The 140,927-nt window shown below is 53.1% G+C and overlaps 4 protein-coding genes across 7 annotated transcripts; 1 reads left to right on the top strand and 3 right to left on the bottom strand.

Moving 5' to 3' along the window:
* Positions 1-25,146: 25,146 nt before the first annotated feature.
* Positions 25,147-25,527, bottom strand: LOC311616184 (uncharacterized protein; the record flags this gene model as incomplete). The annotated part of the gene is made up of 1 exon (XM_084871340.1): positions 25,147-25,527. The coding sequence occupies one exon, from the start codon at positions 25,525-25,527 to the stop codon at positions 25,147-25,149; it is 381 nt and encodes a 126-aa protein (XP_084727466.1).
* Positions 25,528-29,615: 4,088 nt separating this feature from the next.
* On the bottom strand, positions 29,616-30,263 carry LOC311616175 (uncharacterized protein; the record flags this gene model as incomplete). The annotated part of the gene is made up of 2 exons (XM_084871339.1): positions 29,616-29,816; positions 29,964-30,263. 2 exons carry the CDS (start codon positions 30,261-30,263, stop codon positions 29,616-29,618), a joined length of 501 nt encoding a protein of 166 aa, XP_084727465.1.
* Positions 30,264-71,892: 41,629 nt separating this feature from the next.
* On the top strand, positions 71,893-102,927 carry TMPRSS2 (transmembrane serine protease 2). Its single transcript, XM_084873646.1, has 14 exons — positions 71,893-72,000; positions 80,700-80,770; positions 83,747-83,969; positions 85,981-86,067; positions 87,552-87,671; positions 88,513-88,639; positions 90,064-90,174; positions 93,879-93,922; positions 94,911-95,082; positions 96,552-96,727; positions 98,193-98,288; positions 99,137-99,279; positions 100,040-100,192; positions 101,647-102,927. The coding sequence occupies exons 2-14, from the start codon at positions 80,756-80,758 to the stop codon at positions 101,656-101,658; spliced, it is 1,479 nt and encodes a 492-aa protein (XP_084729772.1). The 5' UTR covers positions 71,893-72,000; positions 80,700-80,755; the 3' UTR covers positions 101,659-102,927.
* Positions 102,928-106,249: 3,322 nt separating this feature from the next.
* On the bottom strand, positions 106,250-137,428 carry MX1 (MX dynamin like GTPase 1). 4 transcript variants are annotated; one of them, XM_084873630.1, is made up of 15 exons: positions 137,328-137,428; positions 135,352-135,435; positions 133,814-133,939; positions 130,464-130,656; positions 128,674-128,814; positions 127,782-127,936; positions 127,014-127,152; positions 126,137-126,335; positions 123,882-123,960; positions 122,301-122,423; positions 121,817-121,958; positions 119,796-119,954; positions 118,941-119,017; positions 117,682-117,927; positions 106,250-106,880 (listed from the first exon to the last, which is right to left on the bottom strand). In XM_084873630.1, exons 3-15 carry the CDS (start codon positions 133,901-133,903, stop codon positions 106,650-106,652), a joined length of 1,974 nt encoding a protein of 657 aa, XP_084729756.1. In that variant the 5' UTR covers positions 133,904-133,939; positions 135,352-135,435; positions 137,328-137,428; the 3' UTR covers positions 106,250-106,649. The 4 variants fall into 4 exon arrangements, with proteins under 4 accessions (XP_084729756.1, XP_084729758.1, XP_084729759.1 ...); XM_084873632.1 differs by having other exon boundaries at positions 135,348-135,435; positions 137,328-137,408; XM_084873633.1 differs by having other exon boundaries at positions 133,829-133,939; positions 137,328-137,408.
* Positions 137,429-140,927: the final 3,499 nt, after the last annotated feature.

The following is a 140,927-nucleotide window of genomic DNA, read 5'->3' as shown; positions in this document are numbered from 1 at the left end:
TGGGCTGAGGGACACCCCCTCTGTGTACAAATTTTGTGCACCAGGCCACTGGTCTATAATAATAAAAGCATAATATGCTAATTAGACCGGACGTCCTTCTGGACATTCTTCCTTTTGGACAAAGCTGCGGTGGGAGGGGGCCAAGGCAGAGGCGGTTGTCATGGTAGCAGGGGCCAAGGCCCTTACACAAATTTTGTGCATCGGGCCTCTAGTCCTATATAATAAGAGGCTAATATGCAGATCGACTGAACAGTGAAACAACCTATTGCTATGATGCGCAGTGACCACCAGGGGGCAGATGCTCAATGCAGGAGCTGTCCCTTGGTGGTGAGTGTGCTCCCATACAGAGAGCACCACTCAGCCAGAAGCCCTGAGCTGGGCTCATGGCTGGCCAGCGCAGCGGTGATGACAGGAGCCTGTTCCGCCTCTGTGGCAGCACTAAGAATGTCTGACTGCCAGCTTAGGCCTGTTCTCCGTGGGCTCCTGGACCGTGAGAGGGTGCAGGCTGGGCTGAGGGCCCCCTGGAGTGCACAAATTTCGTGCACCAGGTCTCTCGTACAAAATAATATTGAAAGTAAACTGTTATTGAAAATAAACTTTTAAAACAAAAATTTTTAAAAAGCAATCATTTTCATTTTACAAGAAAAATAAAAAAGAGAAATTACAGAAAATACTTTCTCCAAATAGGGAGGCGGTGGGAGAAGGGGAGAAAGGAGAAGCTGTAAGTGTTGGAGCCTCAGCATTGCCACGCGGCCCTGGACCGTGATGCTGAGCCTGTGCATCGGTCCTCTCGCTGGAAGGGACAGAGGAGGAGGACTGTGACATCACAGACCAGGCCTGAGCTCCATGAGCTCCGTTCAGTGTCTCATGTGACCCTCACAGCAACCCTGTGAATTAGAAGTTATTATGTGGCGTCATGCAGAGGACGAACTTGAGGCTTTGAAAAAAATGCGTGACTTTTTTTCATGAAAGTATAGCTTTAAAATCGCTAAAGCTTGGAGCTGATCTGAATCCATGGCGAGTCACTGTGGGGAGGATGGGGGTGGGGGGTGGTGTCAAGAGCAAGGCCCGTGAGGTTGTGTCCCATGTCACATTAGATTGCCCTCGGTGGTGTGTGTTTGCAATTTTGTGAGGCTCCAGCTGAGGAACATTGGCCAATTGTACATTCAGGTGCGATTCTGGGCTGGGGGCTTGGCCAGGGTCCACAAGTCTAACCGTCTCTGTCTCCTTCCTCTTCAGGTTGTCCTCGAACCCCCGGGCTCTGGGCTCCGCCTGTGTGTGCATGTATGTTACTCCAGCTGTGACATACATGTGCGTGTCCCCAGCTCAGGGGCAGGCCTGAGTCAGAGTCTGCCCACACCCGCGGAGCTATGAGGAAGCACAGAGGGAGTTTCCACGGCCTGACTCAGCCCCGATGTGGAGGGAAGGGCCTCTTGGGAAGGAGCTGATGGCGGAAGGGGCGGAGGTGAGCACGGGAGAGGGCAGACCCAGAGAAGGCTGAGCTCCTTGCCACCGGTGCTGTCACCTCCTGTGACTGCATCTCTCTGTGTGGCCACACACTGAGAGCGTGGGACCCAGGGCCACACGGCCCACGACAAAGAAGCCAGAGCGATCACAGCCCCCAACGTGGAACATGCCACGCGGAGGGGGGAGCACGGGGCACGTGTCTGCTGCACGGAGTGAGCACGTGCAGGACTGCATGCATCTCGTCTCTCTCCCACCAGCGAGGCACCGGCTTGCATGGCGTCCCCCCAGAATCCACGTCCACACAGAAGCTCAGCGTGTGGCGTCTCTGCCCGTGTCACTGGTTAGCTTAAAATGGGGTCCTACTGCATTAGGATGGGCCCCAAATCCAATACAATGGTGTCCTTACCAAAGAGGAGACGCAGACACCAGGGGATTTTCTCCTGATGCCGGAAGAGGAGTCATGGATTCTGCTCAGGAAGGGAGAGGAGCAGGTCTCCTTACCCCCGGAGGCCCGTCTCTGTCTCCCCCTTCCCGGGACCTGTGCTGTGGTTTGGGATCATGGGCACAAAGCCAGAGGGACCTGACGCATTGCATTACAGGAGGATTTAATCATTACTGCCCAATTCAATGCGCTGTTGCTTCATGAGGAATCTTTTGAAAACTATCTTTTGTTAAGACTATATTAGGCTGGGCCTATGTTGCTCAGTGGGGGACTCCGGAGGAGGAGCAAGGAGTAGCCTGGCCACCTGGGGATGGGCCCAGCCTTGCCTCGCACCTGCCCCCCAGGCAGGGCTGGGGCTGAGGAGACTGGGAGCCACCATCTTGTGGCTGTAGGTGCTGCCATCTTTGAGGGGATGGCAGTCAATTAGCATATTCCCTCTTTATTAGATAGGATTGTCTGTCCCTCCAAGTAGAACATCCACCCACGGGGCAGGACCGGCTGGTTAGCAGAGAGCTGAGATTCGAAGCTGGGTCTGCCAGACTCCAGCACCCACCCTCCTCATGCAGCTCAGGGCCTGGCTGGAGAAGCCACCTGCCCTCTCTGCCATGGACCCACTGCCTCCTCCTCGCCCTGCCCTGAACAGACAGCTGGTGCTGGAGCAGGGAATACTACTGCCCTGCCCTCATGCACACAGGGCAGGTCTTGTGGATTTTCAGTGTTCATAAGCATGCTTGTTCATCTCATGGTCTGTGCTCCACTTTAGACAAGGAGAAAGTGGTTTTGTCAGTGTGCATCAGCTTCCTTCTGCCGCTATAACAAGCTAGCACCAACTTAGCAGCCTGAGCAACATAAAAGTCTCATCTCACGTCTGGAGGTCACAGCTGCGTGGATCTCCCTGGGCTAAGGTCAAGGTGCCTCCTGGAGGCTCTAAGACAGAGCCGGCTTCCTTATGTTTTTCAGCCCCCAGGGGCTGCCCACATGCCTTGGCTCCTGGCCCCATGCCCCACCTTACCCCAGAGGTGTTATGTGTGAAGATGGGGCAGGATCCACACTTTCAAGGACCCAATGGGTTACCTTGGACCCACTGAATAATCCTGGATCATCTCCCCGTGGCAATGCCAACTAGCCATCTTAGCTCTGTCTACCACCTGAAATCCCCTTGGCTATGTAATGTCACGTATGCACAGGTTACAGGGACCAGGATGTGTGCATCTTTGGGGGGTCATTACAGGGTCCGTGGGGGACTGGACCAAGCCAGGCCATTCCCCACTCAGGATCTCAGTGCTTCTCTGTTGGGACAGCTTCTCCCTCCCCTACGTGGCTCCTCCTATCCAAGGTCTCGGCTCCCAGGGGGACCCTCCCGGCTGCCTGTCCCAGGGGGCTCCCCACTGCCTCCCCTCCCCTGCACACTCTGGAGGCAGCCACCCGCCCAGCCCGGGCAGACCATCCCGGTCGGCAAAACCGAACATGTATGCGGCACATTCTAACTTTCCCAAATACCACCTGTCACTTCGTCTCGTCTCTTAGGCCACCTCCCAGCACCTGTCAGGGAGCTTGGCAACTCGCCATCCCGCCCCCCCACCCCTTCCCAGCCCCTTGCCCGCCCCCCAGCTGGCGTGCTCTGCTCTCCCTCAGCCTCCATCACGGGTGCTATATCTTCCTACCTGTCTCCCCTTCTATTATTATCGAGGGAATTCGAGCCGAAAACTATGCATGTTAAACAAAATAAGAAACGCTTGTTTTAATTTTACCAAGTACTTGGCTTTGTTATTATGAGAAAATAGTATTCCTATTACTTCCTCATCTCTCTTACATGTAATTTCACAGTTAAATTATTCCTCAGGATCTTTTTTTTTTTTTTTTTTTTTTTTTTAATAAATTTTTATTGTTCATATTATTACAAGTGTTCCTTCCCCCCCCCCCTTCCCACCCCACCCTCTGCCCTTTCCCCACTCCCCATTGTCCTCATCCATAGGTGCACAGTTTATATGTTCAGTCTCTTCCCACATTCCCCTCTCCCCTTTTCCCCAAGAATCATCAGTTCACTCCCCTTCCATACCTCTGATTCTACAATATTATATTCAACAGTTAATATTGTTCATCAGATTTGTTTTTTTAATTTCCTTGGTTTTTAGATTCACTTGTTGATAGTTACGTATTTGTTGTTCATAATTTTTATCTTTATTTACTTTCTCTTCTGAAAGAACCCCCTTCAGCAATTCATATAATTCTGGTTTGGTGGTGATGAACTCCTTTAGCTTTTTTTTATTAGTGAAGCTCTTTATCTGGCCTTCGATTCTGAGTGATAGCTTTGCTGGGTAGATTATTTTTGGCTGTAGGTTCTTGCTATTCATCACCTTGAATATTTCTTGCCATTCCCGTCTGGCCTGCATGGTTTCTGTTGAGAAATCAGCTGACAATCGTATAGGTGCTCCTTTATAGGTAACCACCTGCTTAGCTCTTGCTGCTTTTAATATTCTCTCTTTGTCCTTTGCTCTTGGAATCTTAATTATGATTTGTCTTGGTGTGGTCCTCTTTGGATTCCTCTTATTTGGAGTTCTGTGTGCTTCCTGTACTTGTAAGTCCAATTCTTTCCCCAGGTGGGGGAAGTTTTCTGTCACTATTTCTTTCAGTATGTTTTCGATATCTTGCTCTCTCTCATCTTCTGGGACCCCCATGATTCTGATGTTGGATCGTTTGAAGTTGTCCCAGAGGTTTCTTACATTATCTTCAATTTTCTGGATTCTCTTGCCTTCTAGCTTCTGCAGAGGAGTGTCTTCTGGCTCTTTATGTTCCAAATCTTTGACTTGATTCTTGCGATCTTCTATTCTGTTTTTAGGACTCTGTAGAATATTTTTTATTTCAGACAATGTATTCTTTATTTCTTGTTGATCCCTTAGCATTTCTTGTTGCTCCCTTTTCATATCCTCATAGGTCTCATTTATTTTATCGGCCTTTTCTAGGAGTCTCTTGAAAAACCCTATAAGTGTGGTTTTGAACTCTATATCCAGTCGCTTTTTATCCTCCATTTCTTTCGTTTGTGATCTATTTGGTTTAGGCATTTTCGCAGGCAGCTTTTCTGATGGGGCGGAGTTTGAGGGTGGAGCCTACAGCCTTGGCTTCCGTCAGCCCCGCCCTATGCGACTCCTGAGACTCAGGGTCCTTCAGTACTTGTTGCAAGCGCCTCTGAGAGAAAGGTGCCCTCGATTTTCGCCTGCTACCAAACAGTGTAAGCTCTCCCGCAATGGGCCCGAAACTGGGGTTCAGTTCAGTTGGAAGTGGAGTTGGAGGTGGCGTTCAGAGCAGTCTGGAGCCTGTCTCCTTCCCGCCAGGGCAGTCCTACGGCACAGCCGGCCGGCCCTTCTCTGCGCGCTGTGTGCGCCTCCGGGACCTCCTTTCGCTGCTTCCCCGAGTACCGCCTTACAGCCCAGCTCCCTCTGGATGAGCCTGGGTCCCCAGGGTCTGGCCTAGAACGGGGGTTCAGAGCAGTTGGGGGCCCAGCACAGTCCGAGTGTTTATCTCCTTCCCGCTAGGGAACGCCAGCCAGGCACTCGGCCTCCCTCCTCTCCGGCTCCGTCCTCTCCGCGCGCGCCGCGTGTCTCCGTACCTTGGGCTTTTACAGCTCCTCCGTGCTTCCTTCTGGTTTTCTCCTTGCTTCTCGTTGTAGAATTTCCAGTCAGTTGACTTTCCTGTAGTTCTGGGTAATGTCCATTTTATATTTTAGTTGTATTTTATTGAAATTGTTGCGTGCGGCTGCGGCTAGGTGTCTACCCGAGCAGCCATCTTGGATTCTCTCTATTCCTCAGGATCTTACATGTAATTTCACAGTTAAATTATTCCTCAGGATCTTACATGTAATTTCACAGTTAAATTATTCACTTGAATTCCTTTTTTTTTTTTTTTCCCATTGGCAGCATGTCCTCACAGAACCAAAGGTATTATCATCATTTACCCTGAGGTGAGAGCCAAGTTTGCCACAGTAAGAACAAGGGAAGGGCCATCAAGGGACGGAGGCGCACTGCCTGGCTGCGCCCTCTGCAGGGCCCTCGGGGTACTGTCCCTCGGCCGCCCCTGTGGATGGACAGGTTTCCCATAAGCCTTGAGCTCTGCTTCCTGGGGTAGCACCATTCAGGCGGCTATGCCTGTTTGCATAGCATTTTCGGAAATACCCAGGTGCAGGTTTTCAAAACTCATTTTAAAAAAACCCCAGTATAATGCAAAGTTCTATTCCTATTCTTTTGGAAGTGCTATACCTCCTTTTCTAGGTTGTTTTTTTTTATTCTTTTGTATTAAAAAACATATTGTGTACATGTCAAGCAATCTGTCTATTTAACATTCTTGCATATGTTCACAGAACCTCGAATGATATATGGCATTCAACACATATATACTGATGAAGGAAGGGATCACTTTGTGTGTGTGTGTGTGTGTGTGTGTGTGTGTGTGTGTCTTTGGCAGACCTCAGCGGTTGGCTAATACAATTTTCATTCCCCTCCTTCCACATCATATGTGACCAGGGAAATGCAAATCAAAACAACCATGAGCTACCACCGGACACCTGTTAAAATGGCCAAAGTCCAAAACACGGACCACACCAAATGCTGGCGGGGGTAGGAGGTGAGGGGGCAACAGGCCTGGCAGTCACTGCGGGCAGGGATACACAACGGTGCAGCAGCCGTTGTGGAAGGCAGTTTGGCCGATTCTTACAAAACTGAACGGTATCTTACTATATGGTCCAGCAATTCCGCTCCTTGGTAGCTACCCAACAGAGCTGAAGACTTATGTCCACATAAAACCTGCACACAATGCTTATAGTAGCTTTATTCACGATTCCCAAACTGGAAAGCAGCCAGATGCCCCTCAGTAGGTGAGTGGGCAAACCGTGGTGCATCCAGACAATGGGATGTTATTCGGTGTGGAAAGGAAGTGGGCAATAGACTCATGAAATAATGCGATGGGATCTTACATGCATGTTGTTAAAGGAAAGCAGCCGATCCAAGGAGGCTTCCAACTATAGGGCATTCTGGGAAAGGCGAAACTATGGCAACAATGAAAAGATAAGTCATTGCTGGAGGTTATGGGGGAGGGGTGTATAGACAGAGCACACAGGACTTTTCGGGCAGTGAAAATTCTTTGTCTGACACTGTAGTGGTGGGTACACGTCATCACCTGTGGGAACCCATAGAACGCATGACAGCAGGAGTGAACCCTAATGGAAGCTACGGATCCTGGGAGATGACAATGTGTCAATCAATGCAGGTCCATCCTGGTCAGAAAGGTACCACTCTGGTGAGTGATGGCGATGACAGGGTGACTATGTGTGTGGGGCAGGGGGATATGGGACCTTTCTGCATCCTCCTCTCAATGATATTGGAAACCTAACACTGCTTTAAAAAACAATGTCTTAACTTTGTATTTGTTCATTTTAGAGAAAGAGAAGGAGAGGGAGCGCCCGAGAAACATCCATGATGAAAGAGAATCATTGATTAGCTGCTTCCTATATGTCCAACACTGGGGATTGAGCCCATATCCCGTGCATGTGCCCTGACCAGGAATGGAACCCTGACCTGGTTCATAGGTCAACACTCAACCACTGAGCCACACTGGCTGGGTCAAAGTCTTACACTGAATAACCAATTCCATTCCCATGGATATTCTGCCTCTGCCACATACCAACTACGGAGGCTAGAAAAGTCGCACTGAGCACCTCCACTCTTCACACATCTTCAGGGTTCGCCATGCTTCTTCTGGGTTCTTCTCATGTCTTCTGGGTTGGGCTCTGAGTGCTCACCTGGCCGGAGGCTCCGATGGGCCCTTCTCCATCCCAGCTGAAGCCGGCACCTGGGGAGCGAATGACACATGGATAGGGAATGGAGGAATGACCAGCAGGCAAGGGCTGCTGCATAATAAATGACAAGGAGAGGGATGAAGGGAGCTTCCGTTCTGTGGACCCGTGGGAATGCAGGAAAGCTCTCAAAACCACAGAAATCTGAGAGCCAGGGCCAGAAGCTGGAAGGCGGTTTGCACCCGGATGTCTGAACTTTGGTCCTAGGAGAGGGGCAGCTCAGCCTGGTGCCCCGGGCTGGCCTCGCTGCCCCTCCAGGGAGGAGGGCAGGGGCGGGCGAGCTGGAAGCCCATCCGGGTCCCAGGGCTGGAGGTGCTGCAGGCGGGCACATGGGCAGGGGGACTTCCCACAGAGGGTAGGGAAGGAATGCGGAGGCTGCCTTTCCTGGAGGAGGATGCCTTCTAATCCAGCTGTACGGGTGCCAGGGCTGGGAGTGACATCAGGGGCTGTGGATTATGCTTTCGCAGCGCCCCCTACTGTCAGTTCAGCCCAATGCTTTCCACCATCACACTGCGGTCCCTGTGAGGGTGGGGAGGGAGGATTAGATCTATGAGACAGACACTCGGTGGTGATGCTTGGTCCCTAGAGAGCTGGGCCTGCACTCCTGCTTTGCTCATGCTCAGCTAACCTTCAGCAGCTGCAGGAAGACTAGGACTCCAGCCAAGGAAGTCAAGGCATTCAGTGGGGGCCAGTTTTGCAAAATAAAATAAAATAAAATAAAATAAAATAAAATAAAATAAAATAAAATAAATGACATTTATATTAAATCATATTAAATTATTAAATGTATGTTAAATTATATTAAACTATAAATCATATTTTATTATATTAAAATAATAAAATAATTAAATTAAATTAGAAAAAAAGATGCCTCTTTTATTGCTGTGCTCACGACAAGGGCAGGGCATGCCCGCCACCTTCCTGCACACCCGGGCCAGGCATGCGGAGCCTGTGTGCGTGGGGGGCCACGAGGGGGCTTCGGAATTTGTACCGCCGTCTCCCGGGCAAGGTGCCGCGTCGCGTCCGAGCCCGGTGTTTCCGCGCCCGGGGGAGCCCAGGCGGCCCAGGGGCGGGTCCATGCAGCCTGGCCGGCCCTGGCGGTGTGGCCGCGGCGGGGGAGAGCGCCCCCGTCTGGAGGCTGGAGCTCAGAACAGGTGTGTCCGGCTCAGGTTCCGCCAGGTTCGGGGGAGCGGAGTCATGGAGAGACCGCTCCTGCCGTGTTTGGCAAGTTGCCTTTGGCGCATCTTCCCGGCGCAGTGACCGGCAGGGCCATTCGGAGCGGGTGTGCTGGAGCCTGGGCGGCCGGGCTGCACCCCGGTTCCAGGGGCTGATGGGGGGGCCTCTACCTCCTCCCCCTTACACGAGACCCCCAGACCCTTCCCACAGGACCCAGAGGTGCCTCCCCTGGCCGCCTGCTCCGGACAAGAGCTTGCGGTCTCCCGTGGGCGGCAAACTGCGGCTCGCGAGCCACATGCGGCTCTTTGGCCCCTTGAGTGTGGCTCTTCCACAAAATGCCACGGCCTGGGCGAGTCTATGTTGAAGAAGTGGCGTTAGAAGTTTAAGTTTAAAAGATGTGGCTCTCCAAAGAAATTTCAATCGTCCTGTTGATACTTGGCTCTGTTGACTGAGTTTGCCGACCACCGGTCTACCCCACAGTGCTTGTACAACGGCCCCCTCTGCTCTTATGCGAATTAGAGGCAGTTGAACAAGCAATTGCTGCACACACCGTGCAGAACGCACAGGGTCTCCCGGGGGCCACCCCCTCAGGGAGTCCTTAGGCGGGAGGAAGCCTGGTGCGTGGGAGGAGGCTCCCTGGGCCTCAGGCCAGCACGGGTCCCGGCGCTGTGTCAGGAAGGAAACGCCAGAAGGAGAAGGGCCACCAGGTGTGCAAATGTGTGTGAGGAAATCGCATCTAAAAGAGGAGCAAGAACTTCATCAGTTTTCAGCTCCCTTGGCCTGAGTCTGATGTTGGCACCTTTGTGCCAAGGGGCATGCTCTGTACAGGGGTGAGGCGGCTGAGCCTCCTGCTGCCGCAAACCCTGCAAGGAAATGCCTGGCGAAGGAGGACAACGTGGTCGGCAAACTGCGGCTCGCGAGCCACATGCGGCTCTTTGGCCCCTTGAATGTGGCTCTTCCACAAAATGCCACGTGCCCTAATTAAGTTAATAACAATGTACCTACCTATATAGTTTAAGTTTAAAAAATTGTCTCTCAAGAAATTTCAATCGTTGTGCTGCTGATATTTGGCTCTGTTGACTAATGAGTTGCCGACCACAGCCCAGGAGCAGTGGTTCTAAACCTTTCCAATGCCGCGGCCCTTTAATACAGTTCCTCATGTTGTGGTGACCCCCAACCATAAAATTATGTTCGTTGCTACCTCATAACTGTAATTTTGCTACTCTTATGAATCATAAGGTAAACATCTGTGTTTTCCGATGGTCTTAGAAAAACCCTTGCTAGTGGTTTTCAACCTGTGGGTTGCCTAAGACCATCGGAAAACACAGATATTTACATTACAATTTATAACAGTAGCAAAATTACAGCTATGAACTAGCAACGAACATAATTTTATGGTTGGGGGTCACCACAACATGAGAGGAACTGTATTAGAGGGTCATGGCATTAGGAAGGTTGAGAACCACTGCCCTAGAGTCTGGACCCACTCTGGTTTTTTCTCATAGCTCCTGGCTTACGGGGCCCCTTGTCTTTCCTTTTTACCTTCTATCACCCCCCCAAACTGTGTTCATGCAGTCAGTGCCTGCCTGTGAACTCTTCTCAATGCATTCCTGTTTCACCGTGGCTCTATTCTACTTTGAAACAGGCATGAATCCTCTCTAGGAAGTGGACTTCAATCATCTCAAAGTCCCAGTGATCCCTCCCCACCATCAGCAGTGGCCTCAAAACAAACAAACAAACAAACAAACAAACAAACAACAAAACCCACCAAACACCACCTGAATCTCCCCAGTAAATGGACTCTGCCAACATCTGTTTCCAAGGAACAAGGCCCAGGAAGGGAGCAGAGAGGTACCATGCTGCCCCCTGCTGGCCGCGAGCCCAAGTCTCCCCACTTCTTTAATGTCTCTGCCCTTTAGTTCTAGTAGCTGGAGAATGCTGGGAGCCGCGCCTTCAACAGCTAAAGGAAACGGCTGCTAAGCCGCAGAAATCTCTACCACCTGCCCCAGGCCTTCTGGGAAGCCAATGAGCTTGCACGGCCGTGAGCAGAACTTGTTCTGGTGAAAAAGTCACCAGCGGCCCTGCTCTCCAAAGAAATGTCAATGGTTGTGCTGTTGATATTTGGCTGTGTTGACTAATGGGCTTGCTGACCACTGGACTAGGCCAAGGGCACGGTCCCTGGGCTCACAGGATAGACTCACCTGGCTGGGCTGAACCAGTTGAGGCCCTTCAGCAGCTTGGGTACACCCATGCCCCTCACACCAGGGCCCATTACATGAAGTGGGGTGCCCGCGTCAGGCCTGGCTCCGCTGCCAGGGCCCACCCTCGGCAAATTCAGAGAGGTGCAGGAAGTGACTTACGCACGAGGATATTCACGTTGGATTTCCTTTAAATCGCAAACAACTGGCAGTGATTTAAAAAAAACAGGTTAGTTATTTGACAGCATGTTATATAACCGCTTCAAGGGCCATTTACGCTCAGAGGAAGAGTAATACCGGCTTAAAGGGAAAGTACCCGGGATGAACTCAGGTGGATGTCTACACACATGGGGTCAAACACGGAAGGACCCACACCAGAAAGGGCTGCCGCTGAGTGCGGGATTATTTTCCTCTTTCAGATGTTTTTTTTTTTTTTTTTTTTTTTTTTTTTTTTTTTTTTTTTTTTTTTTTTTTTTTTTGTTGGTACACAGCCACAAGCATTTGTTCCTGTCTGTGACTACTTTAGTACTCTTTTTAAAAAAATACATTTTACTGATTTTTAACAGAGAGGAAGAGAGGGATAGAAAGCTAGAAACATCCATGAGAGAGAAACATAAACCAGCTGCCTCCTGGACACCCCCTACCTGGGATGTGCTCGCAACCAAGGTCCATGCCCTTGACCAGAATCAAACCTGGGACCTTTCAGTCCGCAGGCCGACGCTCTATCTACTGAGCCAAACCGGTTTTGGCTTTTTTCAGATTTTTATATTTTATATTTTCTTCTTTTATATTTTCCTTATTGAGTCCTCTCAATAGGCATGCCTTTTGTATGTGCCTCTATGTAGTAGGTGGGGACACAGGTGCATAAACAAGGAGTAATCCAACAGTGTGGGAAATGCTGCATGAAGGCACCTTCCTGAAGACTGCCTGGAGGAGGCGACATACAAATGGAGTTTTCTCAGCTTTGAGAGTCTGCCAATGGGAGCGGTGGGCTCAGATTGGCAGCGTGGCCTCACCTGGGGGGACAAAGCTTCCCTTGGGAGAGATCGGGGAGATGGGGTGAAGAGGGAGGCTGGGCCAGGCTGCCCCGTGAGTCAGCATTTGTAATGTGATGTGGTCAAGGTCAAGGCTGGGTGGGGCTGAGTGGGGGGCGGGCACAGCCTGGGGTCAGTGGAGGAAGGAAGGCCTGGCTTGGCCGGCAGGGAACTATGGCAATGGGGGAAGACACCTCCAGACTTGGGGGGAGAACCCCCCTTCTGACAGGACTGAGGAGAGCAAAGTGGGACGGGGGCAGGCCTGCCTTGTAGCCACCTACAGCTAGCGGAGAGCAGTGGGGAGGGGCTGGGGCGGGAGGAGGGGGTGAGGAGAGGAGAGGACAGGAGCTTGGTCTGGGTTGTGGAGCTCGAGGCGATGCCCGGACAGCCCGGTGGAGATGTCCACAGATGGCAGAGAGGAAGCTGGGTCCAGGCAGGTGGAACGCAGAGCCCCAGCCCCAGGGAGGACAGGGGCTGAGAGGCGGGGACGGGGTCCCACAATCCCAGCTGCCTCTGCGTCTCAGTTCAACCCTTCTCCTTGGATGTTACCTCGGGTGTATTGCTGGGGGCCCTGCCAGCCAACCAGGCAGTCCCGTTAGCCTGTCCCACCCCGCCCGGGTTTCTCTCCAGGGGCCCAGGCCGTGTCCGAGAACACACCTGGCACCCAGTATCTCTTTTTCCTTGCTTCTCTCCCCTTTACGGTTCTTTATCCCTTGGCTTTTTCTCAAGTTTGAGGTCCCCAATGAGTCATCATAAACCCCGTTATGCTGTCTCATTTCAGGGACTCACACAACTTCGGTGAACTTGTGGCTGTGCCACATGGACCTACCACATGGCACCCCCAGGCTGAGCGGGCACATTCCCACTGTGGCCTTAAAAGCCCAACCCCGGCCAGTCAATGAAAGAGAAACACCACGTGACCTCACTTATTTGTGGATAATAAAGAACATTATAAACTGATGAACAAAAAGATAGATACAGAGACAGTAAAGCAACAAAAAGTCCGTCAAATTACAGCAGGGAGGGTAGGGAGATATGGTAGAGATAAGAGATCAACCGAAGGACTTGTATGCATGCATATAAGCATAATCAATGGACACAAAACTCTGGGGGGTGAGGGCATGTATGAGAGTGCAGGGGGGCAATGGTAAGATATGTACACATATAATACCTTAATAAAAAATGAGGGGAAAAAGAAAGCCCAGCCGCAACCAGTTTGGCTCAGTGGATAGAACGTTGGCCTGCGGACTGAAAGGTCCCGGGTTCGATTCCGGTCAAGGGCATGTACCTTGGTTGCGGGCACATCCCCAGGAGGGGGTGTGCAAGAGGCAGCTGATCAATGATTCTCTCTCATCGATGTTTCTAGCTCTCTATCCCTCTCTCTTCCTCGCTGTAAAAAATCAATAAAATATATATTTTAAAAATATATCTTTAAAAAAAAAGAAAGAAAGCCCAACCCCGTCCCTGGTCACAGGAACCTGACAGGAAGATGGGGGAAGCGCCACGGTGATCTGGCGGAGGGGGGTCCGGTCGGGCTGCTGTCCGGGGCTGCGGGACCAAAGCACCCTGAGTGGAGCTTGCATGGCAGAAGGCGGTCGCCTCACTGGAGGCTGGAAGGCCACGATCAAGGTGTCAGCAGGGCCCGCCCTCTCCAAGGCTCTAGGGCAGGATGCCCGGCCTTGGTCCTCGCTGCCCATGTTGTCCTTGGCTTGTGACTGGTCCTCCAATCTCTGCCTGTGTCACGTGAGGCCCTCTCTCTGTGTGTTTGTATGTGCTCTTTAAAAGAAAAAAAAAAAAATATATATATATATATATATATATATGTGTATATATATATATATATATATATATATATATATATATATATATATAATTTTATTGATTTCAGAGAGGAAGGAAGGGAGAGAGATAGAAACATCAATGATGAGAAAGAATCATTGATCGGCTGCCTCCTGCACGCCCCACACCGGGGATCGAGCCCACAACCCAAGCATGTGTCCAGACAGGGAATCGAACTGTGACCTCCTAGTTCATAGGTCAACACTCAACCACTGAGCCACACTGGCTGGGCTGCTGTGCTCTCCTTATCAGGATAGTGATCATTGGATTAGAGACCTCCTTGCTCCAGGCTGCCCTCATCTCCCCTTGATGTCACCTGCAAAGACCCATTTCCAAATATGCTCCCGTCCACAGGTTTTGGGGGTGGGACGTGGATGTATCTTTAGCGGGGGCACAATTCACCCCACAGGGATGGGGGAGCAGCCCACAGCGGGCAGGCACGGCATCAGGCAGAAGCAAGCAAGTCTCCCCAGGGAGCCAGGGCAGAGAACCTGCCAGGAGCTGTGAAACCTCAGGAATGCAGAGCCCAAACTTCCTTATCTTGAGGCAGTGAGAAATCCCAAATCAAAGCCATCCCAAACAACGCCCTGGGCCAGGGGTGTCTTCTTCCTGGTGTCTCACGTCAGGCCCCAATGTATTTAGAATCTCAGCCACCACTTTTAACCCCTGCCAGCCCTGGGGAGTGGGGGGGGGGGCAGGTGGGGGAGGTTGGGGTGCGAGCAGCTTGCTCAGGTCGTCTACAGCCCAGGGGTCCTCTGCCTGGGGCTGACCTTGCCCCTGCCAGTGCCTGTGATCCAGCCTCTCCCCAGCTGGCTCCAAGGCCAGGGGCCGAGCTGGTGCCAGGGGCTCATGGGTCTGAGTCCTGCCTGTGGGGGGACTGGTAAGTCCAGGCAGCGGGAGGCCTCATTCCAGCCCAGCTCTGCCTCTGCAGCCTCAGAACTCAGGAAAGGTCCTCAGCTTCCTGGTGCCTCAGTGGCCTCCTCTATAAAATGGGCTCATGGAAACCCTTCTCCATGGGGCCCTGGTGGGGTTAAATGACGTAGGGCCTGGCTCTCAACAGTAACACTGTTAATGAAAACAAACAAACAAACAAACAAACAAACAAACAAACAAAACAAAACAAAAAAACCCACACATTGAAACCTGTAATTTGTGTGAGTTTATTTGAGCCAAACTGTCAACATATGCCAGGAAGCAGAACCTCAATGAATTGAGATGGAAGGTTACATCTATATTTATACATTGAAATCAAAGGATAGGGGCATAGGTGAGTTACATGAAATTCATTGGTGATAGATTAGGGAGGTGGGACAGAGCGAAGCGGGGGTGGGGGGTGGGGGGGAACCTCTGGGACAGGCAAAAAGTGAAATGATGGGCATGAGCTTCTCTTACAGAGACGGATACTGGATACTCTAACGTAATTAACAGTAGACAATTAACTTGATAACAATAACAATGAGGGAATGTTTCCAGACCATTTGTTGTGCCCTGAGGGGGTCCGGGGTAAAAAGAAAGTTACAAGTTACCCAGACATCTCACAGATATGTTATCTTAGAGGCCAAAAGGCAAATGGGCTCAGGAAAGATCTCAGTGGATCTTTGTCAGGGAAAATATCAGCCTAGGACATGACTACCCACTATAACCTGTTTGTAGTTAGATATTTAATTTTCAGACCATCTTTTGTGGTTACTTTAGGTCTCTGAGTTTGCAGGACTGCCACGCAGGCCTCCCCTGAGCCTGTCAGCTTAGCATGTGGCTCCTTCCGTCCATAAGGCTATTCCTTTTATTTAATAAAAGTCTTGGCTTCACTTTCCTCATTTGCATATTGGTGAAATGACCTCAGGATCCCTCCCAGATCCGCAGATCCGGTTGTTACCTGCTTCCACTCCCAGGGGGACTGAGCGCAGCCCCTCTGGCTCACTGCGCGGCTGCTCCCCTGTGTTAAAGGTAAACTGAGGCATGTTAAACAGTGTGAGCGTGGGCCTCCCTGACGTGGCCGCTTGCTTCATGGGAGTGGGAAGGCCGGGAAGGTGTGTGGACAGAGTCCACAGGACGGAAATCAGTCTTGAAATTAATCACAGAAGGAGCATCCTGTCCCTCTTGCTGTAATTGGTTCCCCAGGTCCAGCCTCCACTCACGGGGAAGGGAGGCCACAGGACGTGAGCAGCAGGGTCACTGAGGGCCTCCTGGACCTCCCCCCCGCCCCACCCCCGCCCCACACTGCGCCTTAGGGTGGAGGCGGCCAGAAGCAGCAGCGACTGACACTCACCAAGCGCAAAAGGTGCCCCAGCCCCCGCTGTCAGACTCTGTCTCCCAGGTGGTCACCGTGGGCCCCGTGGACACCCACAGGGGAGCAGGCGTGGGCTGGCAAAGGTGAGGAAACGTGGGGGTCCACGGATGACCTTGGAACTCCAGAGGGCACCAATCCTCTCTCCTCCTCCATCGTACTCCGAGCTCTCTGAGGGGCACCCAGATGGCCACCATGCCTGCCCTCACTCAGAACAGCAACCTCACAGAGTCCGGTTCGGGCCCTGGCCCAGAGCAGAGGTGTGCTCTGTGTTCCCACAGCTGCGCACCGGCCCGAGCCGGCCACCTGGCCCGCGTCTCCGCCTGAGTTTGGCTCTCTCGGGGAGTGTGATGTCGGGGCCTTTGCGCTAGGTGCCTGGATCCTGTTCCACGGCCGTGGTTCTCACAGGGGCCCCTGAATGCAGGTCAGCAGGGGCCTGAGAAGCAGGTGGCCAGGCCCAGCCGGCTCTGCAAGGCTCATGATGCCCTTGTGGATAAGAACACCAGACCCAGGCCACGGCTGCTCCTCCAGCAAAGCTGCTCCTTCCCAGGGGTGATGCCTGCAGGGGTCAGATCCCCACGATCCAGCCGCTCTGAGCCTGCTGGCTCCCCCTCAGCCCGGAGAACACGGTGAAGGCAGGCTGTGGTGCGGCTCACTGCAGGGACCCCCACGCTGTGGGCTGGAAAGAAGGACACTGGGAGAAGCAGCCCCTTCCCCCCTTCCCCCTCATCTAAACATGATGACATCCGCCGAAACCGGTTTGGCTCAGTGGATAGAGCGACGGTCTGTGGACTGAAAGGTCCCAGGTTCGATTCCGGTCAAGGGCATGTACCTTGGTTGCGGGCACATCCCCAGTAGGGGGCGTGCAGGAGGCAGCTGATTGATGTTTCCCTCTCATCGATGTTTCTAACTCTCTATCCCTCTCTCTTCCTCTCTGTAAAAAATCAATAAAATATATTTTTAAAAAATAAAAATTAAAATTAAAAATAAAAATAAACATGATGACATGCGCCAAGGTCCTATCCTCTCTAATAAAAGGATAATATGCAAATTAACCGTCACTCCATCAGAAATATGGCAGCATCCATAGCCACAAGATGGCCGTGCCCAGCCCTTCCAGCCCTCCTGAGTCCCCCAGACCTGGGGCAGGGCGGGAGGGGGAGCTGCTGAGAGCAGGCAGCAAGCATGGCCTAGTGGAATGCTTGCTTTGTTACTGCAGCAAGAAGGCAAGCGTTAATCACCCAGCCGACGATGGGCTTCTGGGCCACAGAGAGCTTCCGGACAGCGGGCACAGAGCAGCCAGGCCCTGCAGAGAGTACTGGTGCACGGATTCGTGCGCAGGGCTACTACCGTGTTTCCCTGAAAATAAGACATCCTCCGAAAATAAGACCTACTTACAGGTTTCCTTCTGAGTGAAATATAAGGCACCCCCTGGAAAATAAGGCCCCCCCTCAGGCTAAACATGAGAGATTTGGTCCCCTGATTCTGAAAGAAATGGAGTCACAAGAAATTCACCAAAAATTCAGGAATTGGATTGTTATGATGATGTTCCAGAAGATGATGACATGATTGTCATTGAATAAATGAGTAAATTCTTGATACTGTAGGATTCACAGTTTGTCTGGTTTGTGTTGACCACTACCGTACTACCTTACAATATACAGGTAGCAAATTTCCTTTATTTTCATTTAACAATAAATGTGTACCGTATTCTTCTTCATGGAAAAATAAGACATCCCCTGAAAATAAGACCTAGCGCATCTTTGGGAGCAAAAATTAATATAAGACACTGTCTTATTTTCGGGGAAACAGGGTAGTTTCCAAATGAGGTCACATTTACAGGAGCCAGGCATTAGTCTCAACGCATCTTTGAAGAAGGGACAGAATTCAACCCACAGCGACCCCCGTGGCGCAGCCTGAGACCACCACCGCTGCCCACGGGCACGCCCTGCAGGGAGCGCGGCTCATTCTTGTTAGTTTGGGGCGGAGGTGACTGTGCCGGCTGTGAGTCACGAACCCCGTGACCAGCTCCAGAGAGGCTGCCTGGCGGCCACGCCAGGGTTTCCCCCGGAAGGGGGTCCGGGTCCCCGTGCGGGAACTGGGAACCGGATGGGCTGCTTCAGGGAACCCGGTCTGTTCCTGAGGCTGGTTATTTGGCCACAGGGTCAGCGTTCCCGCTTTGCGAACATCTCGTAACGTCACAGAAATAAACGAGCAGAGCTACTCGCCTGAAGTCTGGGGGAGCAGCAGGGCTCCCGCCACCACCACCACCGGGACCTGAGTCCCTACTCAAATCAGGAGCTGGTTTTAACCAGCAAAGCGCAAAGGACGTGGAGGAGTCGTGAGGGAGGGTGAGGGCTGCCATAGCATTTGTTTTTGCCCGAAGATGTCATATCGGGAGCTGGTTTTAACCAGCAAAGCGCAAAGGATGTGGAGGAGCCCTGAGGGGAGGGTGAGGGTCGCCATAGCATTTGTTTTTGCCCATAGGTCTGCATCACCAACAAGGTTTTCTGAGAAGAAAAAACAACAACAAACGGGAAACAAAGCTACAGCAACCTTAGGACCCCAACTTCATAAGAAGGACAAGCACCCTTCCCCACCACAGCAGGCACACTGCACAAAAGAGGCTTCTTAAAAACACACCAGAACCACCGAGCCCAGCGGTCGGCAAACTCATTAGCCAACAAAGCTAAATATCAACAGGACAACGACTGACATTTCTTTGGAGAGCCGAAAACCGACTTCTGCGCGTGGGCCACGAAGTTTCAATCACACTGTACGTGTGCGCCCGCACATGGTATTTTATGGAAGAGCCACACTCAAGGGGCCAAAGCATGTGGCTCTCGAGCTGCAGTTTGCCGACTACTGCCCTAGCCAGTTTGGCTCAGTGGATAGAGTGATCCCTAGTAGGGAACGTGCAGGAGGCAGCTGATCAATGATTCTCTCTCATCACTGATGTTTCTGTCTTTCTCTCTCCCTTCCTCTCTGAAATCAATAAAGATATATATTTTTAAAAAATACACACAGCAACACCAAAACCTCAGCAGTGGTTCCCCAGGGAACGGGACGGTGGGAGACCCCTCCCCGCTCCCCTTTCTAGGGTTGAGGTGCGGAATGTGGACCGGTGAGTGGCGTGAGAGTGCCAGAACCCCTGTTCTTTGTGTGGACGAGTGCCGGGGTCTTGGTGCCGGTTTACCGTGAGAGCAGCTTACCAAGCCAGCTTCCCCAGGGCATGCCTTCAAGTTCCCAAGGTACTCGGGGCCGGGTAGTCCCCGGCGTCTCTAGGATCGCTTACACGGCGAGAGAGACGGCTCTTTGAGAAGTCTTTCTGCTGCCGTGTCTGCAGGAGCCCTCGGTGCGAATGTAAATGATTGACACATTCTTATAGGAGCAGGGCAGGCCGGGCACTGTCATGGTGAGTGGCCTGCTCCTCAGTGCTGCGGCTGCCTCATTTACTGTATTTACAAAAAGCATAAAGGCCGGCTGGCCGGGGTGTCAGGGGGGGCAGGCCCGCCAAGGCCGCATTGGCAAGGCCGCTTTGCAGATTAGAAAGCAAATGGCCTGGCTCCGATTTCAAAGCGTTTTCTTAGCACCTATTGTGGGCCTGCCCAAGGAATCTTGCGGGCTCGGGGAGAAAGGCTCTCTTTCTGAGAACCGAGCATCTGGCCTAGGTCAGGCCCTTTCCCAAGGCCACACTTGGAGACCCCTTCTGCCCCCGGTGACTTTAGAGGGGTCCTTTCTCTTTTAGGTGGGCTGTCGCCTCTCGGGCTGCGGGTAATCATCAGCCAGAGTTAAGTGTCGCTGGAGTGGAACAGAATCGGTCAAGGACGTCACTGCCCTTCTTCGGTCGCTAGGCAACGCCTCCTTCACAGAGATGGACAGAACAGGTCCGGGGAGATACGGGCAAAGAAGCCCTCATATTCCAGGCCAGCCCCGCCGCCCCCTGGAAGGGGACAAGACAGGGGAGCCTCTCCCGGGGCCACCCACGTAAGAGGCATTGTTGTCCTGGCTTCTCCCGGGTCCTCCAGTCAATGGAGCGGCCTTGGAGCCTCTGGGTGTGGCTGGTGTGTGTTACCTGGGGGTGGTCCCTAGAGGAATTCTGCTGTCTCATCATCCGCTATCGCCTCCTCGCTGCCTGGGACAGCGCAAGTGCCAAGTGTGGGTGGCTTAGCGGCTCCATCAGTTCACCGGACGCCAGCTTGAGAAACGTCGCCCAACCATGGGGCTCACGATCCTGAGTAGGTTTCAAATGTTTGCAGCCCCATCAGCGGGGTGGGGTGCTCTGCAGCCCTCTCCCCAGGATTTACAGTCTGTTCATTGCCCCGCCCGAGTCCCCAGAGCTGGAGGCAGAGCAGGAGGGGGAGACTGAGACTCCCGCTCAGCTCAGCACCCACTGCAGCCTTAGGCCTATGGTCGGCAAACTGCGGCTCGTGAGCCATAGGGGGCTCTTTGGCCCCTTGAGTGTGGCTCTTCCACAAAATACCGTGTTTCCCCGAAAATAAGACATCCTCCGAAAATAAGACCTACTTACAGGTTTCCTTCTGAGTGAAATATAAGGCATCCCCCCGAAAATAAGGCCCCCCTCAGGCTAAACATGAGAGATTTGGTCCCCTGATTCTGAAAGAAATGGAATCACAAGAAATTCACCAGGAAATTCATGAATTGGATTGTTATGATGATGTTCCAGAAGATGATGACATGATTGTCATTGAATAAATGAGTAAATTCTTGATACTGTAGGATTCACAGTTTGACTGGTTTGTGTTGACAACTATCATACTACTGTACCGTATACAGGTAATAAATTTCCTTTATTTTCATTTAACAATAAATGTGTACCGTATTCTTCTTCATGGAAAAATAAGACATCCCCTGAAAATAAGACCTAGCGCATCTTTGGGAGCAAAAATTAATATAAGACACTGTCTTATTTTCGGGGAAACAGGGTACCACGGCCTGAGTGAGTCTATTTTGAAGAAGTGACATTAGAAGAAGTTGAAGTTTAAAAAATGTGGCTCTCCAAAGAAATTTCAGTCGTTGTACTGTTGATATTTGGCTCTGTTGACTAATGAGTTTGCCGACCACTGCCTGAGCCTGCTTCCTCTTCCTTTAAAAAGCAGGTATTTTCTCTTGGGAATTGGCCTAGCCCAGTGATCGGCAAACTCTTTAGTCCACAGAGCCAAATACCAACAGTACAACAATTGAAATTTCTTTTGAGGGCCATTTTTTAAACTTAAGCTTCTTCTAACGCCACTTCTTCAAAACAGACTTGCCCAGGCCGTGGTATTTTGTGGAAGAGCCACACTCAAGGGGCCAAAGAGCCGCATGTGGCTCGTGAGCTGCAGTTTGCCGACCACTGGTCTAATAGAAATGCTTGCACCACGACAGTTGTACAAGGTGTTTAGGGTCACAGTGTAATAGCAACAACAACGAAAAGGGAGCACGATGAGGACCATTAATAGAGGAATAAAGTCCTTTGGAGGAAATCTAATATTTGTCCTGGGGTGTTGCCCGCGTCCTGGGTCAGGTTGTCTGTGTCTTTAGGGTGTTGTTGACAACGTGCCTCCACCTCCTCTACCTCCTCCTCTATTTTTCCAATTCTCTCTTCAGCTGTGTCTGTATAATGAAATGCTACACAGGCATTACGAAGGATGGGGTAGAGTGATCTTTGTCTGTGGACACAGGAAGAAGTCCTTGATATTTTACCCGAAGGGGCAAGTTAATTAAGCATAAGCACATTATAGAAACCTGTGTGTGGACAGGCATGTATGCTGAGTATACGTACGTAATGGATGCATGAGAGGGAGTTTGAAACATAAGTTTGAAATGTTAGGCTATGAATGGTGCTAACCTGTCTATTTAATTTATTCTGATTGTCTAAACAGAAAAATCATTGGTCAGAGTCCAAACAAGGCTGGCACACCGCTGTGTGGATGGCTGTCTCCATATGAGCCTGGCTTCTGGCAGAGCAGGCTCCCCCTGTGGAAGCGCACTGACCACCAGGGGGCAGCTCCTGCATTGAGCATCGGCCTCCTGGTGGTCAGTGCACATCATAGCAACTGGTTGTTCCGCTGTAGGGCTGAATGTGTGAGGGTGCAGGCCAAGGTGAGGAACCTCACCAGAGGGACCCCACCAGTGCACCATCAGGGATCCAGGGAGGGACGCAGGAGGGCTCCAGGGCATGTCCAGACCATCTTGCTCAGTCCCAACTGTAGCCTTAGTCCCGATTGGTTAGACTCCAGCAGCAAGCTAACCTACTGGTCAGAGTGTCTGCCCCCTTGTGATCAGTGCCTGTCATAGCAAGCAGTTGAGCAGCCTTAGCATATCATTAGCATATTACGCTTTGATTGGTTGAATGGCAGACTGGATGACCGGCCAGTTTGGGTTTCGTATATTAGGCTTTTATCATATAAGATTATACTTATGTAATGTACATACTTTATATATGTGTACCTATACATACATATATATACATATATATGCTCTTATATCATATATACTTTATGAATGTATAGGGTGTCCCCCCAAAAATGTATATACACTTTAAGAGCTGATAGCTAAATTTTGGAAATATATTTTAATACACACTTCTCTCTCTTTTTTTAAAATATATTTTATTGATTTTGTACAGAGAGGAAGGGAGAGAGATAGCGAGTTAGAAACATCAATGAGAGAGAGTCATGATCAGCTGCCTCTTGCACACCCCCTACTGGGGATGTGCCCGCAACCAAGGTACATGTCCTTGACCGGAATCGAACCCGGGACCCTTCAGTCCCCAAGCCGAAGCTCTATCCACTGAGCCAAACCGGTTTCGGCAATACACACTACTCTTAATTATTCAAAGTTCATTTTTTGGGGATAATATATATATATACACTAGAGGCCTGGTGCACTGGTAGGGTCCCTAGGCCTGGCCAGCAATCAGGGCAATCATGCCGGCTACCCTTTGGGGCCTGTGGGAGCCCCTTCCACGTCCCGCGTGGTTCAGGGTTCCTGTTCAGGGTTCCATTTCGGAAGAAGGCTACACACAAATGAAGAGAGACTGGAAAAGAGTTAATTTGGGAAAACGGGGGGCTGGGTGGGAGTCCACCTCTAGGGGGAGGACTACCCCTGCTCTGGCCTTGCTATCCCTTTTATTGAGGCTATGGGAAACACCCATATTCTTTAGGCAGGAAATTCCAATAATAGACAATCAGCAAGAATTTACATATGATTAACAGGTGGATGTTGCTTTAACTACCAATGTCTCAACTGAACAATGAGTGAGTAGCTCCCTCTGACCATTCAGAGAGGTTAAGGTTGACCAGCCTTTCGGACTCCGTTTTCACATTTCTCTATTAGTGACAATGTTCGGTTTCCCGCTGGGGCCTTCCTTCCCTGGCTGCTGGTAGCTGGCCAGAGTCCTCCCCTCCCTCCACTCTTGATTGATCGCCCCGCAGACTGGTGGCCTGGGCCTCCCAATACAGGGCAATTGTGGGGTGGTGGTGGGGGGGTCCCCAGGCCAATCACATCGCACCCACCTTAGCTGGCCTGGCTCCAATGCATGGTCATCTGGATGGCTGTTCCACTGGACAGTCCTTCCACTGTTCAGCTGTCCGGTCAATTTGCATATTATACTTTTATTATTATAGACTAGAGGCTCAGTGCACTGAGCCACACCAGCTGGGCTGGCTTATTCTTAGATTCCACATATAAGTAAGACCATACAGTATTTGTCTTTCTCTGTCTGATGGCTGCAACATGTGGGTCTTCTTGGGTCCAATTGTGTTGATTGCTTTGCTTCTTAAAAACGGATTATTCCCTGCCTCTTAGGTACATCTTCTAAGCTCTCGTTGAATCTCAGACACCATGTTCTAACGGAAATGGACATAAAGAGAGTTTTCTGCAGATAGATGCCTCTCCTTCAGTCAGGTCACTGTGTGTGATGGGGGGAGGGTCGAATCAACCTGCTCGATGTTGACCTTGGTTTGGGTTTCGTTGCTATGGTGAGGACCTTTGGGCATCAGAGACTTCAGATTCCTTGGTGGGGGGCTGCCGGCACCTTGTTCAGGGCACGGGCAGGGGCGGATATTCTTGTTCTGCCCTAAGTTCTCACTGCCCCTGCGCGCCTGTACACAGAGGGGCCAGACACCATTTCCGTTCCTCGGTGGACACGGATGTCGCTCCTGCAGCTGTGCTGTGGGGCGGGAGGGCGCTTGGAGCAGGACCTGCGCACCAGAGACTTGGAGGGCGAGCTCCCTCGTCTTCCTGCCGCCGCCCCGGACGGCCGGTTCCGCCCTGTGCGGGTGGAGGTTGGTGAGGGTCCCCTGCCTCCCTGCGGTAGCATCCTTTAGGGGACCGGGGGACAGAGTCCAGGCCTGCTTCCACCCCCCGCTCAGCGGGAGAGGTTTGCCTCCGCCCTTTCCCATCCACAGTGTCCCTGGTGGCAGCCTTGGGGACCGCACCTTCCCCCCCTCCACCCGCAGAGGACACCCCGCCCACCGAGGACACCCGGCCTCCGCTGGGCTCCCGGCCGGCCGGAGCTCTCTGAGGCGGCGTGCTGGGCTGAGGCCTGCGTCCGCCTTCAAGGAAAGAGCTTTACGATGTGAAGGAAAGCCAGAGAAAGAGGTTTATTTGCTCACACCGGGTGGGGTTTCCTGCTGGAGCCAGAGGGAACCCTAAGTTCCAGGGCTTCCCTCAGGGATGCCAGGGCCACGAGGGATCCAGATGCCTACCGCCTTCTCATCCTGGAGTTCAGAGGGCTTGTCCAACGTGCTTTTCCTCTGCCCATGGCAGAACCTGGAGGCGCTGGGGACTGGCTATGGGAGGTGCGGGTGTGGCCTGTCTGCACGGGGAGCAGCTGGGTCGGAGGCTCGCGGTCAGCAGCAGGAAGGGGCGCCACCAGAGATGGGTCTGCAGACCAGGGCGGGGCAGGAGGGCTGGGCGCACCCAGAGGACTGGCAGGAGGAGGCCACACACACGACCTGGGGCTTGCAGCTCACGGGCAGGCACATGGAGGACTGGCAGGAGGGGGCCATGCACACAGTGGGCCTGCAGCTCACGGGCAGGCACATGGAGGACTGGCAGGAGGAGGCCATGCACACGGTGGGCCTGCAGCTCACAGGCCAGCAGGACACCTGGCACCTCACGGGTACATACACAGCTGGCTTGCAGCTCACGGGCAGGCACACGGAGGACTGGCAAGGGCTGGGCGAGCAGCAGCCAGCCTGGCCGCCTGTGTGGCAGCTGGTGTCGCACATGTTGTCGTGGGCTGGCTGGGTGGGAGTGAGGGCGGAGATGTCTGCGGGCTCCTTCCCTGGCGGCCTTTATACCCAGGCTTTATACCCTGCAACACAGAAGCACGACTGTTGACTTCCTCCTGCTTCCCCACGGCTGCTTCCTCCGTGTTTCCAGCACCTTCTTTGCTGGGACGCACGCTCCTGTGTGAGGCTCCACGTAAACAAGCTTGGCTCCGAGGCTGGGCCCCTCTGTAAACAGGGAGTTCTGGTTTGACCACGTGGGCGCCGGGGGTTCCTCCAGGCCATTCCTGTGCACCGAGCGCCTGGCTCGCTCAGAGAACCGTGTCCTTCTGGCCGTTGGTTGGTGTCTCCTGCCCTAGAGAAGACTGAAGCAATCATGCAGGCTGAGCGTGTGTCCCGCACAGGAAGCATTAAAGCGGCTCTGCAAGCTGCAGTCCGCAGGAAGGAGCTGGCTGCTGCCTGCGTGTGGATAAAAGCTTTGTGGGCGCAGCCATGTCCGTGTCCCCGCGTCTGTCTGGGACTGCTGAGGCGCAGGCTGCTGAGCAGTTGGGGAGAGACCTTGTGGCAGCAAAGCCGGGAATGCTCACCATCGGCCCTTCGCAGAGAGTTTGCCCAAGATCTAGGCAGACATTGACTTGTTTGTGCGACAAGTAGCCCACCCCGCGTGCAGGCAGGGGAGCCACCTGGCCTCGGAGCCTTCCAGGGCAAGGAGTAAAGGAGAGGATGGAGAAATTCATGCACAAAGTAAGTCTGGGAGGAAAATGGGCGGCAGACAGGGAGTGAGGGGGCTGGTGGGCGGCTGGGCCTCCCTGAGGAGGCGATGCTGAGCTGCAGTGGGTGATGGAAGGGCAGTGCCCCAGGCAGAGCCCCCTGGGTGTGAGGGCACTGCTGCAGAGCGGGCACGCTCAGGGAGCCATGGGGAGTCAGCTGTAACGATATTGTGGCTTGTAGGTTGCTGGCTTTCACGTGTGTCCACATTCCTGCATCTCGAGGAAGTAGAACCTTTAAAATATTTTCAAAAAATATATTTTATTGATTTTTTTACAGAGAGGAAGGTAGAGGGATAGAGTCAGAAACATCAATGAGAGAGAATCATCGATCAGCTGCCTCTTGCATACCCCCTACTGGGGATGTGCCCGCAACCAAGGTACATGCCCTTGACTGGAATCAAACCTGGACCTTTCAGTCTGCAGGCCGACGCCTATCCACTGAGCCAAACCGATTTTGGCTAAAATATTTTTAATTGAACTTATTGTGGTGACATTAGTTAATAAAATTGTATAGATTTAAGGTGTACGAATCTAACATGCATCACCTGTATGCTGTGTTGTGTGTTCACCACCTCAAGCCAAGTCTCTGTCCATCACCAGTGACCCCTTCTACCCTCTCCTGCCGCCCCACACCCTGGTTCTCTCCGGTAATCACCATACTGTTGTCTGTCTATGAGGGTTTTTTTTTTTTTTTTTCTGTTTTGCTTAATCCCTTCACCTTTTCCCCCCAGCCCCCCAGCACCGCCCCTCTGACAGCTGTGAGTCTGTTTCTATTTTGTTTGTTAGTTTATTTGGTTCATTAGATTTCACATGCAAATGAAATCTTGTGGCATTTGTCTTTCTCTAACTGGCTTATTTCACTTAGCGTAATACTCTTCCGGTCCGTCCATGTTGTAGTCAAAAGTAAGATTTAATTCTTTTGGATGGCTGAGTAGTATTCCATGGTGCAAATGTCCCACAGATTTTTAAAAAATATTTTTTTTTATTGATTTCAGAGAGGAAGGGAGAGTGAGAGAGAGAGAGAGAGAGAGACATCAATGATGAGAGAGAATCATTGATTTGCTGCCTCCTGCACGCCCCCTACTGGGGATTGAGCCTGCAACCCAGGCATATGCCCTTGACCGGAATCGAACCTGGGACCTTTCAGTGTGCAGGCCGAGGGAATATCCACTGAGCCACGCCGGCTAGGGCTATCCCACAGCTTTTTATCCACTCACCTACTGATGGGTACCTAGGCTGCTTCCAAATCTTGGCTACTATAAATAACACTGCAATAAACACAGGGATGCATATAGTCTGCTGAATTAGTGTTTTGGGTTTCTTCAGATATATATACCCAGAAGTAGAATCACTGGGTTATAAGGCAGCTCCATTTCTCTTTTCATTTTTATTTTTTAAAATATATTTTTATTGATTTCAGAGAGGAAGGGAGAGGGAGTTAGAAACATCAGTGATGAGAATCATTGATCAGCTGCCTTGTGCACGCCCCCTACTGGGGAACGAATCCACAACTCGGGCATGTGCCCTTGACTGGAATCAAACCAGGGACCCTTCAGGCTGACACTGCGGGGAGGGTGGGCCGCTGGGTCGGGAAGGGAGAGGAGCGTGCAGGTGGCTCCCTTTCAGATCTCTGAACATGGGTTGGAGAGCACGTCTTTATTGTCTGGCTCCCGCCAGGCGGAGCACCCAGAGCCCAGGTTGGGAGTGGCCCAGGGGGCCCGGGAGGAGAAAGCAAACACACATTTCCCAGCACAAACGTTTTATTGATTTAGCCATTGGCTTTTGTCACGTGGAAAGCACGCCACCAGGCCTGCAGAGGAGGCTCCGGGGCCCCAAGTCCACCCCAGTGAGGGGTTTGTGGGTCATCTCTCCTCAAAAAGGGATGGGGGCACGTTCACTTCTGCATTAGGCAATGACTGTGGGACCACCGACGGGAGAGGGAGGGCTGGCACCAGCAGAGGGTGGGAGAGGGAGGGCTGGCACCAGCAGAGGGTGGAGGGGGAGGGCTGGCACCAGCAGAGGGTGGAGGGGGAGGGCTGGCACCAGCAGAGGGTGGGAGAGGGAGGGCTGACACCAGCAGAGGTTGGGAGGGGGGAGGGCTGGCACCAGCAGAGGGTGGGAGGGGGGAGGGCTGGCACCAGCAGAGGGTGGAGGGGGAGGGCTGGCGCCAGCAGAGGGTGGGAGGGAGGAGGGCTGGTACCAGTAGAGGGTGGGAGGGAGGAGGGCTGGTACCAGTAGAGGGTGGAGAGGGGAGGGGAGGGCTGACACCAGCAGAGGGTGGGAGGGGGGAGGGCTGGTACCAGTAGAGGGTGGGAGGGAGGAGGGCTGGTACCAGTAGAGGGTGGAGAGGGGAGGGGAGGGCTGACACCAGCAGAGGGTGGGAGGGGGGAGGGCTGGCACCAGCAGAGGGTGGAGGGGGAGGGCTGGTACCAGCAGAGGGTGGGAGGGAGGAGGGCTGGTACCAGTAGAGGGTGGAGAGGGGAGGGGAGGGCTGACACCAGCAGTGGGGGGAGGGGGGAGGGCTGGCACCAGCAGAGGGTGGAGGTGGAGGGCTGACACCAGCAGAGGGTGGGAGGGAGGAGGGCTGGTACCAGTAGAGGGTGGAGAGGGGAGGGGAGGGCTGACACCAGCAGTGGGGGGAGGGGGGAGGGCTGGCACCAGCAGAGGGTGGAGGGGGAGGGCTGACACCAGCAGAGGGTGGAGGGGGAGGGCTGGCACCAGCAGAGGGTGGAGGGGGAGGGCTGGCACCAGCAGAGGGTGGAGGGGAAGGGCTGGCACCAGCAGAGGGTGGAGAGGGAGGGCTGACACCAGCAGAGGGTGGAGGGGGAGGGCTGACACCAGCAGAGGGTGGAGGGGGAGGGCTGGCACCAGCAGAGGGTGGAGGGGGAGGGCTGACACCAGCAGAGGGTGGAGGGGGAGGGCTGACACCAGCAGAGTGTGGGAGGGAGGAGGGCTGGTACCAGTAGAGGGTGGAGAGGGGAGGGGAGGGCTGACACCAGCAGTGGGGGGAGGGGGGAGGGCTGGCACCAGCAGAGGGTGGAGGGGGAGGGCTGACACCAGCAGAGGGTGGAGGGGGAGGGCTGGCACCAGCAGAGGGGGGAGGGGGAGGGCTGGCACCAGCAGAGGGGGGAGGGGAAGGGCTGGCACCAGCAGAGGGTGGGAGAGGGGAGGGCTGGCACCAGCAGAGGGTGGAGGGGGAGGGCTGACACCAGCAGAGAGTGGGAGGGAGGAGGGCTGGTACCAGTAGAGTGGCTCTGGGGAGAGGAAAACTGTGCTCAGGAGCAAGGACAGCAGCCGAGAGGCAGAAGATGGAGCTGCTCAGCAGCAGGCCGGGCGGGAGCACACGGGGCGGCAGAGCAGGGACATGCAGGAGGACGGGCGGCAGCAGCTGGGCTGGCAGGAGGAGGTGGTGCCACAGCAGGAGGAGGTGGGCACACAGCAGGCAGGCCTGCACACGGGGCGGCAGATGAGGGACACGCAGGAGGAGGGTCTGCAGCAGGACGAGGTGCAGCAGCTGGGCTGGCATGAGAAGGCAGGACCACAGCAGGAGGAGGCAGGGCCACAGCAGGAGGAGGTGGGCACACAGCAGGCAGGTCTGCACACGGGGCGGCAGATCAGGGACACGCAGGAGGAGGGTCTGCAGCAGGATGAGGTGCAGGAGGTGGGCTGGCAGCACGAGGAGGCCCCAGAGCAGACGGGCACACAGCACAGGGGCTTGCAGCAGACGGGTGTGCAGCAGACGGGCTGGCAGGGGCAGGAGGTGCAGCAGGTGGGCTGGCAGCAGCTGGAGACACAGCAAGTGGGGACACAGCAGCTGGAGGTGCAGCAGGAGGGCGCACAGCAGCTCTCTGGACAGTCGTCCGCCTGCCAGGAGGATTCAGTACAAGAATCACAGGAGCCAGGCTGGCAGGCGAGGCTGTCATAGCTCAGGTCACTGGAGCAGACGGACAGGGTGGAGGCGGCCATCGTGAGGTGGTGGAGCTGGAGGTGAGCTGGGAGGTGGGGTGTGAGTGTGTGTGTAAGTGAGTGTGTGAGGTGCTTGCTCTGTGGGCTTTTATACCCTCCCGGTGTGTGTGTGTGTGTGTGTGTGTGTGTGTGTGTGTGTGTGTATTGCCCCAGCAGGCTCCCACGCTCTCCCTTCCTCGTTGGTGTTTAGAAGGTTGCAGGAGAACCCTCATTACTGCTGGCTTATTTTCTATAATTAGGCTTTACTCATTCAAGTTGTGAGTGTGTTGCAGGACTCTGTTTTCCCATCTGTTCTTTTCTTGGCTCCAGAGGACTTGTGAAAAGCATGAGGGAAGTTTTTGCTGAGTGACTGTCGCTAATGTCACATTCACGGGAGGATGAGGTGTGAAATAAACTCACAGCCACCAACAGCCTCCGTCTCGCCAGCCGTGCCTGTGCGAGGACACTGTGGGAAAGATGCTCAGCGCCGTCACAGCTCAAGCCATAAAGCGCCCGAGAGCACGGTGAAGAGGGCTGGACACGAACGAAACAGAAAACACTTGACCAAAAAATACACAGCGTAAGCCCACTGGGGACCTGAGATAGTCAAGGGCAAAAACTCAGGGCTCTATAGTCCTCCACTCTCCCCAGTCAGTCCACCATTGGTGTAATTTCAATCGAAACCCAAAGGGAATCTTTTTGGTATACAAACTGGAGATCTAAAACTGCCAGAAAATGCTGGAGGCTAAGAACAGAAGTTAGCATAATAAATGAGAGAAGTTCATCAGAAAGCTGATGGACATTTTCAGCAGGGCTGAAAATCTGCATTTATTACCTGCTGCTGAACAGCTGTAGGCATTTCCCCTAACCTGATTATCTTCTCCTGTTTACCGAACTTTACCTTGGATATGTCTGTTTGCATCCCTAAAGGGCCAGTGTGTTTTCCAGTGGGTCCCGAGAGTCGGGGAGCCACTCCTCTTGAGAGTGAAGCCTCCTCTGGCTCTCCCATGCCTTCCAAATTTATATTTCTTGTCTAGACTCTATCCATTTATGCGTCAGCCCCTTTTCGCTGAACCTTTGCAGCAAAAAGACTGGCAAGAAAATATTTGTAATATGCATGGCAGATGAAAGGTTAGTGTGAAAATGAAAAAATTCGCCGAAACTGGTTTAGCTCAGTGGATAGAGCGTTGACCTGTGGACTCAGAGGTCCAGGGTTCGATTCCGGTCAAGGACATGTACCTGGGTGGGAGGTGTGCAGGAGGCGGCTGATCTATGATTCTCTCATTAATGTTTCTAGCTCTCTATCCTTCTCATTTCCTCTCTGTAAAAAATTAATAAATATATTTTTTTTTAAAAGAAAATGAAAATGAAAAAATCCTTACAACCAAACCAGGATAAGACACAAAAGAATCAACTACAAAATTCAAACATTGAAATTCGCTAAAGCACATGAAAGCTACTCGACCTCGTTAATATTTATAACACCTCAGATTGAAACAGAGCTGTCCCCCCTGTAAGATCAACCAAGACTTACAGCGCTGATCATGTCCAGAGCTGTTAGTGTCGGGCCTCGCGCTTAGAAACTCTTAGCAGGCGTGTTTTTCATGTGTGCATGATAACACATGCTATAAAATGTACCACTTTAGCCATTTAAAAATGTATAATTCGGTGGCATTTAGTACAGTGATGGTGTTTGTGCAGCCATGACCACTCTCTAGTTCCAGATCATTCTCATCACTCCAAAGGAAATCCTATGCTATCAAGCAGGCCCTTCCTGTCCCTGCCAATCACTACTCTGCTTTCCTTCCCTATGGATTTGCCCATTCTGCACATTTCATGGAAAACGAATCATACAAGATGTGCCTTTCGGGTCTGCTTATTTCACTGAGCGTAAAGTTTTCAAGGTTCATCACGTGTCAGTGTTTCACTCCTTTTTACAGCTGAATAACATTCCATTGTATGGACATACCACATTTTATTTGTCTATCTTGACTTGGGTCAGGGTGGGGTTGGTGTTGGGGTGAAAAATAAGTTTCAGAGGCTTTTACCCCACCTCCCTCCATATGACTCCTCCTCCTCCAAAGCCTAGTAATGAATGTTAGTAGAATCAGCTACCAATGATGTCCATTTATACATCCAGGGACCTAGGAAAGACCACTGGGTTGGTCTGTGAGCCCAGGGGATTCACTCTGAGAGCGATGTCGCCAGGACTCCACTTACTACCTGCCCTTCCTATGTCTCCTTTTGACAGGGAGCTCATAATGGTGTTTAAGGACTCCAGTATCCATCTGAACTTGAACCCTGTATTCAATAGTCCTTGTAATCTAGGGTATTCCTTTTTTTTTTTTTTTTCTTTTTCTTTTTTTTTTCCTGGTGTATTGTTATATGTCTGAATTCTGGAAGGGGAAGGACTATATGCATTGGTCTTGATTGCAAGGATCTTTCCTTCTGGGATGGGAGCATTTACACCAAGGACATTGGCAACACTACAAATAATGACCTAACACATCCCTTGCATTCTCTTCAAAATCTGTAAAAGACAAAAACAGAAATCAAGCCCAAATGATGATCAGAAAGGGGAGGGCAAGCACCTCAACAGAAAGTCCTGATCCGTTCCTTGTCCAGCTTCTGGACCCAAGCCAGTCCTCAGACTGGAACATCTTGATTGCATCCAGTATACAGTTTCCAGTCGTGTAACAACCAGCTCTCAAGCTTCTTTCGTATTTAATATTCAAGCTAGCACAAGTCAGCTCCGGCTAGCGCCAGCACTCCTGGCAGGGATCTCTACCCTGCCCCTGGGCATGCTGTGTTCTGAAAACCACCTCCAACAGCTCCGGCCAGGTCCCTTCACAGAGGTCTGGCTTTCATCCCTGTGCCTCCCCACTCTTTGCTTACTCCCCCTACTGGTCATAGCTTTATTAAGTTTTGGGTTATTTTTTCTTTGTTTTTTAATATCACCAAAAATATGCGTGTATGGTTCCCCTTTCTTACACAGAGGGTGGCATGTTGTACACATTGGCCTGCACCTTGCATTTTTCACTTACCAATATACCCTGGGGATCACACTATAGCGGTTATGGAGACCTTCCCCCTCCCTTTGATAGAGTGTCTTTGGGATAGATTCCTAGAGTTTATTTTATTTATTAGATGTCACCCAGTCATTATGTCAGTTTGCTGGACAGTCTCAAATTCCTCTCTGTATTGCTTGTTCCATTTTGCATTCCTACAGACAATTCTCCCAACTGGATGTGGCTTCTTATCAATCTGACTAGAGGCCCGATGCACAAAAATCCGTGCAGGCGTAAGCCTTCCTTCCCCCAGCTACCAGCACAGCTTCCGCCTGGTCCAGGCTTCGTCCAGAAGGACGTCTGGAAGGACACCCAGAGGACGCCCTGTCTAATTAGCATATTACCCTTTCATTATTCTAGACTAGAGGCCTGGTGCACGAATTTATGCACCAGTGTGATCCCTCAGCCTGGCCTGCACCCTCTCGCAATCCGGGACCCCTTGGGAAATTGTCGGACTGCCGGTTTTGACCTGATACCCACAGGCTGTTTTGGGGATGTCAGCCTGGTTCTCTGTTCTTAGAGAGATGAAGTTCCGGCCTCTCTCTTCCATCTTCCACCCCCAAATGTGCCATGAGCAGTCAAGGCTGTCCACGGGACTATGGGACTGATGGGAATAGGAATTCTATTGATGACAATATGAGACACAGATGAGAATGCCTCTCCCCCCCCCCCCCACCTCCGGCTGCATTTGGGGTGCCAGGTCAGACACAGATGAGAATGCTCCCCTATTCGGCTGCATTTGGGATGCCAGAGGGGCTGGGGGGGGGGGGGGGTCTGGAGGGGATGGACAGAACAGGGATCTAGCATAGATGTGCCCTGTGCCACCAACCCCTCCTTCCCATGGAGATGGGGTTGGTTTCTTGGCTGTTCTCTAGGAAGCCCAGTGGATAGGACGTGGGCCTGCAGACTAAAGGGTACCGGGTTCAATTCCGGTCAGGGCACATGCCTGGGTTATGGGCTCCATCCCTAGTAGGGAGTGTGCAGGAGGCAGCCGATCCATGATTCTCTCTCATCATTGATGTTTCTCTCTCTCTCTCTCCCTCCCTTTCCCTTCTTCTCTGAAATCAGTAAAAATCTATTAAAAAAAGAAAAAAAGAACCCACATAGCTCTTCTTCAGGGGGGCAGGAAGGCGCTGTGCATGTGACCCGTGACCGGTGTCTGCTGCTGGTCACTTCCCCCGGAATACAGCTGGGTGGGTTCCGCCAGCAGCTGAGGGTTTGGCGAGCACCAGGGAATGAGGTCACCCTGTGATCTGTCAGAAGGCTCACTGGCACATGAGGTCACGGGCTTCATGTGAGGTCACAGGTTTCATGTGAGGTCACAGGCTTCATGTGAGGTCACAGGCTCCCCGTGGAGTCCCGCCACCTCCAGGCGGGCAGGGCAAGCACTCCCTGCGCAGCCGCTACCTGCAGGCACAGCCAGTGTGAGAGCAGGACTCACCCACCTGCAATGTCAATATTTGGGTTCGGGATGACCGAGTTCATGCGCCAGTTATTCTTGTGAAACAGGAAGAAAAACCAAAACACGTCTCTGATAAAATCAGGGCTGTTTTAGGTGGAAACACCTCCGGCCCTGCCCCCTGGTTATCTTATCATTGTTAGTAAAGGTTTTCCAATGAACTCTCTCTTCCCTTTGTCCTCCACCCACTGACCATCTGGTCACCCTACACTGGGTGTCAAGGTTAGATGAAGAATAAGCCCGAATTCATGGTAAAACAAAAGAAAATTAACCACACAAAACCAGGTCCGGAAGCCGAGCTGCTGCCTCGGTGGCCAGCGCATTGGTGGCCCCCCATCCCCATCCCCACCCCAAACACACACTGCATACAGCCCAGTCCACGGGCTCTGGGGACAGAAAAGCCTTGCATCTCAACCTCAGCAGCTGACTCTTGTCTGGGGGGTCCCATCAGTGTCCTTATCACGTGCCTTCCATGTCCTTATCTGGAGCCACACCCCAGTGACCGTCCAAATGCCTCCTAACTTCAAACCCGGTCAATTCTCATCGATCTCGGAGCCTCCCCTATCAGCTCCTGTACATCCCGGAGCATTCCCTTGCAAATATCAGGCACCTGGCTAACCAGGCCCCGCGGGAGGGCAGGGGTCCACGGAGGCCATCAGGGACCCTTGCTCTTTCCTCTCCCTGCTCTGCCACTCCAAAGTTGGCTTTCACTCCCTAGTCAGTGGTCAGCAAACTCATTAGTCCACAGAGCCAGATATCAACAGGACAACGATTGAATTTTCTTTGGAGAGCCACATTTTTTAAACTTAAACTTCTTCTAACGCCACTTCTTCAACATAGACTCGCCCAGGCCGTGGTATTCTGTGGAAGAGCCACACTCAGGGGGCCAAAGAGCCGCATGTGGCTCGCGAGTCGCAGTTTTCCGACCACGGATCTAGGTCATTGCTTTGTGATCACAGGCAGCGCCTGCAGCTCCAGGCACTGCTTCTGTGTTTCAAGGAGGAAGGGAAAAATGGGAGGACGAAGGAGAGAACCTGTTTCAGAGAAGTAAACCTTTCCTCAGCAGCCCTTTGTGCTTGTGTCTTATTTACCAAAAGTGTCCCATGGCCGCCCCCCTCCCCCCTTCAAGACAGCCTGCAGAGGTGAATGCTCTCCCTGGACACGTGGCCTGCCTGGCTCACGGAAGCCCAGTTGGTCAGGATGTGGGGAGCAGTATTAGGTGGACAGTCCTTGGCCAGGGGTGAGCTCTGTGCTCTGAGAAGCGGTAGACTCAGGGTGGGAAGGGCTCGCACACACCATCAGGCCGTGTCTGCCTGGTTCTTACTGCGAAACACCCCACTCTCCGGGAACGTGAGCATTTACCCTGAACGAACTGAGGCTGCAGGTGCACGTCAGCAGGTGACACTGCTCAGGTGACCCTCTGCCCAGGTGACCGGGAGCCTGGGTGCTGGCTCTCGGGGAGGGGCCTCGGTGTGAGGAAGCCTGTGGGTTTTCGGCTGCCAGGGCCCGCTCTGCTGCATCCCGCTTTATGCAGTGTCTGCTTCAGGCTGTGGCTCTCACCGCAGTCAGCGGTGGAACCCAACACGCCCCCATAACCACTTCATTCTGTACCCCCTTCCCTGACCCACTTTTATCCCTGAAGTGGGCACCTGAACCTCAGGTGTCTATTGTTTGAGTTAAGAGCTCATGACAAAGCATGGCAAATATTGACACCGGTGCCCTGGTGCGTGCCAGGCACTGGCCTGGGGCTCAGCCAGGCCACGAGCGCTGTTTAGATCTGCACGCACACTGGAGGAAAGGGGGTCGCCAGTCTTGGGTGAAGAGCTCTATCAGCGGCCTCCGGCCCCAGTTCACCCCTGTGCCCGCCCCCTCCCCCCCAAAACAGGCTGCCTGTGGCCAGAGGCCGTCCGGGACTGTCCTCCACAGGCTCTGTCCCCGGGGGCATCTCCCGGGCTGTAGACCTGGCCCCTACACTTTTGTGGGCTCCCCTGCTAGACACCCCTTTGGGAGCAGCACTTCTGTGGGGCAGGAGCCTGAGGGAGAGCAGGCAGGAGGTTTCCCGACCGCAGCCCCGGGCTGGGACGGCCGCTTCCTCGCTCAGCGCACTTGTGAGAGTCGCCGCTCAGACAGGCTGGGGGTCGGGCTCTGACAACTGTCGTTGGTGAGAGGGAGACTGGGCCTGAGCTCAGCTCTGGGGACAGTGCAGTCCCCACATGTCACTAAGTGGAGCAAACAGAACACAGAACATGGGTGTGTGATGGCACGGATGTGTGATGGCATGATGTGTGATGGCATGGATATGTGATGGCACGGATGTGTGCTGTCACGGATGTGAGATGGCACGGGTGTGTGATGGCACAGGTGTGTGATGGCATGGGTGTGTGATGTCATGGATGTGTGATGTCATGGATGTGTGATGGCACGGATGTGTGCTGGCACGGATGTGAGATGGCACAGATGTGTGATGGCACGGATGTGAGATGGCACAGATGTGTGATGGCATGGATGTGTGATGGCACGGGTGCGTGATGGCATGGATGTATGTTGACATGGGTGTGTGATGTCAAGGATGTGTGATGTCATGGATGTGTGCTGTCATGGATGTGAGATGGCACGGGTGTGTGATGTCATGATGTGTGATGTCGTGGATGTGTGCTGTCATGATGTGTGATGGCATGGGTGTGTGATGGCATTGGTGTGTATGGCATGGATGTGTGATGGCATGGGTGTGTGATGGCATGGATGTGTGATGTCATGGATGTGTGGTGTCATGGGTGTGTGATGGCATGGGTGTGTGATGTGGACAGGGAGCATGTAGCTCTTTGCTCTCTAAATCAAGTTCACCGGCTCAGTTCCTGGTCCCTGTGGGCTGGGCAGTGGAAACTGGGAAGGCCCAGTGGTGAGCTGGGATCCCCGCTTGGAGTGAGTCTGCCCGCTGACTCCTGCCCAGGTCAACCCGGCGTCTCTAGGCGGTGAACAGCCCCTGGGCACAGGCGGGGTCCCTGACCCTCTGGCACCTCCATATCCCTACCTGCCCCACGCCCCCCGACTCAGAGGTGCCAGCTCCGACCTTCACCCCCCGCCCCATCATCCCAGGCTCCGCTCCGGGCCCCTCATCTGTCTGAGGGTCTGGATTCCGGAACCCAGGCCTGGCCCTCTCCCGGGGGTAAGGGACCCCCAGGATTGGCGGTGTGGGGAGGCCAGCCAAGCAGCTCGGACACAGGGACTCGGGGTCATGGAAATGCCGTGCTTGGCCAAAGACCTGTGGTTACAGAGTGGACGCTGGTCCCGCGTGCCCTCGCAGGCACGTGGGCAGTCCTCTGGGTGTGGGCCCCCGGTCCGACCGCAGCCCCGATGCCCGCCCTCTCCTGCTATCTTGCTCCTGCCCTGGCTCTGCTTTTATCGTCACACGTGAGGTGTCGGAGCCTTATAGCCTGACGAGCAGATAAGGGACAGGAGCAGAGCCGTGTGGCTGCAGAAGGCGGGTAGCCCCGGGCGGGCACCACTCAGCCCCTCCTGCCCAGAAAGCACACCGGCCCCCGCCCGACAGCGCCCAGTGCGGCTGTGTGCTGGGGGGCGTGGCTGCCCGTGCCGGTTCCCCAGTGGAGCCGTCGGGTCACCATCATAATGCAGAGAGACAGACAGACAGAAAGAGACAAAGACAGAGAGAGACACTTACAGAACTCAGAGACCGGGGGAGAGGCAGAGACTGAGAGCGGGGAGAGAGACAGAGAGGCTGGGGAGGGGTGCATTTCTGTAGACCAGGTGTGGAGGAGGCAGTCCTGAGCGGCCTCCCAGTGGCTCTCCGAGGTGCCAGGGATGCCATCAGCCTGCAGCTCGCCCTGCGTCCCCCCGAGCCCAGGGCCCTGGCACTGCCGGCTCCAGCCTCCTCCTCCCCAAGTGGCAGAGGGTGTCGTGTCTGGTCCGAACATGGCTGAGTCACGAGGCAGCCTTCCAGGAAGAGGGAACTGGGCCCATGTCAGCACAGCATGGGCGCCACCTGAGTCATGGGCGACCCTGAGGCCGGCTCTGGGCACGGCTCCTCCCCTGCTTTCCTCCCTCCTGTCTAGAGGGGGCGCTCTTTCTGTCCCTCTCAGGACTGCCGTCCTCCGCCTGGACCCAAAGGAGGACATCCTGGGGTTCCCCTCCTGCCACACCCCTGCGGGGTGCCCCACCCTGGCCTCCAGGCCTGTCTCTCAGGCCCACAGCCTGTCCACCGGCATCCTGGCTCCTTCCTGCCTCATTTTCCCGCCCCTGACCCCTGGGGCCATCTCCTCCTTCCTAAGGTAGCGGGATGTACTTGCATCGCTTCCCTCTGTCCATCCCACCCCACCGGACCCAGCTTCTCCACCGCTGCCCCCCATAGCTGGCCCAAAGACCCTGCTCCCTGACTCCCCTAACCTCCGTCCAGCTCACCCCTGCCTCAGCGGCTGGCCACTCTGGCCTCTCTCTGAGCCCCTCCACGCCCTCACTATGCGCGCCCTGGGCGGTAAGCCAGGGCAGGCCAGCAGCCAGGCCGTGGAAGAGTCGCTAGTCCCTCCAGCTGCTCCGATTGGCGGTTCCCTGGTGCTGTCCTCCCATCGATTAGCTCTTGGTCTTGCTTTGTGTTTTGTTTTGTTTTTAACTCTAAAGACCTTGAACTTCACGGCAATCCCGAATTCTCTTTCTATTGTCCTATGTCTCAGTGCCCCCAAATCATTAGGCTTTGAGCTGGAATCCTATTGCATCGTGACGCTTCTCGGATCTCTGTCTGAGCCCCAGTCCCAGCTGCTCACGTGATTCCCCTGACGTCAGAAACAGCTCCCCCTCAAGTGTGAGCACCCCACTCCAGGGGAGTGTTACTCTGAGGGCTGAGCCCCTTCACCCCACCCGCCCAGACCTCATTTCTACCCTCGGACCCCTTAGCTCTCCCAATGGCTGGGGAAGGAAGGTTGGGCAATGGGGTGGCAGGAATTCTGCGGGGCCGTGGGGGCGTGCAGGCTGCAGGAGCTTGCGATGGACATGACGCTACCTAGGTGCCTCCATTTAAACCATTGCCACCCACCGCCTCTGGGGAGACTAACTGTGCCCAAGCCCCTCCTTCCACCATCACCCCACAACCGCCCACCTCCATCCGTGGGCGGGTCCGTAGACATTTGCATTACTAACGCTCTCTTAACGCCTAGGGCCCCTTTCACCTGAACAGACACAACTGCTTCTTCTGTCTGCGTGTTTCTGACTGCGATTCATAATCCCGCTTCCTGGTGCGAGGAGAAGGGGTGGTGACAGCGTCATCTTGAACGACGGCAGAAAATACACACGGGACAGCTGTTGCGTGTGAGTCACAGTAACGCCGGGGCCTGGAGTGCCTGAGAGTGCTTGACTGTGGAGCGTAAGCTGTGGTATAAACAGGTGAAGCACGGAGCACCGTCTGGCCACGCCCGCGGGGCTGATTAATGAAAAGAGCATATGATCCGAAACCGGTTTGGCTCAGTAGCTAGAGCGTCAGCCTGCAGACTGAAAGGTCCCAGGTTCAATTCCAGTCAGGGACATGTACCTTGGTTGCGGGCACATCCCCGGTAGGGGGGTTGCAAGAGGCAGCTAGCTGATCGATGATTCTCTCTCATCGATGTTTCTAACTCTCTATCCCTCTCTCTTCCTCTCTGTGAAAAATCAATAAAATATATATATTTTTAAAAAAGAGCATATGACTACCCAAGCGAGCTCCACTGCGGGCTATTTGGGCTGAACGGATGGTTTGGAGCAATGATCCTGGGGAAAACAGCTCTAAACTAGAGAGAGTGGCTTTTTAAGCTGTTGGAAGGAATTGGAGCCCCGACAATGTGGTGAAATTGGTGAAAATGAAGATCTAGGCAAAGAGGGAAAGCAGGGAGGTATGGCCAGAGTTGTCGCTGCCCTTGTTGGGGGTGGCGGCTGAGTCAGGACGGGAGGCGGGAAGCTGAATGAATGGCCCTCTGGCCAGCTGGTGAGGCAGGAGGACAAGAGCAGGAGTTTGGGACCGCCAGGATTAGGGTCTTTATTTTTTTAAATATATTTTTATTGATTTGAGAGAGAGAGAGAGAGAGAGACAGAGAGAGAGAGAGAGAGAAACATCCATGATGAGACAGATTCATTGATTGGCTGCCTCCTGCACTCCCCACACCAAGGATCAAGCCCACCACTCAGGCATGTGTCCTGGTCAGGAATCGAACTGTGACCTCCTGGTTCATAGATCAATGCTCAACCACTGAGCTAAGCTACCTGGGCCAGGGTTAGGGTCTTCATGCTCCTGTAGTTTTGAGATGGGAGCTCCCTGAGCCACACCCTCTGACTAATAAGGGGCAAAAACCAGCCCTCCTGAGGACAAGAACTCAGCTTTTGTTGCTGCTTATTATTACAGAACTAGAGGCCTGGTGCATAAATTTGTGCACGAGTGGGGTCCCTCGGCCTGGCCAGTGATCGGGGCTGATCAGGGCCGTCTCAGCCAATCTGGCCGATTAAGAGGAGGGACCGCAAGAGGTTGGCTATGGGAGCACACTTACCACCAGGGGGCAGCTCCTGCATTGAGTGTCTGCCTCCTGGTGGTCAGCGCACATCATCCTTACTGGCCGGTCATCCGGTCATAATGGTTGTTTAGGCTTTTATACATCGGAGACCGTGATGTGTGCAAAAGCGAAGATGCTGCGTCTGACCTCCTGACAGACGCCCCCGGACAAGGGGTGGTTCGATAATTGTAAGAAGAGACGTGCCATTCATAGTGTAGTGAGGCTGCCAGTCCTAACCAAGCAGCTGCTGGTAATTCCGGGACAGAATTTCAGGAATATGTATAAATATGTACAGTAAGTCAGCATGGGTCCAAAGAAGGTTACTGATAGCAGCAAAGTGAAAGGGAAGCTGTGAGAACAAGAAAGAGCTTAAAAAGGAAATAATTGCAAATATGACAGCAGTGTGTGTGTGTGTCTGGTCTGGCTTCTGAGTGTGGCATGATGAGTACAATCTCAAAACATAGAGGCCATCAAGAGTATGGCTGCTGTTTAGGGTGTGAAAGTGCTCACGAACCAGCAATCGCAGGCAATTGAAGAGGTAGAAAAATTGTTGATTTTGCTACATGAAAAGTAGCAAGCCGGTGATGGCATTTCAGAGGCCGTGATGTGTGCAAACGCGAAGATACTGCGTCTGACCTCCTGACAGACGCCCCTGGGACAAGGGGCGGTTCGAGAACTGTAAGAAGAGACGTGCCATTCACAGTGCAGTGAGGCTGCCAGTCCTAGCCAAGCAGCTGCTGGTAATTCCGGAACAGAATTTCAGGAATATGTAGAGGCCGAGGGATTGGTTCCCCAACTTTGTTCAGCTGTGGTGACGCAGGGCTCTTCTGGGGGGAAATGCCCAAGGCGACCCACATCACACAGGAGGAGAGTCACTGCCGGGACACACGCCAGGACGGACAGGCGGATGTTACTGTCCTGTGGCAATGGGAGCAGGGACTTTTTTTTTTTTTTTTTTTAAAAGAAATTACAATTGGGAAAAGGACCCTTTTTTATTTTTATTGATTTTTATTGATTTTTTACAGAGAGGAAGGTAGAGGGGCAGAGAGTTAGAAACATCGATGAGAGAGGGACACCGATCAGCTGCCTCCTGCACACCCCCCACTGGGGATGCGCCCGCAACCAAGGTACATGCCCTTGACCGGAATCGAACCTGGGACCCTTCAGTCCACAGACCGACGCTCTGTCCACTGAGCCAAACCGTTTTTGGCGGGAGTAGGGATTTTTAAATGGAAGCCTCTACTCACTTACAATTCTCAAAACCCGTGAATTTTCAAGAAAAACTATATCATGGAAAACAAGTTGTCTATGACGGGGAGGGCTAATAGCAAAGGTTGGGTAACCAGGCAGTTTTCTGAGTGGATGTTGAAGTGTTTGCCCCACTGACCTCTGGGACAGGGGTCGGCAAACTCATTAGTCCACAGAGCCAACTATCAACAGTACCACGATTGAAATTTCTTCGGAGAGCCAAATTTTTTAAACTTAAACTTCTTCTAACGCCACTTCTTCAAAATAGACTCGCCCAGGCCGTGGTGTTTTGTGGAAGAGCCACACTCAAGGGGCCAAAGAGCTGCATGTGGCTGAGAGCCGCAGTTTGCCGACCATGGCTCTGGGCAAAGCAACTGCCACTCAGGGCATGAGTTGTCATGGAGCGGAGCTGGTGGAGGAGCACAGCCTCATCACTGCCCGGTCCTCGCCATCTACACAACCCCTCCCATCCAGCCCCCCGACCAGCGGGTCATTTCTAACTTGGAAAAACTCTACACAGCACCAGGCTGGGGTAGCTCAATGGTTGAACATCATCGACCTATGAACGAGGAGGCCATGGTTTGATTCCTAGTCAGGGCACGTGCCTGGGTGGTGGGCTCAATCCCCAGTAGGGGGCATGCAGAAGGCAACTGTTCAATGATGTTCTCTCATCATTGATGTTTCTATGTCTCTCTCCCTTCCTCTCTGAAATCAATAAAGATATATATATATATATATATATATATATATATATATATATATATATATATATATATATATTTTAAAGAAAGAAAAGAAGCTCTACCCAAAGGCCCTGTTTCGGAGGTGTTTTGAGGTTCAGGGAGTTCTGGAAGGAGCATTTTATTTATTTTGGAAGGAACATTTAATATCCTCAGTCTCTGAGCTTCCGGAGCAGACAACTTTGTGAGCATGGTGACCCACTCTTTGTATGACAGTTGGTTGGGCTTGGGGTTCCAAACACGCTGGGGCCATAGCCAGGAGCGGATGCTGATGGAGACAGAAAGGCCTGGGGGCCACGGGCACACAGAGCAAGGGGAGGGAGAAGAGAATGGGGAGTGGGCCTTCCCCAGGAGGAGGACAGAACCCCGGGCAGGTAAGGGGTGGGGGACAGAGGGAGGGGAGCAGAGCAGCTCTCCCGGGCTGGGGAGAGACACAGAGGGACAGGGGCTATGGGAAAGACATACTCTGGCCTCCCCAACATTTCCTTATTGTACCAAGATGGCGTCACACTGAACAACGTTTTTACCGTAACTTGCAGGTTCAGGCTGCTTTACGATGTTATAAACCCTAGCTGTGTTTCATAATGTTCCTGTAAAGTAGATGGAACGCTATTTTTCAGTTTATGGAGTGAGCTGAGCAAATACAACACTGGCTCCGGTCACATAGCCAGTCAGTGACTAAGCAGAGATGTACATTCCAGAACTACTGGTTCCCAGCACGCTGGCCCAGTCCACAGGCTGGCACCCCGGGATTTCCCCTCTCTGTTCCCTCCCCACCGCACAACCACCCCTGGGGTTCACCTGCGATGAGAGAGGGTGAGCAGAGGGCCCGGGTGGGGAGACCGGCTACAGGAGAGAGCGGGCAGGTTGGTGGAAATGAGGGAAAATGCTCGCCCACAGCCCAGGAGCACACAGCCCAGGAGCCCACAGCCCAGGAGCCCACAGCCCGGGAGCACACAGCCCAGGAGCACACAGCCCAGGAGCACACAGCCCAGGAGCACACAGCCCAGGAGCCCACAGCCCGGGAGCACACAGCCCAGGAGCACACAGCCCAGGAGCACACAGCCCAGGAGCACACAGCCCAGGAGCACACAGCCCGGGAGCACACAGCCCAGGGGCACACAGCCCAGGAGCACACAGCCCAGGAGCACACAGCTCAGGAGCACACAGCCCGGGAGCACACAGCCCAGGGGCACACAGGCCGGGAGCACACAGCCCAGGGGCACACAGCCCAGGAGCCCACAGCCCAGGAGCACACAGCCCAGGGGCACACAGCCCAGGAGCTCACAGCCCGGGAGCACAGCCCAGGAGCACACAGTCCAGGGGCACACAGCCCAGGAGCTCACAGCCCAGGAGCTCACAGCCCAGGACTGCGGGGAGAAGGCTCTCCCAACTGTTCCTTGGTCACCTGCCTCTCACACTCACCTCCCTGAGCACAGGTGGGCCCCCCAACATTCCATTCATCACCTCCTGAGGAGCAGCCGATGTGCCCCAGTGCCCTCCCACAATCCCCTCCTGAGACACAGGAGGTGTTTGCAGCCTGGATAAGGGTGGGGTGGCCTGGGCACTCTCGTCCTGGAGCCCATTATATCACGGACACACTGCCTGGGGTCAGCCAAACCTCAGAGCAGGGCGACCGAGCACACAGGGGCCTCTTGGGGTTCCTGGAGAGACACACGGCCATGCCCCCCTGGGTCGGGAGCCACCTGCTCCAGAGGAAGGGGTGGCAGGAGGGCGTTGATCCTGAAGCCAGTCTGGGTCCTTCTGTGGTTTCAACACTATGGCTCTTGGACACCAGGTCACTTGTAAATGGGACAAAGATGGCGTTCAGGGCCCTTCCATTCCCTCCTGGACGTTAAGCCCCTCAGCCCTGCGGGACCCAGATGCCCCCTCACCCTTCTTCCCATACAGCCAGCTTCAGGAGCAGGAGGAGGGCAGGCTCACACCAGTTCTCACGCGAGTGCAAAAGGCTGATAGGGATTGCAATACGTCATACCTCACGACAGAATCCTGCTAAACAGAAGCCAGCCTCCAAGGATGGCATCCAGGCTACAGTAGCCAGGCTGGCGGAATTTCTGGACTCACGCATCCATTCGCTCATTCGTGTCGCTGTGGTGGCTGCTGGGACCCCCCCCCCCCTGCATGTGGGAGCGCGCAGGATGTGCTTCCCCTCTGTGGGACACGGTGCCCGTCTCCCTGCCCTCCACAGGATTCCTGGGGGTGCCTGGGAGCTGGTCCCCTGGCCGCTCCCTCCCGAAGAGCCCCTCCTGGTCACTGAGTAGGAAATGGGGAGTGGGCTTCTGGGGCTGTCCTTTCCTCCCAGGAGCAGCCTGGTAGGGCTCTGTTGCCCCCTTTGCCTTCAAGTCAGGGTTCAGGGCTCAAGGATCCTGGAAGGAAGTCCATGTTAGGGCGACAGTGGGGATTACTCGGTCAAAGCCAGATCTCACTGGAGAAGCAGTGGGGAGTCGTTAGCTCAGTGGCTGAGTCTGGCTTTAGAAGGTGGCGTCTACCACGCACTAGCTCTGGGCCTTTGGACATCAGATTGCTCTCCCCAAGCCCCAGCTTCCTTCCCCACAGCGTGGGGTGGCGGTGGCCTGTCGGTCACCCTCCTCTGCAGGTCTGTGTGCGATAAACGCACCAAGCACTTTGCTCACTGGGCAGTGGGCCTCCGCATGGCCTGTGCCTGCTCCCCTGGGCGGGAGCGGATGTGGAGAGAACGCATTAGCGGACAGACAGACATCCAGTCCCACAGACCGGCGGCCTGGGGTGCGGGGTGCTGTGAAAGCAGGAGCTCTAGGGTGCAGGCCCATCAGGAGGTCAAGGAGAGCTTCCCCACGGAGGACGGAGGCCTCTGAGGCCAGCGTGGAGGCTGATTCAGGCACAGAGGAGGGAGGAGGGGACCGCATTCAGGGATAAGAAACAGCATCTGCGGGATTCCTGAGGCCGGCGGGAAGGAGCTATGAGCGTGGCTAGAGGGGGTTTCCTCCTTATTCTAAACCACGGAGGGGGTTTTATCAAGAAGGGGTTGCACTCAGACATCAGAGTTCATCACCCTCCCCTTCTCACCATCCGTCTCCAAGTCTACCCGGAGTCGGTACTTCCTCAATAACTTTTCACTGGATTGTGATCACTGTATGAAGCTGTGACATGAACAAATAACAGCTTTCCTAAGTTTCACAGAGTTAGTGGGTCCCCGAACACACCCAATTTAAAACACACTGCGTTTTGTGTCCTTGGAGGGAGGGCCTACGACAAGCGGTGAGTCCTGCCAGCTAATTTTAATCATGGCCTTTCGGGAGCATCACTCAAAAGGTAAGCTGAGCCCTGGCTGGTTCGGCTCAGTGGATAGAGCCTGCAGCCTGAAGGGTCTGCGGTTCGATTCTGGTCAAGGGCTCCTGCCTGGGCTGTGGGTTCGATCCCAGTAGGAGGCATGCAGGAGGCAGCCGGTCAATGAATCTCTCTCGTCAATGGTGTTTCTACTTCTCTCTTCTTCTCCCTTCCTCTCTGAAATCAATAAAAATATATTAAAAATAAAAAGATGCGTTGGCAATTGCTTGGAAGACTACAGCAGACTTCGAACCGTGAAACTCGGTTTGACTGTTTTGTTCTGGGCTGAAACAGCACAATTCTCAACAGCGACATTGGGGTGATAACCTGGGGAGGGGGGGGTCCGTGGCAGAACCTGGGGGAGGAAGGGGCAGTGGGGGAAGTGGACCACAGGTGGCGACTCTGCACAGACGTGCCCAGTGTGAGGGGCAATGTTGTGGCGCTAGGAAGTGCAGGTCACTTGTCCCTGAGTGTCAGGGTGAGGAGTCTGTGAGAGGAGGAAGACGCCGTGGGAACGCCCCAGGAAGTGAATGCTACTTGAAGAGAAAGCTGTGAAACACCCCCAAGGCCCCCCATTTAACAACCAGGAAACAGGCGGGCATGCGGGAGCTATATTCAGCCCTAGTTTCCAGGAACAGGTGATTCACAAGCACGCCCGTCACCAGGGAAACCACTTCGCTGAACCCGAGGAGAGGCTAAGAAGGTGTCACTGAGGGGCAGTGACCTCCAGACACCCCTGTCACCCTGAGGCCAGCACTCGCGTTTGTTCAGCCAGAACCTGGCCTGGGAGAGGCACAGGTGATGGGTCAGTTTAACCCAGCTCAGTGTGACTGCAGCCCTGCCCCTCCTGCTCCTGGCCGCTCCCTGATGGGGACTCACCTGCTGGAGAAGGAGGAGGAAGAGGAGGAGGAGAGGGAGGAGGAAGAGGAAGAGGCAGGAGGAGCAGGAGGAGGAGGAAGAGGCAGGAGGAGAAGGAGGAGAAGGAGGAGGAGGAGGAGGAGGAGGAGGAGGAGGGGGAGGTGGAGGAGGAGGGATCGGTCAGGAAAAGCAGGCAGCCCTGCAGGGACCGTGGGTGCCCCTCACAGTGTGACTCTGGCTTACCATGCGGGTCCCAGGCCGGCCCCCCACACACCGACAGCCTCTGCGGGGAGAGCCGGGGGATCTGCACTGTATCGCACGCCCCTGAGGCTTTTCATGTGCATGAAGGTGTGGCACACACTGGAGGCTGGGCAGCAATGCCTGGTTCACAAAAGGAAATACCCTGATCCTTCCAAAGTTGGCCAGCTTTGATTTTATTTATTTTTAAAATATGTATCTTTTTTATTGATTTCAGAGAGGAAGGGAGAGGGGCAGAGAGATAGAAACATCAATGATGAGAGAGAATCATTGATCGGCTGCCTCCTGTACTCTTCCTATTGGGGATCGAGCCCACAACCTGGGCATGTGCCCTTGGCCGGAATCGAACCTGGGGCCCTTCAGTCCGCAGGCCGATGCTCTATCCACTGAGCCAAACCGGCTAGGACAGCCAGCTTTGATTTTAATTCCAAGGTCTCACCACAGCCCGCCATGCCCTTGGCATAGACAGCTATGCTAATGGCCGCTTGGGTTTGAGTGGCCCTGCACCAGCCAGTCCTAGGAGCTTGCCTTCTGGACCTGCACAGCGTCATCGCCTGATCCCAAGAACAGGCGTGTCCATCGCCTGTTCCAAGAACGGTTATCTGAGATGGAGTTGGGGTTTCCCGGAAGAAATGCGCCCTCCTCCTCTGGGATCCTTTATGCCCGGGCAGGAGGTGTAAATGCCGAGATGGATTAAAAGGAAATACTCGAACAAAGGTCACGAGGCTTTGATGGAAGCCCTAGGCACCCGCCTTATCTTTCACAGCCACCCCGGCCTTGGCCTTCCCGAGAACTCCGTATCAAACACACCCTTAAGGAAGTCACCCCACCGAATAGTAAGCTGACTCATTCCAAGTCCCCCAGCTGGCAGCGCCGCTGAGGTCCGGGCTCTGCACCTGCTCGCCCTCAGGGACAGCGGTTCCAGATGTGACGAGCCGAAGGCCCAGGAGAAGTGTAAGTGAGCGGTTCTTTCAGTTATCCGCACGTGCCCTAGCTCTTCCCTAGGGGTTCAGAAAACATTCATGTGGTTTACGCATGGATTCCATCTAGCATCATTGTGAATGAGCCGTGTCCGTACCTTTTAAAATCAATAAAGAAATTTTAAAAAATCTTTATACTTCATGTTCACAACAATATGACTATTTACATAGATTTTTTTTAGAAGTTAACTAGCTTTTTTTTAAAAATTTAATAAATCATTATTGCTCAGATTATTGTTAGGTATCCTGCTTGCTCCACAGTGTTATCTTTCTATTTGGAAAATTATGACTCTCTTCAACTTTGAAAAATCGTCAACTGTCATAATTTGGATAGTTCTTCCACATTTTCTGATATTCTCCAATCCTGGAACTCCTGTTAGCTGATGTTGGAATGTCTCATTTTATTCTCCTTATTATTTAACTCTTATATTTTTAATTTCTTTGTTTTTTCCTGAGGTTCCGCTTTAATCCTTAAGGGGTCAGGTCTTCCTGACAGGAGCTTGCAAGTCCCCCTAGGGGCAGCCAAGTTTGAGAACTGCCAGGAGAGGCCCAGGAACCCCGCAGACACAGAGCAGGCCGAGGCACTGAGTCTGAGGAACTGTCCAGGAAGCCTCTTCGAGGTCATGGGTTGCAGTATTTTATATAAATAATATTTTTTTCTAAATAATCTGAGCAATAATGATTTATTAAATTTTTAAAAAAAAGCTAGTTACGGACACGGCTCATTCACAATGATGCTAGATGGAATCCATGCGTAAACCACATGAATGTTTTCTGAACCCCTAGGGAAGAGCTAGGGCAGCTGTGAATCAAGTAGTAGATTTAAAAAATAATGGGGGAAAAAAAAAAAACACCCTGTAAATATTAAAATAAACAACTTAAAAAAAACAGGATAAACACTAAAGTGGATACAGTTAAAGAGAGAATTAGAGAAATAGAAGATTGTACTAAGGAATTAATGCTAATAGGCCAGAGAAAAAACAAAGAAATTAAAAATATAAGAGTTAAATAATAAGGAGAATAAAATGAGACATTCCAACATCAGCTAACAGGAGTTCCAGGATTGGAGAATATCAGAAAATGTGGAAGAACTATCCAAATTATGACAGTTGACGATTTTTCAAAGTTGAAGAGAGTCATAATTTTCCAAATAGAAAGATAACACTGTGGAGCAAGCAGGATACCTAACAATAAACCCACAGGCAGACTCCCTGCAGTAAAAATGCAGGACATCAAGGACAAAGAGAAAGACTAATGGTCTCCAGAGAGGAAAGAAAAGGTAACCTACACAAGCAACCACTGGCCATCTCAACACCCGGATGGAAGGTGGTGAGTGGAAACCTTCAAAAGGCAGAGGAAAACGGCTTTCAACCTAGAATTCCATAAGCAGCCACACTGTTATTAAGACCGAATGCATGCACAGCTGGTGTGGCTCAGGGGTTGAGCTTTGACCCATGTACCAAGAGGTTGCTGGTTTGATTCCCAGTCTAGGCACATGTGCCCGGGTTGCAGGCTCAATCTCCAGAGTGAATATAGATGTTTCTCTATCATCAAGGAGAAGCCATTTAAAACTCTCCCCAGGGGGTTCCCGTGTGCAGCCGGGCTGGGACCTCCAGGGATCACAGATGCCCACGCGTGAACTGACCCTCCTCCTCATAACAGGTGTCAAGCGCTTGGCACATGAATGAAACAAGCGACATTCAGATCGTCCCATAACTACCTCACCTGAACCAAGGTGACGGTGGAAAGGGTTGTTTTTCTCTGGCCTATTAGCATTAATTCCTTAGTACAATCTTCTATTTCTCTAATTCTCTCTTTAACTGTATCCACTTTAGTGTTTATCCTGTTTTTTTTAAGTTGTTTATTTTAATATTTACAGGGTGTTTTTTTTTTTCCCCCATTATTTTTTAAATCTACTACTTGATTCACAGCTGCTTGAGTCGCTCTGTGATTTGCTGTTGTGTGTTTGCTTCTATTATTTTCCTTCCCTCTGTCTCTCCTCAGATCACACCCAGTCAGCGGAAGTCCTTTGACGGTTACTCTGTTACTTAGATTTCCTCAGGAGCCGTTTTCCACCTGTAGCCCTCAGAGGGAATGTGTTGAAGGCGTTAATTTTTACCCTTCGCTTTGAGTCATTATTGTGCAATCTCCTATTGTTTGGTTTGTGTAGGGTTCCTCTTTCTTCCCTCAGGGAGTATGGCTGGTAGGCTTATGGTTAACTCCACTCCCTTCCAAGGCCAGGCACACAGTCTTTATTGACTGCCATCCAGCTTTATGTTCCTGGTGGGGAGCCACGCCCTGCTCTTGTTCCTCTAGTGAGCCGGCTCCTGCCGCACACCCAGGGCACCGGGGCCTCTTTCCACTTAGGAGGTGACGTTCCGATGGCACTGCCAGTGCCCAGGCCTGAACACCAGTAAGCCAGTAGCTTGTGCCCCTTCTATGAGTTTTCTCATTCCCATGGCATCACTTTTGCTTTAGAGTAGCTATGTGCATAAAGTATTTTGTGTATGTATACGAGGGTGCTTTGAAAGGTGCAAGGAAGAGAGAAGCCAATTTCAAACATAAAGACAACCTACTGAATGGGAGAAGATATACATCCAATAAGGGGTTAATATTCAGAATATATAAGGAAGTCATACAAGTTAACATTTAAAAAGCAAGCAATCCAACTGAAAAAGGGGCCAAGAACCTGCAGAGACACTTCTCCAAAGAGGACATACAAATGGCTAGAAGGCATATGAAAAGGTGCTCAACACCTTTAGTCATCAGAGAAATGCCATTCAGACCACAATAAACTATCCCCTCACACCTGTCAGAAAGGTTGTCATCAATAAATCAGCAAGCAGTACGTGTAGGTGAGGACGTGGAGAAAAGGGAGCCCTCATGCACTGTTGGTGGGAATGTAAATTGGTGCAGCCACTGTGGAGAACAGTATGGGGGTTCCTCAAAATAATTAAAAGCAGAGCTACCATAGGAGCCAGCAATTCCAACTCTGGGATTTATTTAAAGAAAACAAAGCACTAATTAGAGAAGATAAATCCATCCCTATGTTTATTGCGGCATTACAACTGATAGATGAGATAAGGAAGCAAGGTAGGTGCCCATCGATAGAGAATGTGAGAGAGATATTTAATGGAATGTTACTCAGCAACAAAGAAGAATACAATCTTAACATTTGTAAACATGGATCTAGAGGGTATTGTACTGAGCGAAATAAGTCAGGCAGAGAAAGACAAACACCACATGATTTCACTTACATGTGGAATCTGAACAAAACAAAACAGAAACAGACCCACGGGTACAGAGAACAAGCCGAGGGTTGCCAAGGGGAGGAGGGGGAGGGTGGGTGAAAGAATATCTGAAAGACTGCAATGATTACCCCAAACCCTCAGGCTAAGTTCGTGAGCGGCTGGCAGCCCAAAGCCTGGTGTCTGCATCAGAAGTGGGCATAGGCTGTAGGGGGGGTATTTTTTTTTTTTAATATATATTTTATTGATTTTTTACAGAGAGGAAGGGAGAGAGATAAAGAGCTAGAAACGTCGATGGGAGAGAAACATCAACCAGCTGCCTCTTGCACACCCCCTACTGGGGATGTGCCCACAACCAATGTACATGCCCTTGACTGGAATCGAACCTGGGACCTTTCAGTCTGCAGACCGACGCTCTACCACTGAGCCAAACCGGTTTCGGCAATAGATTCTGATGTGACATGTCACTCAGCATAAAGCTCCTCATGTATTTTTTTATTTTATTTTATATATTTTTTTGATTTTTTTACAGAGAGGAAGGGAGAGAGATAGAGAGCTAGAAATGTCGATGAGAGAGAAACATCGACCAGCTGCCTCTTGCACACCCCCTACCGGGGATGTGCCCACAACCAAGGTACATGCCCTCGACCAGAATCGAACCCGGGACCTTTCAGTCCGCAGACCGACGCTCTACCACTGAGCCAAACCGGTTTCGGCTAGGGGGGGTATTTTTAAAAAGAAGAAAAGAAAAAACAATTCACAGTGACTTTAAAACGGGCACTGTACCATGCCATGCAGCTGCAGGGCCGGCTGTCCCCCACACCCAGTGGTCTAAGGGTCTCCAAGGCGCTGGATGCTACACTGGAACCCGCTCCCCATGGACCATAAATCCTCCCAACCCGCCCCACACAACGTTGGGAGCAGGTCTTATGTAAACAGCCCGCTTGCTTTGCCACTGCTGACTCAGGGCAGAGCTGGACTGAGCCAATCCAAGGATGCTGGGAAGGGATGGGGCTGCCGGGGGGGGGGGGGGGGGGGGAGGGAGGGAAGGATAGTGCGGGAGGGGCCATGAGGGGGTGCTGTGCCCAGTTCCCTGTCCCCTCAGGTCTAGCTCCTTGCACTGTTCAGCGCTCTCTTCCCATTGCAAAGCCCCTTCTGATCCGTTGCCTCCGGGATCCTCAGTGAAGGACAGGTCGCCAGGTCCCTGCACAGAAACGGATACCGGCCAAAGCTGGGGCCACGTCGTTGGCAGGCGGACACCCCGCTGGAGAGTGGGGGCCTGGAACCCCAGCCCAGATTTCCTGGAACTTCAGTGGCTGGCTGCACGCAGATGGGCCTGGTGAGGGCCACATCCTGAAACCTGGGCTCGAAGCCCAGGGGCTAAGGGGCCTCTGCCTGCGTTTCTGGTCCAACAGGAAAAACCAGGCCGTGGGCTCTGGGTGGCTGTGGCTGCCAGGTGGGTGGGGAGAGGACTGTGTCCCCATGGAGCAGTGAGAAAAGCAAAGAAAAGGGGAGCAACCATTCAGCCTGTACACAAACAACCCCGGGGGGCGTGGGCCCCTGGACCCAGTCCCCCTGCGGACGTGACCCTCCCGTCCCTGCGAGGAAGGGTCCGGTCACTTTGAGTTTCCGTCTCTTCTCTCCCCGCTGAGCCCTGGTTTGTGCCAGCTCCCCCAGCGCCTCCCCGTCTCCCACTATCACCAGCTCCAAGGTAGTGAAATAGGAATGGTTAGGGGGGAAATAGGCAAGTTTAGGGAATTTTTGAAATTAAGGGAGTCCATGGATAAAACACAGGGCTACAGAGTTGCAGAAGGGTACATTTCCATAAGACAAGGAAGTCAGAAGTGGCAGAAGTTACCTTTCCATAAGATAATGGGACTGGGAGTAGCCAAAGGCCTATATCCTATATAATAAAAGCCTAATATGCAAATCAACCGAACAGGGAACTAGTCGGTGTGGTGTGGGGCCTGTGAACCGGTGGTCCCAGGCTAGCCTAGGTGGGTGCCAGCAGCAGAGGGAGGGGATGGCGATTGGGGGGTGATGGTGACCAGCAGTGGAGAGTTGATTGGGGGAGCGGGGCCAGAGCTGCCCCCTGGTGGTCAGTGCACTCCCTCGAGGGAGCACTGCTCAGCCACAAGCAGGGCTGATGGATGGTGAGTGCAGCTGCGGTGATGGAGCCTCTCCTGCCTGCCTCTGCAGCAGTGGTAAGAATGGGCCTAAGCTGTCAGTTGGACATCCCCCAAGGGCTCCCAGACTGAGAGGTCTCAGACTGGGCTGAGGACCCCCCACCTGAGTGCACAGGTTTTCATGCACCGGGCCTCTAGTTAACAAAATAAAGAAGGATGGCCTAATATGTTCCATGTAAGGTTTGACCTTTGAGCTCAGGAGTTGCCATAGTGACCAAATCAAAGGGGAATAGTGGCCAATCAGAGGGGATATGGTGGCACAAAAACTGTAGCCTTTATAAACGAGGGTGGGGGGTAAGGAACTTGGCGGGACTCTTTCCCCTTCTTATGTGGGAGTCTGTGTTGGGACTCTTTTCCCCTCCCCACGTCGGAGTTTTTACTTGTTCTTCAATAAATTCCACCTTTGCTGTATCATCTCCCCTCTGTGGTTTCATTCCTCGACTCCCATGGACAAAGAATCCCGGAAGCCATCCTGCGCAGGGGAACACCGTGTGTTCCAGTCCCAAAACCCCGTATCAATAGGACAGGTGACTGTGGGCTTCTTCTAAGGGCCAGGACCTAAACCAGGAAATGCAAGAACCCAATTCCTTCCGTGCTGGTCACATGGAGCAAAGGGCAGCTTCTGAGGCTTATGCCTGGGCCTGACTTTGCTGATAACTGGAAATAACACCATTTCCAGGACTGGGAGAGGAGGGTACAAGGGGCAGGAGCAGTCTGGAGCTTCCTGCACGTCTCCCTCACCTGGAACAAAGCCATCTGGCCACATGGGTGCCCGGCCCCACCCACAACTACACGGAAGGGCACGCAGTGGACATGGCCTCCACACCCTCCCCTCTCCCGAGTCCTGGCCCAGCCCCGACCACCATGTGTCTCTGAGCAACACACTCAAAACCATAACCCTGTGAAAGGGCTAATGACACCCCCTCCACCACCATTCCCGGGGTCTCCGGAGACCACATTCAGGAAGTGAGGTTAAAACACCAAACACATGGTGGATAGAGCCTCTTTGAACATTAAAAAAAAAAAAAAAAATTAAAATTAAAATTAAACCAATACTCTAGCTTGTTTGGCTCAATGGATAGAGCATCAGCCTGCAGGCTGAAGGGTCCCGGGTTTGATTCTGGTCAAGGACACATGCCTGGGTTGTGGGCTGGATCCCCAGTTGGGGATGTGCAGGGGGCAGCTATGGATGATTCTCATTGATATTTCTATCCCTCTCCTTTCCTCTCTGAAATCAATAAAAATATATTTAAAAAACTTAAACCAAAGTTCTTAGTCCCTTCAAGCTGCTGTAACGAAAATAACACAGTCTGGGCGCTCAAGCAACAACTGTTTCTCACCCCCTGGAGGCTGGAAGTCCAAGACCGAGGCACTGGCAGCCCCGCTGTCTGGTGAGGCCCGCGTCCTGCTTCCTAGACGTCACCGTCCCACTGCGACCTCACAAGGCAGGAAGGACGAGCAACCAGGAGATCGCAGTTTGATTCCTGTCAAGGGCACGTGCCCAGGTTGTGAGCTGGATGCCCACTGGGGGCATGCAGGAGGCAGCTGATAAAGGATTCTCTCCCATTATTGTACTTTCTCTCTCTCCTTCTCCCTTCCTCTCTGAAATCAATAAAAATGAATATATATATATATATATATATATATATATATATATATATATATATATATAAAACAATCAGCTGACTTGAAAAATCAGCATTTGACTAGCTCGAGCCGCACACTCTGGTCAGCCAGCCCTCTTTATGGGGCACCCACTTGTGTCCTATGAGTTCCTTGTGGGATGAGGGGTGTCCACGGAGCAAGTCCTCATTGTGGCTGTAGCTCCAGCAGAGCCGTCCCCCTGGCTTACGCTCATGACGGGAAGTCACCCTGGGCGTTTGCTACGCTCCCTGCCTCTCTTCCTGCCCACCCGTTCCTGCCAGCACCCCTCCTGCTCCTGTGCTGGGAGGCGCCACGATGGGGTCTGCTCCCATTCTTCCCCAGATGCCCTCCTCTACCCTTCACCCCCGACACGTCCCCAGCCCCCTTAAGCTTGCCACCACGCCCCCTGACATGCCCCCCCGCCCAGGGAGCCCTCCGGGATTCCTCCCTCCGTGCTCATACGCGACAATTAAAAGGTGAGTCCAGCTGGCGTTCACCTTGGAAAACACCAAACCAGTTGCCAGGTGGGGATGTGGACCCTTTGACTGCTTGTCCTGGGACGGATCCTAAGCTTCCCCGCCCTTTTCTCTCCATGCTGAGCATTTCGGGGACCGCAGGCTGGGAACCAAGGCGGGAGCTTTGTCCAAGTACCGCTTCCTGACTCACGTGTCAAACCCACTGTCACCGCATCGCAGTGAGAGCCGCGCTGCGAATGGATGGCCACGAATACGTCACTTCTTTCCTGAGGGTTTAACACTGTAGTCAGGAAAAGACAGCGGGCAAGGCAGCAAGTGTGGAGCCCGCGAGCCAGGTGCTGCCCGCGCAGCCGGTGAGAGCAGAGGCCAGCCCAGCGTCTGGCCGGCTCAGCGTGTGCTCCCAGTGGCAGACCATGGCCTGTGGGGTCCGCACAGGCAGGGCTGCGGCTGCTAAAGCCAGTGGCTAGGGAGAAGGAGAAGTGAGCACAGGGCCAGTGCGGGCTATGTACGGGGCAGAGAGAGCAAGCCAGAGGGGGGACTCTGCTTGGGAATGTTACCTTCCCAGGATTTCCCACACTAGCGGTGGCTCCGCCCTCCCAGCCAGCCATTGTTCCCCAGGCCAGACAAGTCCCTTCTCCACTGTGCTGTGCGCCCATCCACCCCTTTGTTCCATCCCTCCCCCAGGACCTCAGGGCCTGGACAGGGGTCCCCTGGGGAGCAGGAGCTGTAGCTTCCTGGCGAAGCTGCCAGAGGAGCAGGCTTCTAATGTCTGGCCTCCCCTTTGCTCCCTTCCCTTCATTAGAGTGAATAGCTAGCTAATGACAATGATAACTGTTCAATTGGCTGTTTTCTCTTGCTCAGATGCCTCGTGTTTATTTGTATTTTTAACTTTGTGTATATATATATATATATATATATATATATATATATATATATATATGATTGACTTCAGAGAGAAAGGGGAAGGAGAGATAGAAACATCAATGATGAGAGAGTATCATTGATTGGTTGCCTCCTGCACGCCCCTCTTCTCTGAAATTGATAAAAATATATATTTTAAAAAGACTCAGAGGGAAGGCAAGGGTGGGTGGGTGGAAGAGATCAAGCTAAGAGCTTGTACACATATATGCATAACCCGGGACACAGCTATTGGGTGATGGAAATGTGGGGGGAGGGATGGGGGCAGGCAATGAGGATTCAGTGGGAGAGAAAAAGGGATATATGTAATGCTTTCAACAATAAAGATTTTTTTTAAAAGACTTGTGGGGGCTGCAGGAATGAATGATCAAATCATTTGCTTGAGCCTCCTGCAATTGAAGACAGGGAGCTGTGTGAAGGGGTGGGTTGGGTATGGGTGGGTTCAGTACTCATTTTGTTTGTTCGTTTGTTTTTGTTTTTGTTTTTGTTTTTGTTAATCCTCACCCGAGGATATTTTTCCATTGACTTTTAGGGAGAATGGTAGAGAGAGGGAAAGACAGAGAGAAATATCGATGTGAGAGAAACAGATTGATTGGTTGCCTCCTGCACACACCCTGACCAGGACCCGGGCTGGGGAGAAGCCTGCAACCAAGGTATGTGCCCTTGACCGGAATCGAACCCGGGACCCTTCGGTCCGCAGGCCAACGCTCTATCCATTGAGCCAAACCGGCTAGAGCCAGTTCTCATTTTTTTGAAAGCACAGATTCACTAAAGCAGCTATGGTTTCTAAAATCCGGCGAGAGGAATTTACACACCCTACCTGTGCAGGATGGGGCAAAAGTCAGTTTGCAGCTGCGAGTACCTGAGACACAGTTTATTCTTATTCTATGATGTGTGAATTCTTGTCTTATTTTCCATGCAAACATCTGTAGCCCTACTTTTGCCCCACGCAGTGTCTATATGCACATACAAATACATGTATACACCCACACACAAACATGCATATGTCTGTATATTCGAATTATGCTCAATATGTCATATATTCTAAATCAACTGAACAAGAGGCATTCAAATCCAACGAACGGGCTGCTCACTGACCAGTGCGGCTCTGTCCTCCTGTGGTCGCCGGTGATGCTAACCCAGCAGAGTCACGTGACGCATCCTCGTGCCCCAAGTAATGGAAGGAGGGCCAGCCGTCCCTCAGGCTGCCAGCCACCCGGAAGGTCCTGTTCTCCCTGAAGCACTTGGCACCATCCCAAGAGCAGGACCGCACTCACTGCTAACACCGCCTCTCCGGGCTGGGCGCGTGTTTCTTCGGCAGAGAGAGTTGGGGCTTCAAGAACCTTGCATAACCAGGAAGAAAACCACAGGAACAGAAAGGAAAACAGTGCTGGGTGGGCTTCCCGGCCCAGCCAGAGCCGCAGGGGGCGAGCATATCAGCGGCAGGACCTGGGGGATCCAGGCTGGATAAATCTTTCCTTTTTATAAAGTTATTTGTGTCTATTTCCGCCAGGATAAAGAAAACATGTGCAAGCATAAACGTAAACATGTTTTATTATGAGAAAAACTTGTGCAAAAAAAAATGTCAGTTTTAGATTTTGAAGAACTTGTTATAAACAAAATCATATTTTAAAAATCTCTTTTCAACCCTAGCCAGTTTGGCTGGGTGGATAGAGCATCAGCCTGTGGACTGAAGGGTCCCAGGTTCGGTTCTGGTCAAGGGCACATGCCTGGGTTGCGGGCTCGATACCCAGTAGGAGGCATACAAGAGGCAGCTGGTCAACGATTCTCTCTCATCATTGATGTTTCTCTTTCTCTCACCCTTTCCCTTCCTCCAAAATCAATGGAGAAATATATATATATATTTTAATCTTTCAAAGAAAGCAATGACTCAGATCATTGGCACCCCTGAAAGGACTTGTCTGTGTTGAGGGGGCAGAAGGGTGAACATCCAGGGTTCACATCTGGGGCCCAGTGCAACCCATTTGGTACTGTATTTTATTTCCTATTTATTTCATTCTGAAACGAGCAACAAAAACTACACTACTCATTGAAACACATTCTAATAAAATTATTTTTAAAAAAGAAGGGCAGGAGATGATTGGCTGTGCAAACCAAGCTTAGCACTAGTCCCCTGGGCTCTGTGAGCACCCTCTGAGCACCTCCCCCACCATCCACCCCTTCTCCCCACAAACAGGCACACACTCACAACATTTCCCTCCTCCTGTGTGCCCGGGGGGTGGGCATGGCGGGAGGCACAGCCCAGAGGTGTGAGCTGTCTACCTCCCCCTCAGCCCTCAGGAGCCCCTCACTGACATCACGCGAGGCTCCGGGTGAGCTCTGGGAGACTCCAAGCTCTGACCCACCCACAGATTCTTCTTGTACCCCCTCTGCAAAGCGGGCCAGGCAGAGGCGGATGAGGACTGTGCTCAGACCTGTGGTGCCCTCCCCACTGGTGCCCACCCCACCACCTCCTCCCTGGGCTGGGAAGGGGGAGATGTTGATGGGGAGGGGGAGCTCCCTCGCTCTCCACTGTTCCTCACCAAGGCTGCCAGCCTGGCTCCAGTCTTGGGTCTTGTTCTCCTGGGAATCACGTTGCCCACAGGAGAGGGTTCCTGCCAGCGGTCTCACCGTTATGCCTCACCAGCCCTGAGTTATCTTACCTGTCATCCGTGGTGCTTCCCAGAAAGCCCAGGATGTGGACTGGAAATAGCATGAGTAGAGGCTGACCTTTAATGAAGTTTGCTTAACAACAAGCGGCTATTGTTGGAGCCAGGGCCGCATCTATTAAAACACTATACAGGGCACAGCGGGTACCAGGCAGGCCTAGCCTTTGCACTTCACCTGGAAGTCTGCAATTATCCAGCCATTCATTGTCTAAACTGTTGGCCTTCAACAATGTCATAAAAATATTAACCCTGACATGATGAAAAAAACTGTTCACTCTAAAAAAACAACACACAGACACACACACACACACACACACACACACACACACGCAATTCTAGAAATGGATTCATCCACATGCGCATGAAGTGAACACCTCTAGTTGATGGTTCTCAGAGCCTAGACGACATCACTGTGATGATGTGGGGCTTTGCTAAAAGCTATAGCAGGTCATGTTTTAGAGAAGGTGGTAATGACTAGCAGCAGCAGCAGCTGTGGCAGTAGTTGTAGTAACAGCAGCTGGAGCAGTAGTGTAATAGTAGCAGCTGGAGCAGCAGTAGCTGTAGTAGCAGCAGCTGGAGCAGTAGTTGTAGTAACAGCAGCTGGAGCAGTAGCTATAGTAACAGCAGCTGGAGCACCAGTAGCTGTAGTAGCAGCAGCTGGAGCAGCAGTTGCTGTAGTAACAGCAGCTGGAGCAGCAGTAGCTGTAGTAGCAGCAGCTGGAGCAGTAGTTGTAGTAACAGCAGCTGGAGCAGTAGCTGTAGTAACAGCAGCTGGAGCACCAGTAGCTGTAGTAACAGCAGCTGGAGCAGCAGTAGCTGTAGTAGCAGCAGCTGGAGCACCAGTAGCTGTAGTAGCAGCAGCTGGAGCAGCAGTTGCTGTAGTAACAGCAGCTGGAGCAGCAATAGCTGTAGTAGCAGCAGCTGGAGCAGTAGTTGTAGTAACAGCAGCTGGAGCAGTAGCTGTAGTAACAGCAGCTGGAGCACCAGTAGCTGTAGTAACAGCAGCTGGAGCAGCAGTAGCTGTAGTAGCAGCAGCTGGAGCACCAGTAGCTGTAGTAGCAGCAGCTGGAGCAGCAGTAGCTGTAGCAGCAGCAGCTGGAGCAGCAGTGGCAGCAGCACTACTGGGAGAGCAGCAGTGGCGAGTACTACAGGGAGAAGCCTCAGCAGCGGGAGGAACTGGGCCTTTACTAGGTGCCAGATGCTCTCCTAAGCCTTTATGTGCCTCCTCTCATCTCCACCTAACTAAGTTGCCTTGAGGCTTTACAAAGGAGGAAACGGAGGCACCACAAGGTTGAATAAGTTGTGTGCTGTGTCCTGAGGAGTCACGGGGGTCAGCCCTCTGGAGAGGGAAGGAGCAGAGCTGGGCCAAGGAAGGCATGGAGCTGGGGTGCAGTTCCTGCAGAGGCTCGGCCAGCATGGGGGAGGGTGGCTCCAAACTGTCGGCATTGGGTGCAGACCGCCCGCAGGGGGCAGCGGTCCCAGGGGAGAGGTGAGGTGGCTCCTCAGGGCAGTGTGTTTTGTGGGGTGGGGGTAGGAGCCGATGGGGGTGGATTAGGAATCAGGGTGGGTGCTGATGCTGGGTGTTTGGGTAAGAGTGCAGCTAAGAGCCACCCCCCATATACTAGCAATCCTGAACTCTGTGTTGTTGTTGTGGTTAATCCTCACCCGAGGGTATTTTTTCCCATGATTTTCAGAGAGAGTGGAAAGGCAGCGAGAAAGGGGAGGAAGGAAGAGGAGGAGGAGGAGAGAGAAGCATGGATGTGAGAGATAAACATTGATTGGGTTAGTTGCCTCCAGCACGTGCCAGACCAACTGGCTGGGATTAAACCTGCAGCCCAGGTACATGTCCTTGGCCAGGAATCGAACCTGTGACCCTTCAGTGTTCGGTGCGTGGGCCAACACTCTAACCACTGAGCACACCGACCAGGTGCCACGTTGTGTTGCTCATCCCTTCACCCGAACAAGCCTGTTAGCTCAGGAGTTCATCATCTCCTGAGAAAGGCCATCGGGCAAGAAGTCACCAAATCATGTGAAAGGCCAAACAAGAGTGTGCTGTGGCCACCTGGCCGGGCTGGGTCCGTGGGACCTCTACCCAGAAGCCTTCGCTCTCTGTCACAGGGCACTGGCTGTGGGGGCCAGCTGGCCAAGCCTGAGTCCAGCTCCGAGGAGCTTGTCTGACCAGCACTCTGGTTGATGGAGATCAACGCCCCCCACAGGAAGCCCGCCACAGACCTGAGGCTGGAGGAGCCGGTCCAGCCGGGCAGAGCCGGAACCCTCCCCCCTGAGGCCTTTCTGGATCGGAGCCAGGGCCAGCCAGGATCGCAGTCCCACTGCAGAGAGTCCCTGAGGGCAGGGCTGGGGGCCACGGGCGGCCTGTCCTTCCTGCTGGACCAGGTGTGCAGCTCCCCACCACATGCTGCTGCTCTGCCTCTTTCCAAGGGGAATTCTTAAACAGCAATGGCCCGGTTTTTCCTCCTTCGTTAGGAATTGGGTGTGTTGGAGACGAAGTTATAACTTAGCTGCCAGCACCAGGCTTAGGGGGGCTGCTGGGCTCAGTGCACATCGGCCAGCATCTGTCCTGGATCCTTAGATGTGGGATATGGCCCCTGGAGGTGAGAGTAGTGGGGGCGAGGACCCTGGTCAGGCACGGGGACTCCGGGCCCTGGAGGAGGATGTGGACAGGGAAGTGCTGACCACAGTTGCCCTCCCCACAGCCCTGCGCACCTTCTCTACCAATCCTCCCTCTGGTCTGGAGCCAAGGGGGCCTGTGGGATTTGGGGTCCCTGGGGACAACTGGGAGCAGGGGAACCTTCCCACATCTTGGTGGCAGGAGATCAGGCCCCTGATTCCTATCCAGCCACCCATGAGCCGGCAGTGCCCAGAGCCCCAGCTCTGGCCTCAGGTCCCCTCCCTCCCCGCCCCCTCCCCATCCCCCGTGTGACCAGGCAGGTCAGGTACTGACCCAAGCGGAGCCCCAGCGGCCTCAGCTGTGAGCGGAGTAATCAATGTACCTGTCTCCCAACGCCGGTGCCGGTGCGGGGGAGCAGGCTGGAGTGTGTGCCTGGCACGGTAAATGTTTAATAAAAGGTAATTGTTCCTTTTATGGGCCTGAGACCCAGGACACGCTGCACCCCGAGGCCAGGCCCCATGACTTGCTCCAACCATGACAAACAACAAATACCGAGAGCCTGTTCCGTGTTTGAGCCACTGGGCTCTGCATTCCTCCGGGGACTGGCTCAAAGCATGGGGACTGCGGGGAGAGACTGTCACCAGAGGGTGCATGGTTCCCTCATTCCCCTCAAGGGACTCGCTTTCCGACACAGACATTTTAAAACCATGAGTTAATGAGTACACATACAGCATTGGCAAAATGACACAATATCCCATACATACAACAGAATATATATTTCACCCCAAAAGGTATAAAGAAAAGTAGGCCGAAACCAGTTTGGCTCAGTGGATAGAGCACGGTCTGCGGACTGAAAGGTCCCGGGTTCGATTCCGGTCAAGGGCATGTACATTTGGTTGCGGGCACATCCCCGGTAGGGGGTGTGCAAGAGGCGGCTGGTTGATGTTTCTCTCTCATCGACGTTTCTAGCTCTCTATCCCTCTCTCCTCCTCTCTGTAAAAAATCAATAAAATATATTTTTAAAAAAGAAAAGAAAAGAAAAGTAGGTGATCAGCTATGGAGTCACTGTCCAGGGCAAGAAACAAATGGCCACCAATACTGCTATGTGCGAACCCCGGCTTGTCTTCCGGCTCCTGGCATCCCCGGTTACATCCACGATACCGAGTTGTGTGTTTATCCACTTCTTTCTCTTTTCACACGTTTTGCCATGTAGGCCCATGCCTCTAAACAACATAAGATGTCATGGTGAATGTTTAGAACTTTATAGGCATGTGATCATCTGTGTGTGTTCTGCAGATGGCTCTTTCGCTCCGTGTGTGGAGAGCTTCATCCGTGGTAATGGGTGGAGCTGTGGCTTTCTCACGTTCGTTGGTGGGCAGTACTCCATCTACGAATGCTCCCCTGTGTGTTCATTCCGTGTCCTAGTAGAAGGAACTGACAGCAGTTCCCTGTCAGGATTTGGGTTGTTTCCATGCTTTTGCAATAGAAATGGTGTTTCCGTGAACATCTTTGTGGAAGTTTCTGAGCGCTTAGCACGTACTCTAGAGCACGTACTTAGGAGTGGAGTTTCTGGGTGAAAGTTTGCATATCTTCAACATTACTGCAGAATGCTGAAGAGTTTTCTAAGTGGCTGTACCAGTTTAGACCTTCCTCCTTTCTCCTCACCTGCCCTCCCCCTGACTGCATTTGGGCCAGATGTGGTATTGAGTAACTATTCTTTTGCCAATTTAGCATTTGGGTGTTTTTGTGATGAAATGCACATTACATAAAATGTACTATGGTAACCATTTTTCAGTTGTACAGTTCAGTGTTATCTATACTAATAAAAGGGTAATATGCTAATTAGACAGGACATCTTCCCGACAAAACCACAGTGGTGCAGGCGGAGGCAGAGGCAGTTAGGAGTAACCAGGCTGGCAGGGGAGAGCAGTTAGAGGTGACCAGGCCATCAGGGGAGGGCAGTTAAGGGTGACTTTGCTGGCAGGTGAGGGCAGTTAGGGGGATCAGGCAGGCAGGCAGAGTGGTTAGGGCAGGCAGGCAGGTGAGCAGTTAGGAGCCAGAGGTCCCTGATTGTGAGAGGGATGTCCAACTGGGGGTTCTGAATTGGAGAGGGTGCGAGTCGGGCTGAGGGACCCCTCCCATGCATAAATTTCGTGCTCCAAGCCTCTAGTCCATAATAATAAAAGCATAATATGCTAATTAGACTGGATGTCCTTCTGGACAACCTTCTGGACAAAGCTGGGGCTGCTAGGGATGTCTGGGTCCTGGGTGCCAGAGGGAAGCCGGTGCCAGCAGCGGGGGGGGGGGGGGGGGGGGGGGAGGGGGGTTGGGGGGGGGCGGAAGGCTTACTCTTGCATGAATTTTATGCATCAGGCCTCTAGTGAAGTATATTCACATTGTTGTGCAGCCATCACCCACATCTCTCTCCAGAACTTTCCATCTTCCCAAACAAGCTCTGTCCCCATTAAACACCAACTCTCCCTCCCCCTCCCCAGCCCTGAGCGCCCACTCTTCTATTGTACTTTGGGCTCCAGGGGCCTCCTATACGTGGCACCACACGGTCTGGCTGGTTCCTCTCAGCCCAGTGTCCTCAGGTTCCTCCGCGTCAGACACCTCACGGGTTTCCATCTGTGCTCCACATGCTACAGTGACGTGTGTCTGGGTGTTTGTAGAAGGAGTTGGTGAGAGGATTGCTGCCTAACCAGTCTCTGTCTGACTCTGGCCTTTGCCTCTGGGGCTGTCGCTTGGAGACCGCGGGGCAGGGAGAGATGTCTGAGCCTGCTTGGGCTGCCATGACAAAATACCACAGGGTGGGGGCTTACCCGCACACATTCACTTTCTCCGAGGTTCTGGAGGTTGCAAGTCCGAGGTCAGAGTGCCATCCTGCTCGGTGCCTGGTGTGGGCTCCCTTCCTGGCTCGCAGAGGGCAGCCGCCTTCTTCTTCTTCTTCTTCTTCTTCTTCTTCTTCTTCTTCTTCTTCTTCTTCTTCTTCTTCTTTTTAAAAAAATATATTTTATTGATTTTTTTACAGAGAGAGGAATAGAAAGTTAGAAACATCGATGTGAGAGAATCATCGATTAGCTGCCCCCTGCACACCCCCTACTGGGGATGTGCCTGCAATCAAGGTACATGCCCTTGACCGGAATCAAACCTGGGACCTTTCAGTCTGCAGGCCGACGCTCTATCCACTGAGCCAAACTGGTCTCGGCAGGAGGCAGCCTTCTTGCTGCGTCCTCACTTGGCCTTTCCTCGTGGTGTGCACCTCAATCCTATCACTCTACCAATCCATCTAGGGCCTTAGGTAACCTTAGTTACCTAACAGCCCTATCACCAAATCATTAGGGGTATGAATTTGGGGGTAGAGGGAGGTCAGCATTGAATCCACAGCAGATGTGAAATGGGGGAGACCAGGACAAGCTGGGACCCACAAGCACAAGCTGAAGCCCACAAGGCCAGCCTGTGGCCCTGACCCCGAGGAGGGTTTCCTGCAGAGGTCAGGATCGGGCTCCTCGTTGCGGAGCTAAACACATGCCCAGCCCAGGAGCTGGACACGCTGGAGGCTCTGGGAAAGGGGCGTGTCTGCAGGCCTGGCCACTGCCTCATGCAAGGAGGTGCGTCTGCAGGCCAGCACCAAGGTGTGGGAGCAGAAACTGGCTCTGCTTCATTTCTGTCTCCCGAAATCTCCGAGATCGCTCAGGGTCCAGCCTCACCAGAAGCACACGCCGGTGAAGCTGTCACGGCACAAAGCATCTTCGGAAAGTCCTCACACTGCGCTTTCACGTGTGGTCTCTCATTTGCCCGTGCTGAGTCACATGGCGGATGTGATGTGGGATGCGAATGAACGCCGTCTTCTTCCATGTGGATAACGGGTTTTCCCATTAGACCTCCGCACTGACCTGCATGCCCACCTGCCGCCTTCCTGTCTCCTCGGATGCTCTTTCTGACCTCTCCTTTCCCCACTCACTGTATCTTCTTTTCGCTACGCCAATGCCATTGTACAGCTTCCCACGGCGACGTTCACAGACTCCATCTCTGACAGCCTTCTGAAAGGGACAGTGCATTTGGGAATACTCCTGCCATGTCTTCGCTCTTCTCCAGCTGTGTCTTACTGAGTCTTGCTCCTTTATTCTCTCAAGCTCTTGCATATTTATTTTAGACTAAACTCATCAATGAACTCCAATACACATGTATTAGGGTCGCTGAAGGGGGGATGCATGAGGCCAAAAGGGGTAAAGAGGTATGAATTCTCCCTAACCGGTTTGGCTCAGTGGATAGAGTGTCGGCCTGGGGACTGAAGGGTCCCAGGTTTGATTCCCGTCAAGGGCATGTACCTCGGTTGCAGGCACATCCCCAGTAGGGGGTGAGCAGGAAGCAGATGATCAATGTTTTTCTCATCAATGTTTCTGACTCTCTATCCCTCTCCCTTCCTCTCTGTAAAAAAAAATTAATAAAATATATTTTTAAAAATTATGAATTCATTAGGTCATCTGGAAAACCATATGGCTGAGCCCCAAAATGGTGCCAGCTCCCAGAGACAGGGAGACAGAGATTTTAAAGGACTCTAGGCGGGTTTTTCTGGGAGGAGAATTCTCTGGGCGGGTCCTGAGGGGAAAGATAATGGTCTTAGCAAGTGGAATGTGGTCTTAGCAAGTGAAATGTGGCCTAAGCAAAAGGGAATGTCCTCTGTGAAGTGGTCTAAAGGTCAGTTCCCAGGAGGTGGTGTTGATTCAATTATTTGATAAGACCTAACGGCATGTATTAAAATGTTGGTTGCAATTGTATTAAATCCATTATGTCAACTTAAAGAGACAATTGATATATCATGGCAGCTTCTATGACATTGTATCTTCTAGACATGAATTGCTGTCTCTCCACTTAGTCACTCTTTACTACCTTCCAGTAAAGTCATTTTCTCCATAACAGTTTTTACATACTATGTTGTTAGATCTATTCGAGGTAATAAATGGTATACCTTTGCAGTTTTTCTCAGCTTTGTGTGACCACACTTTCAAAGATACAGATAATATGAAAGATTAGTACAATGAACACATTGTCCTCCTACACCAAACAATTATGAACATTTTTTCACATGTGGCTCTTCCTTGATGAACCATTTGAAATTAAGTTGCAGACATTGCGACATGCCTCTTCAAGGATGGCATTCTCCTACAAAATCTCACTGCTGTTATCACAGGAGGTGGTACATTTAAAATGTGCATTCCCAAACTGACTAACAAAATAGACCCAGAGACAGGGAGGCAAGCCACAGACTGAGGATCCTCTGAGGGAAGGGAGAGGGTGGGGAAGAGATCAACCAAAGAACTTACATGCCTATATGCATAGCCCATGGACATAGACATTAGTGGGAGGAGAAGGAGGTCTGGAGGGGGGGGGGGGGCATCTGTAATAAGTTTCAACTAGAAAAATAAAATTTAAAAATAAATGAAACATTTTTTAAAATGTGCATTTCCGATGCTTAGTGGGTGGTACAGAAGAACGCCGTTACTTTTGTGTATTTCCTCTGTATTTATCAAATATACATAGCTAAACTTTCTTCATGGTGAATTTGTGAAGATCTTATAGTTTTAGAAATATTTTCTTTATACATTTTTGGAGACTATGTTGTTAGGTACACATAAGTACACAACTGTTATATTTTCCAAGTGATTTTTTCCTTATCATTATTAAGAGAATTGTCTCTCAATTCTTTGAGGTTTTGTAGGTATACAATCATCTCTTCAAATACTGACAGAATCATCTCTTCTTTCAGTGTAATTTCTTTTCCCTCGTTGACTACCTCGGCTAAAATATTCACTGTGATGCAGAGCAGAGTGGCAGTAGAAGTAATCTTTTTTATTTTATCATTAAGGGGATTTGGGGGATTTTTATATATCATGTAAGAAAATTTCTTTTTACTTCATCTTTGTGAAGGACTTTTTTTGCCAAGTTCTCATGAATACATGTTGAATTTTATTGAATGCTCATTCTAAAAATGTTAAAATGACGTCATGATTTTTTTTTATTTTAATGTGTTACTGTGTTGAACTATACCGAATGCTGCTTTTCTTTCTTTCTTTTTAAAAAATATATTTTATTGATTTTTTTACAGAGAGGAAGAGACAGGGATAGAGAGTCAGAAACATCGATGAGAAAGAAACATTGATCAGCTGCCTCCTGCACACCCCCTACAGGCGATGTGCCTGCAACCAAGGAATGGAACTTGGGACCTTTCTATCTGCAGGTTGACGCTCTATCCACTGAGCCAAATCGGCTTCAGCTCGGACACTGCTTTTCTAATGTTAGACCCAACTAAACAAGTTGGGTTTATCCTAGGATATTGTTTCCTAGGATAAACCCAACTTGTTTAGTCAATATCAGATTAATTTTCATAATCTTTTTAGTCAATATCAGATTAATTTTCCTACCATTTGTTTGGGATTTTTATATTTATATTCATGAGTAAGATTGGATTGTAATTTTCCATGAACTATTTTCCCAGCCCTGATAAGTTGGACAGTATTTTCTATATTTCTACTTATTTGAAGAATTTTTGAAAGAGTGAAATAGTATGGTTCTTATAACTGTTTCTAAGAATTAACCTGGAAAACCATCTGTCTGATTATTTGAAATAGGTTTCTATGTATGCCCATTAATAAAGCTGATTCATTGTGTTGTTCAAATCGTCTATATTTTTACTGTTGTTTTTGTTGTTGTTGGTGGTGGTTGGTTCCCTTGAACCTCTCATGACTAAGAGAGAAGATGGTGAATTTGTGAAGATCTTGTAGTTTTAGAAATATTTTCTTTATATATTTTTGCAGACTATGTTGTTTCATAAATTCACAATTGTTATATTTGCCAAGTGATTTTTTCCCTTATCATTATCAAGTGACTCTCCTTATTCTCAATACAACTGTTCATTCTAAAGTTTCTCTTGTTCATTATTAATATAGTCAAGCCAGCTTTCTTTTGTATATGCCCATTCTATATGTTTTATAAATAAGACACAATTGTCTTAAAAATGAAATAATCTGATAATTTATATCTTTAAAAAAGTCTATTCATATAAACGGAATCTTTTGGAGCACTTAGATGCATTATGGTTGTTGGTGCATTTGTATATATTTCTATAATTTGTCTTTTTTTTTTTCTTCTGGGTTCAACTTTACTCCTTTTTCTGCCTTCATTCTTCTTCTTTGCTTTATTTTTCTTGGTTTTATTGAATTTCCCCCATTATCTGATTGGTTCTATTTTGTTTTATTTTATTTTTTTATTGTTTCTACTTTAAATGAAACATTTGAAATTAAGTTGCAGACATTTTGACATTATTAGGCACAATCAATATGTACTCCACTTTTATTCTTTTGTAATTCTCTTTTTAACAAACATAGTCAACAAAGTCTAAAGTTATTCAGTATGTTTATTCTCCTCCAGAATAATAAATAATTGAAATACTTTAATTTTATTCATTCCACTGGGGATAATATTAGGCTTTTATGCTATTATTTTCCAATACTATAGTTCTACTTTTGTTGCTGTTTTACTTCCTACTTTTACAAAGTAAACATTTCCAGCAGTGTTATTTTATGTTGTTAATATCTGGTTAGACTTACCCACATTTTTACCATTTTCTTGGCTTACCATTTCCTTCTGAGATTATCTTGATTTGTCTGGAAATGTTTTCCCCCTCTTTCTTGAGCTATCTTTATCCTGGAACCAGCTCCCCATGATGGGACGATGCCAACCAATCATTCAGAGACGACTTCCACCCAGCCCAAGGAAGAGGGGTTCTGGAAACTCCCCGAGGGGAGTGGGAAATATTCCCCTTCTCCCCCAAGTCCCAGGAGCCCGCTCTTCCACGCTCACTGGCCAGGTGGGGTGTGTTCATCTCCGAGGCAGGCACCTGGCAGAGAACAGGACTCAGCTCTAAGCCAGGTGCCCGTATGCCCACCTCCTGCCCTTGGGGGGAGAGGGGTTGGCTCCACGAGCTGGTGGTGGTGTGCACACCCCAACAAAAATTCCAGAGTGCTGCTCAAAGAGGAGGGAATGGATGTTGAGGAAAAGCACCGCAGGAGGGCTGGACGTGGAGGCTCCCAGCTCTCTGTGCAGTGGCCTTTGCGGGGTTGGGGAACAACGGTGTCATTCCTCCTGGGCTCCGGGCACACCTTCCACAGCTAGCTGGTGACTTGCCACCAGGAGAGAACAGCCCTGGCCTATTTGCTAAAGATGGTCCTGGAGGGTCTCCTTAGAACCATGTCTCCCAAAGTGTGGCAGGTGTACCCCCAGGGGTACGGGAAGAGTTTGGTGGGGGTACGCCTTGCACCGGAGTTTGGTGGGGATATGCACTGCACCGTGCTTAGCTGCGCCTAATTCTACGATCTCATGAGAACGAGGAGTCCTCAGCGTTACAAAAATTATAGAAGGGGTTCACATGTGTCAAAAGTTTGGGAAACACTGCCTTAGAACAACCTGGACAGGGAGGAAGGGGAGAGGGCAGGCCTGGGGCACGGGCAGCACAGTCCCCTAGGGTGGCTCTAAGGGCGGGGGGTCCAGAGGAGGGGGAAGGATTACCAGGAGAGCCAGCTCCCAGGAGACCTGCCCAGGGGGGCCAAGGCAGCAGGTGGCGGAATGACTAGGTGTTCTGGGGCTTCCCTCACCCTAAGCCATCCCCATGGTGTAGAAACAGCGTTGGGAAGAGCCACTTAGGAGGGAGTGGTGGGGTGGAAGCCTGCCTTCTGGACCAAAGTTTATCTCACTCCATTCCTCAACCCCTGTCCCCTGCCTGGGCGGGCGGGGACGCCTGGCACCCCTGCTGGGACGTCCAGAGGAGGGCGGGGGGGGGGGGGGACACTTGGGGCCTGAGGGGGAGACGGGCGGCTCAGGAGGGCCAGGGAGGGTCCTGGGCGTCCTCCGGGGCTCGTGCCCGGGTCAGCGGTGCCAGGGGCCTCGTCGAGGGCACAGGCCAGGCAGGCTCGGAGGCAGGGCTCGGGGGCAGGGCTGGGGGCAGGGCTTGGGCAGAACTCGGGCCAGCCATCAACAGCAGCTCGCCTCTCCAAGCAGCAGCTCCCGGGATGACTAGGGGTTCCGATCTGCGTTCCGGGAATCTCCCTCCTGAATCCAAACCGAGTCCTCGGGCTGGAAGTGCCCAGGACAGACGAGGTCCAACCAACGGCCTCTGGGCGAGAGACGCTCCCCTTTCCAGCCCTGAAGTGCCCGAGGGGGCCGGGGCCGGGGCGCGTCCCCAGTTCCCTCCGGGTCCCCCCTCCGCCCCCGCCGGGTCTGGAGCTCGGCCCGGGCCTGCCCCGGGGACCGCCTCCCGCTCCCCGCCCTCCCGGATCCGATCTGCGCTCCGGCCGCCGCCCCGCCCCGGCCCGGACGCCCGCACTGGGGGTGTAGCCCGGGCGCTCGGACGCCGCCTCCCGGGGTTAAAGCCGAGCCCCGGGGAGACCGGCGATTCCCGCGCGGACCGGGGAGGCCAGAGCTCCGCGGGCGGCGAGGAGCAGAGGAAGGCGCGGGCTCGGGGTGGCAGGTGAGCGTCCGGGCTCGGGGTGCGGGGTGCGGGGTGCCGGGTGCGGGGCGCGGGGTACGGGGTCCCGGGCACAGGAGGGGGAACCTGGGCGGCGGGGGGGACCCCGGTGCGCGGCGGGGGCGGCGGCAGGGAGAGCCGGGGAGCGCGGGGCCAGCGTGGCCGGGGCGGGGCGGAGCGGGGCCGGAGGGCGCCACGTGCGGGGACCCCGGGGCGCGCCGCTTGGGGACCCCCGGCGTCACGCGGCCGGGGTGCGGGGTGCGGGGTGCGGGGGGCCGGGGCAGACGGTCTGTGGGCCCCTGGACAGTTCACTGGCCGGGAAGAGGGCGCCTCGGGGTCCCTGGGGGGGTCCCCGCGGCCGGAGCCGGCCCGTGCCGCCTGTCCTCGGGGCCGGGCTGGGACCCGGTGCGCCTTTCCCGTCGGTAACGGGGAAGGAGCGGCGTGACGGCCGTTCCTTTGTTTCGGGGAAATCTCGGCGGCCCCGGAGGCGTGTTACCTGAACTCCCGCTGCCGCTCCGGCCCTCCCGGGTCCGGGAAACTGGAAACCCGCTCCGATCCCGGGGCGATAGGCCGGCGGCGGGGCCGGGCGGGAAGGCGGCCGGAGGGTCCCGGCGAGGGGCACCGGGGGGCTGAGGGGGGACTGCCGGCCGCCCCGGCCCTCCCAGCCCCCCGGCGCCCCGAGAACCCACTCCCCGGCCCCGGCCCCGCAGGAACCGGCCGGCACGGCGGGGCTGGCCCTGGGCGCGCGCTCCCCGCTGGAGAACCGGGCACGGGGCGCTCCGGTCCACCGCCCGCCGGACCCGGGCACCGGCCGGGCACCCAGCGCACCTCCGGGCAGGGGGCGCCGTGCCCGCGGCCCCGGGTCCGGCGGGAGAGCTGCTGTCCGGCCTCGGAGTCCGTGCGTCCACTCCGCGGCCGCTGCCTGCAGGTGGCCCGGCCCTGGCTGTGGCGCGGCATGTGCGGGCCGTGGGCCCCCGCCGCCGGGGTCGCGCAGTGGCCCCCAATGTCTGTCTTTTCGGGGTGCACAGGCTTCGGGCTACGGGGTAATTCTAGTGGCTCCTTTGGGAGGGAAATGATGGCGCAGCGTCCCAGGTCCACCTGGGCGGTCAGCCGGGTCCCCAGGGCCCAGCCTTCAGGCTGCGGACCCCTCAGTTCAAACACGCTCCGCTCGGGAGTCCCTGCGCTACAATAGGGGGGACACAGGCGCCCACAGCGGCGGGGAGTCCCAGAAGAGTGGAAAGTTACGGTACAGGGCGGCGTGGCGAGTCCTGCCGGAGGTGTTTGCAAAACCTGAGAGAGGAGAGAGGGTTGTTGACTTTGCCTGGGAGGTGGGAGGCCCTCCGGGGAGTGAGAAAGGGACCGGCCGCGGGGACTAAGGTGGGGCCAGGGAGTGGGCTGAGCTGAACCAGGCTGAGGGGCCTGGGGCGCAGGCTCGGAGGGAGCAGGGTCCCAGGGTCCGCGGCTGAGTGAGTTGGAGGGGTCTGGTGGGCCAGCTGATGGGGATCCTCCTCAAGAGGGGTGCTCGCTGCTCCCCCAGCTTTACCGGAGGTGGGGCCTGCCTCTGTCCTGCTGGGCAGATGAGGCCAGGGCTCCAGCTGAGCGAGCAACCACTCCTGGCGGGAGGTGCGTCCTTTGGGCTGGGACCCCCCCTGATTGCTCATTCGCACCTCTGTTTCGCTTTCCAAAAATAGCAACTGGTGACCGCAGGGGCCTTTGTTCTTAGGCTGGCCTTTGGTTTGGTCCTCAGGGACTTCCTTGTCATGGATGCCCCCAAGGTCAGCCTTCTAGCAACGGGGTTGGGAGTGTCATGGAGCCTGGCACCCACACCCTGGCTGCCCGGCCCTGGCCAGTCCCCTGAGCTGTAGGAGCGGGAATTTGGCCACACTGGTCTCAGAGTGAGAGCAAATCGAACGTGGCAGTGGCACTTCCTCCCGGCGAGGCACCATTCCTTACCGCTTTAAGGGAAGTGGAAGGAAGCTGAGGCAGGGAGGTGAGGTGGCTTGGAGAACTGGGGATGAGGGCAGGCCCTCTGGCTCTGGGCTGGCACCTGCCACTTCCCTTGCCTTCCTCCAGGGGGTCTGAATGTGTGAAAGGCAGAGGAGAGGGGAGAAAGGGGAGCCGAGGACAGGCTCGGGCCTCGTGTGGAAGGGCCAGGCTAATGTCCCCCTGGGCTGTGTGCTGACCCCTTCCAGGGTGATCCGGGAGAAACTCCTCAGTGGGGCTGACCTCCTTGGGGGATGAGGCATCAAGGGACAAGACGCTGGTGAAGTGTCCTGCAGGTGGTGCAGCCTGGTCACATGACAGGACAGCCTGCCCGGGGAAGGGGGCGGTCCGTCAGGAAGCGGAGACTGGACTGGGGCTGGTGACGGAGTCCTGGGGGAGCTTTGTAACAAACAGTATGGGGTCGTGGTCTTGGTTTAGCTTCTGCATTAGACTCTGAGGGCAGCTAGTCTGTTTTTCTGAACCTTCCAGAAAATTTACGGTTTGGGAACTGCCTCTCAAGTCTCAGCCTTGGGCCTGAAAGAAGAAAGGCAAGGTGAGCAGGTCAGTGTATCCACTGGTCGGTTTGGTGACTTAAGGACTGGAAGCCGGGCCTGCTGGGGAGAAGGGGGAGGGCCTGGAGGGGCATTTAGGGCCCTCAGGGCTTTGCCATCTCTGCTCTCTCCCACTGCTCTGGTCCCCAGAGGCTCCCACTTCCCACCCTCCGGGGCACTGCTGCTCTTCCTGCCCCTCCTTACTCTCCAGGCACCTGCCCTGAGGGTGGGTCTGCCCCAGGGCATCAGGTGGCCTCGGGGCTCGGGGTGCAAAGGTGTCAGGACCTAAGAGCTGAGATCTGCCCTAGGCTGGGCTTGGTGAGCTCCTTCGGCTCCCGGGAGGGGGGCACCACAGGCCATCTTGGGGAGCTCTGGCTTGCAAGTCCCCAGGGCAATGGGCCCTGGTATAAGGAAGGCGACATCCAACTACACGTACCATCCCTGAGACTAGCAGAGGCCCGGGCTGACCGCACAGGCAGTTTTGGGAGACTGTCTAGAGGAGGGTCTGAGCTCAGGCAGCCTGGGACCTGGTTTGTCCCGGCCCCGGACAGTGCTTGGAAGAGGAACTGGGACCTGGGGGAAATGGCCCGGAGCGGGAGGAAGGCAGGCAGGGCGTTCTGGGGATTGTAAACTGGCGTGTGAAGAAGGAAGCGATTCAAAGACAGGCTTTTGCTCTTATTAGAGGTGAGCCAGGGAGGGGAGGAAAGGCCGTGCTCCAGGTGGCTACCTCCAGGCACTGGGTCTGTGTGGATAGAGTCTGTACTATAGACGGCCATGAGGCATCACTGCATGTGTGTGTGTGTGTGTGTGAGTGTATATGTGTGTGTATGTGTGTATATGTGTGTATGTGTGTGTATGTGTGTGTGTGAGTGTATATGTGTGTGAGTGTATGTATGTGTGTGAGTGTATGTGTGTTAGTGTGTGTGTGAGAGAGTGTGTGTATGTGTGTATGTGTGTGTGAGTGTATGTGTGTGTATGTGTGTGTATGTGTGTGAGTGTATGTGTGTTAGTGTGTGTGTGAGAGAGTGTGTGTATGTGTGTGTGTGTGTGTGAGTGTATGTGTGTGTATGTGTGTGTGTGTATGTGTGTGTGTGTATGTAGTGCAGCAATGAGATCAGAAAGAAAACGGTTTGGCGGGCTCTCGGAGCTCACCGCGGTGGCTGCCGATGTCTGGAAGTTCACGCCAGGACAGAAGAGCCGGGAGAGGGGGGACCTGAGAAGGGCTGAGGGGAGAGGGCATGGCGATGGCGGGCCAGTGGACGTTGGTCAGATAAATATTTCCAAGCGAGAGCCGAATTGGAAGATGAAACAAAGCCGGTCTTCATTACTGCGGGTCCGTGTGTGGCCGGAGAGCCAGTGTCGGGTTCCCTTTAAGGTCATCGCCTTCCAAGGGGCCTTCCTGGCGGGACGCCGCACCTGACCTCATTCCGGCCCCCGAGCTGGGGTTTCGAGGGACGGGTTTAGAGTTCCTGCTTCGAGCTTCTGATCGCACGGCATAGACGATCATCATGCCTGGCCTCCCAGCGAACGCCCGGTTCTGTTCTAGAATATTCTTAAGAAATGATCTTCCAGGATTGGATCCAATGGGTGTAAGTGTGAGAACTCTGCCCTTTCCAAGACGACCCAGTGGACATTTGAACATGGTTTCCCTGGGTTGCGTGAAACCTGGCTTTCTGATATTTCTGACTGTTGTGGTCCTGGGTTTGTCCTTCGGATTTACACAAACATGTAACAGCCCCTTCGCTACCGGAAGGGAAACCCTAGCAGCTGTCGCTGTCATCGCGGCTGGACTTGGTGCTGGGAACTTACACCCTTCATCCTCTCGCACCCTGCTCCTGGGTTATCCCCGTTCCACAGGCCGACTGGGGCCAGCTCCTTCACCCCCAGGGTTTGACCTCAGGACCTCGGGTGGCCCGTGTGACTCCCTCCGGAGAGACCCGGACCCGTCCGTCCTGTCGGGCCTGGCTCCGCGTTGCACACCTGGGCCTGCGGGGTTTGTCCAGGTGCAGGCTCCCCGGCTCTCTCACTCTTACGTTGCCTCTTACTCACTTGGCCTTTGGAACTCGAAATGCGTCCGAACCATTTCTTTGTAGGATCCAGGCTGGATTTAAAAAATAATAATAAAGGGCCACACCCAGTGCCTGCCCTGAAAAGTTTGTCCGGACAATGAGGCATTCATCGAGAAAGAAACTCTGGTGCTTCCGGCAGTACCTCTCCTGCGGGATTATCTCTCTCTTTCTCTTCCTCCCCCCTCCCCTCTCTCTCTCTCTCACCACTGTATATGCCGTTTGTCTGAATGCCGTGCACTGTTTGTATTGAACCGCGGTTTAACCTGTTACTTTTAACAGTGTGTGCTGTTCCCATCCTTTTGTGTGTGATGTGATTCTGGGCGGCGGTGGAGGCATGAGGGGGCCATCTGTTCGTGGCGTAGGGAGTGTCTGCTGCAGTTGCTTGCTTTGGCGTTGGATGAAGGGACACGGATTCTGAGGTCCAGGAAGCTGGGGCCCCTTGGTGCGTCACGCCGGTGACCCCTGGAAGGCGCCTCGTGGGGGGCTGCACCCCAGCACATGCCTGAGTGGGAGTGGGAGGTGAGAGTCAGTGGGTCCTCCATGGCAGGGAACACCCCTGACCCCCACCCCCTCCCAGGGTGCATCTGAGACGGAGCTCATGTGCGTTAGTTGGGTGGCTTTTCACATTGGCCTCTGGCTAAGGTAGGCCGAGGTGTCCAGAGGAGAGACACCCCGAGAAGAGGCGAAGCTTGTTTGGGGCCTATGATGTCATGGGTGCAGCTGGGGTTTGACCGAGGCCCTCGGGTGACTCAGGCGTGACTCAGCTCCCCGAAGGGAAGGCCCCCGTGGACCGAAACGACCGGGCTCTGTGCTGTGCGGTGGACGGGGAGCCGCCGACGAGGCGGGGCTGGGCGCTCCGAGGCCTGTTTGCTTTTCGGCCACTTAAAGGAAGAGTTTCTCGCGGTGGCTGGTGTTGGGGAGGAGGAACAGTCATCGGTGTCCTTTAAAGGGCACGAGAGAAGGTTTGTGGCGCAGAGCCGTCCCCAGGTTACCTGGCTCCTCTCCGAGAACAGAGGTCCGCTGTCCTGGCCGGACACGCCACATGGAGGAGCGGACCGGAGTGATCGCGGGCTTCCCTTCCCTTTCAGACCCGCCGGTTCCTTTGGGGGAACCCCCACGCCCCTTCCTCTGGGCCGGAGGACCCCCCAGGCGGCCCCACTCTCGCCTTCTACTCCAAAGTCTCCCCCGACGCCGGGCGGCTGGCCCGCAGGCTGGTGCTTTGGTGCTGAGGTTCCGTGGGCCACGGGTGGCTGCGTGAGACGGGACACGCTGCCCCGAGCGCGGGGTCCCCGGGCTTCCCGTGGGCTGTTCACGTGGCTCCCGCGCCTCCCCTCCGGCTTCCTGGTCTGGCTGTTAGGGACCTGGGATGGATAGGAAGCCTGGATTGTGAGCCCCGATGCCTCGCTCCTTTCAGAAGGCTCCTCAGCTGGGAAGGCGGCCAGTGGATCGAGTGTTCGTTTCCTGAAACTCCATCCAGGCCTGTGACTGGGGAGCTGGCTCAGAGGCCGCACCCCCCCCCCCCGCACCCCCCATCTCCGCCCCGTGGGGAGCAGAGCGACCGGAGGGTGAGAACGCCCGCTCAGCTGGCCGGACTCGGTCCAAATCAATCTTGGGAAGGTGACGGGGTTATTCCAGCTTAGACGAGAGGGCAGTGGAGCTCACTGAGCGGATGTGAGGTTTCAGAAGGCTTTTGTCTCCCGGGGCAGAGGCGGGGAAGGTATAGGAATATGTGATCCTCACGCCATTTGAAGGCTTACCCGTAAATGTTACATGAACGCTACACGGGAACCCCTCCCCTTGTATGTAGATCCGTGCTATTCTCTCTCATCTGGGAAGCTGTTGGCTTCTTTTTCGTTGTAAAAAAGCCTCCACGCTATGCTAACAACATGAACTGGTTCTTGTGTTGTATGCTGACATGGAGAGTACATACATGACCGGGTGCATTTGGGGGAATGTCGTCAGTGGGGTTTCCCAAGATTGAACAGCCTCCCCCTGTTTTATTCCTGGCCACGCGGTTGTTAGATTCGTGAATCGGACGGTCATTCTGCTCCGGAGACAGCATTCTGCGGGAGCTGGCTCCGCTGCCTGCCACCTCCCATCCTCTGAGCTGGTGGATTTCCAGAGGCAAACCTGCAAATGCCAAGCTTAGTTCCTGCCCCCTCTCCCCCGCCCAACTGGCTGCTCAACGTTTATCAGCCTTATTATCGCTCTTATTTTTAAAAAATATATTTTATTGATTTTTCACAGAGAGGAAGAGAGAGGGACAGAGAGTTAGAAATATCGATGAGAGAGAATCATCGATCAGCTGCCTCTTGCACACCCCCTACTGGGGACGTGCCCGCAACCAAGGTACATGCCCTTGACAAGATTGAACCTGGGACCCTTCAGTCCACGGGCTGACGCTCTATCCACTGAGCCACACCGGTTTCGGCTCGCTCTTATTTAGAACAGAAATGTATGCAGCACTTCCTGTGTGCCAGGCACCGAGAGCGTCACTAGCACCGACTCATCTCATTCCCCGGCGACCCTGGAGCGGGTGTTACTGTGCCTCCTTTTGCAGACGAGGAAACTGAGGCACAGAGACGCTAGCTGACTTGTCCCAGGTCACAGCCTGAGCTGGGGTCAGAGGTCCTGGGCTTCCCCACACGCCGCGCTGCCTGCTGCTGGTTGAGCACCTGCTGTGTGCCAGGCTCGGTGCCGATGGGAAATCTCAGGACCTGGCCCCAGCCTCGCAGCCCAGGGCTCTCTCACCGGGAGCACCGTGCTGTGTGCGCCCGACGGCAAAGGCCATTCCTTGAAGCCTTCTCTGGTCGTTGCCAGAGAGCAGGGAGGGTGGGTGAAAGCCCTCATCTGTCACAAGAGGCAGAGTGAGGTCAGGTGGGGCTTTCCCACGGGGCTCTCTGTGTGGACGGTCTTTCTAGAATAAGGTGACCAGACTTCCCGCTTTTGGCGGGACAGTCCCGATTTTTAACAATTTGTCCCGCGTCCCGCGGCGTTTTAAAAACAGTCCCGATTTTGGGAAAGAATCTTTGTTCAAAAGCGGGACGTCTGGTCACCTTATTCTCGGCATTACTGTGAGCGCTTCCCAGACAGCAAGCAGAGATGGCCCAGAGCTTCCTTCTCATTAGGAAGCATCCCGGAGATGACTTCGGAGCTTCTTTTCTGGATGCAGGCTGGTCCGTGGGGGAGTGGGTGGTGTGGATGTGTTTCACAGGTTTTTTGTTTTTTTTTACACGTGGGTGTTTGCTGAACAACGGGAGATTCCACGTGGCTTAGTGACAAAGCCAGGTGTGGCCTCTACCGGGTACGGAGTGCCAGGCCACCTGCTCAGGCGTGGCTGCTTCCTCGTGCCGCCGGGCGCCCTCTCTGCAGGTGCCAGCCAGGTCACGTCCGATAAATGGGTGCCCGTGTCCCTCGGTGCCCGGCCCTGCCTGCCCCGGCTCACTGAATCCTCACCCGAACGGGAGAGCGCGGTGACTGTGTCCTCTCCGCCTGAGGTGCAGGGAGGGTTCCTTTTGGCCGGGGATGCCTCCGGGAAGTGGCTCTGCCCGGGCCAGGTGTTCGCCCACCTGCAGCCGCTGCGGAACTTGAGGCCAAGTCACCGTGTGTGTCCCTAGTCCCTGCATTCTCCTTCGGGTGGAGGTGACCTCGGGTGGCCGAGGCCTCCTGGCCGGGGAGAGCCGCAGCCTCAGGCTCCTCAGCAGGCAGCTTGGGGAGGACTCGGCGGTCGGTTCTGGAGAGAGGGAGCTCTCACCTGAACAGCTTTCCTTTCCTTTCTTTTCTTTCTTTCTTTTTTTTTTAAATATATATTTTATTGATTTTTCACAGAGAGGAAGAGAGAGGGATAGAGAGTTAAAAACATTGATGAGAGAGAATTATCCATCAGCTGCCTCCTGCACACCCCCCACTGGGGATGTGCCTGCAACCAAGGTACATGCCCTTGACCGGAATCGAACCTGGGACCTTTCAGTCCGCAGGCCGATGCTCTATCTACTGAGCCAAACCGGTTTCAGCTGGACGGTTTTCCAGTTCTTTCTCAGCGGATCTTCTGGAAAGTAAAGGTATGGAACGATTGCAGTCCTGCCATCCTTTCTTCCAGGTCCTCTGGAACATTCTGAACACCTCCCGCCGCCTGATGCTGCGGACGAAGTCGCGATGGCTTTGAACTCAGTAAGTGGGCTGCCAGGCGCCTGCGCTCTTCCTTGTCCCCTCATTCCTTCTGGTAGTTCCGGGGGTGGGGGTGGGGGAGGGTGGTTAGCACGTTAAGAGCCGTTTGTTGGGACTGTGTGTGCCCCGTGGAGGTCGGTCAAGGCCTTCTGTACATTGGGGGGAGCAGGGGCCGGGCGTGGCCACACAGCAGCCGCTCAGAGGGGAGTCCAGAAGCTGTGGGTTGGGTGTGGGAGAGGGGCGTTCTCACCAAGGCCCTCAGGGTGGGGTTGGGGGTGGGGCAGGACTGGGGTGGTGTGGGTGCCGATGGGGGCGGGATGCTGCTAAGAGGGGTCAGTCCCAGGAAGTGTGTAGGGGACACAGGCCAGCAGACTGTTGTGTAGCTTAGCTCCTGATACGCTGGGACAGGTCCTCACTGCGGGCACCGGGCCAGCTCTCTCTCTCCCTGGAACCCCCACTTTCCTCCTTCACCGTCATATTCACAGGCCCATCTTATTCCTGGAATAGCTATCTATCTATCTATCTATCATTGATTTTTTACAGAGAGGAAGGGAGAGGGATAGAGTGAGAACCATCGATGAGAGAGAAACATCCATCAGCTGCCTCCTGCACACCTACTACTGGGGATGTGCCCACAACCAAGGTACCTGCCCTTGATGGGAATTGAACACAGGACCTTTCAGTCCGCAGGTTGATGCTGTATCCACTGAGCCACACCGGTCAGGGCTCTGGAATCACTCTTTATGGAGAGTTGTGGTTACTAACCTTTTTCTAAGTCCTGTATCTGGAGAACAGGCCCTTGCTCCCTGCCCTTATTTGTCCTGGTTATAGATTCCAGGGCCACTTTAAATCTCAAGCCCGCGGCACGGGGATCGGCCGGGACAGACGCGGTGCTTGCTGCAGCCTTCCGGGGGGACGGCATGTTCTCAGATGCTGCCGATAGGGCCGAGCACACGTGCTCTTGTTTTACCTCCGTGCCCGTTTAGGCGGGAGATTACATCTCGTTTTCTCTCTCTGTCTGCTGCTGGGTGTAGACCTGTGCTCTTTGGACTTGAGAAGGAGGGTGCTGGTGAGTGATTAAGTGAAGGGGGACTCCGGGAGCCTGCATTTGGCTCGCTTCTTCGTAATCACGCGCTCCTGAAGGCTCCGTTTAAAATTCCAAGCATGGAGCTGCCTCTGCTCGGAGTACTGGTCCTCTCTGAGATCACAATCAGCAAGACAGGAGAGGAGAAATCAACTGGGGGGAAGGAAGGTTGCCTGGGGACCTCCCAGCCAGCGGGTGACTGAAGGTGCTGGCGGGTGGAAGGCTGAGAGAATCTAGAATGGCCTACTTAGTGGGTAAGTGGGGAGTCTTGAAATCAATATATTTTTATTTAGAGGAAGGAAGAGGGAGAGAGAGAGATAGAAACGTCACTGATGGGAGAGAATCATTGATCAGCTGCCTCCTGCACGCCCCCTACCGGGGATCAGGCTTGCAACCCGGAATCAAACCAGTGACCTCTTGGTTCCTGGGTAATGCTCAACTGCTGAACCATGCCTGGCTGGGCCTGCAGAGGCCATTTTTAAGGAGAAAGAGAAGAAGGACTTTCTAAGAACACAGACCAGCCCAAGGCTGCAGCGGAGAATACAATTCAATGGCTGGGGCCGTACCTTCCTCTTTGGACCCCAAAATTTCACATACTCTCCACAAAATCCGCGTACTGCATAAGGAAGTTTTTTTTTTTTTTTTTTTTTTTTTTTTTTTTTTTTTTAAGGCAGAACTGCTAAGCAACCCCCAATTGTAAACCAGGTACATGCCCTTTAATAAGAGATGGTGAGCACACGTGATATACTTTTGTAAGAGAAGAGGAGATACAAAAGGAATTCGCAAGTAACATGCCTAGGTAAAAGTGGTAACCTCTGTCACTCACGTGACAGTGTCCGACTGTGTCTCCCTGTAAAATGGGTATATTTATAATTCTGGTATTGCTAGTGGAAAACTTCATACCCCATTCTCAAGGTATTGTCTCATTCCCAAACTTCCACACTTTTTCTTAAGAAGGGAATGTGTGAAATGGGTGAGGGAGGTAAAAAAAGGACGATTTCCAGCTAGAAGATAAGTAAGTCCGGAGCAATGTATAGCACGGTGACTGAAGTCAAATATGCAGTACTGTACTGCATATTTGAAAGCTCTTAAAAGAATACATCTTAAAAGTTCTCATAAGAAAAAAGTTTTTTAACCATGTATTAAGATAGAAATTAACTAGACTTATGGTAATCATTTCACAATTTGTACAAATATCAAATTATGTTGTACACCGAAGCTAATATAATATTGCATGTCAATTACTAATAAAAGGGTAATATGCTAATTAGATAGGATTGACCAGACGTCTTCCAGATGTCCGACTTCCTTCTGGACAAAGCCACAGTGGCAGGGGCTGAGGCAATCAGGCCGGTAGTGGAGCAATTAGGGGGCAACCAGGCCAGCAGGGGAGCAGTTATGGGGTGACCAGGCCAGCAGGGGGCAAGTTAGGGAGCGATCAGGTCAGCAGGGGAGCAGTTAGGGGGCAACCAGGCCAGCAAGGGAGCAGTTAGGAGATGACCAGGCTGGCAGGGGACCAGTTAGGCAGGCAGGCAGGCGAGCAGTTAGGAGGCAACAGTCCCGGATTACAAGGGGGATATCTTTTTTTTTTTTTTTTTTTTTTACAAGGTGGATATCTGACTGCCAGTTAAGGCCCCTGCGGGATGGATCCTAAACTGGCAGTCAGACATCCCTCAAGGGGTCCCAGATTGGAGAGGGTGCAGGCCAGGCTGAGAGACCCTCCCCGCCCCCCCTCATGCACAAATTTCATGTACCAGGCCTCTAGTACCTCAATAAAGAAATGAATATTAATTGAAAACTTGGTTAGCCTTTATCCTAGGTAAGTTTGGCTTTTGGCATAATTAGGGTCATCAGGGTTGTATATTATTCATCTTCTTTTTGTTGTTGTTGTTTAGGGATTACCACCAAGTGTTGCGCCTTACTACGAAAACCATGGGTACCAGCCCGAAAACCTGTACCCACCACGGCCCCCTGTGGACCCCAGTGCCTACGTGGTGTATCCAGCTCCCTACTACCCACCCACCGTGCCCCAGTACGCGCCCAGGGTCCTGACGAACACCTCCACACCCGCCGTCCGCACGCAGCCCAAGTCCCCATCGAGGAGACTGTGCACCTCAAGTAGGAACCTGTTTTGCATGCATTTCCTATCCGGGAACCCACGTGTGGGGTCAGCCTTCTCCAGTGGGCTCTCCGCTCCCTTCAGCTCCATGGCCATCTCTCCTCGGCTGGGGGCTGGGCTGGGTAACATGTCTTTCCCCTCCCCCTTCGCCCTGCCCTTCCCGGGGTCAGCTGCCAGGTGTCTCCTTCCGGCCCCAGGCCTCTCAGAGCACAAGGGATATTCTTGGCCTCAATGACTCTGTTTGCTTGAGCAACAGCCACCGGTTGGTATTTCCCATTGAAGCGCCATGTGTACACACCTGACAGGTTAGGTTTTGGAGAATGAGGGTCAACAAGCCTGTGGTGCAGGCAGCTGACACCACACACAGGAGGGCTGAGTCCACAATAGACTGAGTGGATGACGGTGAAGGTAAAGGGACAGTCAGTTAAAATCACAATCAGCAGCACCTACAGCTGCACACAGCACTCTGGACCGAGCAGACACTGGTTCCCAAGCCTTTGTCCACCCAAGGTACGGCCAGGCCTGCCCTGCCCGCATGCTCCCGGCAAGAGCCGGGCAGCGTGCCCGCCGCACACTCGAGAGGTTGAGCCTGCCCAGTTTAATATTCCGTCACTCACTGGGCAAGCGGTGTTTTTCTTAGATAAAATGACACACATGGAAGTCGCCCAAGGGAAATGCTTATCCTCGGCCAATGGGGAGGACTGGCCGTTTGGAATTTCCCCAGAGAGAGCGGCCTCTCCTCTCCGCTCTGCCTACCCGAGACGTAATCCCTGTGGGCAGCGCGGTGATAAGGTGGCAGAGTGGCACTTGGCCTCACCGGGGAGCTGTGAAAGCTGCACAGCCAGGCCTCCCTCTGCCCATCTGCATGGCGATGAGATCTCGGGTGGCCCCCAGGCTCCCAGGTGATCCTAAGCCGTCCCAGGTCACAGGTTTGAGAGCAGGCTGTGGAATGCGCAGAATGTGGTAACAAAACAAAACGCGAGAGGCGTGGCCTTGCGCCCTCCTCCGGTGGGTCAGCTCCCGCCTCCGCTCCAGAGCTGTACTGGCCTGACTGACTTCCAGAAGCGCTGATGTGTGCCTCTGGGTGCACCGGGTCCCCCCACACTGCGCCCCCCCCCCCCCCCGCAGCCGGGTGTCCTCCTGAATAAATGAGGGGGGCGGAGGGACGGTCACCCTCCCCTCCACCTCCACCTTCCTTCCCACCAAAGCTCCCCTAGGAATGGTGGGGTGGGGTGTGGCCCCGTCCGCGGAACCTTTGCACAACTTCTGGCTTACGCCCTGACCTACAGTTTTGACTAGAGAGCATTGGTTTCCTTTTCCAAAGTCTTAATATATATATATATATATATATATATATATATATATATATATATATATTTTAATTAATTTTTAAAATATAGTTTATTGATTTTTTTTTTATAGAGAGGAAGGGAGAGGAATAGAGAATTAGAAACATCGATGGGAGAGAAACATCGATCAGCTGCCCCCTGCATACCTCCTACCGGAGATGTGCCTGCCACCAAGGTACATGCCCTTGACCGGAATCAAATCTGGGACCTTTCAGTCAGTAGGCCAACGCCCTATCCACTGAGCCAAACCGGTCAGGGCTATTTTTTTATTTCAGAGAGGGAGAGGGAGAGAGACAGAAACATCAGTGAGGAGAGAGAAGCATTCATTGGCTGCCTCCCCCTGTGAGAAAAACTCCTAGGATTATTGAATTTCCAGTCGGGAGGGGAGGGTGGAGGGGGGCTTGGCAGGGCCAGAGCAATGGTTTCGGGGGTCTTATAAGGCCGTGGGCGGATGCCCCACCCCTGCTTCTCATCATGCTTTCTGCTCCAGCATATGTTTAGTGCTGTGGACCAAGGAAGACCTCCCAGGATATGCTTTTAAAGGTCACAATGTTAAGTGCCCGAGGCACTATTTCCCGATGTTATAAAGGTAATGGGTAACATCTGAGAGCCTGAATTAAAAACGCCTTCTTAATGAACCGTGCGCCTGTTCTTTTCTCAGAGACGAAGAAGGTGCTGTGCATCGCCGTGGCGCTGCTGGCCGTGCTCGCCGGCGTGGTGGCCGCCGCGCTCCTGCTCTGGAGGTTCAGTAAGTGGGGAGCTGCCCCCAACGCGGCCGGAGAGGGCGTGAGTGAGGCCAGGCACTGGGTGCTCTGCTGGCGCTGGGGCTGGGGGCTGGGTGCTGGGTGCTGGGTGCTCGGCTGGTACTGGGTGCTGAGGGCTGGTGTTGGCACTGGGTGCTCTGCTGGCGCTGGGGCTGGGTACTGAGGTTGAGGCTGGCCCTGGGTGCTGGGGACTGGGGCTGGGCCTAGGTGCTGGAGCTGACCCTGGGTGCTGGCGCTGGCGCTGGCGCTGGGTGCTGGGGCTGGCCCTGGGTTCTAGGGGCTGGTGCTGGGGCTAGCAGTGGGTGCTGGGTCTGGCCCTGGGTGCCGGGGCTGGGGCTGGGGCTAGCAGTGGGTGCTGGGGCTGGCCCTGGGTGCTGTGGCCCTGCTCTCTGGGTCAGGGCCCCCCTCAGCCCCTCCTGGGGTTTCCCTCTTATGCAGCGAGCTGCTTCTCTTTGCTTCCGTCCAGCCGGGCGATGCACGGACACCCACTTTTGGAAGCAGGCAGCCGCCTGGTCTGGGTTGCGTGCTTCCTCCTAACCTGAGGAGGTCACAGCCCCGTGCCGTTTCCGTGGTGTTGACATTCCACGTTTACCCAGCGGCTCGGGCACCAGGTGCCACCTGGCACCCTGCATGCAGGCTCCCCGCCCCGGGGCCCCACCTTGGGGCCTTCCTCCTGCCGCCAGGCCTGTCCCAGCAGCCGAGGGCCCGGGGAGTCAACTCTGGGGAGAGAGGGCGTGGAGCCTGCCCAAACCCAAACCCGAGGCCGGAGCCATTCCTCCGGCCCTGAGAGGAGCGTCACTAGCGTTCTGCTTTGCCGGCCTGCAGCCCCGTTTCCTTTCCTTCCTTCCTTCCTTCCTTCTTTCCTTCCTTCCTTCCTTCCTTCCTTTTTTTTTTTTTTTAAGGATTTTAAAAAAATATATATATATTTTATTGATTTTTTCAGAGAGGAAAGGAGAGGGATAGAGAGTTAGAAACATCAATGCGAGAGAAATATTGATCAGCTGCCTCTTGCACACCCCCCACTGGGGAGGTGCCCGCAACCAAGGTACATGCCCTTGACCGGAGTCGAACCTGGGACCTTTGAGTTGGCAGGCTGACATTCTGTCCACTGAACCAAACTGGTTTTGGCTTGTGTGTGTGTTTTTTTGTTGTTTTTTTTTGTTTGTTTTGTTTTTATCCTTTTGTTTGAGAAAGAAAAAGAGATATCAATTTGTTGTCCCACTCATTTATGCATTCATTGCCTGACCCCTGCATGTGCCCTGGCTGGGGATCGAACCTACGGAGCTCCCCGGCCTGGGCTGCAGCCTGTGCTCTTTGCTGTGTGCAGCTAGGACACCCCCCTCCTGATTAAATGAAGGGGGCGGGTTCTTCCCCTTCGCTGCGTGGGGTGGGTGACAATCTGGTGGGCGAGAGGCAGGCTCCCTGGTTCCTGAGCCTGACGGGTGTGCCCCTCCCGTTCCTCTGCTAGCGGAGAACAGGTGCCTGGTGTCGGGGATGGAGTGTGGCTCCTCGGGGACCTGTGTCAGCGCCTCCCTCTGGTGTGACGGGATCCTGCACTGTCCCAGCGGGGAGGACGAGAACCAGTGCGGTGAGTGGGAAGCTGCATGTGGTCGGGGGCTGGGCGCCGGGGTCCACAGTGTCCGGAGTCCACGGTGTCCAGGGTCCACCATGGCCGGGGTCCACCGTGACCGGGGCATGATGGCTGCAGGCCGTGTCCATTACATCATGAGTCCCTACCTGGGGCCTTGGGTTAACCCCGACTTTCAGATGAGGAGACAGGCTCCGAGGGGGTGTGCTCCTCACTCTGCATGGCACAGCGGAGGGAGGGACATGACAGGGTCAGTCCCCGTGACGGGACACACCCACTCCCACCTGCCACCCGGCAGGAAAAGTGAGCAGCCGTGCGCAGCGTGGAGCTGAGCGCACCGTGTGTTTGTGGCTGTGAGAGGGCAGTGAGGCCCGGCTCCCGGAGCTGGGCTAACGTCACTGGTACCCAACCCAGAGTCAAGGCTGGCCCTCTGAGCTGGTCACGCTTCACGCGGTGCACGCCGGGAAAGAGTGGGCATCCTGGTCATCCCCCTGCCCCCTGGCCTCCTCGCAAGCATCCCTTCCTGCTCAGCCTCGCTTCCATGTTGACTCACCATGCGTGTACACATACTCACATGCCTGGGCCCCGCTGGCCTCAGCCGCCGCATGGTCACCTGTGTCCACAGGCGAAGGCCTCTGCCGGGGCTCCCACGGGGAGGATTTGCACTGGAGGTGGCAGATCCCTCGTGGAGAGGAACTGCCTTCTCGAGTCTCGGGGTCCCGGGGAGGGCGGGGCCAGCGCAGCTGGGACGATTGCCTGAGCCTCATGGGCCCCTCTCTCTCTCTCTCTCTCTCTCTCTCTCTCTCTCTCTCTCTCTCTCTCCCTCCCTCTCTCTCTGCAGTGCGCCTCTACGGCCCCAACTTCATCCTGCAGGTGTACTCGTCCCAGAGGAAGTCCTGGCACCCCGTGTGCCATGACGACTGGAGTGAGAGCTACGGGCGGGCAGCGTGCCAGGACATGGGCTACCGGTGAGTTCGGGGCCCTGGCCTCGCAGCTGGCGCTGGGCACCGTGGTTCTCGCCGCCCCTCCCTGGGCGTGCCAGCAGGCGGCACCGCTGCCCACCACAGCACCCCTGCTCCCCTCCCCCTGTCTGTCTGCGGCCACCCAGCCCTGCCCTGACCTCCATCCTCCCCTGGTGACTCAGGACCATGCTGAGCTGAGGTCACCAGGGCCCAGGATGGCGGGGGGCTGGGGCTGGGGTGCATGGGGAAGGCTGGATGGGGAAGGTCAGCAAGAGCAGATCCTGCACGCCCTTCAGGGCATGCACGTGGGCGGCAGTGAAGGCCACTGAGTGTGGGAGCTCATGATGTAATGGACATGGCCTGCAGCCATCACTGATCACCAGATGTATATGAGAGAGAACACAGCCCCAGGGAAGGAGGGAGAGGAGCGAGAGGAGAAGGGGTGTCCCTGCCCAGGGCTCCCACAGCCCCCAGGGAAACGCTGGGCAGCCCCTGCCTCCACGAGCCAACGCTGTGTGGTTTGGGGTGTCCCGTGCGTGGGGTGTCCCTGGGAGGCGTCTGTGGCATTCCAGGGGCTTCTCTGGGTGCCAGGCTTCAGAGTGAGCCACCACGTGATAGAAACATTGGCAGCTTCGCTAATGACATGCTCCAGTGCTGAGGGCATAGCGAAGCCCCCGTCACGGCCCGGGGCCTGGGTGAATGTGTGTCTAACGGGCATTTTAGCTTCCGTAAATTTTGTTAGGCCGCATGTACGTACGCATCCCCTTCTCGTGTCTTTGGCCTATCCCAGGGGTCGGCAAACTCATTAGTCCACAGAGCCAAATATCAACAGTACAACGATTGACATCTTTTGAGAGCCACATTTTTTAAACAAATATATTTTATTGATTTTTTACAGAAAGGAAGGGAGAGGGATAGAAAATTAGAAACATTGATCAGCTGCCTCCTGCACACTCTGTACTGGGGATGTGCCCGCAACCAAAGTACATGCCCTTGACCGGAATCGAACCTGGGACCCTTCAGTCCGCAGGCTGACGCTCTATCTACTGAGCCAAACCAGCTAGGGTGAGAGCCACATTTTTTAAACTTAAACTTCTCCTAACGCCACTTCTTCAAAATAGACTCGCCCAGGCCATGGTATTTTGTGGAAGAGCCACCCTCAAGGGGCCAAAGAGCTGCATTGTGGCTCTTGAGCCACAGTTTACCAACCACGAGCCTAACCCAAACTAGATTAGAAACACCACCGACCTTCAGGTTATCGGGTCCAGAGATGCTCACGCCGGTCCCCGGTGCATAGTGTGTGAGGCTGTTTTCCGACGTGTTGAGGCGTCCCTCGTCATCTCAGTGTCATGCCGGGGCGTGTTAGCACGGCGTTTGTAACTGCTTGCGGCCTAACCATCCCTTTGAGTGCGACACTCTGTCTTTTCCAGGAACAGCTTTTACTCCAGCCAGGGCATAGCGGACGACAGCGGGGCCACCAGCTTCATGAAGCTGAACACCAGCGCCGGCAGCACCGACCTCTACAAGAAGCTCTACCACAGGTAAGGGCGGCGGCCGCTCCGCTCTGAGCCGGGCAGCCTGAGAACCACGGCGGGGGCGTCACGGGCCACACCAGCCCGGGTCTCTCTCACTTCTGAGCTGCCATAGCGGGCTGGGCTGATTCTCATTGCGGGGAGCATGGGCTCCGGGCAGGACCCCCTGCCCCACGCAGCTCTGGCTTCGTTCCGGGGAAGGTTTATGTGCCGTGTGGCTGTGCCCTGTGCCCTCTGCGCCATCAGATGGCATTGCACACTCGTTTCTTCACCATCTGGATATTAGAGCTGTCAGGGGAGGTCTCTAGAAACAAAGAGAGCGCCTTGGGTCCCTGCAGGGTGGCCGGCCCTGCTTGCCTGGCACCTGGCTGGTTTTAGCGCTGACGTCCTGCTTCCAGGAACCCCCGCAGTCCCAGGCAGCTGGATGGTCAGTCCCAGCCCCACGCCCGGGGTCACAGGCTGCCCTGGGAGGGCCGGGAGGCAGCACCCCCCTTCAGCCATCATTTCCTGTACCACCAGGCTGACTGGCAGCCCTGGGTGGGTCACAGTGTGCCCTGTGGGTGGTAATGAACTCAAACGCCAGGTCACATGACCCCAGGTCACATGGTCGACAGCTTAGCATAATTGTCGGCAAACTCATTAGTCAACAGAGCCAAATATCAACAGCACAGTGATGGACATGTCTTTTGAGAGCCGAAAACCGACTTCTGCGCCTGGGCCACGAAGTTTCAATCGCACTGTACGTGAGCGCCCGCACGTGGTATTTTGTGGGAGAGCCACACTCAAGGAGCCAAAGGGCCGCATGTGGCTCAGGAGCCGCAGTTTGCCGACCACTGGCTTAGCTGGTTAGGAAGGTGGGGGAGGGGTGGGCGGAGCTTGGCGAGCATTTAAAATGTCGACAGTGTCCCCAGGCGGGTCATTGTCTGTTGCTCTTTAAAGAGACACAGAGTCCTTTGTGAAAAGCTTCCCCCAGCTGCCAGCCGCCGCCTCCCGCAGGCCAGGGAAGGCTGGGTTAATCACGCTGTCCCTCTGTCCGGGAGTGGGAGGCCGGAAGCAGGTTTGCATTCCTAGTGGCCGCCAGCTGAGGCTGAGGTGTCTGGGGTCCGACTTCTTCTGGAGCCCGGCTGTCCCTGGGAGCGGGGCAGGGTGCGCCCCGGAGGCGGGCTGGCCCGGCCAGGTGTGCCCGTCCAAACAGCGGGCTGCGGTCGGCCCGCCGGGGAAGCCAAACACAGCTGCCTGGGCCTTGGTCCGTGCCGAGCGCCGCCTGTGCCCCTGGGTGACCGAGGCCGGGGCTAATGGGGCCGAGTGGGGGCGGAAGCTGCCACCTCACCTCTGAGCCCTGGAGCTCAGGAGGACCAAGGCCTCGGAGTGGGGAGAGAGGCATTGGCCTGGCTCTCGGGGTCTCTGCGTTGGGGGAGTGGGGGGACTTCGCTTCTGCTCTCAGAAGCTGCCCTTTGTTATTGTGGACGAAAAAGGGGTCGCACACTACACCCCAGGAGCTCAGGGGAGGCCTGCGTGGTGGCCTTGCAAACTCAGACTGGACGTAACCACATAGGATGTGGGGAATGAAAACTTCCTAACCAAAACTGAGCCATGGTGGCAGTCACGGCCTAGGCTGGTATTCTTCTTTAACAAAGGTCAGTCTTGGCCTTCACGGAGCCTGTTGTCTTTTTTGCATCTGTAATAACATAATTGATAACCTACCTTTGGAATAGCTAAGTAATTTCCTCCCCCTCCCCCTCAAAGCACAGTCGGAGTGGAAGCCACAGCCCCCTCATTGTTGTACCATGTTAACCGCTGACTGTTAACTCTCCTGCACACACCTCTGTAGGAGAAGCATTGATCATCAGAAGGTGCATGCTTACCCTCAAAGCCATCCTGTGAGTCGGTGCTGTTATTAGCCCATTCTGCAGGTGGGGAAACAGAGGTTACGTAACTTGCTCCAGGTCACCGGGCTGGGGTTTGACCCACTTTCGGTGTCTGCTCTTCAAGGAGCAGGGGCTTGCTCTGGATTGGACGCTGGCAGGAGCCGAGGGTGATTCTTGGGTTGACATCTCGGTACGTTTTTCCTGTCCATCATTTCACTTCTTATCCAATCCCAGAGGTTTCCTCACTTTGCTTTCTCCCGCCTCCGTAACCCATCACCAGTGGATTTCCTGTAACCCGCTATGTCTCCTCCTTTGGCTGCGATATATAAAATAAGCAAAATCCATTGCGGTTTTGCTTCCCCGCAATTGTCACCAGTTTGGCTCCAATATACTCATAAAAACATCCGTGCAGGTTTGGGCATTTTTTACGTTGTCGGTCTTACGTCTGAGCCATTAACGGGGCCCGGAGTGGCCGCAGCGAGCCGGAGGCTGATGGCTGCACAGCCGGGTTCGATTCTTAGAAAACACCTTTCCGTGGGGATGGGCTTCTCGGCCTGGCCGGTGTCCCTCAGCCAGGACGGCCGGGACATGCCGTCGCCCTTGGCAGGTGGGCCGTGTGGGCGGGAAGGTGTTGAAAGCGGCTTACAGGGTTCGGGCTCGTGTTGGGTCATTTTGGGGAAGATTCAAAGGAGCAGAGGTTTGCTCTGGATTGGACGCCGGCAGGAGCCCAGGGTGATTCTTGGATTGGCGTCTCGGCACGTTTTTCCTAGAAGGGGGGTGGCATGAAGCCAGGCTACCCCGGGGCTGGCATAGAAGCTGCCGCCTCTCTCAGGAGAGGGTCCCTGACGGGGCCCAGGCTCGGTGTCCGCGCAGACAGGGCTGGGCGGCGGGCTGTGTGCTGACCTTCGGGAGCAGGGGGCCAGCCGGGTGTGGGTCTCTGTGGTGGTTGGTGTGTCGTGGGCCGTGGCCAGCTGTGAATGCCCGGATGTCCAGGCCGCCTCTCTCCTCCCCAGCATTTAGGAGGAGCATTCGCTCTACACCAGGACGCTTCGGTTACCTCTTTTCCGCCTGTAACCTCAAATGTTTACCTTCCAAAGCAGTAACTCTTGTTTTTTGTTTTTTTTTCCTGCTCCCAGACAAATAATGGCTTGTATTGTTTTCTGTGTGATGAATGTGAAGCAGTCATAGGAAACTAAAGTTTACAAATGGCCCCCTTAGTTTAAAAGTAGAGGCCGATTTAAAATCCCAGAATAGCCGAAACCGGTTTGGCTCAATGGATAGAGCGTCGGCTTGGGGACTGAAAGGTCCCGGGTTCGAATCCGGTCAAGGGCATGTACCTTGGTTGCGGGCATATCCCCAGTAGGGGGTGTGCAAGAGGCAGCTGATCAATGACTCTCTCTCATGGATGTTTCTAACTCTCTATCTCTCTCCCTTCCTCTCTGTACAAAACCAATAAAATATATATATAAAAAAATAATAATAATAAAAAATAAAATCCCAGAATAGACATAATGGGCCCATGTTGCTGCGGGCTTGCCCTCGAAGCCATCCTGTGCTGTGATCAGCCCATTCTGCAGATGGGGAAACCGAGGCACAGGGGTTACATAACTTGCTCAAGGTCACACAGCCACTATGGGTTTGACCCACTCTCGGTGTCTGCTCTTCACCACTGCCCTCTGAATGGATGTACTTTCCTGATCCAAGCTTTCGGTCACGGACTCCACCCCCCCTCTCCCCCCCACGTCTGGGGAGGCAGGGGAGTGAGAACGCGGGAGAACATTCTGAGCGTTGTGAGAGTCGAATGGCTCATCTGTGGTGACCACCGTTGTCTTTCTTCTTTCGTAGCGACGTCTGTTCTTCAAAAACGGTCGTTTCCTTACGCTGTATAGGTAAGTGGGCCTTGGTTTCCCTTTTTGGTCCCATGTTTTCGGACACGGATCCCCTGTGCCTGGGAGGGTGGAGAGAGAAGGGGGCCCCTCTGAAGCCACCCCGAGGTGGAGCGGGAGGCCTGGGCTGCCCCTGCTGTGTTTGGGTTACTTCTGCTCGCAAACCTCTTAGCAGCAGGGAAGGCTCAGCCCTGGGCTCCGCTCAGGGATGCCCTGCCCTGTTCCTTTACCGCCTCTCAGTCCTGGAGCTCAGCTGATGTTCCCCAGGGCCTGGCAGTAGCTTTCCAGCCCCCTGGGCAGAAGCTTCTGTAGGTACCAAGGGAGCAAGCTGCCCACCCTGCCCTCCGGCCCGCCAGCACCGGTGGGCAGGTGACCAGCATCAGGCGGAATCCCTCCTTCACTTGGTTCTGTGGTCTTGGGCCCCTGAGCATTCAATCCCCCTAGCCCAGTGGTCGGCAAACTCATTCGTCTTCAGAGCCAAATATCAACAGGACAGCAATTGACATTTCTTTGGAGAGCCACATTTTTTAAACTTAAACTTCTTCTAACGCCACTTCTTCAAAATAGACTCGCCCAGGATGTGGTATTTTATGGAAGAGCCACACTCAAGGGGCCAAAGAGCCGCATGTGGCTCTGGAGCCGCCATTTGCCAACCACGGCGCTAGGGCTCAGGAGATCCAGGGCCTTTGTCACCCAGGACCCACATGGGTGTCTGGAGTCACAGTGGCAGTCTAAGAGGTGCATGGAGGGGGTGGAGGATCTCAGGGTGACGGGGTGTCCCGCATCCCTCCACCCTAAAGGGGACCAGGCCACGCTCTCCCAAAGCCAGACCCCAAACAATCCAGAAAGAGAGGAGGGAATGTCGTCCACCAGCCTGGCGGGGCCTTGGGGACGGGCGCGGTCCGGGCGCACGCCGCACGGGTGGGTATCGGGGTGCAGGGTGGCCCCGATCCTGCTCACCGGCCTGCTCTGTCCTGCTTGTCGCTTCCAGAGTGCGGGGTGAACTCGAAGATGGGCCGGCAGAGCCGGATCGTGGGCGGGTCGAGCGCCGCCCCGGGGGACTGGCCCTGGCAGGTCAGCCTGCACGTGCAGGGCGTGCACGTCTGCGGAGGCTCCATCATCACCCCCGAATGGATCGTGACGGCCGCCCACTGCGTGGAGGAGTACGTTCCCGGGAGCGGGCTCCTGCGTGGGGAGGTGGGGAGGTGGGGAGGTGGCCTCTTCAGCTCCCGTTTCCCTGTGGATAAGCGGGCTGTGATGGCGCCCCCTCCGTCCCGGGGGGAGGGGTCAGATGAGCCAGGGCACGTGCTGCCCGTGGCCACGCCCACCTCAGCAGGTGTGCACTGGGCGTCCGCTGAGGGCAGGGTTCTGGGAGCAAGGACGCAGGGCCGGGCTGGGTGTCACTGGCCTCTGCTGCCCTCGGGGGAGCTCTGGTCTCTGGACGATCGTCCTGGGAGAGGCCACACTCAGACACACTCTGGGATCGCACACTGCCCTGCCGGGAGGTTCCCCGTGGCCTCACACAGGTTCCCACAGAGCCGACTGGGAGGGGCAAATCAAAGGGATAATGTATGGCGTTAGCTTTTGTGGAAGATGCTGTCCCCTCTCCCCTTTTTTTCCTTAAACATAGAGTTGTTGTTATTGTTTTTAATATATTTTTATGGATTTCAGAGAGGAAGGGAGAGGGAGAGAGAGAAACATCAATGATGAGAGAGAATCATTGATCAGCTGCCTCCTGCACACCCCCTACTGGGGATGGAGCCCACAACCCGGGCCTATGTGTTCTTGCCTGGAATGGAACCTGGGACCCTTCAGTCCGAAGTCCAACGCTCTATCCACTGAGCCATCCCGGCTAGCACTTAGACATGGAGTTTTTGCTTATGTGTCGATTTTGGAGAAAAACTCACTCATCAGAGCTATTTCCTGGTTTAGCGTGAGGCTGGGCCTGGCTCAGCTGTGTGGCCTCGGGCGGTGCACGCAAGGTGTCTACACATGGCAGGTGTGTGGGAAACGCCCAGATCAGGGGTCTTCAAACATGCGGCCCGCAGAGGAGTCTGATCCGGCCCGCCAGGTTTTTTGGGCAGTGAGCGCAGCCGAGGTGTTACAGTAGGAATTAGTAGTTCATATAGTCTGGCCCTCCAGCTCTCTGAGGGACCGTGATCTGGCCCCCACTTTAAAAAGTTTGAGGACCCCTGGCCCAGATAAAGCTGAGGGCTAGAGACCCAGAGGCTATTTGTCCCTGCACATTCATAAAGCACCTTCTGAGTGTCAGGAAATCCCTAGCACATCAGGCAGGGTAGGTAAGACCCGGTCCTGCCAGAAACGAAGTTTAAAACCTCAGAGAGGCAGATAGGTCCAAGACCCAGTGTTCTCGTTATTGGGAGGGTCCAGGGGCTGCTGCTGGAACTGCCGGAGCCCCGGGGCCCAGGACTCAGCCCGGAGGCAGAGCGGGGTAGAAGGCGGGCAGGTGTGCAGGTGGGGCCGGGCCGAGGCGGGGACTGGGGAGGCCCCACACCTGCTCGCCAGTCTCCCTGGCTGTGGTGGCCCTGTCACCGCGGGAAGCGTGCCTCCAGCGTAGGACTGCCGCTCGCCGGCTCCGGGATGCTGAGCGGTGCTCACCTCCGCCCGCCAGGCCCCTAAACCACCCCCGGAACTGGATGGCCTTCGCGGGAATCCTGAGGCAGTCGGCCATGTTCTACGGAAACGCCCACCGCGTGGGCAAGGTGATCTCCCACCCGCACTACGACTCCAAGACCAAGAACAACGACATCGCGCTGATGAAGCTGCAGACGCCGCTGACCTTCAACGGTACGCGCCTCCGTCCGCGGGCCCGGGCGGTGAGCCCCCTGACCCGGCGGGAGGAGGGCTGGCTGGAGAGAAAGCCTGGGCTGCGGTCCGGGGAGGCAGGGGTGGCGGGCGGAGGGGTGGCTGACAGGTGTGTGCCCTGCAGAAGCCAGGCCCCCTGGAAAGGTGCCGTGTGGGGGAAGGGAAGCAGTGGGCACCACACTCTCCTCCGTGTCCAGGGGGCAAGTTGACCAAAAGGGAGCGTGTGGAGGGGGTTCCACCCCAGCACCATGGGCATCGGGGGCCGGCAGGTTCTCGGGGGATGGATGTGTGCACTGTGGGCCCTCAGCAGCACCCCGGCCCCTGCCCCCTACCAGACGTCCCGCTTTTGGTGGGACAGTCCCGATTTTTAACCATTTGTCCCGCGTCCCGTGGCGTTGTAAAAACTGGGACGCGGGACAAATTGTTAGAAAATGGAACTGTCCCGCCAAAAGCGGGACGTCTGGTCACCTTACCCTAGATGCCAGGATCTGCCTCGTTGTGCAGGCAAAGGGGTGCCAGGACGTCGTCAGACGCCCCTTGGGGCAGCGTCACTGCCCGAGAGGCCAACTGCCCTCTGGCTTGTAAAGATGCTTTCGTTCTCCACGTTATTCCGGAAATGAAATGCTTTAACCCAGTGGTCGGCCAGCTCATCAGTCAGCGAAGCCACATACCAACAGGACCATGATTGAAATTCCTTTGGAGAGCCAAGTTATTTTAAACGTAAACTTCTTCTCACGCCACTTCTTCCAAATAGACTCACTCGCCCAGGCCGTGGTATTTTGTGGAAGAGCCACACTCAAGGGGCAAAAGAGCCGCCTGTGGCTCTCGAGCCGCAGTTTGCCGACCACAACTTTAATGTAATAACAACTTAAAAGGATAGGAAAACAAACCAACATGTATTCTTTCGCTTCTTAGCTAGGCCCCAGTCTGGCCCATCCAAGGGTCCAGAGCCCTCTAGCGCCCCCTCTCCCCTTCTCCCCTCCCCCTTCCCCGGGGCAAAAGACACAAAACCACACCCCTGCCCTCTGGGGGCTTGCCTTCAAGTCAGGAAGCAGCGCAGGTGGAGGCGGGTCCAGCCCGGCCCCCGGGAGCTAGAAGTGCCCGCCAGCCCCCTGGCCACTGGCCACTGCCACGGTCTGTCTGTCTGTCTGACCGTCTGTCCCTTGGAGACGCTGTGTATTTTTCATTTCTGTTTCTTGAGGATTTGGTTTGAAGGAAAGTTAATTGTGTGTGTTTTGAAGCAGAGCTAGCCAGTCATTCCACTTGTAAGTCGCACAACTGCCGGAGGCGAGCGTCCCGCCCTTGGGGAGGAGGGTGCCGACGGGGGCAGGAGGCGGGCTGCCAGGGCCCGCTGGCACCCGCACTGTCCTGGGGCAGGACGGCCCGCCGGGGGCACACGGGGAACGTCAGACCGGCCGCGCTCACGGCGCTTTTCCCTCCAACACAGACAACGTGAGGCCGGTGTGCCTGCCCAACCCCGGCCTGATGCTGGAGCCCAGGCAGGCCTGCTGGATCTCCGGCTGGGGGGCCACCTACGAGAAAGGTGAGGCTCTGGGTGCGGGTCTGCGGTCCCTGGGCGTGCGGCGGGAGCCCGGGGTTCAGTCCTGGGTCTGCTCGAGGGATGGGTGACCGTGGGCGGTTCGCGCGGGCTCTGTGCCTCAGTGTGACCAGTGCACGGAGGAGGGTGTGGGGTGCAGAAAAGCCGGTTTGCTTACGGAGGGAGACAGGAGCTCTTGGCCGGCGGGGGGCCGGAGGAGAAGAGGCAGGGTGAGCCCGCAGAACCGATGAACCAAGTTGCTGAGTGATGGTGAGGGCGACTCTGGAACGCGGGATGTAGGGGAAGGAGATGGCGGATCGGGGGGGGGGAGGGGGGGGTGTGTGTTCCCCTGGCTGCAGGGCCAGGAAGTCTTCCCCCTGAAACCAAAACCTTGCCGAAACCGGTTTGGCTCAGTGGATAGAGCGTCAGCCTGCGGACTGAAAGGTCTCAGGTTCGATTCCAGTCAAGGGCACGTACCTTGGTTGCGGGCACATCCCCAGTAGGGGGCGTATAGGAGGCAGCTGATCGATGATTCTCTCTCATCGATGTTTCTAATTCTCTGTCCCTCTCTCTTCCTCTCTGTAAGAAATCAATAAAATATAGTTTAAAAAAACAAACCATAGTTCTCCCTTTAAAAAACAAACAAACAAACAAACAAACAAACCTAGAGCTGCAGGAAGCCAGGCTGGCCAGCAGCAGGGGTGACCCAGTTCCCCGGGAGGCAGGGTGGGAGGTGGAAGGAGGGGGGGCGGGGAGGGCCTCCTGTCGTCCCCCGTGGCCTGTCTCCAGGAGGGGACCCGCCCTCCCGTGGGAGCCCGGGCTGCGCTGACGGGCCATGACCCGCTCTGTCTCAGGGAAAACGTCGGACGTGCTGAACGCGGCGAGGGTGGCCCTCATCGAGCCGGCGCGGTGCAACAGCAGATTCGTCTACAACAACCTGGTCACGCCCGCCATGCTGTGCGCCGGCTACCTGGCCGGCAGCGTGGACTCCTGCCAGGTGTGTGCCGCTGCCCGCTCTCGCCCGCCCCACCGAGCCCGTGAGCCCCGTCCTCCCCGCTGGGAGAGGAGGCTCCGCGTCCCTGGGGTGGGGGTTTAGATGAGCCACGTGTCCCCGGAGCAGAAATAAGGACGGGGCTGCTTTAAGATGCAGACGCCCGTGGACGTACTAACTCTGAGCTCGTCTAGGCTAAAATGCATCGCGGGCGCAGTCTCTCTGGGGGATTCTATGACTCTTGCCCAGTGGTCGGCAAACTCATTAGTCCACTGAGCCAAATAGCAACAGGACAACGACTGAAATTTCTTTGGAGAGCCACATTTTTTATTTTATTATTATTATTATTATTTTTATTAATTTCTTTATTGATTAAGGTATCACACATTTGTCCCCAATCCCCCATTCCAATCCCCTCCCCCACTCATGCCTCCACCCCCCTATTGTCCTTGGCCACCGGTTAGGCTCATGTGTGTGCACATCTGTCCTTTGGTTGAGAGCCACATTTTTTAAACATAAACTTCTTCTAACGCCACTTCTTCAGCATAGACTCACCCAGGCCGTGGTGTTTTGTGGAGGAGCCACACTCAAGGGGCCCAAGAGCCCCCTGTGGCTCGCGAGCTGCAGTTTGCCGACCACGGCTCTTACCTATTGGAAGAGCTAAGACACCCTCACACCCCCTGGGAAGTCCCACGGAGACCCCGTGCAAGGCCGTGGCGTGGGCGGCGGGGGCTTGACGTCTGCTCTGTTGCCTGCTTGTCCCCAGGGTGACAGCGGCGGCCCCCTGGTCACGTTGAAAAGCAGCATCTGGTGGCTGATCGGGGACACGAGCTGGGGGTCCGGCTGCGCCAAGGCGAACAGGCCGGGCGTGTACGGGAACGTGACGATGTTTACAGACTGGATCTACCGACAAATGAAGGTGAGTTCCCTGTCCTCCGGGCTCGGAGCTCGGGCACGTGTCACAGCCCAGGTGTCTGTGAGCCGTGGTCCCGCTGTTGGGAGCTGAGGGCCACCCACACTGCCCTGTCCCCTCCCCATCCCTCCCCCCTCCCGCCCCCGTGTCCACCCGTCACTGCTGGGCCCTCCCTGGCACGCGGCCCAGCGGGCGTGGACGAAGCAGCCGGCAGGGCTGGCTTCACCCGGGGCCGTGCTCTGCTGACCACAGTCCCGGCTCAGCTGGCTCCACCCGGACTTCGGTGCCGGAAGAGAGCACAGGGATGCAAACCAGCCAGTGGAGCCGGGACGGTGCCCTGTCCTTTTCTGGGCCATCGAGGGCACCCCGGGCGGGGCCCCCAGTCCGGGGTGGGGAGCAGCTGGGGCTCTGGTGCACACAGAACGGAGGCGGTGAAACAGGACGTCCCAGGGGCTCCCTGCCGCCTGCCCCCTGGACTCCCGGCCTGACCCCGCTGCTCGGCGGAGACCTCTTCCCCGGCGCTGCCCGAGTCCCGGCTAGAGCCAGGTCCCGCTCCATCCCGGGGCCCCTGCCAGTGAGAGACGTAGTTTCTCGTTGTGTCCTCTCAAGTCTCCAGTCTGCGGAGGGGGACAGGACCCCAGGGCATTGTCTGACGTGGCCCCCAAATAAAACCAGAGGCCTCATACCTGCTAGTGCCCACAGCGGCTATCCAGTCCGCACCCGGCAGAGGGCCGAGAGCTGGAACAGGATGTCCTGATGGGGCTCCCGTGGAGGGGAGCCAGGCCCAGGGGCGGGCTGTCTGCCCGGTCTGTGAGAGAGCACACCGCACGGTGTGCGGGGCATGGCCAGGGCTCAGCGCCCAAGCATCGGGTGGAAGGCTCTCACAGGAGAGGCCCCGGGCAGGGAGCCAGGCGGTTGGACACGGGTGTCTCTCCGTGGCCGTGTGGAGCGAGTTTCCCAGCCAAGGCCTGGGTCCCGGGCCTGCTGAGCGGTTGGCTTCCGCACACACCCGGCTCCCCGCTCCCTCCAGGCCCGGGCACGCCTGGTCCTCGGCCCAGCTGCCTGCCGCCACGGTCAGCTCAGTCCTGACCTTCATGCTGTGCGGAGACCACGTCCCTTTGTCCTCTGAGGCTTGCTCAGCAGGTGTATCCGTGCCTTGTCAACCTAGAGCGAGAAAAAAGTTTCCTATTGGTGTTTATCTTAAGGAAATAACGTCCTTTCTGCCCTAACCGGTTTGGCTCGGTGGATAGAGCATCGGCCTGCGGACTCAAGGGTCCCAGGTTCGATTCCGGTCAAGGGCATGCACCTTGGTTGCGGGCACATCCCCAGTAGGGGGTGTGCAGGAGGCGGCTGATGGATGTTTCTCTCCCTCTCCCTTCCTCTCTGTAAAAAAATCAATAATATATATATATATATTTTTTTTTTTTTTAAATAACCTCTTCTTTTTCCCTTTTGAACAGGCAAACAGCTGATCCGTCCGGCCTCGTCCTCGACGCCGGGCGACGGGGCAGCGAGGGGCTGGTTTTCCCTCCCCGCGCCGGTGTTTGTGAGCGATGACGCAGAGGTCCTTTCGTTTTGATTAAACCGTGAACTTGTCCGTCTCTGGCAGTCTCCACAGTGCTGATCAGGCCACGGTGGCTCCTCCCCGGCCCTGCTCCCCGAGCTTCTGTCCGAAGGGGGTGACCGCCCGGGCTGGGTGTGGCGTCCCCGGCCAACGCGGGGCAGAGGGCTGGAGCCTGCCTGCCCGCATCTTCCTCTGAGCCCGTCCAGGGGCTGCCGTGGGGCTGGCGACCGCTCAGCTGTGGACGGTTAGAGACGGGAAGGGCGTCTCGCTCTGGGCCTCTGCTAGGGAGGCCGCTGGGAAGGCCGGGGCCTGTCTCCCCACAGGCGTTCCCACTCACCAGGTCTGACTGACTTCGGAGCAGCCCCGGGCGGTGGCTGAAACCCAGGGACCCACCCTTCATGGGGGGGGGTAACTTGATGGTCCTTTGAAGGGACACAGAGACCTTTTTTCTTCTTGTGGGGGAGAGGGTAGACAGGGCCCTTGGAGCCTGCAGCCAGTAAGACTAATCACGGGAAATCGAGGTTCCTGGGGAAATCAGGGATGTGTGATTCAGCGGCGCTGTCCGCCCGCACCGTCTCCACGTTACCGCTACCTCAGTGCGCACGGAGGCCCCCCGGGGACGCTCCGGGCCGTGGCCACGCCGGGCCCCCTGGACCTGTGGGCCTTGCCGAGGGGGAGCCACGGCCAGGAGTAGCCGCCTTCCCGGGACTGGCGCCGGGCCTCACGCTCTGGGAAGGCGTTCGCTGAGGAGCAGCACGCGCTTGCGGCAAAGAAGAGGTGTCTTTCGGACTCGGGGTGCGGGCCCCTCCTGGCCCCTGGGGGTTCCCTGGAAGGAGGGGCCACGTGCATTGGACCTGCCGGGGAGGCCATGCTCGGCCAGCACGCTGGTTTCCAGGAACGGAAGGATGCACTGCTAGGACTTGACCTTGAGTGGCAGGCTGTGCCCTTCCCAGGATGCTCGCTCCATGGCCCCCGGGGCAGCGGCGTCCAGAGATCTCCCAGGCCCGCGGCACTGAGGCTCCCGGCTCCTCTTGGGGAGCACCCGTTCCTCCTTTCCTTTTATTTATGTGACCCTCGTTTGTCTTGTTTTGTATCCTTTTTTTTTTTTTTTTAAACTGTAAATTGAACTGTGAAATGTTGTACAAATAAATTATGCTCTTTTTCCAAATATGTATTGAGTCTCAGTCACGTCCATCATGTGTCGTCGTGTGCCCCCCCCCCCCACCCCGCCCCACCCCGCTGAGGGCTTTGTGCACAAACGCACTGCGAGTGCTGAGGTGGGGTTACCCCAGGGTTCAGCGAGTGGGCCAATTCTGATGGCTGAGTCCACGCCCAAAAGTGTCCACGTGGGCAGCGCCAGCCCTTCCCGGTACGGTTTTCACCTGGGATTCACCTGTGAGAGGTTTTCCTTGGGGTGAGGCTCACTCCACTTTGAGGTGTAGCTGGAGTGCCGAGACTAGGGACATACAGATACGCTTGTAGTCATACTTCTATAAAGAGAATTAAGCCCTGGCCAGTTTGCTCAGTGGTCCGAGCACCAGTCCCAGGTTTGATTCTGGTCAAGGGCATGTACCTCAGTTATAGGCTCGACCCCTGGCCCTGGTCGGGGCACATGAGGGAGACAACCAATCAATGTGTCTTTCTCACATCGATGTTTCTTTCTCTGTCACTCCCTCTCTCTTCCACTCTCTTTTTTGCATTTGTTGCTGTTCTTTTTTATTATTATTATTATTTAAAGTATTACAAGTAGTAGTACATATGTCTCTCTCTCTCTTTTTTTTTTTTCCAATTGACCTTCCCCCAGCCTCCCTGACCCCTCGGCACATGCCCTCACCCCCTTCCCAGTCTTCTGCTCTCTCTAAAAAAAAAAAAAAAAAAAAATCAATGGGAAAAAAAAGCAAGGAAGTTAATTTGCTTAATATAAAATGACCCAGAAGACTTAGGAAAACGTAAGCATTAATGAAAGCGCATAATTCGAGCCGATCGTTTTGTTGCTTCTTGCAGATGGGTCCGCAGTCAGTGCCCTGCGTGGGTTCCCCTCCCCACCCACTTTACACACACACACACACACATACACACACACACACACACACACACACCCTGCTGCATTGTCACAGGGCCTGTCCTGTCTTACGCTCGGGTCAGATCCCATTGCTCTCTGCTTTGGGGTCCCCTGGTTTTCCAGCCCCAGTTTTCCAGCCTTTTCCCTTCCACCCAGCCCTGCCTCCACAGCCCGACTTCGCAAACAGCCCCACAGCCCTCGGCTGGCTGCTGTGGGTGCAGAGGGGCCGAGGCGAGCCTGAGCGCCCTCTCCCAGGCTCCGGTGTGGTAGGGAAAGGCTGGAGTGAATGATACTTCTACAGGAGCATTTACGAAATTCACCCCCGTGCCCTCGGCCTCATTGTAAACCAATCGGCTCCGTGACGAGTGGTGCTCCAGCCTTCGCTTGCTGGGGCCTCGGAGCCTGAGCTCATCCTTTTCCCTGGAGGGAACAGTGAGGTGGGGTCTGACCCCCGGAGGCCAAGGCGACCCCTGGCTGCCCCTCTGCTGCTCCGGCTGCTGCTGGGGGCGGACTTGCCCCTCAGGCTGGGTCCTCTCCTCCCCAACACACAGGGTCCCTGGAGCCCGTCCAGCCTGTGGGTGCTTCTGGCGTGGCCGTGCATAGGAAGGGTAGTGATGAGGTAGGTGCTCCACGTGGCACCTTAGAGGGCAACCACACACCCAGGAAGTCCTCTGGACAAACGCCGGTGCCTCCCACGCCACCCTCCCTCCCACAGCATCGCCGAGCCCCTGCGGCCGGCCAGACCCTGCGTCCAGTCAGCTCTGGTCAGTTCCATTCCCTCCAGCCCTTCATCTCGCTCTGCTCCAAACTCAGCCCACCCCACCAGACAGCCGAGCCCCGAGGAGCCTGGACTGAGGGCCCACGAGTGGGCATCGTTGCTATTTGAGCACATCCTGCACGGCTGAGGGGCCTCCAGGCCGGAGCTACGGCGTGGGCAGCGGGATCGGGGGATGTCTGCCCTCAGGGGTGTGGGGCAGGGCTGGGGGCCTCCGGGATGGCTGGGCCCTTTGCCTGAGCCCTTCTGCTCTCAGAAGGACCCCCCACATGGACTCCAGCTACGTCTTTCCGTGTCCTGGCCACGGGAGGGGGGGGGGAGAGGGGAAGGGACAATGCACTCCTCCCCTGTTCAGATCCCTGGACACCTGCTCTTTTTGGCCAAAAGGAAAGAGACTGAGTCCCCATCAGACTTACCCTCCTCCCCCAATCCGCTGGGTAGTCTCCCATCTGGAGCACAGACCATCAGCGTTCTTCCTCCGCCCTCTGCAGGACTACCAGGGAAATTACAACCACAAAGAACCCTGGGCAACTCTGCCACCTGTGCCCCTGGTCCCCAGGTGTCTCTGCTCAGTGGTAGTAACTCCTGGTACTGGAGCAGTTACTCGGGCCGGCCACCAGGAGGCGCCAGCTCCCCAGCTCTGAGGTGAGAAGCTGGCCCAGTCTCTTAAAGGGACACATACCTAGAACTGGACTGGGAATGTGTGCCCTGCCCGCTTACCCTGGTTCTCAGGAAAGTCTGTGTGTACCAGTATGGCCTTCTCTTTAAATAGGAGTCATGCCGGCTCTTGGGAGCCCTCCATCCTGCATCAGCCTGCAGGCAGGGGTTTGGCCCTGAGCGAGGCACCAAGGTGCTGCCTGCCCACGGTCTTGGCATGCCCTCTTGTGCATAAATTCCCAAGTTGTCCCAAAGCACCGAGGAGCTCGGAGTGTCCGGAGCGGCGGGAGGGGACAGCGTAACCAGCTCACGCTCCGGCCCTGGCCAGCGGGTGCCCAGCCGGGCCGGAAGCCCTCCTTTCTGGACGCGTTGGCCAAGATGCTCCTGCCGCTCATGCCGGTCGTGCGGAGTGCGTCTCCCTGAAGGGCATCCGCTCCCGAGTCCTCCTCGGGCAGCTGGCTCCCACCTCGCCGCTCTGCCTGTCCCCTGGCCTCCCCGCTCCGGGCCTGAGGCTCAGCTCACTTCCGAGGACACGGTGCGGTCCTTGTGGGACTTGCCCGCTCCAGCTCCAGCCCGTGGCTCAGTATCCTGCCCAGAGCTGCTGGTGCTGGGTGTCTGCCAGCGTCCCCACCCCTGGCGAGACCAGGCAGCAGGTCTGGTGATCCATGGTCAGCAGTCCCACCGCTGCTCCCCCAACCGTGGCCACGGCCAGCCAGCGCCTCCACCGGCTGGGCCACCTCCCCGCTCGGCCTTTATCTTGAACTCCAAGCGGGTGCCCAGAGACTTAACAGTCGGACACCGACCCAGGGCACATTATCAACAGCTAAGGCTGCTGGCTCCACCCTGTTTCACTTCCCCCCCCCATCTCCCCTCAGCCTCTTAGAAATAACCAGACCACGAGCTTTGACTCCACTTCCTCGTTCTACACCTGGCCCAGCTCCCCGCGTCCCCACCTGCCGTCATTTCCAGGCTCTCCCCCCAAATGAGGAGAAACATCAGGGAAACGTCTGTTAGAAACGTTTATTACAAACGGATGAGGTATGGCCCCTACAGCTTCATGCATCGGGCACTCAGGGTCCTAAAGCATCGGGCGCGTGAACGGGCAGGGGAGAAACCGGGCACCAGCCCTGCTCCGGTGCTCAGGGGCGTGGGTCCCTGAGGAAGACGGGGAGAGCCAGAGAGCCGGGGAAGTGGGATGATGCGATGGGAAGATCACCAGGTCCCTAACCAGGAAGGCGGTGCCGGCCGCCCATCCCAAACCACACCCTTCGCGAGGGAGGGTCTCGAGTCTCAGGCTGGCAACCACATCGCTCACCGTGGCTCCCTCCTGGCCCCTCCGCTCTACGGGGATGAGCTCGGGGACTAACCAAGAGGACCCGGGAGGCGGGAGGCTGGGACGGAGCCCTTAGCCCGGGAACTGGGCCAGCCGGCGCCGGGCCTTGGTCAGCCGCGCCAGCCGCTCCTTCAGGAACCTGCGCTTGTCGCTGGTGTCGCCGCGCTCCTTGAGGAGCCAGCTGTACTTGTCCTTGTCCTGCAGCAGCTGGAGCATGGCCTTCTGCAGCTGCTGCCCGTTGGACTGCAGGATGAAGAACTGGATGATCAGAGGGATGTGGCTGGACAGGCGTCGGCTGGCCTCCTGCAAGGGACCAAGGGACGGGTCACAGAGGGGTGGAGGGGACACTGGAGGAAAGTGCCCCCTCGTGACTTTCGCCACCTGAGTGCCTGGTGGGACTGGACCCAGCAGGTCTCACACCGCTGTGCCCCGGGCAGCGACGGGCCACACAGGGCCCTGCGGCGCGGAGGGCGCAGCTGGGGTCAGGGGCCAGCTGGGCTCCCGCTGGCTAGTCCTAAGACAATGAAAGGGCCACTTCTGACGGGAGACGGTCAGAGCTGCTCCAGAAAGGCGGATGGGGGACCACTCACACTGTTTGCCCCTTGGCCCCGAAGACTATGCTGTTCCTTTAAGTCACCACGAGGAGCTGTAGCAGAACAGAGGCTGGGCTACCAGCAGCCACAGGAGGGCCGCGTTCCAGGCAGGTTGGCTGATAGTCCCAACCCTGCTCCCCACCCCCACCCCACCGGCCCGTGAGGGGAAAGTTTCTCTTTCGGAGACAGGCGATCGCTCCGGCAGCTCAGAGACCCGCACTGAGCAAGCGCTGTGACCTCTCGGGTTCCTTCCCTATGAAACGCCAGCACCGGCCTCCTGGGATGGCTAGGAGGCGACAGTGTGGAAAGCTGCCAGGCGTGGAATGAGTCCAGAGCTGTGGCTCTCAACCTTCCTAATGCCATGACCCTTTAATACAGCTCCTCATGTGGTGATGACCCCCAACCATAAAATGATTTTTGTCGCTACTTCATCACTGTAATTTTGCTACTGTGATGAATCATAATGTAAAAATATGTGTCTTCTGGTGGTCTTAAGCTCTACAACCCATCAGCCAGTTCCTAGAAACACATTTTTTCTTTTTAATTTGTTGTTTGTTTTTGTTAGTCCTCACCTGAGGATATTTTTCCATTGATTTTTAGAGAGAGCGGAAGAGAGAGGGAAAGACAGAGAGGAATATTGAGGTGAGAGAAACACATCGATTGGTTGCCTCCTGAAGGAGTCCTGACCAGGGCCCGAGCTGGGGAGGAGCCTACAACCTAGGTACTTGCCCTGGATCGGAATTGAATCCGGGACCCGTTGGTCCACAAGCTGATGCTCTATCCACTGAGCCAAACCAGCCAGGGCTAGAAACACATTTATTTCTTTACCTACATCTATCCTATTGGTTCTGTTTCCCTGGTACAACCCCAACTGATACACCAGAAGTCTCATTTATCCTCCAAACATACGATGCATGAATTCCAAGCACTGCAACATCCCTGTGCTGGTAGAAGACTGGAAACACACTATGCCTGCAACAGCATACGTCCATAAAACGGGAGACTCCGTTGCCATGGCAAAGAATAAGGCAGCACCACAGGAGTGGGAATGGGGCCATCTCCAAGGTCCAGTAAAGGGAGCAAGATGCCAAGCCGCAAGCTCTGCTAACCTCGGTGCAAAAACCTTTTGCATGTATACATACATTGCGCACGCACACGCACACACACATGCGTGCACACACGTGTACACTGTCCCTTGGAGGACACTGAGGACCTGGAGGTCTGTGTCCGCTGCTGCTGGGGATGGGATGGCATGGCTCCGGTGGGGGGGGGGGGAGACCCACTCTCCATGTCACTCTCCTTTTTGGATTTTGTGCGTGTGCACACGTGACCTACTCTCACAGGATCTGCGAGGCAGGGGAGCAGACAGGGGGTACGTTTTGCTGCAGGAGGAGCCAAGGTGCACAGGCGTGCTTCTGCCTTGCCCTTTACTGGCTTCACTCACGTGTGTGCACCTCCCAGAGGTTGCGGACACGGAGTTCCACCCAGGGGGTGAGAGCCCGGCTGCTGGGGGTGCAGCGTTCCCCTGGGAGCATGTTAGAGATGAGGAATCTGCCGAAACCAGTTCGGCTCAGTGGATAGAGCGTTGGTCTGTGGACTGGAAGGTCCCAGGTTCGATTCCGGGACTGTTTTAAAAGGCCGCGGGACACTGGACAAATTGTTAAAAATTGGGACTGTCCCGCCAAAAGCAAGACATCTGGTCACCGTAGTCTAGATATGTAAATCCAGTAATGCTAGGGCCTAGTGAAGAATGCAAATAAGCTCCTTTGACCCTATAAATAAACCTACTGCGCGGCTCAGGTGCTTGCTGCCTCTCCATCAGAGAGGATGGCGCCCACCTAGCGCCCAGCTATATCAATCTATTTCTGCCTCTTGGTCTCTTTTTTCCTTTAATTTCTTAATCCCCAGCTCCTGCACTCAGCAACCTGACTGTTTTTCCTTTTCCGTGATGGAGATGACGTGGAAAAGAGAGAAACACCCCCCGCACAGGCCTCCAGCACAGGCCCAGTGGGGAGGGAGACACGGGGAAAGCGAGAGGGGATGGTGTGCTTTAGGTGTCCGGGTTTGTACTTGTCCCGCGGTTCTCACTAAGGTGGCTCAGCTGCCGTGTGCAGCCTTCCCAGGGCGAATCAGGCCCCCCTCCGTGTCATGGGAAACACAGAGAAGCGATCAAAGCACACGTCTCCGTGAGCAGCGTCTGTCTGTGGAGCCGCCGTTGTATCCACGGCTGCACTAAGGGAGTTACACCCACTCACCCCCCGGAATAGTCACTGGAGACCTACGAGGAGGTGCCATTTTACAGAGAAGAAAGCTGAGGCTCAGAGGGGGTTAGGGCCTTGGCCAGGGCCACACAGCCAGTCACACATAGACTGATGAACAAGAGCAGACCCAGAGATACGGAGCCATGGGTCAGACTGGTGGACCTCACAGGGAGGGTGGGGATAAAAGGGAGAGATCAACCAAAGGACTTGTGTGCATACATATGAGCCGAACCAGTGGTCAAGGACAATAGGGGGGTAGGGGCATGAGTGGGGAGGGGTGGGAGATTGAAATGGGGGGGGGGGGAGTTTGAGGACGAATATGAGATACCTTAATCAATAAAGAAATAAAAAAAATTTACAAACAGGGGCGGAGCTTGAAGATGGCGACCGAACAGTCGGACTTGTTCTGACTCTGGTCCCAGAACGGATAAAAGTAACATCTGAGTCGCTCAGGGAGGGTTGATTGGCAGCTGAGGGGCAGCAGAGGTTTCAAGGAAGCTAGGCAGCGATCCGCTGGACAGGATTTCCAGCCGGTGGCCAACACAGCCACAGCGGCGGCCGCGGCGGCTGCGGCGGCGGCAGAAGCAGCTTCGGCGGCGCTGTGAGAAAGGAGTGGCTTCTCTGAGGCCTGGAAAGCCCACTGCGGAGAGGTCCATCCAGTAGCTGAGACGCCCGAGTTGGCGCTGGCGCGTGGATTCAAAGGAGTTCTTCGGTCACCCACGGAAAGGTCAGAATTTGCGGGGAAAGCCTGAGAGATCGCGGTCCCGCGGTGCTGGCAGCCACAGTAGCCGGGGAGTTCCGGCCCTGCCTCCATGCAGCGCCCGCAAAGCTGAGCCCTAAGAAGGCTGCAGCGACATCTAGTGCTGGGTTTGGCATAAGCTTCCCCAGAAGCGGGAATTTTTTTTTTTTTTTTTTTTTTTAAAAAGCCAGGGGACACGGGACAGAGTGTTAAGAATCGCGGCTGTCCCGCCAAGGGCGGAACATCTGGACACCTCGGCGCCTGATCCCCTTCACCCCCTAGCTTCGGAATACTAGGGAAGATCAGCCTAGTTGGGCATATCCGGGGAATTTGCAGGGAGAAAGTGCCTCCCTGGAAACAAGGGATCGGAGCCAGAAGAGATAGTCTGGGAGCCAGCTGGCACCCTGCCAGCTAGAGCCATAGAGAAAGAAGGCCGGAGCAACCAAAAAGACTGGGAGGTCAAACCGGAAACACTGACACCTAAGAGCTGAATTACAAACTGCCCTTCTTTTTTTTTTTTTTTTTTTCTCTTTTTTTTTTTCCTTTCTTTTCTTTTGTCTTTTAATTAATCAAAAATAAATGGACACAAATATCTAAGATATAGTCTACTAAAAATTAAGGATTACCTTACAAAACTGAGGTGCAGTGGAAAGCTGGGAACTGCAAGACTGTCTGGTCCGAGAATCAGAAGTGCCAAATACATTAACTGAGGAAGTGAGTGACCAGTACTGGTCATTTTTATGCTAATTTTGCTATACTTTATTTTATTTTCATTTTTTACATCTTTTATTTAATTTTCATTTTTCATATCTTTTACTTAAGAAACAATTTTTTTTTCTTTTTTCCTTACTTGATTTTACCTTTTCAATTACTACATTTTTCAATCTCTATCACTATTACTACTGCTATTTTGCAATTTTTTTAAAAAAAAATTTTTATTTATTTTTTTTTTCTTTCTTTCTTTTCTTTTTTTTCTCTCTCTAGTACCATTTTATTTTTTCTTTATTTTACATTGGGAGTAACCTTCATTCTATTTTAATCTCTACTATAGCATCATTCAACCCTATCTCAACTCAACCTTTACACTATCACTCTCTTACTAAACTTTACCCTTTAGTCTACAGTTTATCCTATCCCTTTCCGGCTTTAGTTTTTCCTCTATTCTCTCTCTATACCCCCTGCTAAAGCTCTCACTATACTTATAGACCTAAGTTCCAACCCCTGATCCAAGTGTATAAATACCAATCTCTGCACTATATTAACTAGTTAAAAAAAAAAAAAAAAATCCATTCTCCCCTCTATCCTTTTCGCATTGTATGTGTGAAGGTTGATTATTGTGAATTTGTATGCCTTTTAGTGAAATTGTTATGCTTATTCCTGTATTGTTATTGTTGCTTTGTATTTTTTTTTAAATCCTCTGTTTTTGTTTGTTTATTTTACTTCTGTATATCATAGCCTTACTTAATAATAGTGGATATTGTAGTTTGTATTAATCTCCAAGTATTGTTACTGGCATTGGCTGGGTCCAGAGGTTTTTCTATGGCAATTTTCTCCACATATATATAGTTTGTTTCCCATTTCTCTTTTAGTTTGCTTCTTCTCTCTCTTTCTCTCTCTCTCTCTCCCTCTTCTTTTTTTCCCTGTTTTCCAACTTCATTTTGTCATTACTTTTTTCTTCTTCTTCTTTTTCTATCTCTTTATCCCTCCTTTTTTTTAATTTACTTAATTTTTTTTTTTAATTTTTTTTTTATTTTTTTTTAATTTTTCTTTATTTTATTTTTACCTTTATTCCTTCTCTCCTATCCCCTAAGTTGCCTTTCTCTAGTGGTCACCTTTATTAGAGGTTATTAATATTGTAAATACATTCCTGTTAAGTGCCGCTTGTGTTGTACCTGGTAGTGTTGTATTTTGTACCTCAAAATCAACGCAGGAGAAGGAATACCACATAACCAGACATCCTGAAAAGAGAGGCCATGGGGAGACAAAAACATAGTCCGCACTTGAAAGAAAAGCAGGCATCACCAGAAAAGGAAGTAAACGAGCCAGAGGTAAGCAGCCTGCCAGAGCAAGAATTCAGAGTAATGATCATAGCATGGCTAAAAAGAATGGAAGAGAAATTTGACAAAAGCCAAGAAGAAATGAGAAAGAACCATGAGGAAATGAAGGAGAGCCATGAGGAACTGAAGAAGAACCAAGAAGAAATGAAAAGTGACATCGCTACCATGAAGAACTCAATAGAAAGCATCAAGAGTAGACTAGATGAAGCAGAGGACCGCATCAGTGAGCTAGAAGATAAGATGGAAAAAAATACCCAAGTAGAGCAACTTCTAGAAAAAAAGATTAAAAAGCAGGAGGAGAGCCTACGGGAGCTTTGGGACAAAACAAAACAAAATAATATTCGAATAATAGGGGTTCCAGAAGGAAAGGAAACTGAGGTAGACATGGAAAAAGTATTTCAAGAAATAATGACAGAAAACTTTCCTGAAATAGAAAAGAAAAAACCCACACAAATCCAAGATGCCCGCAGAGTCCCAACCAAAATGAATCCCAGAAGACAGACTCCAAGGCACATTATAATTAAATTGGCAAACAACAACGACAAAGTAAGAATCTTAAAAGCAGCCAGAGAGAGACAGAAAGTTACATACAAAGGAACCCCCATCAGACTAGCAACTGATTTCTCAACAGAAACTTATCAGGCCAGAAGGGAATGGGATGAAATATACAAAGTCATGCAAAGGAAGGGTCTGAATCCAAGAATACTGTACCCAGCAAGGCTATCAATCAAAATTGAAGGGGAAATCAGGAGCTTCACAGACAAAAAAAGACTGAAGGAATTTATCTCCACCAAACCAGCAATGCAAGAAATGCTAAAGGGTCTACTGTAAAAATAAAGAAATAAGAAGTGAAGAAGGAACACGGGTATAGAATAAAAATGGCGTCAAATGAGTACCTATCAATAATAACCTTAAATGTAAATGGATTAAATGCTCCAATCAAAAGACATAGGGTAACAGATTGGATAAGAAAACAAGACCCATACATCTGTTGTCTACAAGAAACCCACCTCAGAAAAAGAGATGCACACAGACTGAGGGTGAAGGGATGGAAAAAAGTTTTCCAGGCAAATGGAAATGAAAAAAAAGCTGGGGTAGCAATACTTATATCTGACAAATTAGATCTCAGAGTGAAGGACATAACAAGAGATAATGAAGGCCACTTCATAATACTAAAGGGAACAATCCAACAAGAAGAAATAACCCTGGTAAATATATATGCACCCAATACAGGAGCAACCAAATACATTAAAAAACTGCTAGAGGACATTAAGGGAGAGATTAATAGCAATACAATCATAGTAGGAGATTTTAATACCCCACTGTCACCCTTCGACAAATCATCTAAACAAAAAATCAGCAAAGAAATATCAATCCTAAATGACTCACTAGACCAGATGGAATTAATTGACATCTTCAGGACACTCCACCCCAAAGCCACAGAATATACATTCTTCTCAAGTGCACATGGGACATTCTCAAAGATAGACCACATTTTGGGACATAGGCAAAGTCTCTTCAAATTCAAGAAGATAGAAATCATATCAAGTATCTTCTCAGACCATAATGGCATAAAACTGGAAATTAACTACAATAAAAATAATCCAAAGAAATCAAACACATGGAGACTAAACAGCTTGCTATTAAACAAGGACTGGGTTACCAGAGAAATCAAGGAAGAAATTAAAAACATCCTGGAAACAAATGACAATGAAAGCACAACAATCCAAAATCTTTGGGACACAGCAAAAGCAGTTTTGAGAGGGAAGTTCATATCCTTACAAGCCTATTGCAAAAAACTAGAAAAAATAGTAACAGATGATCTAACTCTATAACTCAAAGAGTTAGAAAAGGAGCAACAAGAAAAACCCAGTGTAAGCAGAAGGAAGGAAATAACAAAAATCAGAGCAGAGATAAACGACATAGAGACCAAAAAAACAATACATAAGATCAACAAAACCAAGAGCTGGTTCTTTGAAAGAATAAACAAGATAGATGGACCTCTAGCCAGGCTAACCAAGAAACAAAGAGAGAGGACCCAAATAAACAAAATCAGAAATGAAAGAGGTGAAATAACAACAGACCCCACCGAAATACAACGGATTGTTACAAAATACTACGAACAACTCTATTCCAACAAACTGAACAACCTGGAGGAAATGGACATATTCCTAGAAAAATACAAACTTCCAAAACTCAATCAGGAAGAATCTAAAAATCTCAATAGACCAGTGACTTGGGAAGAAATTGAAACAGTCATCAAAAAGCTTCCAGCAAACAAAAGCCCAGGGCCAGATGGCTTCACAGGAGAGTTTTACCAAACATTCAAGGAAGAACTAAAACCTATCCTCCTCAGACTATTCCAAAAAATTCAAGAGGAAGGAACACTTCCAAACTCCTTCTATGAAGCCAGCATCACCCTAATACCAAAACCCGATAAAGACAACTCAATGAAAGAGAATTACAGGCCAATATCCCTCATGAACATAGATGCCAAAATCCTCAACAAAATTCTAGCAAATCGGCTCCAGCAGAGCATCACAAAGATCATACACCATGACCAAGTAGGATTTATACCAGGAATGCAAGGTTGGTACAATATCCGCAAATCAATAAACGTGATACATCACATAAACAAGTTGAAAGATAAAAATCATATAGTCATATCAATTGATGCAGAAAAAGCATTTGATAAAATCCAACACCCTTTCCTGATAAAAACTCTTAACAAGGTGGGAGTACAAGGATCATACCTCAACGTAATAAAAGCTATATATGATAAACCCACAGCAAACATCATACTCAATGGGCAAAAACTAAAACCATTCCCTCTAAGAACAGGAACAAGACAGGGATGCCCACTATCGCCACTCCTCTTTGACATAGTACTGGAAGTACTAGCCATTGCAATTAGACAAGAGGAGGAAATAAAAGGCATCCAAATTGGAAAAGAAGAAGTAAAGTTATCCTTATTTGCAGACGACATGATATTGTATATAAAAAACCCAAAAGACTCCATTAAAAAACTAATTGGCTTAATAAATGAATTTGGCAATGTAGCAGGATACAAAATTAACACCAAGAAATCTATGGCATTTCTATACACCAACAGTGAGTTTATAGAAACAGAGACTAAAAAAGCAATTCCATTTACGATCGCACCAAAAAAATTAAGATACCTAGGAATAAACTTAACTAAGGAAGTAAAGGACCTATATGCGGAAAACTACACGACACTGAAAAAAGAAATAGAGGAAGATATAAACAGATGGAAGAACATACCATGTTCATGGATTGGTAGAATCAACATCATCAAAATGTCCATACTTCCTAAAGCAATCTATAAGTTCAATGCACTCCCCATTAAAATACCAACGGCATATTTCACTGACCTAGAAAGAACTCTCCAAAAGTTCATTTGGAACAATAAAAGACCCCGAATAGCCACAGCAATCCTGAGAAAGAAGAGTAAAGTAGGAGGTATCTCAATACCAGACTTCAAACTGTATTACAAAGCCACTGTTCTCAAAACAGCCTGGTACTGGCACAAAAACAGACATATAGATCAATGGAATCGAATCGAGAACCCAGATATCAACCCAAATCACTATGCTCAATTAATATTTGACAAAGGAGGCACTAATATACAATGGAGTCAAGACAGTCTCTTCAATAAATGGTGTTGGGAAAATTGGACAGATACATGCAAAAGAATGAAACTAGATCACCAACTTACACCATACACAAAAATAAACTCAAAATGGATACAGGACTTAAACATCAGACGGGAAACCATAAAAATACTTGAAGCATCCACAGGCAACAAAATCTCAGACGTATGCCAAAAGAACTTCTTCACTGATACTGCCCCTAGTGCAATGGAAGCTAAAGAGAAAATAAACAAATGGGACTACATCAAAATAAAAAGCTTTTTTACAGCAAAAGAAACCATCAACAAAACAACAAGAAAGCCCACTGTGTGGGAGAACATATTTGCAAATGTTACCACTGATAAAGGTTTAATCTCCAACATCTACAAACAGCTTATACAACTAAATAAAAGGAAGATGAATGATCCAATTAAAAAATGGGCAATGGACCTAAATAGAATATTTTCAAAAGAAGACAGAAGGAAGGCCAAAAAGCACATGAAAACATGCTCAAAGTCACTAATTATCCGAGAGATGCAAATCAAAACAACAATGCGGTACCATCTCACACCTGTCAGAATGGCCAACATCAACAAATCAACAAACGACAAGTGTTGGCGAGGTTGCGGAGAAAAAGGAACCCTCGTGCACTGCTGGTGGGAATGTAGACTGGTGCAGCCACTGTGGAGAACAGTGTGGAGTTTCCTCAAAAAACTGAAAATGGAACTCCCATTTGACCCAGTAATCCCACTTCTAGGAATATATCCCAAGAAACTAGAAACACCAATCAGAAAGGATATATGCACCCCTATGTTCATAGCAGCACAATCTACAATAGCCAGAATTTGGAAACAGCCTAAGTGTCCGTCAGCAGATGATTGGATCCAAAAACTATGGTACATCTACACAATGGAATACTATGCTGCCATAAAAAAGAAGGATTTCTCATCATTTGCAGCATCCTGGATGGAATTGGAGAACATCATGCTGAGTGAAATAAGCCAATCAATGAAAGTGAAACACCACATGACCTCACTCATTTGTGGATAATAAAGAACATTATAAACTGGTGAACCATAAGATAGATATAGAGACAGTATATCAACAAGTAGACTGTCAAGTTACAGTGGGGACGGGAGGAAGATCTGGGGGAGATAATAGATCAACCGAAGGACTTGTATACATGCATATAAGTGCAACCAATGGACACAAAACTCTGGGGAGGGAGGGGATGTGTGGGAGGGAGGGAGGGGGTAAAAAAAAAATCAATAAAATATATTAAAAAAAAAAAAAAAAAAAAAAAAAAGAATTAACACCATAAAAAAAAAATAAAAAAAAAATAAAAAATAAAAAAAAAATAAAAAAAATAAAAAAAATTTACAAACAAACAAAAAGAATAGAAGCATAGTCCAGCAGTGTGGCTCAGTGGTTGAGCATCAACCCATAAACCAAGAGGTCACTGGTTCGACTCCCCATCAGGGCACACACCCAGGTTGTGGGCTCGATCCCCAGTAGTGGCATACATGAGGCAGCCAACTGATGATGTTTCTATCTCTCTATCCTTCTCCCTTCCTCTCTCTCTAAAAAGCAATAAAAACATTAAAAAAACAAGCAAAACACACACACACACACACAGAGTGTGAGCGGCTCTAAGTCACCGCCTCTTCTCCTCGTCGGAGGCTGAGCTGCTTCTATGGAGGCGAACGAAGGGCTGAAGGATGGAGCTAGCTGGTGGGTACCCTCCCGAGGCAGGAAGTCAGGAAACGAGACAGAAAGCATCTTTCGGAGACTCGCGCAGACTCACCAGGCGGTAGGCCATCAGGTGTTGGAGGATTTCAGAGAGGGAGCAGGACAAAGGGTCCTCTTCAAAGAAAATATGCTCCTTCTCCTTCTTCTTCTTATTCTCTTCGGCTTCCATCCCTCGGATCTTTCCCAGCGCGGTGCGGTACGCCTGGTCTTGGCAGTAGACAATCTGCTCCATCTGGAAGTGCAGTCGGATGGACTTCTCCGCTTCTTTTTCTTGTTCTGACTTAATGTCTTCAATTTTGGACTAAGGAGCAAGAGACACACAACACGATTTCCCTCCAGAAATCAACCCCCGGGTCCTAGGAAACTGGGTTATCCACAAGGCCCCCCCCCCTCACCGCCCCCACCAGCTGGCAGGTTCTCCAATCGGAATGAAAACAGCACGTTGCTCCAGGGGCAACCTTCTGCGCCCCGCCTCGGCTTACCTAAGATGGGGTTCCCGCCCACCACAGAGGCCCAGAACTCCTGAAAAGCCTGAACCCCACACATGGCCAGACCCCTCGTCCCCAGAGCCTGAGGACTCGGCCTCTTTGGTTTTTCTTTTCCTGGCCTTTCCACGTGGTGAGTGTCTGTCTACCCATCAGAGAGCCCCCTGGATCAGAAGGATGAGCTGACGTCAGTCAAATCCTCTGTCCTGGGACTTAGAGAAACTGGCGACCTGGGAGCTGGGACATCTTCACACAGAAGACACCTGGACCCCCATCTCCCTGAGCACCAGGAAGCGGGGGGCACTGCCAGGTGTGGCCTCAGGGTTCCCAACAACCTTGTGAGGTGAGGAGGCTGCTGCCGGCCAGGCAGGCTGAGGGGCGGCCATGACCTCCAGCTGCTGCACAGCAGAGCCGGTCTTCCCGTCTGTGCTGCGTGCTCGGGGCTGGATGTCTGTGTCCCCCAAATTCATAAACCGACATTCCAATTCCAACGTGCTGGGTTTGGGGGGAGGGCCTTCGGGAGGTCGAGGCCAGGAGAGTGGGGTCCTCAGAATGAGACTGATTAGTGTCTTTAGTGGGATTAGCACTTTTGAAAAAAGAAACGCCAGAGGTTTCACCCTTCCCTCATATCTCTCTCTCTCTCTCTCTCTCATTGCTTTCAGCCAGACTTCACCGGTCATATAATGAGCATGATTCACTAATAGACTGCATAATCTGATTCTCCAAATAGAACAGTAAGGTTGCAACGGTCTGAAATCCAGGAAGCCGAAACCTATTTTCCAGCATCAAGGATTAGTTATTTCCTTTTTAAACAAATGTTTGGTTTTACCACGCAGGTTCTTAAGAGGTTGAAGAACTCCTCGTAATTTTTCTTGCAAGCATCTGCGAAGGCAAGCCGGACCATATCTGATGAAAGAAAAACGAAAGGCCCAGTATTGGTGGGATCATTCATCATCCTAATAGACGGCAAAAAAATAAGAGGATAAAATGACAACAAAAGTGCCCTCCGTCCCTCCCTCCTCCCCACCTCCCTCTCGTCTTTTCACTAAAGGAAGAAGGAGTGCTTTTTGGCTCAAGAGCTCCCTAAAAGAATTTTAAATATATATATATATATTTTAATGATTTCAGAGAGGGAGGGAGAGATAGAAACATCTATGATGAGAGAGAACTACTGATTGGCTGCCTCCTGTATGCCCTCTCGCAGTCCGGGACCCCATAGGGGATGTTCAGTTGCCGGCTTAGGCCTGATCTCCCTGGGCCTAAGCCGGCACTCAGACATCCCTCTCACAGTCCGGGGCTCTCACACTCCAGGACCCCGGCTTCTGGCTGAGCAGGGGAGCAGTGGAGGGAGTGTCACTCAATCGGAAGCTGGCTTGCTGCTCCTTAGCGCTGCCCACGCACGCGCGCGTGCACACACACACACACACACACACACACACACACACACACACTGGTGGGGGGGGCAGGCTAGCTGGAGGGAGGGCCGTGGAGGTTGAGGATGGTCACGCCCCATCCTGCCTCTGTGGAGCCCCCTCTCCCGCCAGACTGCAGCGCCGGGACCACCATGGCTGGCCTGGCAGCACAGGCGCTGGCCCTGCCCACTGGCTGTTCGGGAAGGCCGTTCTTGCCTCAGGGGAGCGCCCGGCGGCCTGGCCCGACCGGAGGGCACACCCGGAGGACTCACCGGTGATCCTGTGCAGCATCTCCACCGCCGGGTCCTCCAGGGCCTTCACCTGCTTCTTTATGATCGTCTCGAACGTCTTGTAGTTCACGAACCCCGGCAGCTCTTTGCCGCGATACTGGTTTTCAAACTTCTTGATGTGTCTGACAATGTCCTCATAGCCTGCCGCGGGAAGGAAGGGCTCCGAGTTATTTTACAAAAATAATGTAAAATTACTTTTTCACATTTTATTATCCAGTTTGGCTCAGTGGATAGAGCGTCGGCCTGTGGACTGAAAGGTCCCAGGTTCAATTCCGGTCAGGGGCATGTACCTTGGTTGCAAGCACATCCCCGGTAGGGGGTGTGCAGGAGGCAGCTGGTCGATGTCTCTCTCTCATCGATGTTTCTAGCTCTCTATCTCCCTTCCTCTCTCTAAAACAAAAATCAATAAAATATATAAAAATAAAAAAAAATAATAATGCTGCAGGCTTCTCTGAACACAGCGCCATCCCGGACTCTCCAGAAGCACAGTGACGCGGGGAAAAATCACATCTGATGTACACATCGGAAACCGACCGGGGGTTGCAATAAGGAAACAGCCCTTCATGTACGCACTCTGGGTCCCCCAGAGAAGGCAGGGACAGAGCCGGACACAAGGCCAGCGAGCAGGGACTGCAGACCTGCTGGGATTCTCTAAAAGGTACCGGAGTCTGAACGGTTGTCCGTCCAACTGGGTTGTCACCAAAGCGATTGCATCAGAAGAGAACAGTATGACTGGCAGGGCCTTAAGAAAGTGAGATTGGCTGAGACCGGTTTGGCTCAATGGATAGAGCGTCGGCTTGGGGACTGAAGGGTCCCGGGTTCGATTCCGGTCAAGGACATGTACCTTGGTTGCGGGCACATCCCCAGTAGGGGGTGTGCAAGAGGCAGCTGATCGATGACTCTCTCTCATCGATGTTTCTAACTCTCTCTCTCCCTTCCTCTCTGTACAAAATCAATAAAATATATTAAAAAAAAAAAAGTGAGATTGACCGTGACCGCCACCTGGAATCCCCTAGGCATCCCCTCCTCATGTGCTGTCGCAGGAGGAGGGGGACCGTGCAGATCCAGGGGGGTCCTACAATCCCCGGCACGCAGGATCCTATTAGTGTGATAGGTTTACTACGTAAAGATAATCACTTTTCTTCATATGTTTGGAATTCTTTCTTAAAAACATGTATCTTTTTTATTGGTTTCAGAGAGGAAAGGAGAGGGAGTGAGAGAAACACCAATGATGGGAGAGAATCATGGATCAGCTGCCTCCTGCATGCCCACACTGGGGCCTGCAACTGGGGCCTGTGCCCTGACCGGGAATTGAACCGTGACTTCCTGGTTCACAGGTGGACGCTCACAGGTTGAGCCACGCTGGCCAGGCTGGACTTCTTTTTATTCTCAACATACTCGAGTGAAGAAAAACACCCCAGGGGGAGGAGGGGGTAAATTCAGCAGGACGCTGGCTCCTCGTTGGGGAGAACTAACCAGGGTGGTAGCCTCCGTTCCCTTTCTTGGTCAGGAGATGCTTTCCCATAGAAATTCCCCAAATGGGGAGACAACCCGTGCATCGCACAACTCACCCTATGGTCACAAAGCTGGGCGGCCATCATGGCTATCTAACCCTCCAGCATTCCCACAGGGGCCCCCCGGAACCCGGTGCCCATCGGGGCCGCTCCCACCCTCCTTCCTCAGCCCCTGCAAACCACAGATCTACCTGCGGTCTCGGTGGATCTGCCCACCGTGGACATTTCCCATGAAAGGAATCACACGACACGTGGCTTTCTGTGTCTCGCGTCCTTCACGGAGCACGAGCCTTGCCGCTTCGGCCACGCGGCAGCCCCGCCGGCGCCCCCTGCCTTGTGCTGGCGGAGTAACGCTCCATCGGGTGGTGCCACAGCCTGAATTCTGTCTCCCCCCCACGGACACCCACAGCCCGAGCCACTGATGCCACAGCGCGTGGCTGTGGAGGGCGGGCTGCAGAGGGGATGGAGCTGGGGGGGGCGCACACTCACCTCTCTGGAAATTGTTCTCGATCTCCAGGCCCCACTTGCAGAACTCCAGCCGGATCCTGGTGAACAGCCGGCTGTCGTCGCCCCCCACGGACTCCTCCCCCTCCACCAACGCCTCGATGTCCTGATTGAACGTGTTGATCCTCTGTGGAGAGGAGGCACGAGGGGAGCTAGTTCAGACACGAGCGCTGTGGGATCTGGAGATCCTATGCGTGCTGAGGGGGCGAGGCTTTCTGGCTGCCTACGGGCCACTCTGGGGAACGGGCACCAGACCCCCGACTCCTCCCTCAAGGCCTTCCGGGTCTGGGTGAGTCCCATGATGAAGAATCAAGGAGCAAGGTGACCCTCCACCCTCCCGGCCCCACCCTCCGTCACCCCGGCCCCTCCCTGGCGCTCAGGGGACAGAAAGGAGAGAAGAGCATGAGGCCCGCGGCCCCTGTCTTATGCTCAGGGTGCGACCCTTCAGCGCGACGCCACGGCTACTCACGTCAATCAGGAAGAACATTTTCTCCGTTTCGTCTTCCGGGATGTCCAGGCCATACTTCTGCAGCTGCTCCGTAATGGTCTGCTGGTTCTCCTTTATCTGACTTTCCAGCAGGGGCAGAGATTTCTGGGGGAAACAGCAAGTCACGGGGACACAGGAATGTGAAACGGGAACGGAAAGAAGGGCCCACGCCTTCTTCTGCGAGGGGCGGGGCAGCCGAGCAGTGCATCGGACCTCCGGCTCCCTCCAGAAGGACTCTCCTGCCTGGAGACAGGGCACTGCTTCCCTCCCTCCCCCGGGGCCTGCCGGCCCTCCCGCTCCCCTGCAAACAGCCTCGGCCGCGCCAGGCGACCCTGGGCTGGCTCCTGGGCCCTGGAAAAGCCACTTGTCTAGTGGGTTCGGGGCAAGTGCAGTTGCAACAGTTTGAGATTTAGCAATTTCCATGTTGGTGTTCAAGATGGAAAGCGACCGGGCGCTTGTGTCTCTAGTAACAACCACATGGTTGAGGGCACGGCCGGCTCAGCCTGCCACGGTGACACGTCACCAGCAGCCTTTAACCGTGTCCGTGAGCTGGCAGGCGTACAGACACCCAGCAGCCAAAGCCAGCTGACCGTGGGCGCCCACGGGTGCGAGGGGAGCCGGAGGGAGGCTCGATGTGGCCTCCAGGGCATTCGTGGGGGAGAAAGCGCGAACCCATCTGCCTTGATGCTGAGGCAAAGGAGAAACCCCCGGGGCCTGATCCAGGCAGGCATCTAAGGGAGAGCACCTGCTGTCTACCTAAACCCGGGACCTGCCTGCCAGCCTACTCCTGGGGAAGAGAAAGTCTCCATGGAGAGTCTGTACCCACCGCCAGCCCTCACACAGGTTTGCTCCCCAACTTCACCCTTGTTGAGGGGTCCCCAAACCTCCAGCCAAGCAGCTAGCACGGCTCAAGCTAGAAAGCAAACGCTGCCTCTCCCCGAAGAGCCCCATCGAACCGAGGCTTCTGCCAGTCCCCAAGTTCAAGACCAAGTTCCAAGAAGCTCAGGCTCCTGGTCACAATTCCAGCCCCAGCAACTGTGGGGACGGCCCACGGAACCCGGCACGCCCAGCTTCCGATGCTGGAACCGTCGAGTTCAAGGCACAACAGAAATGCATGCAAAGGCATCTTCTGAAAGGATAGAAAATGGGAAAGAGCAAGAGCTGTGCGGACAGACTGGAAAAGCAGCAGAGAAAGGTAAGAAAGGAAACGCGGCCATTACAATTACCAAGACAAGCTGACAGTGGTAGAGACGGTGAGAAAGGAAGAGCCAGAACAGCCTTCAGAAGGTCCTGATTTTTAGTTCGGCCGAGCGGACACAGGCTGTCAAGCATCCCACTGGCTGGGTGGTCCTCTGACATGCACCAGGCATGACCCGGGCCCGGGCCCTCTCTGGAAACGGGGGCTTTCGGGCCACACTCCACACCCGTGGGGCCTGGGCCTGCGTCTCCACAGATGCCTGGGAGCTCCCTGTGCCCGCTGGTGGGTCAGCGTCGCCAAGCCATGGCTCGGCTGGCTGCTTGTAGGGTTCCGCCCGGAGAACAGAGAACCCTCCCCGTGCTTACACTGATGTGTGCAATGAGCTCATTGGTCAGTCTCTCTGCCAGGCAGGGGATGGTGGCCTTGCCCTCCTCCAGGAGATCCCTGCAAGATAAGACGGCACACACACGCCCATCTCAGTGTGGCCACAAAAGGAGTGCCCTGCGGTGGGTAGGTGCCCCGCCAGTGTTCAGAAGGGTGCCTGCATTTTAGTAAATTCAGATCATCCAAAGCAGTAAAGAAGGACCCTTTCCAATTGATGTATGAAATGTGTCTTTACAAAAATACAGTCTCCTTCAGGTACATTTTCATCACTCACACACACACACACACACACACACTTCTGTGTGTACCACACATGTAAATATAGTGCATATCGGTAGAGGACTTCCTAACAGTATGTTGACCTGTATGTACACAGGTGTGAGGGCGAACGTGGAACCAGGGGACACCGCTTCCCCGAGATGAGGACTGAAGCCATGGCTGCTTGGGTGAAGGAAGCCACGCCCTTTTCTTACTCTGTCCAACTCTGAGTTCCCAGGGCGAGTTATTTATCACAGGGTTCTGACCTTGCACAAAGGTTAAAAGGCAGGAAAGCACGAGTTGGCATACCTACTAGTGAGATTACACACAAGCTTAAGTTCTTTCCACACCTGTCAATTTGGCTAGTTGTCGTAAAATTCACATCTCGTAAGACTTACCGTTTTAACCTTTGTTAAGTACACAGTTCAGGCTATGAAGCGCAGCGATGCTGTTGTGCACCCATCCCCACCATCCCGCTCCTGAATGTTCCACCTCCTCAAACGGAAACTCTGTCCCCATCCTACACTAACTCCCCATCCCCCAGCTCCAGGCCCTGGCTCCTGCCATCCTACACACTGCCACCATGACTACGGTCACTCTCGCGACCTTACGTAAATCATGCAGTGCTGTCTTTCTACGACCAGCTTATGTCACTAAGTTACTGAGTTACTAAGTCTTAGTATAATGTTCTCAGGGTTCATCCATGTTGTAGCAGGTGCCAGAATGTCCTCCTTTCTTAAGGCTAATAGTGCATCGTATGAACAGATCACATTTTGTTTATCCATTCATCCAACGATAGATACTTGAGTTGTTTCATCTTTCGGCTTTTGTGACGAGTGCGGGCTGTGCTCAGAGGTGTGTGAATATCTGTTTACACACCTGTCAGTTCTGAACAAGATCTCTCCACGTGCTTCTGGGAGAATTGATTGTAATGATATTAACAATGTGTGTGGGGCTCCACCTGCATGCGCAGGTGTGCACACAGGGGCCTCAGCATCCTATAAGCACCTTTCCATTGACATCTTTTGGGCCCGGTACCAAAGCGCCCTGCAGAGGTTGTGCCGGAAGGCTCCCTGCCTCGGGACAGAGCCAGGCGCCTCCTTTCCCACCAACTCTGCATCTTCTCCATGTAAATCTGGCCGATGTAGCAGTCTTTTCCTTTGTAAAAAAAATTATCTTTAGCCGAAACCGGTTTGGCTCAGTGGATAGAGCATCGGCCTGTGGACTGAAGGGTCCCAGGTTCAATTTCGGTAAAGGCATGTACATTGGTTGCGGGCACATCCCCGGTAGGGGTAGTGCAGGAGGCAGCTGGTCGATGTTTCTCTCTCGGCGATGTTTTTGGCTCTCTATCCCTCTCCCTTCCTCTCTGTAAAAAAAATCAATAAAATATATATATTTTTAAAAATTTATCTTTGGCCTTAGAGTTAGAAAGATCTCTACCATGGGATTCTAAACTCTCCATCTATAAGCTTCCACAGGTATTTATTTTGGTGTAATGTGAATGCTCAGGACACGAAGTTTAACTTTTTCTCCCAAACATTAAATGATTTTTTCGGTGTCACTGATGAATCATCAAAATGACATGGCCCATCGATTTGAAATGCCACATTTATCATTTATATCATACATGTATCTGGGTCTATTTCTGGATTTTCTACTTTTTTTTTTCTATTTGTTGTGTTTATGCTTTTATTCTGGTTCCAGCACCATACTGTTTAAATTATGGTAGCAAGTTCACTCCTTACTTTGATTTTTTACAAGTAGTTATTATTATTATTATTATTATTATTATTATTATTTTGCTATGCATGTGAATTCCTCCAGGGAATTCTTTCTTCCAGGGAAATCCCACAGTCACTCTCCAGGATCAAACCTCACACATACACCCCTGTGTCCGCTTTTGGAAGTGGCAGCTTTCCCCGGGAGGACATAGGTCCGTGGTTAGGGTCTGACCTGGGGAAAGCAGAGGCGGGGGTACCTGAAATAGGGATGGTCCTCGAAGAAGGCCCTCTCCCTCTGCAGAGCCTTGGCCAGGCTTATCTGGTACTGGATGTCCTGCTGGCCCCGACACTTGACGATCATGTAGCCCTTCTTCAGGTGGTAGACCAGGTTCCGCACCACGTCCACGATTCTGTCTTCGGTGCCTCTGTCCACCAGGTCGGGCTTTGTCAGGATCCCTGTGAACCCGAGACTTTCCGTGAGGGGATGCTCCCAGCTCCGTGGGAGCCAGGAGGGGTCAGCTCACCGCCTGGGGGAGGAGAGTCTCCTGGCCAGCCGCTCCCTCCCAACCTCGCTTAAGGGCGGACAATAGGGCTTGCGGAGCCCAGGTGCAAGGCATGGAACTTTCCATCTTCCCCATCGGACACTCTGTCCCTATGAAACACTGACTCCCCGTTCCCCCCTCCCAGTCCCTGGCAACCCCCATTCTTTTTTGTATCTCGATGAATTTGACTCCTCTAGGAACCCAATATATGTGTTATTTGGCTTATTTCTCCTGGCAAAATATTTTCAAAATTCATCCATGTTGTGGCATGGGTCACATGTCCTTCCTTTCTTCCCACCCTCAAATTCGTTGTTAACGGATCTATTGCTTTCAGGTTTTGCCCCACTCCCTGAGCTCACCATGCCTTTTGTACGCAGGCGGACAAGGGTTAGGAGCCAACTTGTGGCCAACAAGAATCCACGTGGCCCACGCCATCGGGACTCAGGGGGCACCAAACATGACACCTTAGTAGTCTCATCTGCTGGGTGCAGCCCCCACCCCCGCACGGATGCCAAAAACACCCATTTGGATTCAAGGGATGCTTTCCCACTACCAGACCACCTACCATTTGTAGGTTCGTCCCTCTTCTTACCTATGGTCCTGTCTCCTTCGGGGTCTACCTCCTGGGCCATGCTCAGCGCCTCTGTGGTGGCGATGTCCACGTTACTGGGCACCACCACCAACATGATGGTCTGCTGCCTCAGGATGTACTTCTTGATGAGAGTTGTAATCTGTAAGAAAATGAGAGGGTGTGAGAGCCTTGGAGTCCCAGGAGTATCCTCCTCAACACAAGCCTCGTAGCTGTTCCCGAGCCAGAGTTATGAGAAACTAACTTCTCTGTGGCAGAAAGAGCTCTGGGGTCAGGGAAAATCAAGGTTTCCATTCACTAACCATCTCCTAAAACCTCAAATCTGATGGTCACAGAAAACAAGATGCCACAAAAATTGCTCGAGTCTTGCCTAAATCATTAATCCACAGGGTGAGAGTCATTTATAGGGAAATATCATTATATTGTTTCTAGTGTTCTCTCTTCCCACGTAAGATCCTTCTCTAATACATGCCGCTTTAGATATGCCACAAAATGTGACTCTACCTAAAAGTGCATCACTGTAAAAAACACAAAACATAGAAAACCTATTTCCAATTTTGCCTGTTTGCCTCACTCTCTCCAGAGAAGCCTCTACTTGACTTGATGGAGGAAACTGCAGCCATCATGCTCTCTAAATTCCCTACACATACCTCCTAATATCCACCCCCCAACCTCAGCCCTGGATTCACTATTGCTCTAACGCAGCCTCCCTCCCCGACAAGACTAAGACAAATACCAAGACCAAGACCAAGATGGAGCCTGAAGTTTCACCTGACGTCCAATGTCAGCTGGCTGATTGCCCACAGCGACTCTGGTGATGCCAGGAAGGTCTATCAGGGTCAGATCTGGCACGTGAGGGGAGCTGACCTCCAGATTAATTAGCTCCTGACTGATTCCCACACCTTCCCCAGCAATGACATTCTGGGCTAGAGAACAAGAAAAAAAGAAAAACCCAATAGCACTTAGGATGAAAGTAACCCATTACAGCGAATCCTCTGAAGGCGACACCTACTAGTCACTTTTGTATCTTCCCAAAATGACTGAAACTTAAGTATGTGGCATGGAAGAAATTAAAGTCAATAAGGAACAGTTATCTATTCATCTCAATCACAGTAGGCAGCAACTAACTGTGTTACTCCTTAGTCTTTATCAAGTTCAAGTCTGATTTCTACCTTTGGGTATTTCAAATTGGTCAAATGGTCTCTGTGGTTTACATTTACTGAGACCTTCCATAAATCAGTCTAAGCAAGGATTCTGTAAACACATCTGTTCTGCTCTTGAGGAAAAGACCCACCCAGATTCTCCTTCCATCAGGTCTGTGGAGTGGGGAAGCCCTTGAATAAAAAAGACTCAATATTTGGAGACAAGCTTTACATTTTAAAATTCACACCATCCTCAGATACTTAACTTATACACTATGCAATACATTACTGAGGTCAGACTCTGTTCAAAAGCACTGATCTTAATGAGAGAAAAGAAGATAAAATACGAGAGAGCTGGGGCCTGATGAGCAGGAGGGAGAGAGAGGAATGGATGGTTTCTAAGGGTGCCAGGTGGGCCCCAAAAGGAGAGAGTGGGAACATTGACAGGCAGACCCCACGCACTTCACATGGTTTGACCTGACATCCAAACAGGTGAGGATGAATGAACACGGGGTACGTACCTTTCCTGATTTCCTGTTCTACCTCCGAAGCGGCCGTAAGATCGATCTCCATGTCCCGGTAAGTGACTTTGCCTTTCCACTCATCATCATCATGCCTAAGTTTTCTCAGTTTCAGCACCAGGGGGCATCTTGTAACAATACCTAGGAGGCCAGGTGCATATCAGTTGCATACTCTGCTCTTAAAAGTCCTATATGGTGCCTTAGATCAGTGGCTCTCAATAATATCATATAAACTTGGAGCCTGTTCACACTGCTAAGGTTCTGGTCTCACCCTCTGATACTCTGACACATGACAGCTCTGGTAGCCTCAGAAATATGCACTTAGAATACACATCTGAGGTAATTTGGGGCTCCCTAATGCTTGAAAGCCAGTATCTTGCTTCATCCCAGTGTTTTGTCCCCAACTCAGGTGGAAAACAATGAACTTGTGCAAATATCCTCCATTATCCCAATACTAGAGGCCCAGTGCATGAAATTTGTGTATGGGGGTTAGGGGTGTCCCTCAGCCCAGGCTGCAACCTCTCCAATCTGGGACCCCTAGAGGGATGTCTGGTGCGATCAGGTATAAACGGGCAGTCGAACATCCCGCTCATAATCAAGGACTGCTGGCTCCCAACAGCTCATCTGCCTGCCCGCCTGATTTTCCCTAACCACTTCTGCCTGCCAGCCTGATCACCCCTAACCACTCCCCTGCCAGCCTGATTGACACCTAACTGCTCCTCTGCTGGCCTGGTTCCCTCCCCCCCCCCCCCCCCACAACTTCCCTCCCTTGCAGTACTAGTTTCCCCCAACTGTCCTCCTCTGCAGGCACATTCTCCCTCCAACTGCCCTCCTCTGCTGGCCCAGTCCCCACCAACTGCCCTCCTCTGCTGGCTTAGTCACCCCTAACTGTCCTCCCCTGCTTGCCTGATCACCCACAACTGCCTTCCCCTGCAGGCCATCTTGTGGCAGCCATCTTGTGTTTACATGGGGGCAGCCATCTTTGACCACATGGGGGCAGCCATAATGCGTGTCGGAGCATATTACTCTTTTATTAGATAGGCTACACACCACTCCAGTCAGAAAGGCATCCTGCTCCTACCAGGCCACCTTACTGTAAACTCCTTCCAAACCCCATCTATCCATCTTCCACATCCAGAGCAGGTCAAGACCCATTTCAGGTCTGTCTGTGTCCATGAGCCCTCGCTGATATCCTTGGTCTTGTAGCTCAAACAGCACCATTGACCAGAGAACCAATCTTTGCCTCTCCGATGGAGGGTCAGCTCTGGGGAAGGGGCTCAGGAAAGACGCCCACATGCACAGAATTCTGGGCTGGAGACCCATATGCACTTACTCAAGACCTTCCACTCGGTGCAGGTTGTGTACAAACCACACAGAATGGTGCAGTAAGTGGGTATTATGGACTGAATGGTGCCCCACTCAAAATGTACATGTTGAAAACCCCATGTCCAAAGTGACTGCATTCGAAGACAGGACCCTCTGTTAAAGAGGTGATTAAGGTTTAAATAAGGTCACAAGGGTGGGTCGCTAACCAATATGGCTGGCATCCTAAAAAGAGGAAGAGACACCACACATGTGTACACACAGACAAAAGGCCACGTGAGGACTCAACGAGAAGATGGTCATCTGCACGAGAGAGGCCTTGGGAGAAACCAAGCCTGTCGACACCTTGATCTTGAACTTCTAGCCTCCGGAACTGTGAGAAACAAATTTCTATTGTTTAAGCCCCTCAGCCTATGGTTGCTTGTTACGGCAGCTACAGCCGACTGATAGAGAGGGCAAGTGCTCACCGCTGCCTCTGGGGAGGGCGACGCCCGACAGCGCCTCCAGCACAGAGCTCTTGCCCGAGCTCTGGTCCCCGATGACGGCGATGGCGGGCAGGGCCAGGTCCTGCTCCACGCCCAGGGCCCGCAGGGAGTCGATGAGGTCGATGCAGGGCCGCACCTTCTCCTCGTACTGGCTGCACAGGCTGGTCTCCAGCATCTAGCAAAAGCACAATCAGAGAATTCTGTCATGGCCTGCAGGTCATGCTCCATCAAAGATGGACAACTTCAACTTGCCTAATATACAGCTTATTCGAGTGACCAAAGAGAGAAGGAGAGGAACAGGGGGGAAAAAAGTGAAGAAATGATAGACTAACATTTTCCCAACGTTGATGAAAACTATTAACCCAAAGGTCCAAGAAACTCAATGAACCCCAAGCACAAGAAACATAAAGTGAACTACATCCATCTAGTCCAACTGCTCAAACACAGCGATATTGAGAAAATGGTTAAAGCAGTCAGGGAATGACATGTTACGTACAGAGGAAGACAGGTGAGGAGATTTCAGCAGACTTCTCGTCAGGAATCATGCAAGTGAGAAGACATTGGAGCGGCACTTTTAGAATACTGAATATACCTTTTAAAAAGGAAAGTGATCTAAAGCCTCTTTCAGATATACCACAGGGGAACAAATTCGTCACAAATTCGTCACAACCACAGGAAATGTTAAATTCCTTCCAGAAAAGGAAAATTCACTGATGGGAATCTTCATTTACCCAAAGGAATCTACACTAGAAGTGGTAACTACTATACTTTTTAAATTACTTAAATACATTTAAAAGATATTTGACTGAACAAAATAACAATGCATTGTGGGGTTTATGATATAGGTAAAGCTAAAATTCTTGACAAAAATATCATGAAGGCCAGGAGGGAAGACATGAGAGCATATTATCGTCAGGTCTTATATTAGACATGAAATAGTATAATATTCCTGTACACTTGGTAAGTTAATAATGTTTAATAGAGACACTCAGGCAGTTCTACATAATAAGCCAACAAAGAAGGTAAAGTAGAATCATAAAAAAAATACTTGATGAACTTAAAAGAAGGCAGAAAAAGAAATGAAGAACAGATAGGGTAAATAGAAAATAAATATCAAAATGGTCTTCTCAAAACCAATTTTTCATACTAACAACCACAACAAATACACATGGTCTAAGTACTCATAGAACAGCCAAAATGACTTTGAAAGTGAGGAACAAAATTGGAGGGCTAACATTACTATATTTCAATAATTGTTATAAAGCTTCAGTAACCCAAACAATGTAATCTATAATAATAAAAGCATAATATACAAATCAACTGAATGACCAAATAGCAGAACTACCATCTGGACATCCTTCTGGACAACCATGCTATGACACCCACTGGTGCCACCGGCCAAAAGAGGTGTGATGTGATTGGTTGGGGGCCCAGCCATTGCCCGGTGATTGCCTTGCAGAGGGAGGCCCAGACCACCAACAGGCGGGCTGCGATGGGTGGGTGGGGCCTCCCTCTGTGGGGGCCATCCATTGTGGAACCCTGGCTAGGTGGGCAGGGCTAGCCTCTTTGGGGTGATCAATCATGGGGTTCCCGGACCGTGAGAGGGCACAGGCCGGGCTGAGGGACCTCAGCCTGCTGCTAAGCCAGTGTTGGACCCCACAATGGGGGCTGAGGAGGGATGCAGAAGTTTGGCCACCTGGGGAGGGACTGTGGGAGTGCTCCAGGACATGTCCAGCCCATCTCACTCAGTCTGATTGGCTAGACTCCAACAGCAAGCTAACCTACCACTCAACTGTCTCCCCCCTGGTGGTCAATGCACATCATAGTGAGCAGTTGAATGGCCTTAGTATATCATTAGCATATTATGCTTTGATTAGTTAAATGGACACCTGGACAACTGGACACTTAGCATATTAGGCTTTTATTATATAGGATTGATTTTTTACAGAGAGGAAGGGAGAGGGATAGAGAGTTAGAAACATCAATGAGAGAAGAAACATCGATCAGCTGCCTCCTGCACAACCCCTACTGGTGATTGAGCCCACTACCAAGGTATATTCCCTTGACCGGAATTGAACCTGGGACCCTTTAGTCTATAGGCCAACACTCTATCCACAGAGTCAAACTGGTTAGGGCCTCCAAAATGTCTCCAGACTTTGCTACATGTTCCAAGAGGCAAAACTGCCTCGGGTTGCAAACCACTGCCTTACAGAATATGCATGAGTTCAAACTTCGTATATGGGATACTGACAAAGTTCAGTGGAAAAGGGGGTGCACACTGGCAAGGACTCCCTCAACCAACCCAAGTGGGGCTCTGTTGAACCCTCTCCTCAGGTACATGCCCTTGACTGGAATCGAACCCGGGACCCTGGAGTCTGCAGGCCGACGCTCTATCCATTGAGCCAAACCGGTTTGAGCCTTTGCTATTTTCTTTTAAGTGTCTAGTGCAATTTTTCTCCATAACAACATTTAGGATAGTAGAATAGCCAAAACCAGTTTGGCTCAGTTGATAGAGTGTCGGTCTGAGGACTGGAAGGTCCCAGGCTTGATTCTGGTCAAGGGCATGTACATTGGTTGCGGCACATGCCCGGTAGGGGGTGTGCAGAAGGCAGCTGGTCTATGTTTCTCTCTCACTGATGTTTCTGGCTCTCTGTCCCTCTCCCTTCCTCTTTGTAAAAAATCAATAAATATATATATATTTTTAAAAAGATACTGATAACATTGATCATGAAAATGGAGTCAGCTTGAAAGAAGCTGGTCTGTGGCTTGAAAACATGTAAAAGCAAGAAAAGCAGCTTTTTCTAAGGGCCCAAACTACCTACACTCACTCCTCTCACCAGCCACCTGGAGTAAATACTGTTTTCCTGCCCTTTGAAGATGGAAAAGCAGGCACCTAGAAGGAGAATAACCCCAAGGTCAGACAGCTGAAAGTGTCAGTGTTGGGATCAAATGTAGGCCGATTGATTCCGGAAACTACATTTGGTTCCCAACTCAAACATGTCTTGATTCTGGGGAAAAAGACCCCACATGGCTGCCCTGTGAGGGAATGCCATGAGGATAGCTCAGAGGGTTGCAGTTGGAAACTGAATGATGACATGAGCAACTGGTAACAGAGGGTGCCCGGTGCCCAGGGCCAGGCCCAAAGTGCACCCTACCCAGCATCAGCTAACCAAAACGTCTACGTTCAGTTGCAAGAAGGGCTCAGGCCGTAGCATCCACATCCCTGTTCTGCTCTAAGAGACGCAAGGGAATGAGTCTCTCGGCCACAGTGGGCAGCCCGGAAATGGACACAGCTCACATCCACACGACAGTGATTTTCAGGCGCAACTTACTGTCTCCACGTTTACTTCTGGCACCACAGCATCTCCATTGGGTAAGGGCTGACTGGATGCAGAGGTGGAGTCGGGAGTCGCTGTCTCCATGTTTGAAGGAACCGTCTTCTCCCTTTATCAGTTCAGCTTGAAGCCAAGCAGAGCAGGAAGAACACAAGTCAGAGCTGAGTGCATTCAGTCATGGAGCGAGCCCACCCACCCCTCTACTGACGGAGAAAGACACCACAGGAGGAGTCCAAGGAAGCAAATGTCCCGTGATGGCCAAGGCTGCATCCCAGCTCAGTGGTCTACAGAACATGCTTCTTGACCCCAAAAGATTTTTTAAAAATATATTTTATTGATTTTAGAGAGCTAGAAACAACGTTGAGAGAGAAACGTTGATCAGCCATCTCCTGCACACCCCCTACCAGGCCTGTGCCCGCACCACAACCAAGGTACATGCCCGTGACCAAAATCAAACCTGGGACCCTTCAGTCCGCAGGCTGACGCTCTATCCACTGAGTCAAACCGGTTTCGGCCCAAAAGATTTTTTTAAACTAAATACTTCCTATCATAATTTTAGGTTGAACATCAAACATTTTTTCCACCATGCCCGGCTGGTGTGGCTCACTGGTTGAGTGTTGACCTATGCACCAGAGGTCATAGGTTTGATTCCCAGTCAGGGCACATACCAGGGTTTTGGCTCAATCCCCAACAGGGGTGTGCAGGAGGCAGCCAATCAATGATTCTCATCTTTGATGTTTCTCTCTCTCCCTCTCCTTTACTCCTCTCTCTAAAATTTAATAAAAACATAATAAAAATTTTTTCTCACCATAAATTTAAATAGTGGCAAAGAATGAAATTTATGATGTATTTTTTAAATTTGCATTTAAAAATAAAATTATTGTAGAACTCATTCTAAAAAAAACATAGGACTCATTCTAATGCAGCTGAAGGAATCTATGGTAATTTGATACCCAAACCTATCCTTTAAAAAAAATATAACTCCAAGTCATTTATTCTCGATCCTTGATTTCATATTTTCATTCCATTTCTTCCACATAAATATATTCAATGCTATTCATTTTACTTTTGGAAGTATTTAATTGACCACTTTATTTATACTTGTCTGCACACAGGAAACTTATATGCATAAATTTGAAATTCATTTGAAAAATTTTTCTGAGACCACAAGTCTCTAAACATTAAATTTTACACATCCAATAATCTTGGTTAAAGTAAATAAAATATTCTCATTTGATTTAAAATAAATGTTTTAAAAAGTATAAAGCACTGCTGAAACTGGTTTGGCTCAGTGGATAGAGCTTCGGTCTGTAGACTCAACAGTCCCAGGTTTGATTCCTGTTAAGGGCATGTACCTTGGTTGCAGGCACATTCCCAGTGGGGGGTGTGCAGGAGGCAGCTGGTCGATGTTTCTCTCTCATGGACATTTCTAGCTCTCTATCCCTCTCCATTCCTCTCTGTAAAAAGACAAACACACACACACACAATAAAATATATTTTTAAAAATAAAAATAAAAAAAGTATAAAGCACCTACTTACGTCCAATGTCACTTCCTTTTCCTTGACGATGTGAAGTTGACGAGAACAGCAAAGCTGTTCTCCTACACCGCCTTCAAATCCTGGGAAACATTAAAATCAGACAAAACCCTGGTGAGTCAGTGAGAGAACTGATCTAGGTCCCTTCCCATAGCTGCCCCTGGTGCAAACCGAGGGGAGGGGCCCGAGGGATCGCCTATGAGGCCAATTCATGGTTCCCGGAACCCTTCTTGTAATCCTGAATGTTTTAATTCTGAGGCAGATGGATAAGCCCAGAACCTTGCTGTAAATTCACTGCCTGAATCAAAATCTTCTTCTGATACTCTCTGTGCTTCTTGTCTGATCTGCCAAAAGCTATGCAGTCTTTCTCAATATTGGTACCGTTGGAAGGGAAGGTTAAACACACACACACACACACACACACACACACACACAAAAGGGAGACTGGGATGCATTCCTTTTATGGGAAAGTAGGGGAAAGGTGATCAATTTTAGAGTACTACGGGCTTTTGCAATCTGTAAGTGTATTCCCATGCCTTTGGAGAGACTCTTTAAAAATATATATATATATTTTATTGATTTTTTACAGAGAGGAAGGGAGAGGGATAGAGAATTAGAAACATCGATGAGAGAGAAACATCCATCAGCTGCCTCCTGCACACCCCCCACTGGGGATGTGCCTGCAACCAAGGTACATGCCCTTGACAGGAATGGAACCTGAGACCCTTCTGTCCCCAGGCCGACACTCTATCCACTGAGCCAAACCGGTTTCGGCTGGAGAGACTTTTGTGCTCAGGAGGGTCTTGGAATTGTATTTATGAATACATTCCCTCATGTTTTTTTTTTCCTTGTTATTATTCTTTCTGACTATGTATGTCTTGTCTTGTCCGAGTGCTAAGGTCCTCTATGGACAACTGTTCAGTTCAGGAACCACAACTGCATTTATTTGTAGCGTTAGAGATGCCAGAAGGTGTTACCAATTAAAAAAAAAAAAAAAAATCGCCCTAGCTGGTTTGGCTCAGTGGATCGAGCATCAGCCTGCGGATGAAGGGTCCAGGGTTCAATTCCAGTCAAGGGCACACACCTGGGTTGCAGGCTCAATCCTTATAGGGGGCGTGCAGGAGGCAGCCTATCAGTGATTCTCTCACATCATTGATGTTTCTCTCTCCCTCTCCCTCTCCCTCTGAAATCAATAAAGATATATATATATATATATATATATATATATATATATATATATATATATTAATATATATATATTTTTAATTCCCAATCAGGGAAAGAACCCCAGCCATGGCAGGTCAGAGTTACTTCCTGCCTCCCACGCAGTTCCCTTTCGATGTCTTTGTTGTGCTTCCTTGGTTTCTCTTCCCCAGAGGCTGGTGTTTTCCCGGCTGACTCAGCCCGGAATCCAGAGGCCTGCCCAGAGGCCGGCCCGTTCTCACCCACCCTGTGATTCCTGTGGCTTTCTCCCAGCACTGCGGGCTCCCAGGAAAGGCGCCCAGGGAGTTCTGCACCCGGGCATCCCGGGCAGCCATCCCTCCCCTCCAGGAGTCTCTCTCTCCCTCCTTCTCTCCCTCCCTCCCTCCCTCTCCCTCTCTCTCTCCCCTCTCTGTGCTCTGCCCGGGAATGGAACCTGTGACCTCCGGGTTCCCAGGTCCGCGCTCCCCCACGGGGCCCGGGGCTGGGCGAGCGGCGCCCACTGCCAGCCGTGACCGCCAGCGCCGGCGCGCCGGGCCAGAAGCGGGGACCGTGCTGTGAAAGTTTCTGCAGAGAAGCCGCCGGCTGGCGGGCTGGTCCAATCGGTCCCCCAGGAGCCCCAGCAGCTCCAAGGAGAACCAAGGGTGCCCTGGGCCCAGCCCACAACGTCATTGCCAGGACGACTCTTCCCGTTATGTGCAGCCCCGCGGCGCCCGCACCCCGGGGCGCCCGTGCCGCCCGCCGCCCGCCGCCCGCTCCAGCCCCGCGGACTCACCAGCCTCCGCCGCGACTGTGCGCTCCTGCCGGCCCCTCCGCTTTATGCATCCCCGGCTCCGCCCTCGTTCCCTCCTTTCCTCAACCCCCCCCCACCCCCACCGGGTCCTGGAGAAACGAAACTAAATTAAAACCGAGAGCCCAGAACCGAAACCGATGCATCTGCCTCCGCCCCGCGCTCCGCTGCAGCCCCCCAGGCTCTCCGAGTGCGCAAACGCCGGAGGCGCCCAGAAACCCGAGGGTTTTTTTTTTTTTCTTAAGTATGATTTTTATTTTTTTTAGTGGGGAAGGAAGGAGGAGGAGAGAGAAACAAGGACGGTTTGCCTCCCGCACGCAGGCACTCACCCCAACTGGGATGGAACCCTCAACTTGGGTCTGCGCCCTGACCAGGAATCCAACCGGCGGCCTTTGGGTGCAGAGAGGATGCTCAGCCAATGGGCAGCACGGGCCAGGGCACGTCCTGAGGTGCATCAGGCACGGCGGGTGTTTCTGGGCGCTGTGTGAGAGCTGCTGCTCTGACAGCCTGAGCTCTAAACAAACAAACAAACAAACAAACAAAGCCGGAGTCCTGCACAGCTGACCTAGCCTTGAACCCAGAGGGCCCCCTAAGCCCGGCCTCTGAACAGAGGCCCTGACAATCACTGGGGTCTTCCTGCTGGAGGGTCTCGGGGGTCCTTCAGCATCAGCAGGGCGTCTGAAGCATTTTAGGACAATGCCAGCTTCCCCGTGTGTGTGTGTGTGTGTGTGTGTGTGTGTGTGTGTGTGTGTCCCTGAAAACCCCATCAGCTTCCTCCTCCCCACTTCTCCGGCCCACCTCAGGCCTCCCCCCACGTCTGATTTCTCTGGGGCAGAAATGGGTGGAACATGGGGACTGAGGTCAAGCCAAGACTGCCCGCCCCCACCCCACCCTCTGGGAGTGAGGAGCCACATTCTCTTTGCAAAGGGCAACCCTTCCTAGTCACAATGACAGAAAACCGGAGAAGAACCGGGCAATACTTAGAGAGATCGAGTTTCATTTATTACACGCGGGTCCAGAGGCAAACATCTCTCAAATTCTGGACCCTAACATGGAGGAACTCTCCCTATCTATGTTTTTACCTTCTTTGTCCCCCAAATATGGGGTGTTTCCGGTCCCCTTTGCGAGTTCTCAAAGAGCCCCTATGTGCTGGGGCCTTGAGACCTCAACTAAGGCCTGGCCTGGTGCCAGCACTGATAACTCCCTTCATCGGGCAAGGTTTAATGGCCTCTGAAGTGGGAGTAGTCTTATTTTCCTTATGATTTAAGCAAGCAAGCATCTACAGAAGCCACATCGCAGGGTTAACATTTCAAACAGCAGTTTTTATATGAAATGGATGCTTCAACAGGAGTGTGTGTGTGTGTGTGTGTGTCCGGGTTGGGGAGGGGGACAGCCTTGTTGTCCAGGACTCTGAGCTGAGCTGAGGAGAAGGGACGTGGAGGATGCCCAGTACCCCAAGCCCCATCCCTTCCCTTTCCTCCCCTCAGAAGGCGTCTTCCCCCCTGCCACGTGCTCTCTTCCTTTGGAAGGCGGATCGGCAGGGTCCTTCTCCTCTGAAAAAGCCTGTGTCCTGGCCTCTGGCCCTCTGTCTCCTCTTTCACAAGCAATATCCCGAAAGGCAGCAGCACCAGGGTGGCGAGGCATTGGTCCCTGCGCCCTGGTGACAGAGAGAGGGACAGCATTTCCGGGCGGGCTGGAGCAGGCGGCCCTGGGGCTCCGAGGGGGTGAACTGCTGCTGAAATGCAAGGTTAAGTGTGTGTGTGTGTTGGGGGTGGGAGGAGTAGACAGGAGTGACACTGTCTTCACCCTGCAGGAGGCTCCCCCCAGGCCTCCCTCCCCTCAGGGAATGGGCTCAGCAGGAGCCACAGCCGGCCCAGAGTGAGGGCCGGAGAAGGTGAGAGCGGTGCCCCAGGCACCACGTTACAGAAGCCACGCCCTCTCCATAGGTGCCAATGCCTCCTGCAGTCTGTGCCTCCCAGGCCTTTGGCACCCATTGGTTCTGACACCCCCATTCCAGGGCAGAGCCTGCAGAGCCAGGGGGCATGTCGGGTGTGATTCAGCAATAATACAGGAATAGGTGTCAGCCAATGACTGTCGGTGCCAGTTCAATGCCACCAGGAAGTTCCCGGTTCAGGGTGTGGAGAAGAAGGAAACTTGGTTCCCTGTGAGAACAGCCGTGGAGCGGCTCCATGTGGTGGTCACAGCTCTGCTGGGGGACAGTGGCCTGGGCGGGGCCTGGGTGACATGGTCCTGGCGCTGGGCCCCTCTCCGGCCAGACAGCCCTGCCTGCTCTGCTAAGGCCAGGTCTGCTCCTCACCCTGCACCCTGCAGCCGCTCGCCACCCTTCTCCCCGGGCCCCATGCTCCCTCCATCCCCGTCCCCAGCCCAGGAAGCAAGGCCCCTGCACAGCCTGGGCCTCTGTGACTCTGTGAACGTCCGTTCTGCCTCCGGGCTGTGGCACTTGGAGTCCAGGGTAGTCCCTGGCATAGGGATTCAACCAATGTTCTAGAATGAATGGATGGATGAATGGATGGATGGATGGATGGATGAATGAATGGATGGATGGATGAATGGATGGATGGATGGATGGATGGATGGATGAACTGCCTTGGGTCTGCAGAAGGCAGTATTCCTAAACCTCTGGGTTTCCTTCACAGTCTCCTGCCGGCCCCTCCTCCACCGTCTGGCTTTTCCTAATGAACTCAGATTCTGTTTCAGTTTCCCGGCTCTCCCTTGGATTCCTAAACCCTGGTGCAGGGGAGGCAGAGGGGTTGGTGCTGGAGAAGGGGGCGGTGCCGGGAAGGGGGCGGTGCCGGGGGTGTGGTCTGCTCTCGCCGCTGCTCCGGCTTCTGGAGGAGCCTGGACTGGGGTGCGGCGCAGAGAGGGGGTGCGGGACTGCGGGGCCGCCCTCAAGCGCCCACGTCGGAGGCCTCTGGCTACCGGCAGAGCAGCGCGCCCCGCCAAGCGCCCCCTCTGTCCTGCCCCGAGCACCAGTCCAGGGTCAGTTGTCATCTGCCCCGTTTCGTTTTCTCCTCTGTTTGCGACCTAGTCCCGAGCTTCTGGAACCAGCAGCACTGGCTTCAGGATCTGCCCCCGCCTCCCACCATAGAATCAGCCCTCATTTTAAGGAGATCCTCAGGTGTTTCCTTTGCAATTCAAGCGCGAGAAGGCTGCTGTGCATCTGGTCTGATTGCAGACCCGGCTTGGCAGCGAGGGGAGACGGCCAGCTGCTCCCCTGGCATTCACTCGGTGATACACGGGTGTGTGTGTGTTGGGGGGGGAGGGGGGCTTCTGTGTATGGATCTTCACAGTCCTTTTCACTCTTTCCTGCGGGCCTGTGCTCCTGTTACCTGGCAGCCATCACTCACTGCCCCCCTCCCCCGCCCCCAAAAGATTTCCTCCGCTTCTGCTGGGTGCCCTGTACCCTGTACCCAGGAGCCCACTGCGTTTGCATTGAAGAGCCATAGCCACACCTGCCAGCCATCACAATCACTTGGGCGGCTTTAAGGAAAATAAAATAAAATTCATTTACAAAAATGCCATCCCGATAGTTCTATAGACCTTTCATTTGGGCTGCAGTGCTGT

This window comes from Pipistrellus hanaki (assembly GCF_964339955.1).
Source record: "Pipistrellus hanaki genome assembly, chromosome: 2".
Classification (NCBI taxonomy): domain Eukaryota; kingdom Metazoa; phylum Chordata; class Mammalia; order Chiroptera; family Vespertilionidae; genus Pipistrellus; species Pipistrellus hanaki.
The sequence above is the reverse complement of the archived record's forward strand: the minus strand, read 5'-3'. Positions and strand labels throughout refer to the sequence as shown.

What these genes read in the sequence shown, in the direction of transcription:
- TMPRSS2 (XM_084873646.1), top strand. An exon ending in GCTCCTGCTCTGGAGGTTCA is followed by an intron (nt 86,068 to 87,551) that starts GTAAGTGGGGAG and finishes TTCCTCTGCTAG; the next exon opens with CGGAGAACAGGTGCCTGGTG. An exon ending in TGCCAGGACATGGGCTACCG is followed by an intron (nt 88,640 to 90,063) that starts GTGAGTTCGGGG and finishes TGTCTTTTCCAG; the next exon opens with GAACAGCTTTTACTCCAGCC.
- MX1 (XM_084873630.1), bottom strand. Translation starts at nt 133,903, where the DNA reads ATGGAGACAGCGACTCCCGACTCCACCTCTGCATCCAGTCAGCCCTTA. An exon ending in CAGCTGACATTGGACGTCAG is followed by an intron (nt 127,153 to 127,781) that starts GTGAAACTTCAG and finishes ATTTTCTTACAG; the next exon opens with ATTACAACTCTCATCAAGAA. An exon ending in AAATGTTCTTCCTGATTGAC is followed by an intron (nt 121,959 to 122,300) that starts GTGAGTAGCCGT and finishes TCCTCTCCACAG; the next exon opens with AGGATCAACACGTTCAATCA.